Source organism: Phoca vitulina, unplaced genomic scaffold (assembly GCF_004348235.1).
Source record: "Phoca vitulina isolate PV1807 unplaced genomic scaffold, GSC_HSeal_1.0 scaffold11, whole genome shotgun sequence".
Classification (NCBI taxonomy): domain Eukaryota; kingdom Metazoa; phylum Chordata; class Mammalia; order Carnivora; family Phocidae; genus Phoca; species Phoca vitulina.
Genome location: NW_022589714.1, coordinates 34,187,265 through 34,331,443, shown reverse-complemented (window position 1 = coordinate 34,331,443; position 144,179 = coordinate 34,187,265). Strand labels below are relative to the sequence as shown.

Here is a 144,179-nt window from a genome sequence, read left to right as displayed (position 1 = left end):
AATCTAACCCTACACCTAAAGGAACTAGCAAAAGAACAAAGAAAGTCCAAGGAGAATAGAAGAAAGGAAATAATAAAGATGAGAGCAGAAATTAAAAAAAAAAAAAGTAGAGAGAGAGAGAGAGAATCAATGAAGAGCTGTTTTTTTTGAAAAGAATAAAAAATAATTGACAAACCCTTACCCAGATTCATCAAGAAAAAAAGAGAAAGGACCCAAATAAATAAAACCAGAAATGAGAGAGAAGTAACAGCTGACACCACAGAAATACAAAGGATTATAAGAGAATACTATGAAAAATTAAAAAATTATAAGCCAACAAACTGGACAACCTGGAAGAAATGGATAAATTCCTAGAAAGATTGTATGTTTCTGAACCAGGAAGAAATAGAAAATCTGAACAGACCAACACAAGTAACAAAATCGAATCAGTAATCAAAAAACTGCCAAAAGTCCAGGACTAGATGGATTCACAAGGGAATTCTACCAGACATTCAAAGACTTAACATCTATTTTCAAACTATTCCAAAACATAGAAGAGAAAGAAAAGCTTCCAAATACATTTTATGAGTCCCGCATTACCTTGATACCAAAATAAGACGCACACACAAACACACACAAACTCCATGCTAATACCCCTGATGAACATAGATGAAAAAATTCTCAACAAAATGTTAGCAAACCACATACAACAATACATTAAGAAGATCATTCACAATGATCAGGTGGGATTTATTCCAAGGATGCAAGGATAGTTCAAATTCACAAATCAGTCAACATCAAACACCACACCAACAAAAAAAGAATAAAAATTATATGATCATTGCAATCGATTCAGAAAAAGCATTTGGCAAGATTCAACACCCATTTATGTTAAAAAATTCTCAACAAAGTGGGGTTAAAGGAAACACCTCAACATAATAAAGGCCATAAATGAAAATCCCATAGATAACCTCATACTCATTGGTGAAAAACTGAGCTTTCCCTCTAAGATCAGGAATAAGATAAGATGTCCAGTCTTGCCACTTTTATTCAAAATAGTACTGGAAGTTCTAGCCTCAGCAATCAGACAAAAAGAAATAAAAGGCATTCACATCAGTAAAGAAGAAGTTAAACTATAACTATTTGCAGGTGACATGATGTTACATATAGAAAATTCTACAGACTCCAACAAAAAACTATTAGAAGTAATAAATGTATTCAATAAAGTGGCAGGATACAAAATTAATATCCAGAAATTGGTAGTATTTTTATACACTAATAACAAAGTAGCTGAAAGAAAATTTTTTTAAAAAGTATAATTACACAAAAAAAGAATAAAATACCTAGGAATAAACCTGACCAAAGAGGAGAAAGACCTGTATGCTGAAAACTATAAAACACTGATGAAAGAGATCAAAGATGAAACAAACTGATGGAAATAAAATCTATGCTCATGGATTGGAAGAATTAATATTGGTAAAATAGCCATACTATTCAAAGCAATCTACAGATTCAATGCAATCCCTATCAAAATACCAACAGCATTTTCTACAAAACTAGAATACTAAAATTTGTATGAAACCACAATACACCCTGAATAGCCAAAGAAATCCTGAGAAAGAACAAAAAAGCTGGAAGTATCACAATTCCACATTTCAAGATAGGTTACAAACTGTATAATTGAAACAATATGGTACTAGCCCAAAAATAAACACATAATTAATAGAACAAATAGAGACCCCAGAGATAAACCCACAATTATATGGTCAATTAATCTATGGCAAAGGAGGCAAGAATATACAACAGGAAAAAGACAGTGTCTTCAATAAATGATACTGGGAAAACTGGACAGCTACATGTAAAAGAATGAAACCAAACTACTTTCTAATACCATACACAAAAATAAACCGAATTAAAGACCTAAATATGAGAGCACTGAAACCATAAAAATCCTAAAAGAGATTATAGGCAGTAATTTCTCTGATATTGGCCATAGTAACATTTTTCTAGATAGGTCTTCTAGGGCAAGGGAAACAAAAGCAAAAATAAACTATTGGAACTGCATCAAATAAAAAGCTTTATACAGCAAAGGAAACCACCAACAAAACAAAAAGGCAACCTACTGAGTGGGAGAATATATTTGCAAATGACATATCCAATAAAGGGTTAGTATCCAAAATATATAAAGAACTTATATAACTCAACACCAAAACCAAAACTAAACCAAAAACCCCACAAATAATCCAATTTTAAAATGGGCTGAATACATGAACAGACATTTCTCCAAAGACGACATATGGATGGCCACAGACACATGAAAAGATGCTCAACATCACTTATAATCAGAGAAATACAAATCAAAACCACAATGAGATATCACCTTATACCAGTTAGAATGTCTAAAAACAAAAACACAAGAAAGAACAAGTTTTGGGGAGGATGTGAAGAAAAAGAAATGCTTGTGTACTGTTGGTGGGAATGTAAATTGGTATAGCTACTGTAGAAACAGTATGGAAGTTCCTCAAAAAATTAAAAATAGTAATATTATATGATCCCATAATTCCACTACTATTTACCCAAAGAAAACAAAAACACGAATTCAAAAAGATATATGCATTCCTGTGTTGCTTATTGCAGCATTATTTACAATAACAAAGACATGGAAGTAACCTCAGTGTCCATCAATAGACAAACAGATAAAGAAAATATATATATAATGCAATATTATGCAACCATAGAAAAGGATTAGATGGTGCCATTTGAGACAACATAGACAGATCTAGAGGGTATTATGCTAAGTGAAACAAGTCAGAATGAGAAAGACAAGTATTATGTGATTCTACTCATAACAGGAATCTAAAAAAAAAAAATGAATAAACAAACAAAAAGTAGAATCAGATCTATAAATACAGGAACAAACTGATTACCAGATGGGAGGGGGGTGGTGAGTTGGGCAAAGTGAGTGAAGACAAGAGGAAAATACAGGCTTCCAGTTATTGAATAAATAAGTCACAAATAAAAGGCAGAGTGTAAGGAATACAGTCAATGATATTGTAATAGTGATATAAGGGGACAGATGATTATGTTCACTTATATTGAACATAAAATAATGCATAAACTCATCAAATCACTAAGTTGTACACCTGAAACTAATGTAACATTGTATATAAACTATACTCAAATAAAAAAATACTAAAAAAAGGCAAAAAACAAAGTACAACAACAGCAATCCTGCCAGGAAGTCCGCCCCCAATTCAAAAAACGTTCATGATGAGAGAATATATTCCCACTGAGCTTATTGATATAGTTGTCACGTTCTAAGGAAAGGCCAGCAAAAGTATCCACACATGATTAATGCAGCTATGGGATAAAGGGGGTGATGCCATTTCTCTGACTGGGCAAGAGGCAGAGCAGCAACTACATGGTGCTCAGGGATGGAGAATTGGTTCAAGTATTCATTCCCTTATATATTGGAATATTCTAGCCTTCAGGGAGGCTTGGCCCAATGAGGAAGAACTTTCTGAACATGTGGAACCCTAAAAATCTATGAAGAGGTAAAACAAATTCTTAGGGAATTGAATATGAGACAGGGAATCTATGCCCTGTCTTTAAAGTTCCTGATCAGGCCACACTCACTGCAGAAATGAAAGCCAAGATACTCCAGTGTGCCCTCACTCCTGGTATGGGATGCTGAGATCTATGTGAGCCCAACAGTGGGACAAGACATTTATGGTGTTGGATAAGCCATTGATTATGTGGGAGAAACTGACAAATCCCAGGGACAGGGACAGGGACAGGCTATGGGAAAGACCTGAAAGGGAGGAACTCGGAGAGCAAAAATGCTATCCCAATGGGCTATATATTGTTCAATAAATGTAACCTGGAAGCAAATATAATTTGATCTCATTGCTGTAGGGACCCCACCTAAACAGATAGATTGACAACCCAAGGCTGTGTTGGTCAACCTGTGGAAAGCCTTAAAACTTGAACAACAGTTTAGACCTGACCCATCTGGTCCTACCATCCCTGATGCTCCACCTTCTTCAGCAGAGGCCTCAGGGATACAGTCGTATTTGTGGTGGGTATCTCCCACACCCCAGGTATAGGATACAGTCCAATATTGCCTCCAGGTGAAGGCCATTGCAGGTAATCAGAGGCCTCATGTCAACATCACTATTCACTGGTCCTCCAGGAATAAACAAGAGCTCTGGTGGATACTGGACCTGAATATACGCTAAAAATGATAATCCTCCAAGGTTCCCTGGCCCCCTCAGCACCATTGATGATAATGGCGGGCAAGCAGTTATGGTCAGGAAGGTCCTTTTAACATTGCAAAGTGGGCATCCTGCTTCCAAGAATATGAAGTTTTTATCTCTCCAACACCAGAGAACATATTGGACATTGATATCTACAAGGTCAAACTCTGCAAACTATCAGTGAATTCTACCTCTGGGTTAGAGTAGTCAAATAGTGCTGAGGGGAAACACCAAATGGGAATTGGTAAACCTGCCACCCCTTGTAAAGTGATAACTGTCAAACAACATAAATTGCCTGGGGTACACGAGGAAATAGAAGAAACTATCGAAGAACTGTACCAAGTAGGTATTATACTTCTTGCTCATAATGCCTTCAATAGCCTAATATGAACAGGAAAAAAAAAAAAGCCAGATGGCTCATGGCAAATAATGATGGACTACCAAAAACTGAACAAGGTAGTACCCTCATTCATGCAGCTGTGCCCAACTCGGCCACCATCTTAGACACCTTAGCCACAATCCTAGGAGTGTACCATGCTGTGCTGGACTTAGCAAATGCTTTTTTAATTATACTTTTGACTACTGAGTCACAAGAGCAGTTTTCTTTCACATGTAAGGGTCAACAATGTAACTTCCAATTGCTTCCCCAAGGTTACCTGCACAGCCCCACCATGTTGTGGGATAGTAGCTCAAGCTCCTTCTCTGTTCTTCTCCACATCAGTAAAAACAGACTCATTACATCAATAATATTCTGTTAACATATGACTTGTTGTCTGCTGCAGGAAATTGTGCAGGTTTTGCTGGAACATCTGCATGGGAAGAGGATAGGTGCTGAACTCACAGAAAATTCAAGGCCCAGGCACCACCAAAAGGTTTTGGGAGTCATTTGGTTATATAAGACACATATTGTCCCAGATGTTGATTGATAAGAGACAAGCTTGTCCAAGGTAATGTAAAAGAGATGCAAGTCTTTGTAGGGATATTGGAGTTGGAAGGACTTTTATTCCCCACTTGGCATAGTGCCTCTGTCCCTTATGTCTCCTAGTAAAGAAAGGGCATGTGTGGGACTGGAGATGAGAGCAGTGAGTCATCTTGGGAAGGCAAAAATACTAGTGAAGAAGATTAAAATTCTGAGCATCTTCCAAGCAGGGCTAACATTTGAGTTAGATGTGCCTGTAACTCTGGAAGATAAGGGTCAGACACTATGACAACAAAGAGTACCACAAGGATTTTAGTCCCAGCTCTAGAAGCGGGTAGAATGCCCCAATATGCCCCTATAAAGCAACGGCTCCTAGCAGTATACACAGCACTCCTCCAGATAGAGCCTCTTAGGAAGGAATAACCACAAGCAGCTAGTGGGATGAACTCAGAGTGCTTTGGCTGGTAATCACTCATGAGCAGTTAAACTTTTACACTGACAATTGGGCCATTCTGAAGAGATTAATCCTATGGCTTGGACAATGGGACGCCAAGGGGTAGATGAACATGAATGAGCCCTTGTGGAGGTCAGGCTATGTGGGGTCAAAGATTTTTGGATGTGCCTATAAGAGCCTGAAGCATTCCACTATCTTCCATATCCTGAATTCATAAAGCACTGACACCCCCTGGCAGTCAGGAAGCTGATGCCCTTTCTTGGGTGTAAGATCTAGCAACTGACCCTTCAATAAATACAGTAGAGTAAATGCATAGAAAAAACAACCACTGTATAGCCCAGGTGGGATGGCAATTGCCAAGGATGCTGGATTGCCCTTGAAACACTCCGACTTGGTTAATGTAGTAACAACAGGTGTTGTATATTCTAAACAACACACAAGGCAGCTGCCAAAGGAGTCTGGGACCATCCACTGGAGTTTCCAACCAGTTAGGGATCATCAAATTGATGATATTGGCCTCCTGCCTCCAAGTGAGAGTTCTAAATGCTTTGCTCTACGTGGACAACATGTTTGGCCTAACCCAAGCTTTATTCTGTCACTGTGCAAACCAGGCTGCCAACATAATGGAATTAAAGAAGCTGAGTGCCATGTACCCTCATCAACTAGACAATGAGTGGAGGTCACATTTCAAGGCTATGGTTTGCAAGACTGGGCAAAAGAACATGACATTGAATGGAGGTTCCATTTCATCTATAACCTGCAAGGAGCAGGGTTGGCAGAAAGGAAAATTAGAATATTAAAGCAGCACTTTAATTTATGAACAGGTAAAACCACCTTGGCCAAGTGGATTAAAGTCCTTTTTGTGGCTTTAATACATTTGAATGATCAACCAGTAGGGCTTGTTACCCCATATGCCAGACCAGGGACCCCTGCCAAGGCACCTAACACTGTAAAGGTGCCTTGCCCCCAACTCTCACTGTGGATCAATGTGCTATGCTGCTGAGAACATCGAGCACTATGAGGCCTGAAAAAGGAATTATCTACTGGAATTTGTAACTCACTGGAATGGGTGAGTTACTTCACACCCTTGGGTAAGAGGGAACTACTCAATCTCCCCTGGGGTCTCATTGTCCTGCTTCAAGCTGGACCTGTTGAAACACCCTATGCCTGATGGAACATGCACCACTGAAAGAGTGGAGAAGGTGGAGGTCCCTGTCTGGCATATCCCATCTCCAGTTCATCTTCTCATGCCTGATGGGGCTGTCTCTTCCAGCCAATATGTATCATATGCACACCCAGGTCAAGTTCCTGTAACTGCCAGCCTCCCTCTCCCCGAGGCCAGGCAAGCATGTTCTGTTTTCTACCGGTAGGATCATTTGGCCACCATCTTTGTCACCTCCACTGGCCTGGAGGACATCATAGCACAATAGAAGCCCTTACTAAATTCACGCAGCCAGCGTTAAACAATAGCCAACATAGCCTGCCTTTAATGAATACTGTAATATCTCTAGTGAGAAAAGTAATCCTCCAAAATAGGATGGCCTTGAACATTATTACTGCCTCTCAAAAAGGCACCTAAGCCATTATTCAAACAGTATGTTGTGTGTTCACACGTGATGAGCCTGCTAATGATTATCTTTATTAGATCACATGAGGACACTGGTGAATACCGTGAGTGTCCTGATCCCCCACCTAGAGGACTTAGTAAATCAATGGTTTGAATCATGGGGCTCTTGATAGAAAAAATTGTCACTGACTTTGGGAATCATTGTCTTAATCTGTTTTCTCTTGTGTGCCTATATTGTTACTGTGGCATCTGCCTCCAAGGCAGCCAAAAAGCCACCAAAGGAACTATTTCCATGCTAGTGAAATTCCCTGCTGACTGGTCAGGGCACATTGTGAAAGAAGGAGATGTGTGAGATTGTAAGAGCTGACCATGAGGGTTGGAGTGTTGGGGGAGGTCATCAAGAAGATGTCACTGCTTATTGACCTGTGAGCTGGATCCTGGGCAGTCAGAAGCTCCTCATCCCTTCCCCTATACTTGAAATGTACATTCTGCTTGTCTTCTCCACTCTTAGAAGCTGCCCTAAGGACATAGCCTTGGCTAGTAAAGTCATGTCAAGAGCATCTGGCTGGTGTACATGACTGAACCCAGTTAAGGCCTCTGTATAAACTTTTAAGATTCTAGTAGGCAGGTGCTAAGGTCTACTCATCCTGCTGCCATCCAAGACAAGCCTCATAAGCTTCCTTGTTTATTAAAACTGCCACCTACCAATCTGGAGGGGTCTGCCTCTTTCTTTAGTCTCCTGCTTTCCACATATGGGGGTCAGTTTCAGTTTACACTGGGGATGCTGCCAAGAAGGTTTCAAATCAACAAGAACATTGAAACAGTCATTTTCCCATTTAAGTATAGGGGGCAAGAGACAAAGTCTAGAGACAAAGCAGGGGAGAAGATCATGGTGAATACCTTCATATAAATGAAAGATCCCTGAAGGGAAGGACAATACTTGCACAAGGTCTACTAGCTAAATACTGGCCCATGGAGGAGGAGGAGGAGGAGGAGGAAGAGGAAGAAGAAAGAAGAAGAAGAGGAAGAGGAAGAGGAAGAGGAAGAAGAAGAAGAAGAAGAAGAAGAAGAAGAAGAAGAAGAAGAAGAAGAAAGAAAAAGAAGAAAGAAGAAAGAAGAAGAAAGAAGAAGAAGAAGAAGAAGAAGAAGAAGAAAGAAGAAAGAAGAAAGAAGAAAGAAGAAGGAAGAAGGAAGAAGGAAGAAGAAGGAAGAAGGAAGAAGGAAGAAAGAAGAAGAAGAAGAAGGTAAATATATTTGCCTATCTAGACCTTTACTCTGGGATGAGCTGGAAAAATGAGTTCAGCCTGCAGTTTCCAACTCTGGATAAGGAAGAGTAGGCACTCTGTATCCTGTCTTTCACACTGAATGCAGCTATAAAACTTGGACAGAATTCATGGAGTCTGAAGAATAAATAATTAGCAGGTGGATTGGAAAAGAAGACCAGAATATGAAATACCACCAAACTGATGGTGGTTTCTCCTTTTTGTCCTAAGGTATGACCCAATCTGGATACAAAGCAGCCCAACACACCAAAGAGCAGGAGCACAGGAGCAACAGAGAGAGTTCAAGAAACTCTCAAGTCCGGTCTTGAAGAACGGGAAAAGAAACTCCTAATACTCAGAAAGTTCAGGAAGGGGAAATCTCCCAATCTGTGTTCACTCATATCCCAGCCCCCAGACAATACCATTGCATTGGTACGAACAAGAGTGCCATTGGCAATAGCCAGGGCCCGTGGGTGCCTAAGATGTGAAGAATGGGAACCTTTCTCTCATTAGAAGGAGTGATGGTCTTAACATGATAAAGCAGGTAAGCCTCCTTGCTTTTCTTCCTTCTCTGCCTTCCCAGTACTTGGGTCCAGATACAGGCACAGTGGCCAGAGGTGACAACAGAGCAGGATAAGCAAACCCCTAGCTCTAGGCCAGAAGGCCAAAAAGAGAAGTACCAGAGAATCTTTTAGGAAACTAAGAAATAAGGGAACTTCCTTCCTCCCCTTCCTGAGAAAGGGCATCTATGTTTAAAAAGAAAAAGTAGTTACAGCAAATATCACAGAAAATTATAAAATGTTAAAAGCATTACATTTAAGTTTAAAAAGTCAGGTCTGGGGCATCTGGGTACCTCAGTCCTTAGGCATCTGCCTTCAGCTCTGGTAGTGATCCCAGGGTCCTAGGATCAAGCCCCTCATTGGGCTCCCTGCTCCACAGGAAGCCTGTTCCTCTCCCATTCCCCCTGCTTGTGTTCCCTCTCGCTGTGGGTCTCTCCATCAAAAATAAATAAATAAAATCTTAAAAAAAGAAAGAAAAGTCAGGTGTGCGGATATCATCACTTGTTTTTAAACTTAATAGGTATGTTGGTGTTTGCCTTATTATTATTATTACTATATAATGTGTACATTGTATTTTGAACACTTTTATGCCTATGATGCATTTTAGCTTAAAAAGTAAAAAAATACTTTAAAGCAAATAAAAATGTGTATTCGTTAACTGTATATATAAGGTTCATGTTGTACCTAGGGAAATGATTTACATAGGAAATTTGAAATCAAGGTTTCTAGCCTCTACTGTCACTAACTGCAGGGCTTGTATGAGTAACTTAACATTTCAGAGTCTCAGTTCAATTTTTAATAAATTAACTGAGTTAGATTCAATATTCTTTAAGATATAGTGGCACAGATGTCCATCGACAGATGAACAGATAAAGAAGATGTGGTATATATATACAATGGAATATTATGCAGCCATCAAAAGGAATGAGAGCTTGCCATTTGCAACGACGTGGATGGAACTGGAGGGTATTATGCTGAGCGAAACAAGTCAAACAGAGAAAGACATGTATCATATGACCTCACTGATATGAGGAATTCTTAATCTCAGGAAACAAACTGAGGGTTGCTGGAGTGGTGGGGGTGGGAGGGATGGGGTGGCTGGGTGATAGACATTGGGGAGGGTATGTGCTATGGTGAGCGCTATGAATTGTGCAAGACTGTTGAATCACAGATCTGTACCTCTGAAACAAATAATGCAATATATGTTAAGAAAAAAAAAAAAGAAGATAGCAGGAGGGGAAGAATGAAGGGGGGGAAATCGGAGGGGGAGACGAACCATGAGAGATGATGGACTCTGAAAAACAAACTGAGGGTTCTAGAGGGGAGGGTGGTGGGAGGATGGGTTAGCCTGGTGATGGGTATTAAAGAGGGCACGTTCTGCATGGAGCACTGGGTGTTATGCACAAACAATGAATCATGGAACACTACATCTAAAACTAATGATGTAATGTATGGTGATTAACATAACAATAAAAAATTTAAAAAAAAGATATAGTGGCACATACTATGATTCTTTTAAACCAACTGATGATCATGCTCTAGGTTTTCATTACTTAACCTGAATACCTCCATGTATTTAGGGTATAGTTTTGTATTCTTGCCAAAAATTACAAAATAAAAATTATGTGAAATTCAAACTTCAATGCCCACAAACAAAGTTTTACTGAAACACAGCCATGCTCATTATTTATGCATTATCTCTGGCTGCCTTTGTACTATAACAGTGGAGCTGAGTGCATGTCACAGAGACCACAGGTGGTACTCATGCTACTTTTCACTGCACCTCAGTGCACAAATCACAATAACATAGTTATAACTTGACAGCTCTTTATATGCCGTACATATCACCATGTTGGGATTTTATTTTATTTTTTACTACTACTGCATATTTATCCATGTAAAAACAAAAAAAGAAAAGCAGGCTTTGTATTTTTAAGGCACAGGTCAAGTGTGCAGTGTTTTAGGTCACCAAGAATTGTATTTATTATGCAATGACACTGTAGCTGTACCAAAAGATTACAATATATGCTGACATCATCAAACTAAGTACTTATACATTATTGATTGCATCATTGATTGCAGCAGCAGAAGAAATGTGTCAAGAGAAAATAAACTTCTTTGTGACTATTGGTCTTTCTGTAAAAACACTTGTTCAAAAGAGCAGAAGACATTAGGAGCAGAATCAAATAGTCAATGTCTTAAAAAGGAGACATGTTGCCAATACTACTCAGTTGTTTAAGATGTCAATGCTGAGTTTAAAGTGGCTTTAAAAATCAGCTTCTGTGAATAAACTGAGTGGAAAACTGCCAATGAGACCATTTTAAAAGAAGTTGAGAAAACACTAATTTGGAACAAACTGAAATGGAAACTGCTAAGATGTGTTACAATTGATGGTAGTAAAAATATGTCTGGAGCCAAAAACATGTTTAGTTGGACAAATTTACAAAGCTTGTAAAAATTTAAAGTCTTAAAAAAATGTGAAGTGTTTAAAATCGATGGTTATTCATTGTATTATTCATCAGCAAGTACTTTGCAGAACACATTTGGATTAGTCATGTTACTGAACCAATAGGTCAACAGTAAACTTTACTGACTTTTGTCAACTTAACAGTCATCAGTTCTATGAATTTTTGTCAGAAATAAAAGCCAAATATTATACAGAATTTGATGGCCTAAAATTTTATTGTAATTTTTTTTTAAAAATTCAGGACAAGATGAAATTTTTTTCTAAATGAGAACTAGCCTCAACCATTATTATTGAACACTGAATGGATTTTGCTATAGATTTGATCTTTCTCTTCATGAATTCAACCTAAAATTACAAGGAATACAATATTTATATGCAAAACTTATACTACGATAAAATCATTATAATGACAGATAAGGTTTTTGGAATCACATATAATGTCAGGCTGTTTTATATACTTCCCATGCTGTCAAAATTTAAAACAAAAAGAGAGATATCCATTTCCACACAAAGTTGCAGTTAGTTTATTTTATGAGGTCACAGTACAGTTGAGCAAATCAAAATCACAATAAGCTATCACCTTATACCTGTCAGAATGGCTAGAATCAAAAAGAGAAGAAATAACAATGTTGGCAAGGATGTGAAAAAAAGGGCACCCCTGTGCACTGTTGGTGGGAATGGAAATCGATACAGCCACTGTGGAAAACAGTATGAAGATTGCTCAAAAACATAAAAATAAAAATACTATATGATCCAGTAATTCCACTATTATTTACCCAAAGCAAATGAAAACACTAATTCAAAAAGATATATGCACCCCTATGTTTATTTCAGCATCATTTACAATAGCCAAGATATGGAAGCAACCTGTGTCCATAGATTAATGAATGGATAAAGAAGATATCATGTACATAGAAAAAGGAATATTGCTCAGTCATAAAAAAGAATAAGATCTTGATTTTTGCAACAGCATGGATAGACCTAGAATGTATTAGGCTAAGTGAATTAAGTCAGACAGAGAAAGACAAATGCCATATGATTTCACTTATATGTGCATCTGAAAAATAAAACAAATAAACAAACAAAAACAGAAATAGACTCATAAATACAGAGAACAAACTGGTGGCTGCCAGAAGGGAGAAGGGTAGAGGGATGTGCAAAATACGTGAAGGAGATTAAGAGGTACAAACTTCTAGTTATAAAATAAATGTCATTTCATCAATTGAGATATTATGAAAATTTATTTTTATTATATAAGTACCTATCTAATACCCTTGATTTGGTCTCTTGGCCTGCAAAGCCTAAAATATTTTGCTATCTGGTCCTTTATAGAAAAAATTGCCAACTCTTTGACCATATTATAAAATTAACCATACCCAACATAGCCTAAGAGGACTTTATTCACATCTCCTTTTACATATTTATTTAATCAATTTATCTTGCTATATCTTCCTCACCAGAGAACTATCAACATAATTAATAATTTAGCAGATAATTGGAAAGTTGCTCTAACTTTAAGGCAAGATGAAGGCATACTGCTATGCCAATAAGAGGAATACAAAGTGCTTATTAACTCCGATAAAAAAACAATGAATCATTGAACACTACATCAAAAACAAATGATGTAATGTATGATGATTAACATAACATAATAAAATAAAAAAAAATTTTTTTAAAGTTTCCACCAGATCAAGTCACATAGTTACCACTGGCAATATTTATTTTTCTCACTAAATATACATCTGGACGAGCATATGCAGTCGCATTCATCTCTTGATTAAGTTTATTATAATCCACTCTCCTACAGTATCTGTCTTCTGTAAAGGCCAAGTTGTCAGTTTAAATGGGTGTATAAAAAGATCCTCATCCTTGTATACATCTTTTAAGACTTTGTTGGTGTCACTAACCTAATTCCCACAAGGATCAGATATTGACTTTTTTTATTATTCCTTATATTCCTTTTATTATTCTTTCCTTACATACGAGCCTTCACCCAGTTCCTTAACTCTGTATTGATAGATAATGTATTATGCCCCCCCAAAGAAAAGAAGAGAAAAGAAAGGAAAAGAAAAAAGAAAGGAAAAGAAAGATCAATGTGAACAAAGATTTATGTGTATGGGTTATTCAATAAATTGATATTGGGGCAGCCATCTGTCAATTTTTAAGGAAATATATTCAGATACCCAACTTATACCATATAGAAAAATTCCATGGAATTTGAGATACAAATGTAAAAAGTAAACTATAAAGGTTTATAAGAAAATACGGGATATCTGTATAACTTCTCTTTGGTTTTCTAAATGTTTATTTTTTATAGCATCCTGTTTTTATCTCATGTTTACAATACCTTAGAATTCTGAAAATAATAAAAGTTTCCTTCTGCTCAAAAAAAAAAAAAAAAGCTTTTTCACAGCAAAGGAAACAGCAAAAGCAAAAGGCAACCTACAGAATGGAAGAAGATATTTGCAAATGTCTTATCAGATAAAGGGCTAGTATCCAAAATCTCTAAAGATCTTATCAAACTCAACACTCATAAACCAAAAAATCCAGTCAGGAAATGGACAGAAGAACATGAACAGACATTTCTCCAAAGAAAACATATAAGTGGTAAACAGACACATGAAAAAGTGCTCAACATCACTCAGCATCAGGGAAATACAAATCAAAACCACAATGAGATACTACCTCACACCAGTCAGAATGGTTAAAATTAACAACTCAGGATACAACAGATGTTAGCGAGGATGTGGAAAAAGGGGAACCCTTTCACACTGTTGGTGGGAATGCAAACTGGTGCAGCCACTCTGGTAAACAGTATGGAGGTTCCTCAGAAAGTTAAAACTAGAACTACACTATGACCCAGCAATTGGCACTTCTAGGTATTTATCCAAAGAATACAAATATAGTGATTCAAAGGGGCACATGCACCCTAATGTTTATAACAGCAATGTCCACAATAGCCCAAATATGGAAAGAGCCCAGACGTCCATCAACAGATGAATGGATAAAGAAGATGTGGTATATACACACAATGGAATATTACTCAGCCATCAAAAAGAATGAAATCTTGTCATTTGCAATGACGTGGATGGAACTAGAGGGTATTATGCTAAGCAAAACAAGCCAGAGAAAGACAATTATCATGATTTCACTCATATGTGGAATTTAAGAAACAAACAGAGGAACAAAGGGGAAGGGAAGGAAAAATAAAATAAGAGGAAAACAGAAAGGGAGGCAAATCGTAGGAGACTCTTAACTATAGGAAACAAAGTGAGGGTTGCTGGGGGGGGTGGGGTCATTGGGTGACGGCCATTAAGGAGGGCACTTGATATAATGAGCACAACTAATGAATCATTGAATTCTACCCCTGAAACTAGTAATACACTATATGTTAACTAAATTGAATTTAAATAACTTTTTTTTTTAAAGAGCCTTCACTAGTTACTCAGTGAGTGGATTCTGTCAGTTGCTGAATATCTTCATTCCTAATATTAACTCAGAAACTGATAAAAATAACCATAAAAAGTTTTTCCAGACACTAGGCCACTGAGACATGGATTTGAGCCAAAACTCCATTTACCTGAATACCTTAATTTCCCAACTCTGACCAGTAGTACTCAATAGAATTCTGAATCTGTTACTTTGGCAAAAAAATGTTAGATCTGTAAAGAAATCAGTAAAAGTTCATAGACCTGGGTCTCATTTTAGTTTGAAGAGAGACCACAATTCAATTTTGATGACTAAAGTCAGCTTAGAGTACTTTAAACAGACCACGATAGGAACTTTGTGGATTGTCCCTCTTTTTCAGTCCTCGATACTGCATGATCAATTACTATCTCCAGAAGTCAGTGAAATCCAAGTCATTCTGATTCCTCAGATTATACCCTATCAGTGTAACCATGTCCGCCTAATCAGTATAAGTTAAGGGCTCTTTAAATCAGGTAATTCATTTTACTGGCAGCAACTCCTACCTTTTTCCCTCTTTCCAGGTCCAACACAACCAGTACAGAATTCTTCAGAGAAGGTGGTGTCCTCCTAATCAATGTAGTTCTTGATGTTTTCTTGAAGAAAAAGTCTTCTGAGCCTTCTCTTTCTAAACATTTGGATTCCTTCCTGTACATTATGTTAGTAATTTCTGGCATCTCAGACTTCATTAAACCTAGGCTTCTCTTTGGTCTAGTTTTAGTTAACAAACCAAGCTTCTCTCAACTGCTCAAACTAGGGCAGAGTCTCTTTTAAGACCCTCAGATTAATAAATCCAGACTTACTTAAAATCATGTTTCCTTCTCCCTCTTCTAGCACTCTCGGCATCTATTGCAACACAAATCTGCTAGATTTTAAAAATTTTACAAATATTTTCTTGTGTAACTCTTTCCTCTGGGGTTTGAATTTACAGTTGACTTTGTTCACTATAGGGATTGTTGGAGGTCATCAAGACGATATGACCGCCCATTGACTCTCAAGCTGAATCCAGGAAATCGGAAGCTCCTCAACCCCTCCCCTGTTCTTGGAATATATGCTCTGCCCACTGTTCCCACAGCTGGAGCCATTTTCAAGGACACAACCTTGAAAAAGCAATGTGGTAGTGAGATCATCTGGATATTATACATGACTCAGCCCTATTAAGACCTCTGTGTAAAGTTTTAAGATTCTGGCAGGCAGGTGTGGAGATTTATTTATCTTGCAGCTGCCAAGGCAAGCCTTGTATGTTAAGTTCCTTGCTTATCAAATCTGTCATCTACCAATCTGGAGTAGCCTGCCTCTTTCTTCAGTCTCTCCTTGCCCTCAGTATGGGGGCCAGTTTGCAAAAACAGGCGTTCTGACTCTTGCTATAGGAGAAGGCAGTAAGGAGTTGATGAGGACTGGAAATGTCAATGGGCATCTGCCTGCCAGATAACAAGCTCATGTGAGTTTAATAGAAGGTCTCCAAGCAATGTAGACCAGGTGCTCAAACAGATGAAGAATAGCTTCTACTGACATGGAAAGTTCTGTGAAATCTTGGAGTTTGAAGTACTCAGAAGTATCTGAATCATCCAAAATACCTCTTTCCATATCTTATTGTCCCACCCGCCCAATGAATTTTAAGTTCACAAGAGATATGTTGAGATTGTAAAATTAATCTATGTTTAAATTTAGGAAATGACAAAATCAGATTCCATACCTGAGAATTACCTACCTAAACACTATGGCTATGATAAAAGAGATTTTTAGGGTCATCATAGAAAATCTCTGGTTCTTTTATACTGCCTTAAGTGTGGAATTGAAAGCCCTAATTCTATTGTTTTCTCTCTAGCAGAGTTTGGAGGAATTATTTCACTCTATAGTCCTTGTATATTTTTATGCTTATCATAATATTCTGTGGCAATCACTATTTTGTCTTTAATATTTTAATGATGCCATGAATTAATATGTCATATGCCTGCCTTCAAATCCAACTGAGTCAAACAACAAATTTCTATTTCTATTATTTGAGGCCTGTTGCTTAATTTTTTAAAGATTGATTGATTGATCTGAGAAAGTGAGAGAGAGCGGGAGTGGGAGGTGCAGAGGGATGGGAGAGAGAATCTCCAGCAGACTCCATGCTGAACATGGAGCCTGATGCAGGGCTCGACCTCATGACCCTGAGACCAGGACCTGAGCTAAAACCAAGAGTCAGCTGCCCAACCCACTGTGCCACCCAGGCGCCCGAGATCTGTTACTTATAATGTCCTCTGCTGCCAGAGACTGTATTGGTTCAGTGTAACAGAAAGCACTCTGGGTATTTTAAACAGCATGGAGTATAATATAGGGAATTAGGTGTTTACAAAATGATTGGGAGGATTAGAAGAGTCGTCTGTGGTACACTTTTAGAAATGACTTCCAGGAAAATAATGCAGAACCAGCTGATGAATAGACTTCTACTCTGCCACAATTAGGCTGCCTCCATCCCAAAGTCTGCCTCAAGATTTCACCATTCTGCTGATGCAAGATCAGGAAGCGACCCCTACAATCATTTATTCAATGAATATTTATGAAGCATCTGCTAGGAAGAGACTCTTCTGTGGGGATCACTGGGCAACTAGCAGGCAGAAGATATGAAACTACAATATGATAGGAACCCCAAAAAAGAATTTGGGGGTATTAACAATGAACACAAACTTTATACAATGTCTAATTTTGTGGGGGAAAGTTCTTATTCTGATTACCTAGTTTACATGGCAGAAAAATGGATGATAAACCATTAAGTGAGAATGCTTATATCTCTTAAATGAATATAATCACATCAATTTATTTCATAGTGACATTTTATTTTTTTCATAGATATTGCTACTCAAATTATTCGATTAGACAAAATGGTAAACAGAAATAAAATAAAAATGGTGGAAATATTTCATTTTATTTTATTCTTCATAGGCATTTACCCAAGCTCTCAACTTTTTTTCACTGAATAGAAAATGAATATATATAAACAAATATTGCACATAAAAGTTGGGACTCTAAAACCAAAATGAAGAATTAATTTAATTGAATGATTTCGGTAAAAATAAAATCATGGCAGTCAGAAAGAAGTTTAAAAACACAGTATTTTTTTCTATAAAAGTCAAGTAATTAAAATTAAATGGGATGATATGTATTAAGAGCAGTTATCCCACAAGTAGACCCTGCAACAAGAATTTGAGGAAAAGTAGTTTATTTGTCATGTGATCTTCAGAAGCACCAGGATAGGAGAGGGAAAGGGAAACCAGGAAGGGAAGGGAGTCAGTAAAATATGTACTAACGAACCAGTAACTACTCTTGGCAGCTTGGCCTTGATTATCTTAGGGAAACTCTGAAAGAAAGTGTAAACTGATTAATCACACCCAAGGAGACTGAGGGATTTATCACTGGACTCCTAACATCTCCTACTCAATCACAGGGGCTTAGCATAGGAGGCCAGGAATTTGTCCAGCATCTGCTACTATATGTGTGTGTGTGTCTGTCTGTGTTAATTATCTCAAGAGCTATTTCAATTACTTACTTTCTTTTGACAATGAAGACTTTAATTTAAGTCTAAATAAGCAAAAAGTCTTAATTGACAAGTTATTTTGATGCTCTCAACTAAAAGATCTATTGGACCACACTATGCATTAAAAACTGTTCAGGGAGAGAGTAACTAAGTGGTTCATTTTATTTAACTCACTGTGTTAATTCTAAGTGCCTGAGGATTTTATAAGTTATTCCTTTTTAAAAATGTTTCCAGTGTCTGTCTCCGTATATCAGTCTTTCTCCTCAGTTAAATATACTGCTAATCAATGTCAAGAAATGACTGTGAAAAAACAAAAAGCCGTGTGAATTTAAATTGCTTATTAAGCACAAAGTAAATCAAAATTCACCTAAGATGTCTTTTTTTTCTATCGTTTTTCCTTTATCTCCTGCTGCATTTTCTTACATCTACTATTCCTCTGTACTTTTAAATACCACTTTAAAAAAATAAAATAGGGGCGCCTGGGTGGCTCAGTCGTTAAGCGTCTGCCTTCGGCTCAGGTCATGATCCTGGGGTCTTGGGATCGAGCCCCGCATCGGGCTCCCTGCTCAGCGGGAAGCCTGCTTCTCCCTCTCCCACTCCCCCTGCTTGTGTTCCCTCTCTCACTGTCTCTTTCTGTCAAATAAATAAATTAAAAAAATTAAAAAAATAAATAAATAAAAAATAAAATAAAAAATAAAAAATAAGTACCACTTTATTTAACAACAGTGCTAATGACTTTCTTTAAAAAAAAAAAAAATCAACATTATAATCTTCTGTTAAAATGTCCATCAGGACACATCCAAAAATTTTCTTGATTTCTTGATTGATAATAATAAACTAATTTTAAAATTATATTATTTCCATTGCTATAATATTTTGCCCCAAGATTTTTTTTTCCTTTGGTAAATAAGAAATCAATGACAGTCTCATCTTTGGATTTGAAAATGCCATAAGCATCCATTTGATTTTTTTTTTAATTTCCATCTGACAGAAGTTGATGATGACAGTAAATAAATATTGAACTTCTTTTCAAGTTGTCTCCTTCCCAGACGACTCTTTTTAATGAAATTTAACAATCTGGGAAGTTTGTCCTTTGTAGCTTTCCTCTTTAGGAAATTCAGCAAGGAATTAGCCATAAAAGAAATAATAATAATAAGTCATTCCAGAGATATCATTTTTATAACTGAACTACAGGAAGTTAAGACTGCCCAAACCAACCTGAGCATTATCAGATGCAAGAAAAAAAATACATTTCATCTATTTTTAAAAATAGGTATATAATCATATATGGTAAGGATGATTTCTCTGGTCCAAGAAAAAAATCATTTACATGGCATTAATCAAAAGGTGACCTTTCAAAGTTAGTTAATCAGGGATCATGCTTAATACAGTAATTTTCTTAGTAGTGAAATATTATTATATATTTGGCAGTACGATTAGGGAGATAATTTGGCAACCTCTTCATTGAAAATGGCTCCTCTCATAAAAATGAGTACCCAGAGAAATTTTTATGCACACTCTAATTTTATTTCATATGCAAAGAATTACTCTAGAGAAATATATCACTAACTCTTTAGTGTTTAAGTAGGCAATGATGCAGGTCAAAAAAAAAAAATCTAGCAATGGTGGGCATAGTTTGGGGAAGAAAGGTAAAGTATCAGTGGAAACCCATTTTGTTAGAACCACCATTTGCCTATCTAATATCCATTTTCCCCTTTATTCTTACTCACAGACTTTGTAGATACTGGCAATTTGCTAACTAAAATCAGCGTTTTTCAGCCTCCCTTGCAGCAATGATAGCTATGTGACACATTTCTGCTCAATGAGAGATAAGCCATATTCTGCTAGGGGTTTCCAGAAATACTTTGCATTACTGAGATAAACAATTCCCCCACTCTTGTTCCTTCCTTCTTTATGCCTGGTATATGGTCTGCATCTGAAGCAACCATCACGAAAGCCTAAGTATGAGAGCCACATGCCAAGAATGATGGGGCATAAGGCTATAGGAAGACTGAGATATGCGTGTTTTCAAGAGGCCTGGACCACTTGCCTCAATAATTGTCATATTATGCAAAAAATAAATTCTTTTTTGGCTAAAGCACTGTACGCAGATTTCTGTTACGTCATGCCAAATGCAATCCCTAATTGAGAACCACCTTAGTGTAACTACTAAAAAAATTATAACAAACACCTCAAATGAGGACAGCTATTCATGTGGGCATTTATCCTGGATCTCAAGTCATATTGGTGGAACAAAATGCCATCCATAAGAAAATCATGAGCTTCCGCAATGGTATTCTCCTCTGATTTTTGTGGAGAATGTTATAGAATCTATTATGCAATAAATAAATTAGGATAAGTTAATGTAAAATGAAAATCCCTCCCAGCAGATGCCCAAGGTGCATTTGCTATAGTGCCAAAGTAATGAAGAGACACTCTAATGAAACATCTTAAGTGGTCATGACTTATATTTCTTCCAAACTTTTTCATAAAATGCTTCTTCAGCTAATTACATACATATATGACAAACATCTGGATCTCAGCAGCTCTGAGAGTCTATGCTAACCGTAATAATACAGGCACTTCTCAGAAGTCCTGGGAATGTTGATCATAGGCAATGACAGTGAAGGGGCAAGTAGCTCTACTTTCCAAATAGTCAGATGGATTTGTTATGATCCCTATTTCTCAGCCAGATTGGAATCTACAATTCTTACTGCATTTGCAACAACCTCCTTTAAGATTATTTAAAACTTCCCTCGTTTATTTTGCCAACTTTGCAAAATCATTGCTTACAAACTATGTTGCAATTCATAAACTAAAAGCTAATCATTTACAGGTAGACTCATCCCTTTTGAACCATTAGATCAGCCTTACCCAAATTATAAGACCCATGTATCCATACTCAATCAAATGGCCAAATATATGTGTTATCTGCTAACTTGACATGAAGTAAATAATGCAAACAAAATAAAAAACCTCTTGGGAAAAAATATTTGAATCATTTTATCTGTGGGACCTTTACTTTGATAATTCTGAAGAAAGAAACTACAGTTTAAGTAGGGGCCTCAGCAGATTCTACAGGGAACTGTGTATTTGAGAACCTTCAAAGTTTTCCTAAATTGAGGTGAAGGGTGAGGCTTTACTACTATATCTACTAGTAATCCGATGCGGTCTACCCTAGAGAGGGTAACTGTTCTTGCATCAGTCCACTCCCATCAACTCAGGTAAATCTGAGAGAAGGAAGCAGCTGAGATCCAACAGCAGCCAACACTCCGAGTAGTTGGAGGAATGAGTGTCTGGACCTGAAGGAGGGTCTGGACAGTGAACCTTCAAAACCCTTCTTATCTGTTGAAGACTTTTGGGAAACATTCATATGAAATATAAGCTCATCATACTCTGTGCCTGTACTATATACCCCTCACCCAGACATCCTCATTGTCAATTTTACAATCTTGTTTTTTCCATGTCCTTGGCCATTTGATGAACTTTAAGTCTCTATCCTTGAATCACTATAGATTTGTACCTCAAGTTGTCCTCCTCCTTGGAGTAAATGACTGAAGGCACAACCCAAAGTGCTACCCATTTGAAGGATTTCTTTCACTACTTCCAGGACCAATCCTGCTAATAGATTAATGCAGAAACTGTAAACGCTTGACCTTAATTTCCCACAGCTGAAGGCAGAGGGAAAAGCAAGGGAGCAGTAGGAAATAGTACAATGTGAGTCTGAATCACCAGTTTTTACTTCTCATTGGGTGCCCTACACACTTGATCTCATCAAATGCACATAACAAACCAGTTTTAATTAATTGCCCAACAGTCACAAATAAATGACTGACATAAATTTGAAACACAGACCTACTAACTCTGAAGTTCACACTGCCCCTACCATGTCACTTTCCCATTCAATTTTGCTGACTTCACTTCACCTGGGGCTGAAATGCATTTTAACCATAAAAGACATTCTTTAAGAATTCTTGTTGTCATGCAGTTATCTAGGCAAACCTGGAATGTCTTAAGTCTAAGAGAGGCCTGGAGATCTCATTAAAGTAGATATATGCTGAGTTGGAGAAAATTAAATTTTATCCTTGATTTCTCTAGCTAAAGAAAATTTCAAGGCTCATTGACATGAAAAGCACTAGGGTACAAGCCAGAAAAAATGTTCAGAGATTAGTAACTTGCCCAGCTGTTCTTCTTCATATTTATGGCCTTCAGATATGTCAACATATGTCAACTATATAGTTTAGATTAGGTTTGGGAAAAGAAAGAAAATCTTCCAGGCTGAGAAAACATTTGTGTATTGAAAACATTTTCTTTCTGATTGATCTACAAAACCTGTTCTACTTTTCAATGTTATGACTTTGATCAGTTCATAACGAAAAACACTGTCATTTGAAACTTTATTAAATGATGTTTCTGTGAAACAAAAAGTATTAGAATTCCTTTTTTAAAACCTCACCGGTTTCAGAGAGTTTTACTGTGAGGGTAATTAATTCCTGCTTTTAGCTAATATGTTGGATCTGTACAGAGCACATAGTGTTATTGAAATGTTTCCTTCATTATTGTGCATGAAACTTAATAAAATCACAAGAAATTCCTTTAAATATGTTCTATGTTTCTTCTATTATATTGACTGACCATGATGCATGAGGACTGGCTAGTCCTCAAGTGTATGAAGAAATTCACCACATCCTAACGTGTCAGAGAGTGAAATTCCAACATCTCAGTCCTAAACGAGGAGACTTCATATGTGTGGGTCTAAAAGCCTATTAAGAGACCAAGCCCATTTTTTGTATATGTGGTGTTGAATAGATAACCAATTAGAATGATTTGGAAGACAAGAACATTGGGGCCAAATATCTTTCCACTGGAGACCCTTTATATTAGCAAATTCAAGCTAGTGGATTCCACCTCAAATCTGAATTTTATCTGCCTGACACAGTGTTTTGATTTAATTTGAATGCTTTCATGCTAGCCAGGCCCTCTCCACTTTGACACAATGCATACCATGTGGTATTGTCTTATATCCTGATGCAAATAGTGATACTCCCTACTGTACTCTAAAAGCAATTGATTTTGTGTAGAAGATGATACTTCAGATTTCAAGAATTCTCTGCCAAAATTTTAAAGATTAATGAGATCTAGTTTTGGCAAATATGCAGAAAAACAGCTACCTTTGTACATTTTAGCTAAAAGAAAGCCTTTTTGGAGAGGAATGCAGTTTGGTTATAATAGCTCTCAAATTTTAAAAATGTTTACCTTTGACTCTATAATTCTAAATCTAAGGAATATTTTTCTAAAGAAATACTCATATAGGTATAACTTTTATGTACAAAAAATGTGTTTGGCTGCATTATTCAAAGTAGCAAAATCTTGGAAACAATCTAGATATGCATTTATAGGAGAATATAGAGATTATGATATAGTCATTATATATTTATATCTATATATCATATATTTCACATGAGTATTATGCATATATTCAATAAATGGTATGTGTACTAGATGTACTGGCAAGGAGAGCTCTCAAGGCATACTGTTAAGTAAAAAAAGCAAGTTGCAGTTGAATATGTGTAGTATAAGCCCATTTTACTAAAAAAAAGTAAAAAGCATGTATGCACATGTATAAAATTCATGTATAAATTCATAAAAATTTAATAATAATTACCATTGGGAAGATGAGAGAGTGATTTAAGCAAATATAAATGTATATAATTCTAGGTAGTATGAATCATTGATAATTAGAAAAATTTTATAGACCACTCCTATTATCATAATAATAAAGCCCATGAGGGCAGAGGGGTTCTCTGTTCACATAAAGAAAATCCTTGAAGGAATACAATATTATTCATTAACAAACAATATCTTAACATCTTCTCAGCTCATATTATTTGTTCCCTCTGCCTGAAACACTTACAGAACTACTACCCCATGCCTGACTCCCCATCAAGTTATTATCTACTAATTCTTCAAATCTCACTTATATACCATCTTCTCATAAAAGATTCTCTAGTCAACCGAGTCATATGCTCTCAAAGAAATCATATTCCTCTATAGTTCTTATCATGTTTATAATTGTATGTTCATTTGGGAAATGATGTGTTTTCTATTCATCTCTTCAACTAACCTGTGAGCTCCATGAGGTCAGGGCCCATATCTATTTTGCTCACAATTATATATATATCTAAAAGTAGGAACAATGTCAGGCATGTGATAGATACTCAAAAAATATTTGTCAAATGGATAAATCTTGAGTGAATTTATTATTTAACTATTATTATCTGAAATCTTAGATTCTTTAAAAAAGTCTGATTTTTTAAAAAGTCATATAAAATGGATGAGAGGAAAATCAGATTTTGAAAAAAAAAAAAAGATAAAAAGATAGCTTAACAATTTCAAAAAGTTTGCAACTTCACCAGCCTTGATAAACTAATCCTTGCAGATATTTAGAATTATTTCTGTGTATAAGGCCTTGGCCTTAATTCAATCATTCAGTTTATTTATTAATACTCATTTGTTAAGCTTTCAGCCCTTTCAGAAAAAAATTATTCAGGCAGTTGTGGATTCAATGTATTGTTTCTTCTTTAGTTCATAATCAGCTACCTAAGAAGAAAATAAAGGCCTCTCTTTTCCTCAGCTTTTAAAACCATGCATTCCAGCTCTTATGAGCCTCATTCACATTATCATCTTATTGGGTTTTTCCACTAATAGCTCCACTCAATCCAAAAGGTGTTTTACTCAGCACATCTCCAATTTTATTTTCCCAGTATCAACCTTTTTACTGCTGTTTATTTCAAGATTTTATTTATCTATTTTCAAATTGTCTTTTTATTGCTGTTTTCCTATCCTTGGTGTATTTGAGGTTTTAAGATTGTTGTCATTAGATAATAGTTAAATTCTTAGCGATGTTTCTGTTTAATTTCAGAAAATCTGGTGCCATTTTATAATAACTACATCTCATGCCCCTCAGGGCAGGTCAATGCATGAATTTCAGGTAGGGTCACTTGATTCTTTTGAGGCAGAATCCCTCCTCTTATTCACACACACCTCCCAAGTGCAACTCACCCATACATCTGGAATGTTGAATAATTCTCCTTATTAAAGAAGATGAGCCCCAAGAGACTTGTTTTCACAAAATTATTTTTGCTAAATACTCTAAGTTATGCTGTTCTGTGTAATTTGTTGAAAACACAGTAAGTGACAAATATTTATTTTCTACTACTTTGTAGGTAAATTATTTGCCAACAGTAATCTTTTCTTTTACAGGTTGCCGAAATGATAATGATGATATCTCATACTTGCAAAGCCCTTCATAATTTGCAAAACACTTTCACATCTGAATTGTGCCATAACTTTTCACCTCTAATTCCAGTTTGATAATTTAATCACATAAAATAATCACATGAGAAGGGACTCCTATGTTTAAGCATTACACCAAGTCTTGAGAGGCTAGCAAGAATGAGATACCATCTCTTCACTTCCAAACCCTGAGAAACTTCGTAACTGATACATTTGAAACAGGGAGAGACTGTTATTGAAATATAGGATACTACAACTTAGTGCAATGAAACAAAATTGATATTGATATTCAGTGCCAACAATGAGCAAGGATAGATTTATATTTGGCTGGGATTAATGGTAAAGTCTAGAGAAATGTGAATCTGACTGCCTTGCCTTTGGTTATAGCCCCAACTCTCTTCTTGAATTATGTTTGTGACTGTTATACTTAATTCTTGTCCAATATTCTCCTTCTGCTTGAACATACTCCCTAGCTAAGACCATGATATCAATTCTTAATATCTAACTTTAATATCTCAAATCCGACTTTCTCATTTGGCTCTTAATGTGTGTGATGATATAGTACAAGATTGCAATGCTGGTAATATTTTTCCAGACATTAATCCTTTCTTTACCAACACTTTTGTTGAGCCATCCCAAGGTGTCCAGGATTGTGCTGGACCCCTAGGTTATAGAATTGATATTCTTTTTTTTTTTTTTTAAGATTTTATTTATTTATTTGACAGAGAGAGACACAGCGAGAGAGGGAACACAAGCAGGGTGAGTGGGAGAGGGAGAAGCAGGCCTCCTGCGGAGCAGGGAGCCCGATGTGGGGCTAGATCCCAGGACCCTGGGATCATGACCTGAGCCGAGGGCAGACGCTTAACGACTGAGCCACCCAGTCCCCCTAGAATTGATATTCTTAAAGAATTTAAAGTCAATCAGAAGGGTTTGCAATCCAGACATACTTAATCAGAAATTATTTTCCTCAACTAAGAAATATATTGGAATTTAAAAATAAATTGGAATTTTCCAGCTCAACTTTCTAACAATCTTTAGCACATAAAAGAAACATACTATTCCTTGTATTAGATCATAACCTACCAAAATACTGGATTAGCCAGTTTATTAGGTGTGTGGTAAATAAAAACCCAAATAAAAGTATCTAAGGGGCACCTGGGTGGCTCAGTTGGTTAAGCCTTCGGCTCAGGTCATGATCCCAGGGTCCTGTTATCAAGCCCAGCATTTGGCTCCCTGCTCAGCAGAGAGCCTACTTCTCCCTCTCCCTCTGCCCTTCCCTCACCCTAGCTCATGTGTGTGCGTGTTCTCTCTCTCTCTCTCTCCCGTGCTCACTCTCTCCCTCTCAAATAAATAAATAAAATCTTTAAAAAAAATCTAACAATGATGGTGAAGAAAAAATAAATTATAGAAAGGCGAAAGTTTATCTGATAGAGAAGTAAAATACACATAGATCAACACTGAAAACACACTAAAAGGAAAATTAATCAGTGCTAACCACAAAATTGTCAGAAGATTAATGTAATCGCTTCTCCAGTGGAACAACAGGAATTCTCATTCATTGCTGGTAGGAATGTAACATAAACTGTAATAAACTAATATGCATATTTCAATCCCTAGCATAGCCATAAAACAGGAAACAAATAAGGAATTATAGTTAAAAAGCCAATATAGAAAAAAATTAAGGATTAAAAATTTAACAATCCAGAATAAGAGTAAAAAAGGAAAAGGAGAAGAAAGAGCAAATGTGACAAAATGAAAACAAATAGCAAAATGTTAAACTTAAAAACTACTCGTGTAAGTAATTTAATTAAATTTAAAAGATCTAAGTTTCCAATTAAAAGGAAGATACCATAAGACTGGATAAAAAAAGCAAGACCAAACCAAATTCTGTTTACCAGATATATACTTTGGGGCATTTGGGTGGCTCAGTCAGTTAAGTGTCTGCTTTCGGCTCAGGTCATGATCCCCGGGTCCTGTGATTGAGCCCCGCAATGGGGGTGGGGTCCCTGCTCAGCGGGGAGTTTGCTTCTCCCTCTGACTCTGCCTGCTGCTCTGCCTACTTGTGATCGCTCTCTCTCTCTCTCAAATAAATAAAATATTTTAAAAAAATAAAAAATATATACTTTAAGTGTAAAGACAGAGATGAGGGGCACCTGAGTGGCTCAGTCATTAAGCGTCTGCCTTCAGCTCAGGTCATGATCCCGGGGTCCTGGGATTGAGCCCCGCATCGGGCTCCCTGCTCAGCGGGAAGCCTGCTTCTCCCTCTCCCACTCCCCCTGCTTGTGTTCCCTCTCTCACAATCTCTGTCTCTGTCAAATAAATAAATAGAATCTTAAAAAAAAAGAGAGAGAGAGATGAAATGCAAAAAAATTAAAAATTAAAAAACAGAAAAAATTATATCTTATAAATATTAAACATAAAAATATTGTAGTGGCTATAATATCAGGCTATGTAGACTTCAAGAGAAAGAATATTATCAAATATAAAGGGGAATATTTCATAATATTAAAGGGTCAATTCATCAGCAACACATAATAAACCTAAATCAGGTATGTACCTAATAACACAGGTTTTAAATCATAAAGTAATAATTATAAAAGTAAAGAGAAAAGTAAAAAATACAATTGTAGTTAGCAATTTTAATATTCCAGCCTTACTAATTTATAGAACAAGTAAATATGAAATATGGAATGTTAAAAAGCAAATTGACCAAATTATTTGACAGTCATAGAATTCTACATCTAATAATTGCAGAGGGCACATTCTTCCCAAAAGCTGATGAAACATTCACCAGAATGACTATAAATCAGGCTTTTTAGAAAAAAATCAGTAAATTTCAAAGAATTAAATTCATTACATGAAATTTTCTAACCTAAATGTAAATTTGATATTAATAATAAAAATATTAAGCAATACAATTCTAAATCATCATAAATGATTCAAAAATCACAATGGAAACTTTAAAAATTATTCAAAATAAATGATAATGAAAACACAACATATCAAATTTTGTGGTATGCCGCTAAAGCAGAGCTTAGAGGGAAACTGATACAGAAAAACTAATATTAGAAGAGAAACATAATTTGAAACCAACTATATAGCCTTTTATTTTATGAGTAGAAAAAAAGAGTAAGATAAACACAAACTAAGTTGAAAGAAAGTAATAAAAATACGAACAAATGCAAGAAAACAGAAAAATAATAGAGAAAAAAATTAATGGAACTAAGTTTGGTTTTTGAAAAGATAAAATTTATAGCCCTTCTGGCTTAATATGTAAGAAAAAAAGAAGCACAGTCTATCAATGTCACAAATGAAAGAGGAAACACTACTATATATAGACAATAGCAGTTAAAAAGTAACACACAATTAAAAACAGTAATCTAAATTTAACAATCAGTAATGTTTATTCATTGAAAGAACTAAATTAATTAAATTTATATAGGAAGAAATAGAAAAATGCCAACAGTCCTATATCAGTTAAAGAAACTGAATATGTAAAAATACAAAATACAAAATACTTCCAGCCCAGATACTTCACCAGTGAATTTTATCAAACATTTAGGAAAAAAAAAAAATTATTCTAAACAAGTGCTCAACAGAAAGATAGGAGAAAAAATACTTCCAAACTCATTTTGTAAAGCCAGAATAATCTTGATCCCAAAACCTGAAATGAATATTAAAAGAAAATGAACAGCAACATCCCTCATAACAAAAATATTAACAGCAAATTCTAGCAATATTTAAATAATGATCAAAATGGATTAACCCCAAGAAAGTATTGTTTTAACATTTGAAAATCAACCCATGTAACTCATCATATTAACAGAACAAAAAACAAAAATACTAACTTTGCCTCAATAGATGAGAAAAAAGGCTTTGATTATTCAAAATTCATCCAGGATTTTTAAAGGTTTGCTTTAACCAGAGGTACTTTTATGAAGAATAAGAAGATTACTTACTTACTTTTTGAAATAAATCCTCTAAATCATATGAACAAACTCCAGAGACCTTTTGCTATTTTGTATATGTATCATCAAACATGGTGTTATGGGCTGAATTGTGGTCTCCAAAAATTCATATGTTGAAGTCCTAATCCCTAGTGCCTCAGAATGTGATTGTATTTGGAGATAGGGTCTTTAAAAAGGTAATTAAGTTGAAATGAGGTTATTAGTGTAAACTGTAATCCAATATGGTTTATAAAAAAAGATTAGAACATATACAGAGGGAAGACCATGTGAACACACAGGGAGAGGACAGCCATCTATAAGGCAAGGAGAGAGGCCTCAGAAGAAACTAATCTTGCTAACACCTTGATCTCAGAATTCTAGTCTCCATAACTGCAAGAAAGTTAGTTTCTACTCTTCAAGCCACCCAGTCTGTGATACTTTGTTAAGGCAGCCCCAGCAAACTAACACACATGGTGAAACATTTCATTTGGATTGATGAATGAAATCTGGGGCTTTTGAAACTCTTTTTCTGATTTTTAGGAAGTAGCTTAAGCCAAAGAAGTAAAGGGAGGGAAATACTGAAGAACCATGATTTGCTTTTTGGAATATATTTCAACACACATAACTTACTGGGGATTCTGAATATGCAGCCCAAACTGGGAAAAGATTCTGAAGTTTATTTATGAGTCAACATCCTTAATCTTTCAGTTTTTTGTTTGCATTCTTCTCTTGACAGACAGTTATATGCCTTTGCCTGTAAATAAAATACCTGGATTTCAGGGGAGGGAGGGTGGATAGACCTTGCATGTTTTATCTTGTCTATTTGTTACCTTCATTTACGACAGAAATAGTCCAGATTTGTTCTACAGTTAGTGGTAAGAAAGAAAAGCATTGCACAGAATCCCAGATGTTCCTCTGACAGTTGGGAATATCTAATGTGGCTCTGACTTCTGTGTGGGAATCGAAGAGGCTTCTGTGATTTTGCTTGTTTGCTATTTCTGGTCTTCAAAGGCCTTTTGAATTATGTACTATACAATAGAATATTCTCTTTGACATTGAAAACTTCGGTCTGTCAGTATTTTCAACCAAAATATATTGAACCCCTTCTGTGTAAAGCACAGAGAAAAAAAACAATCAAAAGATCAGATCCTGGCTTTTAAGAAAGCTCCTAATCTAAACACAGATAGACCTAGAAAAATCCTTCATCAATAAGATAATGGCAAGTCAGAAAGAATACCAAAGGGGAAGGTATGGAAATAGACAGGAAGATCCTCTTCCATCTCCCACCACTAGAGAAAGAGAAAGAATAGTTGCATTTGACAGTAAAAGTAAATGTTGTAACGATAAGGTCACTTGAGGGAAGGTCAATTTGAAGCAACAGCTTGTCAATTACTTGAACAGCTCTGTAAAATAATTGGGAAAGTAAAAAATTAGAAAGCAAACTATCCAATTTTAGTGTTTGAAATATCCCTATTAATCAAAGCAAGGAAGGGGAATCATCTTCCCTTATCCTTAAATCCCACTTCCCCCAAGTCTTTTCCTTCCTTCCTTCCTTCCTACCTTCTTTGCTACCTTCTTTCCTTCCCTCTCTCCTTCCTGTTTCTCTCTTTCCTTCCTTCTCTCTTTCTTATTGTGGTAAGACCACTTAACATGAGATCTACAAACTTAACAAATACAGAATTCTTAACTGTAGGCACTACATTGTATTGTAGATCTCTAAAATTTATTCATCCTGCATAGCTGAAACTCTATATCCATTGGCCAACAGCCTGGCTTTTATAAATACACCTAAGTCTCAGATCTTGCTAGTATATTTCCTACTCTCATGTTGAGCAGAACCTAAGGTGAACAGGAAGAATGGAAAAGAGAACCCTAATCCTTGTCCCCACTGACTCCCTCTGCTCTGTGCTGGACCTATAAGAGAAGCACTCCCTGAAGCATCTAGGAAAACTGCATGGTGAACGTACAGCTCCAACAAAGACCTTTGCAAATAACTCCACACCCCTTTCTCTAGCCCACTCTAAATCAGAATATGGAAATGGCAATCCACTGAAAGTAGACACATAAGATGGGAAATTGAGGTGTCCAAAATACATGTACTATATAAATGATGTTTGCACCTAAATAATGTCTCTAAAAATATAAAAATAATTTTCTTTTCAAGAATCTAAACAACCCTTTTCTGGGCATGTTATTAATGTTATTAATTTTCTCTGTAAAACCTTTTCCGAATAGACTCTGAAAAAGAACATTTCTGCCCTGTTTCTGTCTGAATTCATTTAGAACATAAGTGGGGTCAGTTAATAAGACTTTTTTTAAACTGTAGATTAAAGTGGGGCACTGGGTGGCACAGTCAGCTGGGCGCCCGACTCTTGGTTTCGACTCAGTGTGTGATCTCAGGACTGTGATCTCAGGATCATGAGATCGAGCCCTGAGTTGGGCTCCATGCTCAGCACGATGTCTGCTTAAGACTCTTTTCCCTCTCTCTCTGCCCCTCCCCCCATAATAAATAAATAAATAAATAAATAAATAAATAAATAAATATTTTTTTAAAACACTGTAGATTAAAGAGGTTACTTTTTTTTTTTTCCTCCCTGTGTTCTGTTTTAAGTGCTACAGTACTAAAAATGGTGAGGCCTTGGGGAATGAAGAACAACCTTGTCCTATATATTTCTTTTTCTGGCAAGGGTCCACCAAAAAAGCAGATGTTAAAAGTGACATTTAGAGTTCTGGGAACAAAACTTGGTGCTGCTACCACAATATGCCACCACCAATTCCTGGCAAGAGTTACCTCTGTAAAGAGAACACTGAATTCCCCCGGGGATGCCTTGAAAAAGAAAACAGAAACACTTATAAAGTAGGGGATGAAATATCCAAAATGTAGCATTTTGGCTAAAAGAAAAGGGTGTTTAAAAACTGTGGCTCTGGAAAGCAAATCATAGTCCATTACTGAAAGACAAAATAAGGTCCCAAAATGCAGTATTTAATCTGTGCTCCTTTATTTACGGAAGTGTAATATATGGATATAGATATATCTATATAAATATAACACATAGAAGAAAAATATCTGAAAATAAATACCACAAGATGTCATCAGTGCTTAGAGTGGAATACAATTTTCTTGTCTCTCTTTTTGATTACTTTAATTTCTAAAATTTATGATACATAATTATCGATAGAATTTTTTAAATTTTTAAAGTTTTGTTGAAATAATTATGGATAGTCTGATGAACCATCACATGTTCATTAGGGCTTTACTATGTATAGCTCTAGTAACAAACATACTAATCAACATTTGTCTCTTCTTCAGTAAACTCTGAGAAACTTGAGGTCAGGGACACGGTCTATTATACCTCTGGATATCCAATTTCAAAAAAAAAAAAGGAAAGAAGCATAATTAACATGTAGGTGCTTATCAAACTCAATTATTGTAACAACTCTGTAATCATTATGATCTCTGATTTTACAGACAAGAAATGAAAGCTTATAGATACTAGGTAACATAGCGAATGTCCTTCAGTTAAGAAGTGCTAGGGCCAAGATTCAGGTGCACATCTGTCTGACCCCAAATTAATGTTGGTGTTAAAAGTTGATGCCTGATGAATGGAACACAGGAAGGAAGAAGAGGGGCAAACCATGAAGACCTAGGAAAAGTTTAAAGTTATAATGTAAAACAAATGAATAGAATATAAAATTCATAAGAAGCAATCCTTTAAAATATGCATAGAAAATATACACATCATGAGCAAGAATGTTCTCCCTCGTTGATATATGCACGTGGGAGCTAAATTACTAGCACTTGAGACAGCTGAAGTAGAGATTGCTGTCTTGAGGGGAGATGCTCTTAGGTGACACCAGGGCCTTTCCAAATTAGGTCTCCTAGAATATCTTATTCGGGCCAGTCTCTTGATTTTTTAGTGAAGGCACCAGGTGACTTTTAGGGACAGATTGTTTCTTTCCTTGGACATCCTCTTTCATTTGGCAGCAATGCATTCCAGTGTTCCATGAATGAAACAGTATCAGAGGAAACTCAGCAGCAGTGAAAGATCTAACGAATCATAAGAGAGAGGCCCTTTGTTGCAGTACGTTAGCCAAAAATTATGGATGTCAATGCAGTCCCACAGGTTTTGTGGAGTTTTTTTAATAGTTAAAAATTATACCATCAGTATTATTTCTGGGGCCTTATGCTTAACTTTTATGATATCTTTAATTAAAGAAGATACACCCAGAAGTGAATGCTGGAGTATACTAAGAAAGTAGGACAAGCTCAGGTTATCCAAAAGTGTAGATGAAGTAGTTGATCTCTTCTCTGGTACTGATATGTAGAATAAGTTTGATGAAACCATTTGCCAATAACTCAAGAATGTGGGTATCAATTAGAGAGCCCTAACAAATATTATGATTTAGAGTTACCTATTATCTAAGTACATAGGACTAAGTTTGCCCTGACATTGGTCTAAGGTCCTAAGGTCTAAGGCATGAAGGTTGGGATGAAAAATGCGAGGATCCAGGTTGTTCATTCTTTGAATGTTTCTCAGGCTCATGGCTTTAATCCAAAGAATAAAACATGATCTTCTTTCCTACATCATGAGTCTTCGGGGCACAAATATTAGAAGTACTACCTATAGTACTTAATAAATAGAAATGTCATCATATCCTGACTGTTAGTAAGTTTTGGCATTCCAGAGTAAAACAAATACCTTGTATTCCCATAATATGAATCATAGAAAATAGTATATCTTTTATTTTTTACCTAATTTCTTTTTTCTTATCTAGGTCCTCAAAGCCTTTAATCCTTACAAGTAGCACAAAATAAGTAAGTCTGGCAGAATTTACGTGACCAAATTCGAGAAGTTCTGCCAGAATGAAACAAAGAAAGGTGATTTTCTCCTGAGAAGTCTTTTTGGGAGAGAGTATTAAGGGGAATAACTAAACTGATGTTCCAGGCACTCTGCTGGGCTGCTGAGCTTGGGGTAGACAAAGATAAATAAATAGCTTCTGCTCACAAAGAACCTACCATCTATAGTGAATACAGACCCATAAATGGACAATTATAAAATTTTTGAGGCGGGTATACTGATGGAGACATGCACACATGTTAAATATGCACTAGGGAGAGACTCCTAACCTGGCCATTGGGGTAATGGGAGGGCTTCCTGAATATATACTTGAGCTCAGACCAAGCTGTGTAGGTGCTAACCAGGTAAATGGGTGGGGTGGAGGGAAGTACAAGAGGAAAGGACAAGCTAGGCAAAAGGGGGGATATGAACAGAAGCAAAACAGTGAGAAAATACAGTGGGGAAATATGAGTAGCTTGAAAATAACAGATTATAAATTATAAAGCAGAGAATAATATGGGACTATGGAGTTAGGCAGGGAAGAGACAAACCACAGATGAGAATATTTGTACATGGAGGAGTTTATCCTTGGGGAGCTACTGAAGGATTTAAAGTAATCAAGTGGTATGATCAAACCCAAATTTTAAATGGATTCCTTTGGTGGTCACATGGACAATGTATGTGTAGATTAAGAGCTGTGGGTTGAATGAGACACTTTGGGAAATAAAAAAAATTTTAATGCAAAAGAGTCAAAAGGGAAAAGTCAGAGAAGTATGTAGAGAAACTACAGACGGTGGTGTTATGACTGTTAAAAAAGTAGAACGTCATTTTGAGAAGTCAAAAGAGATTAATGGTAGCAAATGAAACAGGGCTACCCTAGAAAGGCAATTACCAAGAATGTCCAATAGAATTCTAATCAGGAAATCAGTAATGCCTTTGAGAAGAGCAGTTCCTTTGAGCAAAAAGGGCAGAAGCAGAGTGCCATGCGTATGAAGCAGATGAGGGGTGAGAAAGAACTGGTTTCAGAAAGTGATTAAGATTTAGAGAAGGTTGTATGAGAAGGGAAGAAAAAGAACCCCTTAGCACAGGTGTGCATGGTGGCCAAGTTAAGGAAAAATTGAAGATATAGAAAAGAGGTGTCTACAAAGGTAATGCCCCAGGGGAGATATGAAAAGATGAGGTCTTAAAAGGTAGAAGAGTTGGAGGAGCAAACCCTCAGGAATGGAGCAAAGGAGCCACATATTTATATCGTCATGGGGAAACAAGAATTTAAGCCTCAATTTCTTATCAAAATACCTGTGCAATCATATCCCATATTATGGCTTGACATGCTGTCAGTAAGTCTGTGACAAAGGGTAATGTCATGTTTTCCCTCCTCAAGGGTAATACCCTAGAAAGAACACCCTGTTCTTGTTTAATTGGCATTGATTTTCTTGAAACTGACAGTTACTCTCAAGTTGTAATATTTTTTTAATTGCTTGAGATGAAAAAGCACTTCATTTGGTGAGTCTTGTAAAAGGAGCACTCTTTCTAATATCTTTTGTTAATTGAAGATTTTGCTACTTGTTTGTATCTCATTGACTTTGTGTTTAGATCTGAATATTTTTCTCGTTGTCAGAAAACTTTGATGAGCGATATCCAATTAATAATAGAGTTGAGGGGCACCTGGGTGGCTCAGTCGTTAGGCGTCTGCCTTCGGCTCAGGTCATGATCCCAGGGTCATGGGATCGAGCCCCGCATCGGGCTCCCTGCTCAGCTGGAAGCCTGCTTCTCCCTCTCCCACTCCCCCTGCTTGTGTTCCCTCTCTCGCTGTGTTTCTCTCTGTCAAATAAATAAATAAAAATCTTTAAAAAAAAAAAAAATAATAGAGTTGAGAGGATAGTAGTATTATTAAAACTTGAAGTTTCTCAAACCAGTAGATCATGTTGCCCTCATCCCCTAGCTTTAAAGAAAAAAAAAAAATGATCTCATCTCTAGCACCAAAGGATAAGGATAGCACCACATTCACCACAAAGGATGCAGAGAAGATAAATGGATCTAAATCACCTATGATGAAATAGGCCATTTTTATTTTCTAACATTCTTTCCACGGATGTCTCACCCTGTCATTGCTCTGTCTGGAGCCTATTGCTATGAATACTAACTGTTACATCCTTCTTAGGAAGACATCCAACTAAACTTTACTTTGAATGGCATTGGGTTCATCCGTCGAAGATCAGTAGGGAGGGTGAAGATTATTAGACTTTGGTGTCCTTATTCCTAAGAAGTTTAATAATAAGTCATTTCACATATCTTTTTTCCCACCCCAAAATCACAACTTTGGGGAGATATATAGACTTATTTGAGATCTTTTTTTCTGTGTTCTAGGCACTGTCCTAAAGGATTTACATATATTACTACATTCAATCCTCACAGCAGCTCTGCGATATATTTGTCACATTTTGCAGAAAAAGAAACCAAGGAGGTTTAAAAATTTATCCAAGTATCTGTAACTAGTTAGTGGCAAAGAGGGACCCAGGAAGTCTGAATGACCAGCTAATTAAAGGCAGATCCAAATATAAAGCCCAAGTTCCTGACGTGCAGACTGGCGTCACACAGCGGGCTCAAGTCAGTATCTAAGCCCTTGATAGACTTACACATTTAAAGTCTCCAAAGAGCATTCCTATCATTGATTGAAACTGACATTTTCAATACTGAGAATGCACCATCTTTCTCCTCTGGAGACTGAATGCTCTGATGTAAGAAAATGATCAACCACAGAGCATGTCTGGTAAACCTGAGTGATTATGCCCCCAAATACACTGTCCTAGGCTCTGTCACTGATAAATACCCATACCCACCCTGCTGACACATATATATTCTTTCCCTTTTTAGGGTTTTCACTTCCAAAATAGTTTCAGTCGCCACAGGGATGCTTCCATGGATAGCCTGGAAGACACTCATGTCCCAGCAGCTTTGACTGTAGCTAATGGTAACTTCCCTCCAACACCCCCCATGTTTCCTTCCTCACAGAACCAGGGTTGCAGCCCCTCTGCTACTGCTGCATGGATTGCTTTCATTTCTTCTCAGGACCCAGCCACCTCCAGAGCAACAACTCTGACTATTGACCTTGCCCACCTCCCTGGTTTCTACTCTCTGCCTCAGTCTCTCTCAGCCTCTGTGGGAGGGAAATTCACAGCAGAATGTAAGGAGCCCTAGAGAACAGGTTTCACCACTCCACTTTTCTTCCCCCGTGGGTGAAGGGCTGGTTCACAAAGCACGCATACGGGTTAGAGTGTTCTAGTAGAGTCTCACCCATCAAGACAGCAGCATGTACACACAGGCCAGGCATTCTTTTCACTCATGGTGACTTTCATGGTGATTTTTTTTTTTCTCATTTTCCCCATAATTCACCCTTGTGTTGTAGCTGAATTGGAGGCCAGAGCCATTTCAAAGGGAGACTTATAAATCTTTCAGGTGTAAATAACAAACAAACAAATAAACAAATAGATGTGTATGATAGCCTTCAGCAAACAAAAAAGATTAATTTGCTCAGGTCTGACATCTGACTTCAGGTACCGCCAGCTTGATCTAGGATTCAAAAGACATCTCCAGAATCTACCACATGTTCTCTTCCTCAGATTTGGCTCCATTCTAGGATTCTACCTCATGGCCCCCAACAAATCCAAGCTCTTTCCCTTGAGGCTATAGCACTTCTAAGATTCTCTCAATACCAGAAGAATCTTATTCTCATCATTTCAAAATAAAATTCCTGAGATTTACTCTCATTGGATCCTTTTTATCTTTCTAATTGGATCCTTTCAAATCACTTGCTCATCCATAACCAATTAGTATGACTAGGGAGAGGGCTATCTTGATTTGTTCAGACCAATCAGGATCTACTCTTGAAAACACAAGTTTGAAGACCAGCATTCTGGGCAGAAGTTGTTCTCCAAAAGAAATCTGAGATATTATTACCAAGAAGTAAGGGGAAAATAACTGGTAGACCACACGGTGTCTGCTACAGAACTCCAAGGGTCCTTAGGCATAATTATACACATCAACCCCCTCAGCACATCATCTAGTGGAACCCTAGCTTCAATTCAAAAATTTAGATGTGCATCTTGTCTCACTTATTGTTGTTCCTGATTCATTCTGAGGTCAGTTAAATTCCTATATCCCTGATATCAACACTATTCTAGGCTATCTCTATTAAATGCTTATGTAAAGTTTGTAACTAGTAGTGATGAGATACCTTTCCATTTTGTAACCAACACTTTAAATTTTGTTAAAGGCACATGTATCTGGCCTAGAAAGAAATGTTTCAGAAACTCATTTAACATGTGCTCCCTGGACATGACTGCCTCACTGATTAAACGAATACCAGCAGGGAGACAGGTCACTGTACCGAGAACATTTAAATAGTGACTCACAGTCAATCCTCTCACTCTGTCTCCTGACACCGTAAAAATCCCTCAGCCAAAGGAACGAATTGGCATGAGCAAATTACAGGGCTATTTTCCTCTGAATGTTTCATCAACTGCTCATCAAAATTCTAGATCAAATCTAAGGAAGTTCATCTATTTATGGGGATAGCACATGATATCTAAACATGCTTGCTCACCTCTGCCTTTTCACATTTCATTAGAACTCACCAGCTTCAATTCATAAAGGAGATCTCACTTGAGACTAAATTAGTATGAAGCGTACCTTTAAATTACCAACAAATGCCTCCAGGTAAAATATGCATCTGAATCCAATATCAGAGAAGCCACATGTTTCCTACTCAATTTACTAATTGACATATCACACAACTCCTTTAATTCTATTCAAATAAATCTCAAGCCTAACAAGTGTCAGTAGTGCCCAATTACAAGGAAGACAAACTCGTACAGTAGAAAGAAAGTAGACTTTAACATCAGACACCTGAGCCTTCTGAATACTATGTCTATATTTTAAATGCTGGGGTGGGAAAGTTTTTCAACTTCTCTAAGTATCATTTTCCCCAACTACAAAATAATGATGACGAAAACATAATTCTTAAAGTGATTGTGAACATTAAATAGGTAATAAAGAAAATAAGTAATAAATAAAACAGACCTAGCTAGTTACTCAATGAAAGTTGGTTCCCTTGCAGTCCCCTCAAATGGGTACCTGCTGTCCTCAACAACAGTGATAAATCATGTTGATAGTACGTACCCTTGATATGATGTAATGAAAATGATACTTTACTTCTGCAGTATTCCTTCCAAAAACATATAACCCAAATTTAATCATGATAAAAATATCAGACATTGAGGGACATTCTTCAAAATGTCTGAACAGTAGCCCTCAAAAGTGGCAAGCTTATCAAAAACAAGGAAAGTCTGGGAAGTTATCATGATCTAGAGGAACCTAAGGAGACATGACCAAGAATGTAATGTGGTATCATGGATGGGATCCCAGAAAATTTTGTAAAAAGGCATTCAGTAAAAGCAAGGAAATATGAATAAAATATGGATTTTAGCTAATAATTATTTATCAATAATAGTTCATGCTTTTTAATGAACGGATCATAATAATGTAAGGTGTTGATAATAAAGAAAATATGGGAAACCTCTATACTATCATCTCAATTTTTCTATAAATCTATAACTGTTTTAAAATAAAAAATGTATATAAAAGATGTATTTAAATAAAACATCTGCAATTTTGAAACAGGGATGTTAAGCAATTCTTCTGAAGTCACCTTCTTTCCCTACCTGTTTATTCCTTCTCCTTTCTCATTCTTTCCCCAAATTTAATTCCTGGTACTATTGCACCTTAGAAGCCGTAAGACTAAGATGTGAGTTTCCTGACGCCCATGGAGAAGGATCCATGAAGAAACGGCATGCGCAGTTCACACACAAAAAGCAGGGCATCAATTAGGAAGGATCGATTCCCAGCAAAGCTCTAAATAGTTACTATACCTTGTGCTGGGTACCATGATAGATACTTGACATAGATGACCTTGTTATATTTGTACTCATAGCAACCATATTGATGTAGATATTCATCTAAATTTGCACATGAGGCTTAGTTAATCATAATCCCATGGCTCACAGGAACCATAGTGAAGCTTCATACTTCAAAGGCCTCCACACTCTTAACCACTGCATATACTGCCTCCCAAAGTCACAGGATGATCACCTTGCCTTCAGTGACTCCCACTCCCATTTTTGTACCTCTCTGACTCTAGGTACCCAACAACACCTGATGCCCACCTGAAGCCATCCAGTTATGCCTCCTCTTTTATCCAGAAATAAAAACGAGAGCAAGGAAATGAGGTAAAAGAGAAAGGAGAAAGAAAAAGAGCTAAGATTTATTGAGGAGATATTATACATCAAGACACTTAGTAGGCACTTTACGCACATTCATTAATTAAACCCTCATGATATCCTCATAAGAACATAATTTCCATTTTTAGGCTCATGGTTAGTGATTATACCTCACTGTCATGAGGGAAAAGTTCTTCCACTGTTTTTTGTGGGGTATTTTTTATCACTTTCCAGAATATTCCATGTACACTGCTCAGTCCATCAGTACCTGCTTCCCTAGGCTTTCTCATCTCCTACTTCATCTTGCCCTAATCTCTCCAACATCTATACTATACTCAGAGAATGTGTCAATGGAGTTTTTGTTCCTCTATTTTTGTTTTTTGTTCCCTCTGCTCTTCTCCTGGTCTTTGTCCAGCTAATTCTTCCTCAATATTGGATCTTCACTTACATGTCACTTTGGCAGAGAGGCCTTTCCCAACATCCCAGGATAACTGAGGCCACCTTATTACTCCTATGTAGAGTAGTTTGTTTTCTTTATCTGGAGCTAACACACAAAGTGTAGCTATGTATGTGTTGATGAACTTATATATTTAATCTCTGTCCCCCATCTGGACTGCAAACTCCATGAAGAAAGAGACTATGCCTATTTTTTTCCATATGTGCCTAGCACACAGTATGGCTCAATAAATATTTATTGAATAAAGTTTCTAAATTAGTAAATGGATATAAGACTAAAGGAAATTTTTCTCCTTTCTGAAATCTACCTTCATTTTGTTCAAGGTATACATCACTCTGTGCCTTATATTAAAGTGATTTATGCACATGTGTTATTTTCTTAACCAAACTTTAAGCTCTAAAGAGGAAAAGCTCTAGAATTTGTCTATGTATCCTCTATCTCACATACACACACTACAAAGAAAATACTATGTGGTAGGTGCCAAATAATGTCTTAAATAAATGAGGGGAAAAAAATGTTTCAAGTTAAGTGGAGAAAAGCTGACTATGGTTTCACATGTTTCTTTTCCCAAGAATATTTTAACTTTAAAAGAGAATTACTGAAGAGCTATGCCTGAAACCCACAAAAATGGCTCTTAATGATGGTATTAGAGTCATTAATAAAGAGAGCTAATGGGGTTTTACAGAGTTCAGAGACCGTATTTCACTTTTTTCCAATACCAAACCATGGACAGGCTCCTCCTATTGGCCTGAACGTGAACTTGGCTCTGTTTGCAGAAACTGAAAATTACCATAAAAGGGTTTTTCACAACCTCCCACTTCCCTATTCTTCACTTCAGAATGTGATGATGCCAATAAATCCCACCATCTGTCCCCAGAGGGTAAGTGTCCCGATCATCATCTCTCAGCTGTCACTAGCAACTTCCTGGTTGAGTCATGACCCTGTCCCCTGTTCCATCTTGATGATGAAATCCTCATCTGATGTCCCTCCAGCAAGATTCAGAAGCATTTCCTATATCAAATAAACATGTATCTGATCATTTTAAATTAATTTCCAAGAAAAAAATGCAGGATTTAATTTAAAATGTAAGAGCATGTTTAGCTTGAATTCCTCTACAATCAGAGAATGAGCTCATTCACTCTGAATAGCACACTGGGAGACAGTCGAGTTGGTAAGTAACATCAGCCTGTCGTCAAGAGATACATGTGTTCAATTATGTGTTCAATTATCAGCGATGCCTTGCCCTCAGTAGAGCGTAAACTGAAGGTTGACCAATCTCTTCTCAGAGATCTGGTAGTTCCGTGACCAAAAGTGAGTTCTGCCCAACACAGTATGCAATGTCGTGCTCTCTCCTTGGTGCTATGGGAAGGCAGTCCTGTGTTAAATCATGGACCGTAGATAATCAATTCACAGGCATGCACTGAGCACCTTGATTGGTGATTTCTCACTGTGCGAGAGGGGCCCAGGATTGGCACTTACCTCTCTCTGACTCCCTGGTGAGGGTCTCAGGCCTGCTCTGCCCGTACACGCGGGTATGTGTGCTGAGGGTGGAAGGATGGTGTACGGAGGAAGAATTACACAGAAGCATGGGGCCGAGTGGGGACAGAGGGGACCTCTGACTTTCTTGAGATAGGTTGTTACCTTCTTCACTCAGCAGCAGGAAATAGCTTTATAAGAAAAGTAGAGAGAGAGGCTCTTCAGCACTTGAAGTATATTTATTCCACCAAAAAGCACCCCCTGAGCCTACACCGTTAGCCCAGAGGTACTGAAGAGGCTGCACGTCAAAGTGAAAATGCAAAACAATTCACCGTCTCCAACAAAAACCCTGCCCCTTTCATGGTATTTTATGCTGTATGCTTATAAATATAAATATAATTTATAACACAAAATAGTAACTTCCACATGTGGATGTTTAGAGGGAATGTTACGATGAACATTTGTCATTTTTTGGATGGCTAGTATAGAAAAAGTTTTTCCTATTTGAGGGGAATCTCAAAGAGGTGGAATTCTAGCTCTTACTCCCTAAAAAAAAAAAACAAAACAAAAAACAAAAAACAAACAGCGTGTTTCCCAGCTCTCTGGCAGCTGCAGCTTATGCATCTGACATAGCATCAGCCAACAGACATTCCAAATGAGAATTTGAGCCTCTGAGCCTTGAAAGAGTAATACAAAATAATTCAGAGAAAATTGGGACCTCAATAAAATCCTAGCAAATAGAATCCACAATATATAAGAGGAATTGTACACCATAACCAAATAGTTTGACACATGAAAATCAATCAATGTAATACACCAAAATCAATAAAGGACAAAAGCCATATGATCATCTCAACAGATGGAGGAAGAAAAAACAAAACAAACAAAAACAAACTAAACATTTCACAAAATCCAGTACCTTTTTATGATTAAAAAAAAAAACACTCAACAAACTAGGAATAGAAGGAAACTGTCTCAAGCTGACAAATGGCATCTATGGAAAAACTAAGCTACTATAATAATTAATTGTGAAAGACTTAATGCCTTTCCCCTAAGAACAGGAACAAGATGAATATGTCCACTCTTGCCACTTCTATTTAATGTTGTATTGGGGGTTCTAGCCAGGATAGCTAAGAAAGAAAAAGGGGGGAAAAAGGGAACCAGATTGGAAAGGAACAAATAAAACTATCTCCATTTCCAGATAACATGCATATAGAAACTCCTAAGAAATCTACTAAAAATACAAATGAACTAATAAATGCATTCAGCAACTCTGCAAGGTACAAACAGGATCAATATACAAAAACCAAGTGAGTTTCTATATACTAGCAATAAACAATCTGAAAATTAAATTAAGGAAACAATTCATTTAAGATAGCATCATAAAACTAAAATACTTCAGAGCACATGTAACAGAAGAAGTACAAAACATACACTTTAAAAACTACAGAAACATTGTTAAAAGCAATTAAAGAAAGAATTAGTGTTTACTCACAGCAGCTGGGGTGAAGTTGAGAGTCAAGAGCAGAGTGTCAAAGGATGAGGATGCTGGTGACAATAGGGACTGATGTCCTGGAGACCAGTGTCCAGTGGCCTCTCAATAAATTCCATTTAGTTAGAGCTGGTTTCTTTCTTTCTTTTTTTTTTTTTTTTTTGTGACCAGGAACACTCACTGGTGTGGGTATTATTGCTGCTTGGTTTTTGTCCTCTTCTAATGATTTGCTTAGGAAAGGAGAAGTCCTTGTAATCCTTAGAATATACTTTTTTACCACTTTCTAAGTGCCATTGCTTTCTCAAGGTTTAGCTCATTTCTATAATAACCTTATAATCTTACAACTTAATAATAATAATAACCATATAAACTATATATATTATTAATCCTGTTTTTACATGTGAGAAAGCTGGGTAAAATAGGTTAAACGTTTGTCTAAGAAAAGGTGGAGTATGGATGGAAATACAAATCTGCTAAGCATAGATCCCAGGCAGTTTCTACTATACTAGGTTTCTTCCTCAATCTTGTGTCCTCAAAGTACAGAAAGCATGTTAGCTTGCCTCTCCTTAAGGAAGACGTCACTGAGGTCAAGCAGACCCCACACTAAACAGTAGAAAAGCTCAATGGTGGAGTAGTTACATGAATTACTTATATCCTGTTAATAGAATAGGCAGCAGTCGTTAACAGTTAGATTTTCCAAAAGTATTTAATGGAATGACAAAGTAACATGATATTAATTGGAAATTTTAGAATAAACACTGTCAGAAAAAAATCTAATTGTGTTATGTACAAACAGGTACGTGCTTCTTTGTATGTTTGTCTTATATGTGTGCGTACATGTGTGCCAGAAGACATACATAAATACTATGTAAAGTGCTAGCCATTAATAACAGAAAGATAAGGAAAAGAATATAAATTTCGAGAATTAGAGGTAGCAGGAAATAGCTGATTATAAAGAAAACAAATTTAACTAGTCTTGGACCAGGAAGGAAAAGACTGGGCCCACAGCCATCCTACCATGCTGTACTTACAAAAGAAACTATCTCATGCTCAAATCCGTGAGAGAAAACTACACCTTTTCTTCCTTTGGTCAATGTCACAGATACCGACCCTTTCTGAATTGCTTGGGGCTGTCACAGCTTTCCCAGGGCTGAGTCCTCCCATGTCTTTTTGAATGCTGACCTCTCCTGGCCACTTCTGCTACTGCAACTGCGAGTCTTCCAACATCGGCACACTTCATATCAAGGCAGCAGTCAACCTGTTCTCTTCACTGTCACAGATGAGCTGAAATGACCTGAGGTGCCTGAGAGGCTACCACTATTGGGGACCCACTGCCAGTAACCCCAAATCCCTTGGATGTCAGTCTTTCCATATGCAAATCCAAGTTCACAACGGTAGGAGTTCTCGCGAGTTCTCTCAAGAGTTCTCTCACCACCCAGCCCTGGGCACTGAAGATTGCTCTGTTGTGCGCACTTTTAGACTCAAGTCAATGAGTCTTTTCTCACTCTCATCTATGTTTCCTGGTTTCACACCTTCCTGCTTACACCTGTGTCCTCCCTCCGCCTAACTGAACAGTAAGACTCAATGAATAATTGTGAGTCTCCATGTTAGACAATAAAACAACTGAATTCGGCAGCAACACCAATTATGAGAGAAGGAAGCCTGGGCTCTCGGGGCACTGAAATTGCATCAGTCACTGCAGGGACCTTTCAGCAGAAGGGGCTCTGTCCTAATATCTGAAAAGAGGCTCCAAAGGTCTCCGGCTGTGGTTAAAAACAGAACCTTCGCTTTGGTCGGTTCTTATGGACCATCACTCCACTACTAAGCAATTTCACGGGTCATAAAATTGTTGTAGCCTTTAATGACCAGCCGGCTCTTTTGCCAGACCAGTAAAATCACTTGATAAGGGCATTTGTCAGTCATTCAAGCAATATTTCCTCTTCATGCTGAGAGTAAATCGCTGGCTAGGATAGAATTAGAAAGCAAAGCTTTAATGACGAAGGTTATCCAACTGGTAAAATGCATTTGATGCCATTTATATTATGGTTGTAGACTGATAAACAATTTTAGATGGATTATTTTGGGTGACACAGGATTTCAATAATAGCCTTGGATTTTTCTAAGGGCAGTTTCCTTAAAAAGCATATACACAAATTTGAGTGTTTCTGAGCATATTGGCGGTCAGTGTTTCTTCAGTTAAATTATTATATAGCTCATGAAATTATATACATTTGATACACTGGCCCCAGGAATAAGAAAGAGGGGAAGAGAGAAGTAGAGAAGAACCAAGCAATTACCACAATGAAGCAAGAGTGGGGGCTCTTTGAGCAAAAGGCTCTGAAACATTGCATTGCTAGTCTGCAGAGCCACATTTGGTAGTAATGGCCTTGATCATAGTTTTCATTTTCAGTGAATCTTTGTATCCTGCCTACAGCACGTCTGCTTTCAATTTAAGTCTCGTTTATTTCAGGCCTTGGGCTTGTGGAGTGCTGCTAATAACGTGGTCAGATAATCTGAACAATCTGTCTTTGTTTTCCTGGGGTGCAATTTCTTTGCCTCTGCAAGGAGTCCAAGAACTTCAGTTCATTAGAACAGCTTATTTCGCAAAAACATGAGATGGAGATAAATATAATTATAATCAAACAGGGAGTATTTAAGAACCTGAACTTGCTCTTGACATGTGAAGGATACAACAGAAGTATATATTAGTTAGAATGCTGTGGGAGCAAGGAACAGAATATGCAGTGAAACCAGTTTAATTGATAAGAATAAGAATTATTATTCTACCCCATAGCAGAAGTCCTGGAGCTAAGGCAGTGTAGGACGTAAGGTCTGTGTAGTTGCTCAACAACAGAATCAGAGACCCATGTTCCTGACCACTTTCTACTCTGCCATCCTTAGATTACTGGCTCTCATTTTTGGCTTTTCTCCTTGCTATGGCAAGATAGCCATCATACCTCCCAGCAACCACAGGAAGGCAAAGCAGAAAATGGGATTTTATTTTCCTGCTTTTTTTTTTTTAATCAGGGGGTTAAATATTTCTCAGAAATCACAGAGCTGATTTCCATTCAGACCTCATTGGCTGAAATTGTATCCACTGCCCAAATCCTAGCTGCCAGAGATGTAGCAGAGAGAGTATTTAGGCATTTTCAACCTGTACAGCAGGATGAGGATTCTGCTGGCAAGGAAACACAAAGGAGTTTGTAGGGTGTAGAAAGCTGCTGGATGAGCAGTCAACACAATCCACCATACAGCCATAAAGCTGGATAAGATAATTTTACTCTCAAAGAGCTTACAATTGACTGCTACTAATAACATAATTTTGTATGCTGATTGACCCTTCACAAAGCACTTTCAAATAAATTATCTCACTTATCTTCACATTACCTAGCAAAGTAAATTAAATTACACTTTCCATATTTTCAATGAAGAAAGTGAATCTCAGTATGGAAAAAGACTAGTCATATAACACATATTAAGCCTCCTTCAACTTTGCAAATGTAGTAGTATACAGACTTAGAAATCATGGACATCAATTAGAATTGGAATGGATACGCTAAAACTAGAGACTGAGCCAGGGAAACCAGGCGCTGCACAGTCAGATCACTACCAAAGATTAGCTCATGGTCTGGGAGAAGAGGAAATTAGCAAACAAGAAAAATTAGCACCCAATAAATGTAAAAATTCTAAGACAGGGGCCACAAATGCAAGATCAGCCAAGAAGTTTAATTCCACAGTATTTACTGGGCATCTACTCTCTGTGCAAATTTTAGACTGTGGAGAAAATCAATGTGAATTAGACTTAGTCCCTACACTGTAAGAGCAGAGTCTGATACAATACAAATTAGTAAATGCTCCAATAGCATATGAAGCTCAATATTCCAGCTCAATATTCCATGAGTGGAATAGGGAAAGATGGAAGAATATTGGCATGTTTTAGAGAGGAAGCAGCATCTTTGTGTAACATTGAAGAAATGATAGAGATCAGAACATGTATTATAGGTAGACACAACACTTATTAGCACAGAAATAATAGGAACTAGAGCATTTGGAAGAATAGAAAAGGGAACCTAAGAGAACAGGCAGACTAGACAGGTAGAAACTGATGAGTGAGAGAGGTTGGGGAATGGCATCTTGTGTGTGCCACCATAAACATCAGTTAATATTCTTGAAAATAAGTGACCCAGACACACAGTCAAGCCCTCTGGCTGAGGGAGGCAATTCCATGGAACAAAATTTCAGGAACTAAAGAGACAGCCAAACAGGGAGTGGGGTATTTAACTATCCCTAACTCTGAGGTCCTGGGAGCTGATGCTGAGGAGTTGGATTCTGCTGGATGGCATTCAACTCTGCCCTAGAGAATTCTGTCAATCCACTTAGATAGTGACTCTCTCCCCTTGCATTTACTCTCTGAATAATGCCTCTGACTTTAGAGTTTGGGTCTCCCTTATGAAATAAAGTCTCTAACACAAGCTCAAAATATCATGAGTAAATCATCTTGATGTTTTGGGAAATCCTGGACCAAATATCAGGAATGCTAGACTCCTTTATTTTTGTCAGTCTTGTTGTTTTACTGATTCTTTCCATAAGGCAGAGAATAAAAGTTGCAGAACTCCAAAAGACAAATATCAGATCAAAGTGTGTTTCCAAAACAATTCCTTTTTATTTCCAACTCAAGGTATTATGAAAGAATAATCATATTTGGCTTGCACTGGTTTTCTGGTTTTTCAGTCCTCCATAAGTGAAGTATCTTGTACTTCCAAGGTCTGGGCAGTAAAGACCCTACCTATCCCAGGAGAGGTGGGCACAGATAAAGCCATCTGAAAGAAAGCTCCAAGGAGATGACCTGGCCATGGCTCACCTGAGGCAAGACCATCTCATCCCCTCTCCTATGACCAAGATGAATGACGACGCTGGCATGCTATTACCACTTTTCCTTTCAAATTTAAAGCACTGAGTGGAGGCTTCTATTATTTAGTAGAAGAATGAATATTTATGCTGAAAAGCATTGAACTAACAATTCCAATCCCGAAACTCAATTTGAAATAAACATTAAGATTGGTGCTCATATTGAAACAACCCAAATGCTCATCCATTGAAGAGTTGTTACATAACCATAGTTCTGAAACGCCATGGACAATGAACAAGAATGGGGTAGATCCACACATGCTGACATAAGACATAATACATTTTTATAAAAAGCAATTCACAAAACCGTAATACAGAATTGTCCCACTTATAAAACATAAAAACATATATAAGTGGTACACATATAACATTTTATAGTGAGCACATCTAGAGACTGGAATGAAGTAGGATTTTCACATTTTCTCTACACATTTCCATATTGTTTGCATTTTATGGTGTATAATCACCTGTCTCCTGTGTGACTTCAGAAAGGTTCTGTGTCTGTACATAAGTGGTCTTGTCTTATTCTACCTTGCCAGCTGAGGGTCTCAGATAGCTGAGGGGCTAATCATTATTTCACCACAACTGGGATGTGAAACTTTCAGGAAGTTACTTTGCCTTTCTAAGTGTCAGTTTTCTTATCTGTTAGGAAAGGGGAAAGGATCAACTAAGAGTAAATGTCACATACCTTGGTAAAGTTGAATTCAAGGGAGCTGTGCTTATTCATTTCAGCTCTGTTGCTCCATTTGACCTTGTAGTACCCAATCCACAGCTCCCTGAATAAACAACTGGACTTTCTTTTCTTCTAAGGATATTCAGAGTATCGTGGGCTTTCTTCACTGTGTTTTAGTCAGTTCCTTATATCTTCTGGACTATACTCCCGTTGGAGGAAGTCATTGAGAAGACATGACCACCAGTTGACCCATAAAATGGGCCCGGGCAATCAGAGGCTCCTTCCCCACTCTCTTGTCCTTAGAATGTACATTTTCACCCACTATTTCTATACTAGGAATCACTTCAAGGATGAAGCCTTGAGAAAATCATGTGTTACTGAGACCATCTGGACTGTGTATGTGACTGAATCCCATTAAGGATTCTCTATAAACTCTTAAGATTTTGATGGCAGATAGTAGAAATCTACTAGTCTTGCTCAGGATAAGATAAGTCTGGGATACCCCATGATAAACGTGGGAACTCCCAAAGTTGCTAACAAACATCCACCTTCTCCTAATTCCTGATGGACAAGAGGAGTCAATTCCATTTTGGCAACTGAATCAGTGACAAATGCTTTTTTTTTTTTTTGCCTCTAAATGGACAATAATTTTTAGTTTTGGATGAGAGGCTTTCGGTACAAGGGTCATCTAGAGCAGGGAACAAGAGAACACAGTAGGTGAGGGAGGACAGTCTCTATATACTTGGGGCAAATGGGAGACAAATCTCAATTGAATCAATACAGCAAAACTAGCTAAGAGGCAAGTGTCTCTGGTTCCCGCCGAAATAGCTGGCTGAGTCCTGAATGGTTCTGCAGGGAGGAGGAGGAGGATGGGAGTGACATGGAGAACAGAGCGACAGTCTGCGGAAATGGAGTGAACTTTGGTGTTGCCACTGGTTTCAAGGCTTGATTCCACCACTCAGCTGAAAAGCCCTTTAAGCACCCTGGGCCCCATTTCTCATCTGTAATTGAGGATCCCAACACATGTTTCTCAGAATGAAATGTCAAGTGGCCCGCAGGACAAGTGCCATTTCTTCCACCTCTGCTCCAGTTCTTCCTCCTGGGGTGTCCTCCATGTCTGTTCTTTCTGATCAAGGGCTTCATCTTTACAGGATACCACAGGCTTTTATTCAGCTGTCTTCTCCCTCCACGCGAGATGTTCATTGTTAAGGAGAGTTTATTCTCTTACAACAGAACTATTTTTCTATTTCCCTGATCATTTGATGTGAACACCAACCAATCAGCATAGATATCGGTCACTATGCCATAGTCTTAATCCCCAAAGAGTATGAGTTGAGAAAGCCACATTCCATGGTCTTATGTAGGCCCCTTGGAGGACTGAATGAGCTGGTCAGAAGAGTCCTTGGCCTCCATTTCATTAGGTATGTTGTTCTTGATGATCTTTAATTCCTCCTATTTAGATCAAGGGCTTACCATAACCTGGCTTTCACATCCTTAATAACCATATAAATCAACACTGTCAGGATTTAGTTTCTATCCAAAAATTTACCTAAAATGTATGTATTAAGCTCTCATTCTTCTTTATCTTTCTAGTTTTTTTTTTCCTTAAATCTGTACCACTAGGAAACTCTGAATGAATTTGCTCTAAGCCGATCCTTATAGAAGTCACGCAACTAGAAACGTAGAAAGGCACTAGAAAATGGCAGAGAAGTTCATGGAAAGTACAGAAAGATTTTCTGTAAGCTAATGTAAGGTGAAACTAAGAGTTTCCCTTAACCTCGGTATTCTTAATAAAATTAGCTTGACCCACTGTTACAAAGGAACTTCTAGTTTTAAACAGTTGGGATGTGCTTAGTTGAATAAAGTCTCAATAATTTTTTTTTCCAATTTAAAATTCTTATGAGATACATCCCATTCAATGGAACTCTCATAAGAGAGGTCAAAACAGAAATAATTTTTAAAAAACCATACACACGACTGAACAAAAAGGCATGCACTGACATTGTCTATTGGGTGAGGTCATGGAAAGGATGTGACTGCCAATTGACTTGAGAGCAGGACCTGGGCAATCTGAGGCTCCTCACCCCTGCCCTGTCCTTGGAATGCCTGCCTTTCCCATAGCTGGAGCCATTTCAAGGACATAGCCTTGAGATTAAGATGTTGTTGAGACCGTCTGGACTAATTTCGTGACTAAACCCAGTTAAGACCTCTATATAAAGTTTTCAGATTCTGGCAGGCAGGTATGGAGAACAACCCATCTTGCAGCTACCCAAAACAAGCCTCATAAGTAAGTTCCCTTGCTTATTAAAACTACCACCTACCAATCTGAAGTGGTCTGCCTCTTCTTCAGTCTCTCCCTGCCCTCCAAGTATAGGGGCCAATTTCATGTTTCATCCGGGAAGCTCCTGAGATTACAAACCAACACTATCTGACCTTCAAGTAAATAGAGCAAATCCAGATTTGTGGTCATATGAACTATGCCATGCACGTGGCATTTCAAAATATATTTCAGGGACCAGTCCTCCATGTGTCATTCAGTGTCTCATACAACAATGATAGCTTATTGCATATAAAGGTGAAAATTGTTGCTGCAATGTGCACAGTTGATAGAGAATAGAAGCAGCCCCCTCAGCAGCTAATAAAAGGCCATCTGGAAATAGCCTTCAACACTGATGTTACATTTCATTTTTTTTAATGCACTAGAGATTGCATGGAAAATTAGGTTTTGTGAAAGCTAGCAAAGTGGCATGTCTGTTGCCTTTCCTTGGGACTTTGTCATTTATATTTATGATATTGTTTCTAAACTGACAAGGTGACTCAAGTCAAATCCATTTACAGAACTTACTTTGGATGTGCTGCTGAAGATTTCTATACATCACAAATCCACACCTTGGAAACAGACTAAATATCATACCTTATGTACTAGTGTCCTCTGATATTTGTAGTAGTTAAGGTAAAATAAAAAATCTGATTTTTTTTCGTTCCAGTCTTAACTGAGTGAAAAATTTGTCCATTGTCTTATTGGATAAACCATACATTTGTTTTCTTTCTCTCTAAGGGAAATAAAACTAACATTCTTCAGTGTTTACTCTGTCTGAGACACACATTCATATAAAAAACACTCAAGAAGAGTATTAAAGTCCTAAGAAAACTGAGGCTCATTAGGACAAGTAGATAACTTGCCCAGAATCCAACAGGTGGAAGAGGCTGAACTAGAACCTAGGTCAGTCTAATGCCCAAGTCCATGCTTTTTCCATACCTCCATACAATTCACTGAGATTGAGCTGAGCTACTACATCCTGCAAACACAACCATAAAAGCCTACAGAGGAAGCTTGATCGATGGGACAGAAAGCAAAAAAGGAAAATATATTCATATTGGAATCAGAATCTTAGGAAGCATTATACCCATCAATACCCACAATTAGGTTAGTTCCACAACACCTGCACTTCTTCACCACCATCTAGTGGAACTTCAGCAGACACAAGAAGTGAAAATGTTTTCTTTTAGCCCTGTGCATGCACACATGCGCACACACACACAAATATACACATATGCACCTGTTAAAAATACTCAAATTATTTAATGAAATAAAGAACTTGACAGAGGAGGGGCATCTGGGTGGCTCAGTCATTAAGCGTCTGCCTTCGGCTCAGGTCGTGATCCCAGGGTCCTGGGATCGAGCCCCACATCGGGCTCCCTGCTCAGCCGGGAGTCTGCTTCTCCCTCTCCCACTCCCCCTGCTTGTGTTCCCTCTCTCACTGTGTCTCTCTCTATCAAATAAATAAAATCTTAAAAAAAAAAAAAGAACTTGACAGTGGAAATGTATCCATATAGAGAAAGGGTACATGCAGCTGTGTCTCTCTCTGTCAAATAAATAAAATCTTTAAAAAAAAAAAAAAAAGATAGTAGGAAGGGAAAAATGAAGGGGGGGAAATCGGAGGGGGAGACGAACCATGAGAGACTATGGACTCTGAGGAACAAACTGAGGGTTCTAGAGGGGAGGGGGGTGGGAGGATGGATTAGCCTGGTGATGGGTATTGAAGAGGGCACGTTCTGCATGGAGCACTGGGTATTATACACAAACAATGAATCATGGAACACTACATCAAAAACAAATGATGTAAGGTATGGTGATTGACATAACATAATAAAAAAAAAAAGAACTTGACAGAGGAAATGTATCCATATAGAGAAAGGGTACATGCAGCATTCCTTAGCACACTATTTTCTTTCCACTCTTGGTTCCCTATGGAGTGCAGAGTTCCTGTTAACATTCTCTTCAGAAACTGTTCTATCATACACGTGTTGGACTCTCCTGGTTCTTCAACTAAACTTGGTCTCCATAAAGCCATACTTTCATTGGAAATAAGGGTGGGTGGTAGGGTAGATGAGAGCATAAGCTGTGCACAGGTGACTAAAAATATACCTTGGCTGCAAATTTCCCGTTGTGCAGAAAATCCACTGCAAGAATATACTTCAATCTGCCCTTTTTCTCTGCCCCTCCCCCTTCTATTACTCATACAAATACCCTTTTTACTCCTTTAGCTCCTTTATATTCTCTTCCAGATCAAAATGCATGTGTGTAAAAAGATCTGATATGGATTGTCAATAACTCTTCCAGAGTTATTTGCAGTTTACTCTCAGTCCTAACTGGAATTAAAGATGCAGTCTACTGTTAAAGGAATTTCTAGCACAAGCATGCAGGAAAGTGTATTTTGGGGCAACATCTTTGGAATCATAGTAGTTATTTCTTCTCTTGCTCTACAAATTTATTGTCCAAATGGATAGCAACTTTGAACACAGAAATTTTGAATGTGTAAAATGACATCTTTTATCAAGTAAATCATGGTAATCCAAATTAGCCACATCCTCAGGAAAAATATCTTACTGAAAAATTTTTACTCAAGTGAAGAGTGATTCATACTCACAAATTCGCTAAAGAACACTTTTTAAAGAACCCTTAGCTGAGTTCTTAGCAAATGTAAGTCTAGAATTATCTCAAATGTCTTCTATAATAAGCATTTTGGAGGGCAAAAAGGATACTTGGAATCCTGAGACAAAAAAAAAAAAAAGAAAGAAATCTTTTCTATTCTTTGCCTTGTAACCAAAATAAATATTCTAGTCAAAAAGCCTGGGTTTTGGGGGCAGGGGAACTGTCTTTCTGTTTGGGCAAGCCAAGTAAGAAGTGATTAACTCCTCTCACCTAAAAAGGCAGGGAACACAGCTTGTCTTCCTTTTTTGGCCTCTGAACCATTTTATTTAAATGATGCTGCCAACATACTTATATATAACAGCACATATCTGAAAGTTTCTCCCCCAAGCTATGGAATGATTTGCCAGTGATGCCAGATTGCTTTGTGACACATATTTACTACAACGACCCTGGGTTTGAGTGTAAGGTTTACAAAGAGGATTGAAACTAAGAGGTCTATTGTGAGCTAAACTGCATTTTTAGTGAGAAATCAGTAAGGATTCCAAAACAAGAGGTATCTCCCTAATCACCGGCCGCCTTGGCCAATCGTAGGCAAAAAGGGAAATGCAAAATGTCTCCTCGCCTCCTATCTCATTGGCATTTGAAAAAGCTATTATCTATCACAAAGGCCTTAGTTATAAAAAAGGATGTGAGAGAAAAAAATTCATATAGCTCAGATAAAAAGAAAAAAATATATAAAGTTATGTGGCTGCTTCAATAATACACAAATTTATCTTCTACTGAAATCAGTGAGCTACCTGGAGGAAATCAATTTTTTAAAAAGATTTCACGGTAAGATGTTAATAAATGATAAGATCCATATCCTTTTTTCAACCTTATCATGAATTGCATGCTTCACCCACATTGACTGTCCCATTTCCCTGAATAAGCTCTGTTTCCACCTACCTGTTTTACATACTCACACTTCTGCCCACTTAACCTCTCTCATTGTTTTAGGCTCCAGGTGTAGTCTCCTCTTCGAAGCTTTCACTTCCGCCACAGGAGAAAATTGGCAACTTCTTTAGTGTTCTCACAGCACTACATGGAGACCTCCTTTACAACACACAGTCACAATCTCCTTAGGAGCTCATCTGCTGCAAACTGGCTACCAGCCCCTTGAGAATAAGAAGCATGTCAAATGCATATATTATTTTTATTTCCAAGGGCTAGAAGTGACGCTAGCATAAAGTGTAAAAATAATAATTACTATAGAAAACATTTATTGGTCTTTGTCTGCCGCATAGTTCAAAGCAGGTTCCGTGCATTATCTCATTTAATCCTTAAAACAAACATTTGACGTGGGCTCCATCATCATCCCTCTTTTAAGAGGGCAAATCGCAGCAGAATCCTTGCAAGACTAGGACGCGGGAGACTACAAAATAAATGGCTCCCCCTGGAGTTCGGCAGTGCATAAGCTGTGCACAATTAGCAATGGCCTCTCAATGTTTTAGAATCAAATGTAAACGTTTAATTTAATATTAGGCTTTTACCAGATGAATTTGTAATTTTAAAAAGTATGTTTAGGGGTCTTGGATGCCTTAAACCGAAGAACATGTTAGAGGCAAGGAGGGTCATCTGCTTAGTGTCCTTTTAAACTTATTGTCTAAATAACCATTTATTCTGACAGAAAATTGTCACTAAATTGTTCTGATGACCATATGGTCTAATAAAATGACAAAACTAAAGGAGACAATAGGACAGACTGTTTGCAGTCAAGTAAAAACAGTCCAGAAAAACCTAAGAATGTCATCACCGTTACTCTATTTTTCTACCCCCTCCCCCAACCCCCATCCCAAGCAAGCTGTAGGCTAAGCTATTCATTCACAGAAAGAATTAAACAGCAAAAATGTCGTTTTGCTATAGACATATGTAATGCTAACTGGCCATATGCAGCACTGCTAAAACACAATGAAATCTCATGTTTTAATTTTCCAAAAGTAATAGCACGTTAGAATTTAACAAATGGTAACCAACCAATGAAAGTACATATTACATAAATTCATGACATTTATCTTAATTATATTTTGCCCATGATCTCAGAACCAAAAGGGTATTAAAAGAATAATCCTGAAAGAAGTTATTAAATTCTGCATTGCTCTCTTTTAAGGGGCTTCAGAGAAATATGTGTTTTGTGTTGTGTGTAAATACTCTTAATAAATCACGCCCTGATCTCATGTTAAGTGGTAAGAGGAGGTCAGTATAACAAGAGGTTTGAATGCAGAGGGAGGAAATAGGCCATGAAGAATTAGTAACTTAAAATGAGTTAATGTGAATTAGAGACGAATTTACTAAATAGAATTCAGTAAGAATCTCATATCCAAGGTCATATTCTAGCTTCAGTGCTAAAGAACAGATCATTTTAGCACAAATGCAGCACAGTTCATGAACAATTATCAACATGTAGTTGTATTGACCACAAATCACAATCACAAAGGATGACATTAGGTGCATCTAAGCAGATTATTAAAGAGTTGTGCTTTTCCTGACAGTGTTTACAGAGCCTATGGGTCTCTAAGATGCGCATCATTTCAAATATTTTTTAAGGAAATAGAATAATCCTGAACTTAGGGAGACACCTACAGGTACATCAGAAAAAAAATAAAAGGAAGATCAGAGAAACAAAACAATAGCATTATGTTTATTCAGGAAAACCAAAATGATTTTTCTTTGAAAATATTTTTGAATGCTGAATTTTTCATAATGTTAGGCACAAATTTTTGCCTAATGACCTAAAGGATGGTTCATAATTCTTCAGAAATGGAGTCGGGATTTGCCTATTGGTAGAAATAACATTAATTGTTACCATCATCAAGATCATTTTTACTGTGTCTACCAGATAGCAATAAGCATATTTACATATTCATCACTTTGATAAGTTTTTTTTTTTCCCGCATTTAAAATAAAAATATACCTGGTAAAATAAACATCTTCTACGTTAGCAGTGTCTTAACATAAATGGTTTTATTAGATCCTTTTTTTTTTTTGTAAAGGAAAAATTTTGAGTAGTATGAAGTGGATAGGAATTTAAAGATGCTAGTGGAGGGCGGCAGGGACCCATGGCATAACCTTTTCTGTGGGTAGATAGACCTAGAGCTATTTAACAACCCCCTCAGCTCTCCCCTCCGTTGTATGAATCCCCCCTCCCTGAAATGGAAATCAGAGGAATAAATCATCCTGTTTCTTTGGTTTTGTTGCTTTAACTTTTCCACTTTCGAGCAGGTTTCGTTCGGAAAGGAAGCCTCTTCAAAGCTCTCCTCTACTTCCTATACTATGATAATATTTATATAACACTGACATTTCCATTAAGTTGCAGGGAAAGGATTTTGATGTCTTCATGGTACCCTAAACACATCATCCTAAGATGCTTCCAAAGCCAGAAAAACTCTAGTATTGACAGAAGGATCACTGGAAAACAAATCCCGTAATTTTACCCTTTCCTGATTTTGACATTATGCCAGGATATCCAGTCTCAAAATCACTGCCCATCAAAAACGGCCCACGAAAGAACAGCCAAAATAGGTGAGGGGATATAGGAGATTCCACACAGTGAATACCCAAGGATCAAGAGCCTTTTATTTTTTTTTAAAGGTACAAGACAGATTCTGTCCATTCAGTCTCCCAAAATAAGATCTGATCCTCTCCATGTTTGTCATCTCTGAGCAGCACCAGGACAGGTAAGTTTAGATATTAGAATTTCTCTAATACATTATTCTAACAGTCCTCTCATTGCCAGTCTTGCCCCATTAAAGGGCTCGTTCCACACAGCTGTTGTGCTAAATATAAATCTTATCAGATTATTTCCATAGTGAAAACTCTTTTATGATTCTGTCCTTATCTTCAGGATGAAGTCCAAATCCCTTAACTTGCCTCTATACATAACCTGGCTCCTGCCCACCTTCCCAGTTTTCTGCCTTCCCATTCATTCTTTTTCAACAATTGTAATAATACAATAACAATATTAATAGCATTTATAAAATAAATACTACCTGTCAAGACTGTCCTAAATACTTTTATTGTGGTAAAATACCTGTAACATAAAATTTACCTTATTTACCATTTTTAAGTGTGCAGTTCTGCAGCTCTAAGTTCATTCACACTGTACAACCATCACCACCATCCGTCTCTGGAACTTTTCATCTTCCCCAACTCAAACGCTATAACCACTCAATTCCTTCATGTCCCATTCCCTTTCCCCAGGCCAAGGCAACCACTATTCTACTTTCTGTCTCTATGAATTTTACTATTCTAGGAACCTCATATAAATGAAATCATATTTGTCCTTTTGCGCCTGGCTGATTTCACTTAGCATATTGTCTTCAAGTTTTACCTATGTTGCTGCATGTGTCAGAATTTCCTTCTTTTTTAAGGCTGAATAGTATTCTAAGTATATACCACATTTTATTTATCCATTCATCTTTCAAAGGACACTTGGGTTGCTTCTCTCTTGGCTATTGTGAATAAAGCTGCTATGAACATGGGTGCACAAATATCTAAGTGAGACCCCACTTTAGTTCTTTTGGATATAAAACTAGGAGAATTACTGGGCCATTTGGTAACTGTTCAATTTTTTTGAGGAATCCTATCATTCTCCCCTGAAGCAGCAGCCCTGTACATTCCCACCAGCAATGTACAGGGGCTCTGTGATAATTTTAAGTCAGAGGTACCTATGATAGGTAATCAACTTGACTGGCTACAGGATGCCCTGATTGTGTATTATTTCCGGGTGTGTCTGTTAGGGTGCTTCTGGATGAGATTAGCATTTGAATCGGTGGATTTAGTAAAGTAGATTGCTCACTCCAGTGTCTGTGGGCATCATCCTATCTGTTGAGGGTTTGAATGGAACAAAAGGCAGAGGAAAGAGGAATCCACCCCTTTTATCTCCTGCCTCACTAATTGATCTGGGGCATGTCATATCACCTTTTCCCGCCCTTAGGCTGTGATTTACACTATGGGCTCTCTTGATTCTCAGGCCTGTATTCAGACTTGGACTGAGTTATACCACTAGCTTTTCCAGGTATCATAGCCCTTCTACACTCCTAACTTACATCATCATTCTGGAGAAAGCCATATTAACAACCTAACACTTTCATTTTAGGGAATATTCATAAACACCCACTCTCCTGGGTCCTGAGCCAAGCCCAGCAATAAGGAGGTCACATGTTCATGCCCAGGAAGAAAGTAAAGTCAGATTTGAAGAAATATTCTGCCATTTCTTCCTTATTCCAACGTTTAGGTCTGATTAAATATTCTTATTGAAGTGATTCCAGTAGAATTTGGTTGAAGATCACAACCATAATATATTTCTCTATACTCTTCGTACTTTTTCCAAGATAGGTGTAATTATTTTGTTCATATATGGATTTTGTTTTCTGGTGCTCAAGTCAATATAATGCTAAACTGAAGAATTGGGACTAGTCAGATTTTTTTTTAGGTAAAGTTTAATTTTTAAAATAGAAATAGTTTTATAAGAAATACTTCAAATAAATATCATGACTTTTTAAAATAATACCTTTGTCTAGAATTTCTGATGAAGTATTAAACATGTAAAGTTTTTAAGGGTATATACGTTTTTTAAATTTTTAAAGTAAGACTGTACATATACAATTAGAGCATCACAAAATTCTTATAAGTCAGGTATTTTAATGTAAAGCTTTCAAGAAAGCACATATCAAGTGTTGAATTAAACTGAAGACATGGTTTTACTCTCTGATTGTCACTGAAAGACTATTTTAGAAAAAAGCTAACACAAAAACAGGATGTTACATAGATTGCTGCTTCTTTTCCAAACACTTCTCAATATCATCAAGCACTTGAACGGCAGCCTTTGGAATTCGAGTCCCAGGACCAAATACATTGGAAACTCCAACTTCAAACAGAAATTCATAATCCTGTTGAAAGAATTTGTTTAATTAATAGAAGAGGCAATATTTCTAATTTCAAGGAAATGAAACTAGGACAACAAACAATGTCCCTTATTCTTTGTCACCGATGCCCCCAGCTTTCTCAACTGGTACACCATTCGCATTTGGAGCTGAAAAGAATCCTTCCCAGGATTGCTAATAATAACGACTAGCACCCATTTTCCAAATACCCCAGTGTGTGATCTGTGGTAAGAAGCAGTATGACCTACTGATCAAGAACTTCCAAGCCCAAAACCATATAATTTTCTCTCACCTAAATTATCACTACTTGTCATTATTTGTGTTAAATGTAGTATCACATTGTAGGTTTGAGTTTACGAAGCTATTTCCTCTAAGATATTTTATCTGCAGTTAGTGAACGGTGATACTTTTTCTTTTCTTCTTTTTTTTTTAAATATTTTATTTATTTATTTGACAGAGAGAGACACAGCGAGAGAGGGAACACAAGCAGGGGGAGTGGGAGAGGGAGAAGCAGGCTCCCCGCTGAGCAGGGAGCCCGATGTGGGGCTCGATCCCAGGACCCTGGGATCATGACCTGAGCCAAAGGCAGACGCTTAACGACAGGCGCCCCGAATGGTGATACTTTTGGGAGGTGTTTTGTTTTGTTACTTTTTTTTTTATTCGAATATAGTTGACACACAGCGCTACAGGGTTTCAGTTGTACAACACAGCGATTCAAGTTTATACATTATGCTATGTGTACACATTGATGTTGACTGCTACAGTTATATTATGAAGGATACTCATATTAACACACATGTGTGCCATTACAGAAAATAATCTTTAGTCTTTAAACTCACAGGGAAAAAAGTATGGAAAACATCTACAGATGTTCTGAGTAATTCAAATATCCAGAGGGTTAATACAACTTCTGTGAAATATATTTCTTGAAGATGTCAGCTCACTTAGGTAACAGACCTGTATTTTTTGTCAACTCATATTCAATTCCAATATTTTGTGCAGCCTAATTATTTTGGTTCTTAAATTTTAACATCACATCTAAGAGCTTAGATATTATAGACTCTAAAACTACAATACAGATAAAAGTTTCCATAGATAGACAATAAATAAATGCCCTTTATATTCCCATATAGTAAACTATATTTGTGAAAATAGGCAAGTACATTAACAAAAGCAGTTTTGTGTTGACTATATCACCTTAAGTACTGTGTTGTTAGAAAGAATAAATAATATATAGTTTGCCTGCTAGCCCCATATTACTATCAAACTCACAATTTCATACATATATTTTCTGATTTCATAAGTAGTATATAAGTCACTATTTTATATTCTGAGCGGTATGGAGGAAAAAAATTGTAGGCCCAGACATAAGATCACACCTCACTGATTCCTGCTCTAGTGGAGGGGTCACTGTAGCATCTATCGATTATTTTCTTTGAGCAATATCATATACACTTCTTCTATTTTTTCCATTCTCAATATAAAAAGAAAACTTGATATAATTAAAAACTGGATTGGAAGTAGACCAAATTTATATCTTAACTAATTATTTTAACTGATAGGTAAGGTAATATGTGGAAGGTATCCCCCCACCCCATTAATAAATTAACTGACATCATTGATTGTTACCTAGCATTCATTTCTCCTTTTCTAAGATGATCCACATTTTTGTTCAAGAATCCACCTCTTCCCCAATCAGGGGAAATTCAAACTATTGAATTTTCAGGACAGGCTGATTCCATTTATTTCTGAATTAGGATATTTTTGGCTCTAAGAAAACTATACCCCAATCAAATCAGCTTTAATGAGGTTTTACAAAACCATGTAACTGATACAGTTCTGAGTTAGGACAACAGTCATGGATGGAAACACGAAAAGACTGAACAAGGTAGCACTTTTAAACAACAGAAGAAAGTGCTGACTGGTTAACCAAAGGACTCATTTCATTTACCACGACAAAGAGTGCTCACTGTCTGTGGCTAGGGGTTGATATATGCACTGTGTTTACCATTCTTCTCTATTTATTACTTTTATCCTGTTCCTTTTCCATCATTCTTTACTGAATATGAAGAAAGTAGATCTCTATCTAGGTTACTAGTTTGCAAAGAGGTAATTCCCTCATAGAAGCTTTGTAAATTGTTAAATTACACATAATGAATTACAATATAGCTTGAATAGGAAAGAATATTGCCCACTTTTTTAGTAAAATTTACTTAGTAAAATCGCTAGGAAATAATTTAGATCAATATCTACAGCAAATTTATCTTTACTAAACGTATACAGTAAAGGGGAACTACATATAAACTAATATTACTCAGGATTCTCATCATAGTACTAGAAAAATACAGGAAATGAACAATACCTGTGGTGGTATCACCCCTCCACACATGACAAGAATATCTGGCCGTCCCAGGGAGTTGAGCTCTTTGATGAGCTCAGGAACTAGGGTTTTATGACCAGCAGCGAGCGTGCTCACACCCACAGCATGTACATCTGCATCCACGGCCTGCTGGGCCACTTCACGGGGAGTCTAAGCAGTCAGAAAGTAAGAAACAAATCATCATTTATTCCAAAGAGTATTTTAAAACTGTTATCTACTTAATTGACATTCCAAGGTTTTCCTCATTAAAAATCTTGAAGTGAATATAACTTCATATTTCATCATTCTCAAATCATAAATACCAACTCATCCAACTGATAAAATAAACACCAGTGCTGCATTTGCTTCTAGCCCTAGTATTTATCAATTAGATTTAAGTTACACCAAAATATAGTTCCCCCAAAAAACTTTTAGGATAAGGAATATAGGCAAAATATATTCTCTCCTCACATTACAATTTTTGAAAAATACATCTGTTGTCTTATCAACATTTACTGAGTGGTTGCGAAGTATAAGACAACATGTTATAGTATCTATGAAGAAGTAAAAGACAAAATAAAATTCGATGTGAAAAGTGAATCTTAGGTTTTAAAACAGAATGGATTTAACCAGTATGCTATACAGAATCATAAAGGATATTTTCAAGTATTCAATTATGAACTGAGTTACCCAGGATCATATTCATTCTCTGCAATGACTCTGTGACATTTACTTTGATAATCTGCATGTATTTAAATAACTTCATATAAAAGATACCTACAAGTTTCCCATTGTAAATATAATGTAAATTGAGAAATTTGGGGAGGATAAAGTTATCTCAGAAACCACTGAACAATTATAAGCTCAAAAAAATTATTAAAATCTGAAGATTTCCTTAATTTGCAATATTTTAAGGCTCATAATTTCAGTGTGAAAACAAAAGATCCTACGCTCTCAGTAATGAAGCCACATTTTAAAACTTCAAATCTAATTTTACTTAAATCAGACACAGAACTGCAGGAAAGTACCTTCATCCATAGATAAGTGTTTCTTTTCTTTTTTTTAATGACAAAGTATTATGTTAACAAAGTTGGTGGTACTCAATGGCAAATTATATTTTTATAGATAGCATGTAATGGGGAAATGAACTTGCAGCTCTTTGAAAAATTCTTGTAAGTGCCAATGGATGACAACCATTGTTTTTAATTACTTTTATTTTATAAGAAATATTTCCCAAAAGCTAATTACTAAATATCAGGAATGTATTATATTTGGTCATTATTTAAAACAAACAAAGGGGCACCTGGGTGGCTCAGTCGGTTAAGCACTGGACTCTTGATTTCAGCTCAGGTCATGATATCAGGGTCCTGGGGATCAAGCCCCACATGGGGCTCCCCGCTGAGCGGGAAATCTGCTTGTCTCCCTCTCTCTCTGTCCCTCCCTCCTCTCTCTCTCTCTCCCCCTCTCTAAAACAAACAAAAAGTAAAGTAAAAGGGTAGTAGAATGTAAGTAAAAAACTAGAATGGGAAAGTATTCAACTCAATGGAAGAATGAAAGCAATCTAAATATATATCTTTATTTAATCTAAAATATATCTGAGGTTCTTAACAAAACCTAGCTTAAATGTATTTATGAATTTGCCTACCAACACAGTTCAAAGATGTTATCTCCACAAGTTCAGGCTAACTCTTCATAATAAAAACTTCTTCTAGATTCTCTACAGTAATATTTAAAAATTCACTGTTGAACACTACATCAAAAACTAATGATGTACTATTATGTTGGCTAAATGAACATAATAAAAAAATTAATTAATTAAAATAAAAATTCAAAAAGGGAAAGTCTTACAGATTCCACAGGGGATGGGCCTCTTCAGGAAGGTTTACTTCTGTGCTGGTAAAAATGCAACAAATACTCTTAAGTCTTCATCTTAGTTGACCCATCCACAGTGTGGAATAACAGTACTTCCTTTTCCCTGAAACTCTCCTTCTTCCTCAGTTTTTATCTCACTTCTCACCCCATTCCCTCCTTTGCTGCCTCCTTCTCTTTTTCTTTTAATGTTCAAGCTCTCATCTTGCGATATACATTCTTGATGGGAAGTTAAATCAGTTTTCACGGTTTTAAGTAATGGAGGCCTCTCTTCTATGCTCCAGACATGCATATCCAACTTACATGGTCATCTTCATCTGAATGTTCCATAAGCTGGTTCTCTTAAGCCTGCCTCCTTATCATAAATAGTCCCTTCTTTAAATTTTCTTCTCAATCTTAGCCGACTTCTGCTAAGACCCTGACACTGCCGTGGGTAAGGCCTGCCTTGTTTCTCACTCAGATTACTGAACATCTTAACTGGATTCCTTGTATCCAGTCACAGCTCCTCTCAATCCACTTCAGAAAGTGATTTTCCTGGAAAGTGAGCTTTCTAAAGTATATATTTGATTGTCACTCTGCCTAAACACCTCTGGGATAATGTTCATACTTCTTAGAATGGCACATATAAGGCTATTCATCGCAATCTACATACCGTCCCAAGCTCTGTATTCTAATCATACTGAACTTCTCAGTCACCGGAAGGCATCATGCCTTCATGACCCTGTACACTGCACCTCTGCTCAAGCCAGCTCTTCTTAGCATGCCCTTCCCTGCCTTGCTCTCTAGGCTTCCAAAAGGCACAGTTCAACCATAAGTTCCTAGAATACTTGGACAAGTTCCTTGTTCAAACTTTAATTACATTAACTATTACTCTGCTGTGATTACTGGTAAGTAAATCTTTCTGTTTAGGAGTCTGTAATCTCCCTGAAGACAAAATCATATCTTATTCAACTCAGAACCTAGCATTTGGTAGATGATCAATAAGTATATAGTGGATAAAGCTTGTAATATGAAAGTTATTACAATGTACTCAACCAAATATATTTTGTAGAGAATGTTGTATCACTCTATAGAGAATTTCACCTTCATTTACTTCCAACAAATTATTAGCCTGCTGGATCAAATATTCTGTGATTAAATAAAATACTACTAGAGAATAACAAGAAGAGGATATCTAATTATGATATTCTCTTACTCTGATGCCTGATTTCCCCTTCAAAACACTTTCCACCAATCCAACGTGGGTTATTTTCCAACAAATTATTAGTCAAATCTCAATAAATGATATAAAAAGATTGTTGAAAGTAACCTTCAGTTTCAGATGCCTAATAACAATTTTAGTTACTGATTTTTACAAAATCTGAGAAACAAGTACATTAACATAAATTACACTACTTTCCTATTTCTGTCATAATTAACTGGATTTATATGCATTCAAAAATAAATTGGGGAATTTGTTGAACTCATTTTCTTCTTTTACAACTTGAAAGACATCATCATGGTTTATCATCTTATCATTATTCATTCAAAATATAAGTAATTTATCACATTCTTTTGAAATTCCCCCCAAAATTTTCAGTACCTGAAAAAGAGGACCTATGTCCACATCAAAACCAAGGTCAGCAAATCCTGTAGCGATAACTTTTGCTCCTCTGTCATGTCCATCTTGTCCCATTTTTGCCACAAGAAGACGAGGTCTGCGACCTTCACGTTCCATGAATTTATTAACCCTAAGAACATTTCAAAACACAGCAGTTGTTAAAAAGTAATAATAAAATACAATTTCTATATTAATTGTCCAAAGGTAAGACATAAAAACTGTAATTTATTCACAGCAAATCTTTCAAGTTTATTTAAAAACACCTTTTTACATCTGTTTACTCACATTTTGTGAATATCTCTAATTTAAACTGAGAATTCCATTAAAGCCTGGATCTGCTTACCACCTTCCCCTTAGAGGAAAGTCTGAAAGATGGCACAGCCAATAAGCCCATAACACTTGAGAACACCACAGTGAAGCAAGATGAGGAAATGACAACTTTTCACCTTTGTAAGCCAGTCTCCAGAGTATAATATGCACAAATATTTAAATATAAATTAAAAGGTGCCTTTCAGAGTTATTTATACAAATGTGACTCACTAGTTGCTTTGAACTGTCTGTATCTCACCTACTCATCACAAATGTGAACTCCTCCAAGCTGACTGCAATGTGGTGCCTTCTAATGACATATAATCAAAATATCTGCCAGCTTAAATCAGTAAATTTACACCCCACATTAAAAAGTACTACACTTGTTTTTGTTAAAAGAAAAAAAAGGTCCATTTTGATGACTTTCAACTTGGATGTTTTGATATTTATCTCATATATAACTAGTGACACAAAAAGAGGGAAATTTATTACAAAGGTTGAGAAAAAAAATCATCAGGAAGCTACATTTACACCTAGGAAGTATGATCAATTTATATTAATTTATATTTCCTAATCATGTTTGACAGTGCTATTTATTGTCAGTTCAGAGAGCCTGATTTTAATTTATGCATAGATGGCAACCAAATACTTATTTTCAAACAGGAAATTATTTTATAATTATTTGAGCAATTAAACAATTTGAATAAACTTAGGAAAATATGAAAGTATACTGTAGTAAGGAGACTGAAATATAACTACCTAGGGGATATGAAGCAATATCAATGTTAGTTAAAAAAACATTTGTTTTAAATGAGAAACTCCTAAAGGGAACTATGGTGAAAATTCAAAGTATTATATTAGTAAAACTACAGACTACAGGAAAGTCAATTCAAATATTTTCCAAATGGTATGTGAGAAAACTAAGCCTGCAGTTGATTCACGGGGATTATGTTAACAGAAAAGACATTCTGGTGAAAGAAATCTCACATATTACCTCTTGATAGCATATGATATCTCTTTACTTTCTCCAAATTCCTGGCGATAGGCTCCACTCACCATACGATCATTAGCTTTATGTTCACCAAACACCTTTTTCATAGCATCTGTGATTTCTCCAACTGTACATCTAAAATATTAAAATAATAAAATAGAGGTTCTATTAACATCATTTGAGATAAAAATATTTACTGACTTTAATATTCAATATAATTAGACATACTTTATTACCTAAGTAAGAACTATGCCATCAAAAATCTTACGGTATTGGGGGCACCTGGGTGGCTCAGTCATTAAGCGTCTGCCTGTGGCTCAGGTCACGATCCCGGGGTCCTGGGATTGAGCCCCATATCAGGCTCCCTGCTTGGCGGGAAGCTGCTTCTCCCTCTCCCTCACTTGTGTTCCCTCTCTCACTGTGTCTCTCTCTGTCAAATAAATAAATAAAATCTTAAAAAAAAAAAAAATCTTATAGTATTTGTCTTTCTCTGACTGACTTATTTCGCTTAAATAAGAATTTTTTTTTACTGCATTGATGAAAGCATCTTTCCTCAGAATACTTATGAAAAATGATTCTGGATGCCTTTATACATAGTAAACTTTTTAACATTTGTTAACTAAAAAATAACTGAATGACTTAAAAACTATAAGTAGATAAGCATGTGAAGGTTACTGAATAATTCACCACTTAACAATACAAATAGGCAAAGAGAGCAAGATTCCCACTGATACTTTTTTTTTTGAGAGAGAGAGAGAATCTTAAGCAGGCTCCACATCCAGCGTGGAGCCCAAAGCAGGGCCTGATCTCACAGCCCTGACCTGAACTGGAATCAAGAGTTAGACACTTAACTGCCCGACCCACCCAGGGGCCCCTCCTGCTGATACATTTTGATAGAAAGTAAGTCTTTTAGCATATTCCATCCGTTTGTTCACTAATTCATTCAACAATTACTGAGTGCCTAATATGGGCCAAGCATGGTAAGTGCTAGACATATGATGATAAATAAGACGGTGGGGGAAAGTACCTGCTCTTATAGAGCTTATCATTTAGTCAGGGGATACAGACAATACACATGCACACAAATGAATTAATAAGAATCTCATATGATAATAAGCACTACGAACACACTGAAACAGGTGAAATGGGGTCTCTGGGAAAGCTATTCAAAGATATTGAAGATATGAAGATATAACTTTTGAACTAAGACCTAAATGATGAGAAGGAGAAACTCAAGGGAACGTAAGGGGGAAAACTGTTTGAAAAAGAAAGTACTAAATGCAAAAGTTTGAGAGGTAGAAAAAGATGCTCTTTGTTCTACAACCAGGAAGGACACTGGGGACACAGCATTTGAAGGAAGCAGAGTCATATCTCACACAATCTTGCAGGCCATGGTAAGATTAGGTTTTAATTTAGAAGGCATGGGAGACCATTAGAGGACTGTAAGCAGAGAAGTTTTCTTATTTCTTTTAAGAAATTAAAACTGGAAAAAAAAACCCAAAAAACAAAAACCCAACCCACATACTATTTACTCTACCCCTTAAGCACTTAAAACAACATGTTTTTAAAAAAGTTAATTATATTAAGCAATAAATAACAAAAGCAAAAATAATTCATTTAGTGACATCATGTATTGGGAGAAAATTTTCTGTGGTTTACAGGATCTGTTTGTTGATTTTTTAATACACCTTTAATAGCTCCACATGCTTACAGAATAGTTCCACATGCTTACAGGACAGTGGACCCTAGAGTATCATGAATAAAGCTCTATCTGCTCAAACCCTGGTGATATCCAACTACTGTACATGAATAAAATGTCTTCGGGAAAGCCACCGGTTTGGCTAGCTGGCCACCCAGCTCCACTGTGTCCTGCACTGCACTCTGGCACATGGGTTCCTGGGGTGCTCAGCATGCTACCTTTCATCCAGTGAAGGAAAGGGAAAAGCTTAAGCATGTTTCCTGCTCAGAAAGGTTTCATGATGCCCTTGGTTAAGAACATACGTGAGTTCATTTATAATTCATTACCATCTAGCTGCTAAAATGACCAACCTCTGGCTTTTCTCTGGAGATGGGAAATGAGTACATGTACCTGAACAGTTCTCACTACCTTATTTTGCCAGTAACTGAATTTGACAAAAGCAATCACTTTTGCCCTGTTTTGTTCATCTATTTGTAGAAATGTTTAGATCTACATTAGCTAGTTACTAATGACCGGAAGGTATTTTCCCTCGTAAGATGGACTTTCTCAAATCCTGAGGACTTCATGTTTGGTATATTTTAAATGTTAATGTTTCATTTTTAAATTTTATTTAAGAAGATTAAAGCCTCTTAATATTTATATGTTTAAAAAAACCATGAATGCTGTAAGTGCACAGATATTTAAGAAAAATAAAAACTAACTTCATTTGAGTTTCCAATATTTTTGTTTCAGCTCACATGGTTTATATGATCAACCTTTTATTTAAGTACACGTTGAAAAGCTAAACTGGTCAACTTCTGGTATTTGGAAATCTCCAAACTTAAATACCCTCACCTTGCACGAGCTGCATCCACTGCAAGAGCCAGAATATTCCCATCTCCACTGGCAGCACATTCAGTAAGTGCAGCTAGACACCGTTCAGCCAAATCTTGATCCCTGCTGCATTTGACCTTATGAAAAAGGTCAAGAAAAGGGACAATTTACATGAATAGAGAATAAAACAGAGATCAGGAAATCAGACACTGATATACATCATATAGAAATTGTTCCATAATCCTAAACTCAAAAACAAAAGGAAAAAAAAAGGAGAGAATAGTATGTATCCTAGGTCTGATACTCATTCAATTTATTCATTCACTCATTCAACAAACATTTAAGGACTTCCTAAAATAATACTGAATTCTGCATAATCCTGATAAATCAGAAACAAGCAAGGTTAACAATAAATAATAGTGGTGACTCTCCCAAGTAGTACATGCTACTTAGGCTTTACTAATGTAACAAGACATTGAAAACAGGTAGATGTTTTACATGCGTAATTTCAAAGGCACACTAAAGAATAATAGTGACAAGGATGAAAAAATAATAATAATAGATTACAACTTCGAGAATAGTTCAGTTATATGTTGTTTTCCTTAGCTAATTAACAATATATTGGTAATAATATGTATGTGTATGATTTTTCTTTAGTTAAAAATAATCCAAAGAGGGGCGCCTGCCTGGGTGGCTCAGTCAGTTAAGCGTCGGACTCTTGATCTCAGCTCAGGTCTTAATCTCTGGGTTGTGAGTTTAAGCCCTGTGTTGGGCTTAAAAAATATAAATAAAAATAATCCAAAAAGAGAGAAAAGAGATAATGAGAAATACTTCAACAGAGACAAAAAGACAATGAAAAGCATGGTCAAAAACTTTTCCCCTCAAGTCCTAGCTCTACTCTGCTCTGCCAACAACCTGCCTAAACAAAGTTATCTAAAATCCAATTTTTTACAAGTTTACACCACCTATAAAAAAGTCTAAAATATGATACTGCTTAAGATGCTACTAATATATAATATCTATAAGCAGAAGTGGACCAGAAATCCTATACTAAGGGCAAGGAAAAACCCAATTCCATCATCACTAGTGAATTTCTCTCTTGCCTGAAATAAAGTTTAACATCATTTATGGCAAATGGAACCCCTCAAGCTGTGAGGGTGCAGAGTTAATAAAAGCCTAAAGTATAAGAAAGAAGGAAAGTTTTCCAAATATAATAAATGTTGAGACTTTTGTGATGACTGAAAATAAAATGCTACATCCTAAATAGTACCTTTTTAAAAAATGACAAAAATGTGAGAGAGGAGTCATTATCTCCTGATTGAGGGTGAAAATAGAAATAATGTCATTAAACGTCTGCCATTTAAAAAAATGGAAGAGGATAGTTGTGCATTCAGTCTAAGTGAACAAACTCTATTAGATTCCTAAAGAACATCTAAACTGAGGAGGGAAAAAAGATCTTAAATTATCACAGGGAAAGTAAACTGAGGAAAACCATTAAAGATCACTGAAGAATGTCAAGTTTCTTGCCTTAGAAATAACAGTAATTATAAAAGCCAGAGATTAAGAGACCACGGTAGCGTCATACAATAGAAATATATAAGTTACAACTATAAGAATATGTTTTATCTATCTTGGTATCTCATATACATTGATTCATCTTGGCAAGAAATTGGAAATCAAGTTAGGATAGTACTCTAGTTTCAATCAAAATAATTATCTTTCATTTATAAACTATCTTACTAAAGCACCATTAAGATATATTTGACTTAAAAAAAAAAACCGAAAGCAAATGATTCTTTCATAGTAGTATCAGAAGCCATGGTCTAGTGGAAACAAATTATAGTGAGAAGCCCTGGGTTCAGATACTCTGAACTTAATTTTGTTTTTAATTTTGAGTGAGTTACATAATCATTTAAGCCTTTGTTTTAATCTGTAAATTATGGGAGGTATTATTATTATTATAGTGGTTTTTAATAACAATATGTAAGTTTCACAGAAGCAGTTGTAATGATTTAAAACATGAGTGTTTGGTGTCAACAGACTTAGATTTGAGTCTTGGCTATTCAATTATTTATTCCGGGCAAGTTTCTTAATCTCCCTTATCTTTAGTTTCCTTAACTTTAAAATGTTGGGAAATAATACCCACCTCAAGTGGTTGTTATAAGGATTAAAGCAAGACAATGTAAGGGCTTACAGTGCCCAGAACACAGAAAGCACTCAAAAAAATGATAGCTATTATTACCTTCTTGAGTTTTTCAATCTGTTTGTTACGCACTGAAGTATTATCAATTGCCAGAACTTCCACAGATTCTTCTTTATCCAATTGGTACTTATTTACTCCAACAATTATTTCAGAACCTATTAATTTTCCAGAGGAAAATAATATGTAGATTCTATTCACAAATAATTACCTAATAGTAATGCTCTGATCATCACATACTTCCCTTATAAGCTTAAAATTTTTAAGTAGTATTCTTAAATCTTAATGAAACTTCAATATAGATCAGCAAAGCAAATCCCAATAAAATGGGGATGAGAGGAGAAAAGAACAGGTATGTATCAGAATCTCTGTAAGGGAGGACTTTTATTATTCTCCCAAACTATATGCTTCCCTAGAGTTTCTGATAAACCCTCTTCTAACACCACAAAATTAAAATAATAATAGCAGCTACATCAAGATTTATAAGGAAGAGGATTCACATCCAAAAGTATTTCCAATGTATTTTTGAATTCTCACTTTTAACAAAAAGTACTTTTAAAATTTGTAAGTAATAAACCAGAATTATAAAGACATTTCCTTAACATAGTAAGAATATATTTAGCCTCAAAGTATCAGATTATTACTGTATCTAAAGACATCCTGCCACCCACCCCTTCCCCTTATTTCCTTTATAGAACTCATCACAATCTATAATTATTTTATTTATTTATTTACTTGTTCATTTTCTCTCTCTCTTACTAAAATGTAAGCTCTAAGGGTGCAGAGAGTTTATCTGACCTATTCACAGTTGTATGCCCAGACATAGTACAGTTCCTCAAATGCTAAATACTAAAAAAGTGTTGACTGACCGAATGAATAAATACTCCAATGCAAAGCACAATGACCAATAATAATATCATCTTTAAAATGCTGGAGATTGGGGCGCCTGGGTGGCTCAGTCGTTAAGCGTCTGCCTTCGGCTCAGGTCATGATCCCAGGGTACTGGGATCGAGCCCCGCGTCGGGCTCCCTGCTCAGCGGGAAGCCTGCCTCTCCCACTCCCCCTGCTTGTGTTCCCTCTCTCTCGCTGTGTCTCTCTCTGTCAAATAAATAAATAAAATCTTAAAAAAAAAAAAAAAATTTAAAATGCTGGAGATACCCACCTATACATGTATATATACACAATGGGCATACCTCCACACATACTCTACATATGCTTACCTGTGTGCATCCATGCATGCAAAAATGCAAACAGGGAGATGGATAGAGAGACAGAGAGATAGAGAGAGAGATAGATAAGTAGATAGAGATGAGAAACATTTTATCCAAGTTTCATTTTTCCATTATTTTTGTTTTATTAACTACATATGTTATCTTCAAACAGAAATTAATATTTCTTTTTAAGTATGGATTTCACACATAAACATTTTCATTTTATCTTACCAGAATCTATTCTTGCTTGCCTTCGGGCAGCACATTCTTCAATTCGAAGTTTAGGTATTCCTTCCGCTACAGCTTTGGCCATTCCACCCATCTCTTCAATTTCATCAATGAGCTAATAATAAAAAGAGATTAATAAAACTGGAAAAGAATATAAAGATTTTTTTATAAACTATACAAATTAGTGACATCACATAATTACTAATATTAATAAAGTCGTAACTATTTTAGTTGTAAGTTTAATGTTTCATAAGAAAAGAATTAAGTTGACTTCAAGAGCATTAATTAGAAATTCTACAGAGTTAGGGGTGCCTGGCTGGCTCAGTCAAGGGAAGCATGCAACTCTTGATCTTGGGTTGGTGAGTTTGAGCCCCACGTTGGGTGCAGAGGTTACTTAAATGAATAAATAAAACTAAAAAAAAAGAAAGAAAGAAAAAGAAATTCTACGGAGTTAACAATACACTATTGTGTATTTGAAACTTGCTAAGACAGTAGATCTTAAAAGTTCTTATCACAAGAAAAACAATTTTATAACAGTGAGGTATAGATATTAAGTAAACTTATTCTGTTAATCACTTCACAATTCACACATATATCAAAGCATCATGTTGTATATCTTAACCTAACACAATATATGTCAATTATATCTCAATTTAAAAAAGAAATTATGTATTTAAAGTTACTTGAAAACAGAAAAACTAAGATGTAGATTCTGGAAAACACAGAACGTCTCACTCAAATCTTGGAAAAAAACTAAAAATAACATCAATTCTCTCATCTTTATTTTTAGTTACATAAGTAAAGTATTCATGGTCACATAAATAAATATTCTTTAAAAATATATTTCAAAACGCAATTTTATTTTTGATTTGAGCAGCAGAGTAATGATATAACTCCAGCTTTATTGATACTAGAAAACATCTAAGCCTTTAATCACAGCCTCATATATTCATGAGATGGTGGGAAAAGGAATGGTGGAAGAGTATATGACTTAGCAGAAAGGAACAAAGTTAAACTTGTTTTTTCCTGAAGAATTCAAGAAATAAGAATTCATGTTGGATTCAAAAGAAGCCAAAGGTAAGATAGGAAGCTAAAAAGATGGGGGACTACTTTAGAATTTGCAACTACCCCTCTCCCATTCTGTCAAGAGAACCAAAGTTTACTGCCTGCAGAAAATGGACCAAAGTCTACTTTGGCAGAAAAGCAATGGGCTATCAAACATCAAGCACAGAAAGAGACAAGGGCAAGATGTCTTGTTGAAATAAAAACCTGCATTCTGAATAATACTACTAAAGACAAAAGGCACACAGAGAAAACAGACAATACAGGATGTAGAAGAAAACTTCAAAAAATGTAATTAATATCCTCAGGAAAAAAATAGATTCTGTTTTAATTAAACAAGTAGTATAATATACAAGGGAGAAAATCAAAAAACAAAACTCAGCTTTTGGAAATTAAAAATATGATATATGAATTTTAAAGTAAGTAGAAATTTAAAGTTGATGACTCTCCAAGAAAACAAAACAGAATCTCATGGATGAGTTATAGAACAGATAAGAACATCAGAGTATCTTTTAAGGAGGTCCTTATCCAATAACTAGGAGTTCTAGAAAGAGGAACCACAAAAAATGGCAGGAAGGAAATTATCAAAAAAATAATACAAGACAATTTCCCAGGGCTATGAGAACATGAAAAATGGGGGAGATAAAAAATGCCCACTGAAGGTCCAGTACAATGCAGGAAAAAATACACACACCAAAGTCCAGCAACTCAAAAATAAAGAGATCCTAAAACTGTTAGAAAGTTCCTGAGAGTGAAAATAGCATCAGATTTCTAAACAGAAATAGTGGAAGCTAGAATAAAAAGTTAGGATAAAAAGTAGATCAACGCTTACACACTTCCAAATGAAAGTAATTTCAAACACAGTCAAACTATCCATCAAATACCAGAGTAGAACGAAGACATTTTCAAACATCCGAAGCTTCATATAAGTCATCTCCCATTTACCACTTTTAGAGGAGGTTCCTATGAGGTATGCTTCAAAATAACAAGGGATAAATCAACAGAGGTAGACACAGGATTCAAGATACAGATTCAACATAACAGAGGTAAAAAGAATTCCCAGGATAATGGCAAAGGGCAGTCAAAGGGCCACAATGGTCAGCACGTCTAAAGAGAAACCAGTCGATATCAAATGAGAGCACTGGAGGACTTCAGAAGGATATATATACTATTCAGATATAATTGTATTGGTAGTATTATGAGACAAGAAAAAGCAGAGGTAAGAATCAGCTAAAATACTAAACTACATACTACAGAGCAATAGATAATGCCTAAAATTGATGGAATTAGACCTTGTATATATGTGTAATTCTAAAATATGGAGATAAAAACAAACAAAAAAAGATGTATCGATTCAAGGAAGCAGGAAAAAAGCAAGCAGAAGACAAAGAACTGTTTTTTTATGTTATAGCGTTTTAACACTCATAGTCTTTTTAATTCTTTGAACAAAATATTTATTACGAATACAAATATATTTTTAAATTATGTTTCCATTTGTATACTCTTAAAGTTGAATCTAAAATTCTTTTTCTCTCATTTTATAAATCTTGATATAAATCTATAAATGATTTGATTTATAAATCAAAATACCTATAAATCTTTATAAATCTGTAAATCTTAAAACCAAAGTTTCAAAGAAGAGAAACTGACCTTCAAGGCAGCATCATAAACATCATTTGTGAGAGATTCCATCATATAGGAACCTCCCCAAGGATCAGCCACTTTGGGAATCCCAGATTCTTCTTGAATAATGATTTGTGTATTCCTTGCAATTCGAGCACTTTTCACAGTTGGCAAACCCAAGGCTTCATCAAAAGAATTTGTGTGCAAAGACTGAGTCCCTCCAAACACTGCTGCCATTGCTTCTACTGTAGTACGAATAATGTTATTGTAAGGATCCTAAAACATTTAGTGAAAAGGAAAAAGTCAAAACAAGGCAACAGTTGATAAAAGATGCTATGATTAAGCAGTGGCTTCTGCATACTTATTTTGCCAATGTCTACATTAGGCTTCAGAATATCCAATAAATTTAGACAAATTAGTAAACAAGCCAGATTTAACAGGCACTCAACAAATGATTTATTAATAAATGACCAAAGAAACAGATGAACAATGTACTATGAGATAAAAAATCTGCGACTCATTCTGTTTCTGATTGTGATTTGGGTAAATCATTGGACCTTTCTGAACTTTAGCTTCATTAGCTGTAAAAAGAGGTTAAGACAAAAATGATTATTAAAGTTTCTTCCAACCCTGAAACTGTACTTCTCCATTTATAAGTACCTGAAGTCATATTTAATATGGCTATATTAGTTTTTATTCACTTCTAAGTGTATAAAAGCAATGTAACTTTAAAGTTATAAATTGGGGCGCCTGGGTGGCTCAGTCGTTAAGCGCCTGCTTTCGGCTCAGGTCATGATCCCAGGTCCTGGAATCAAGCCCCGCATCGGGCTCCCTGCTCCGCGGGAAGCCTGCTTCTCCTTCTCCCACTCCCCCTGCTGTGTTCCCTCTCTTGCTGTCTCTCTCTCTGTCAAATAAATAAAATCTTTAAAAAAAATAAATAAATAAATAAAAGTTATAAATTATTTTTAATGTATCAAAATAATTTAGTATGTAAATAAAATGCATGGAAAAAGATTACCACACAACTTTCTAATAGAATGAAATTAAATTACTCAAATGATAATAGTCTTTAAATGGGTCTGTTTGCATGCATAAACACATAACTAAAATAAATAATATATATGCACAAAATTTTAATCAGGCAATTTTATATTAAGAATTTTAACTCAAAATTATTTAAGACCAATATTAACTAAATTATGGTTTTTACTTCTTCCTCATCATCACAGTTTTTTTTTACTTTTAAAAAGGTAAAACAGCATTAGAGGTAAGCTGATTTATATGATTTTATATTGTTAACCACTAGAGGGAGCCAGTTTTATTTATTATAATGTGTTAAAAAACATAAATGTGCATTATGCATCAGAATAATTATAATTTTCAAATATTAACAGATGGGTTCTTAAATCTACTTCCTGACTGTGCTATGTTGCTTGTAAGACAATATATGACTTTACTAAACCTCTATACTTTAAAATATATATATACCTGCTCAGTAAGTGACCATCCTGATGTCTGACAATGCGCTCTCAGAAGAAGAGATTTAGAGTTTTTAGGCTGAAACATTTTCTCTATTAAGTGAGCCCAGAGTCTTCTCCCAGCTCTCATTTTTGCTATTTCCATATAAAAGTTCATCCCAATTCCCCAGAAGAAAGACAACCTAAAATAGTAATGTTAAGTTCATTATTTGATGAAGCTTAACAATATAAAATGGAAAATAAAACTAATTATATCACACACTAAAGAAAATAGTGTCCAGATTTTAATTTCAAACAATTTAATTTGAATTAAAATCAAAGCATATACAAGCTGGTGCAACCACTCTGGAAAACAGTATAGGAGGTTCCTCAAAAAGTTGAAGATAGAGCTACCATATGATCCAGCAATTGCACTACTGGGTATTTACCCCAAAGATACAAATGTAGGGATCCAAAGGGGTACGTGCACCCCGATGTTTATAGCAGCAATGTCCACAATAGCCAAACTGTGGAAAGAGCCAAGATGCCCATCGACAGATGAATGGATAAAGAAGATGTGGTATATATATACAATGGAATATTATGCAGCCATCAAAAGGAATGAGATCTTGCCATTTGCAATGACGTGGATGGAACTGGAGGGTGTTATGCTGAGCGAAATAAGTCAATCAGAGAAAGACATGTATCATATGACCTCACTGATATGAGGAATTCTTAATCTCAGGAAACAAACTGAGGGTTGCTGGAGTGGGGGGTGGGGTGGAAGGGATGGGATGCTGGGTGATAGACACTGGGGGGGGTATGTGCTATGGTGAGCGCTGTGAATTGTGCAAGATTGTTGAATCACAGATCTGTACCTCTGAAACAAATAATACATTATATGTTAAGAAAAAAAAAAAAAGAAGATAGCAGGAGGGGAAGAATGAAGGGGGGATATCAGAGGGGGAGATGAACCATGAGAGACAATGGACTCTGAAAAACAAACTGAGGGTTCTAGAGGGGAGGGGGGTGGGAGGATGGGTTAGCCTGGTGATGGGTATTAAAGAGGGCACGTTCTGCATGGAGCACTGGGTGTTATGCACAAACAATGAATCATGGAACACTACATTTAAAACTAATGATGTCATGTATGGTGATTAACATAACAATAAAAAAGTTTAATTAAAAAAAAATCAAAGCATATATACTTAAGTAACTTTAAACCTAACAGATAAAAGTACAGTTTTAGGCACACAGAAGAAAGAGCTGTGATTATTTGCTTCAGGTAGGAATTATTCACTTTAAAATTGGTTTTTTGGTTTTTAGAAAAGAAGTTCCTCTTGTGCCCTCAAATAAAGAATGAATCACTCTCCAAAAATAAAATACTTCAAGAATACCTGGTATGTAAGTCAGGGGTCACCTGTGAAAGGACTAAAACCACCAACTTGTTTTCTTTGGATATCAAGAAAGTTTTCCTGTTTTTTGTTTTGTTTTGTTTTTAAAGAATAATTATATATTTGGTCTAGGCATTTCTCTCTCCAATTGCCCCCAAACCCACTACTCCTTTTTATTTTATATTCTGCAGCTGAGTTATACATTTAGTTTACTTGCCTATGCCTAAAGGCACAAAGACTGTGTTTCTTTATATAAGACAAGGTGAGCCTTAAGTAAAGAAACTAAAAACTAGTAAAAATTCTTGATATACCCTGGGAAGTTCTTAACACTGCTGTTCTCAAATACTGTCTCAGGATACCTTTTCATTCTTAAAAATTACTAAAGACCCCAACAAATCTTTATTTGGATAATATCTATCAATATTTTACATATTAATTCATTTAGAAACAACAACAAACATGTTAACATAATTAACACTTCTATGAAAAATAATTATACTTTGCTAAAATAAAAAATTGTAATAAAACAGTCACTGTTTTACATTTTTGCAAATCTAATGTGTGGCTTCAGGGAAGACAGGTGGAATCAATATCTGCTTCTACATTCAATCTGTTGCAACATCACATATCATGTAACTTCTGGAAAACAACACTGTACACTTTTGAAAGAATGGAGGTGAAAAAGGCAGATAAAGTCTTAATACAATCATGAAAATAATTTAACCTGAAAGACCCCAGGAAGGGTAGTGACCCTGAAGAATCCTTGGACCACACTTTGAGAAAGGCTGTCATAATATGTATAAAGGTATAAAGGAGCATTCACCAGTCTATAAACAATCTGAGGACAGAAGTCATGTCTTTCACAAGTTTTTTTTTTTTCCCAGCACATAAGCTGGTACTCAGCCCAGAGCAAAACTTAGCAATTATTGTTTAGCTGATCAATTTTTGATCACCAAATTTAAGCACTTCATAAACTTCAAAGCTTTTCCACATTTTTTTAAGATTTATTTATTTATTTGAGAGAGAAAGAGAGCACAAGCAAGAGGGGGAGAGGGAAAGGGAGAGAGAATCTCAAGCTGACTCCACACTGAGCACAGAGCCTGTGCTCAGGGTTCAATCTCAGGACCCCGAGATCATGACCTGAGCCAAAACCAAGAGTTAGATGCTCAACCAACCGCGCCACCCAGGCACCCCAAGCTTTTCTGTATTTTTCATACAACTTTATTAACAAGCTATTTTGAAACAAAAATGTTTTAAATAGCACTGTGCATTCCAAAACATTTATATTATGTAAGTGCAACAGAAAAAAAATGAAATAAATGACTTTTTTAAATGGAAAATTAAAAGAATAAAAGCTAATACGCCTGAAATATGATGTTGACATTTTAATTGTCAAAATATGTCAGGTAATTGTATTTTCTGAATAGCTGGAAAAAAGATTCTTCTAATTACCAAAAAGTAGTCAAATTTAATTCTGATTTTTAATTATACACAGTATTGGCTTATTTTCTCATTATTACTCCAATAAAACATAAGAGGATCTAGGTATGACATTTATATATACAGATTTATTTTATCAGTAGATCTACTGTAAATTGGTCCTGAAAATTTTCCTAGTATTGAGACAATGTCTGAGGTCAATTTACTCACCTTGGTGCAAATTCATCAATTGTCAGACCAGCTTGGAGTCCAGTTCTACAGTATTCCAACCCATCTGCTATAGTATAGGCCAGTTCCAGAATGGCATCAGCCCCTGCTTCCTGCATATGGTATCCACTAATTGAAATTGAATTAAATTTTGGCATGTGCTACATAAAATAATAAAAAAATGTAACAGTGAATAAAAATTTTAAAAGGTTCTATTAAACCCATTTTCTAAAAGACTATTATTTTTAAATGATATTCAACTCAGATATACTAAGTAGTCTTTAGTATTAACTGAAAATATTTAATGCTTACTTTGTTACACTTAATTCACTCCTCAATTTAAGTGGTGATTCAATGAACCATCGTAAAAACTGCACCTGTTTTATTTTTCTAGTGAAAAAGAATCTGCACTAACCATTCTTTAGAGTCAAAGTTTAAACTCTGAAATTAGTTAGTTGAGGTTAGGAATGCAACCTTTAGTCTGAGAACTGAATAAGCCATCTTTAATTCTAAACCAATGACTATGACCTCATGAGGTCCTAAGATCTCATAACTTTGGGCTAATCTGCTAAAAATATATAAATTTAAGTTTTATTAGTTATCAATTTCCTTATTTGAGTAAAGTCAAGTATATGGTGGGGGGGAGGGGGAGAGAAAATGATTCAATCCTTAGTACTATATATTGAAACAAAACAGGATAAAATACATGGCTTAAAAATCAAAGATTTCAATTTGATTTACTGTGACATTTTTAAAATTTATTTTTATTTAAATTCAATTAACATATAATGTATTATTGGTTTCAGAGGTAGAGGTCAGTGATTCATCAGTCTTATATAATACCCAGTGCTCATTACATCACGTGCCCTCCTTAATGTCCATCCTCCAGTTATCCCATCCTCCTAACCCTTTCCCCTCCAGCAACCCTATTTGTTTCCTATGCTTAAGAATCTCTTATGGTTTGTCTCCCTCTCTGATTTCATCATTTTATTTTTTCCTCTCTTCCCCTATGATCCTGTTTTGTTTCTTAAATTCCACATATCAGTGAGATCATATAATTGTCTTTCTCTGACTGACTTATTTCACTTAGCATGACATTTAATGCTAAGCATATCCCAGACAGGTTTTTTCCTGCCAAAATCACTAAGAGAATGGCATTTCAGGGGGCACCTGGCTGACTCAGTGGATGGAGCATGTGACTCTCGATCTTGGGGTTGTGAGTTTGAGCCCCACATTGGGTGCAGGGATTACTTAAAAAACTAAAATAAAAAGATTAGAAAAAAGATGACATTTCCACCATTCTCCTAAAACTTTTTATTAGGTTGGGTACATATCACACATATTCTGCCCAAGCCCCCAAATTATTATCCTTCCCAAGAGGTGCCAAACATAAAATAATAAAAACTAAATCATTGATATTCAATATGGTAATTAAGAACATGGGCTCTAGAGTCAGAATGCTTGAAGTCTAGCTGTGTCACTTAACTAGCCATATAACTTTAGGCAAGTTTCTCACCCTTGTTATTCCCTGGCTTTCTAAAGTATAAAACAGAGGTAGTAATTATGCCTTCCTCATGGAGTTGTTGTAGGATTAAATGAAATGATTCACCTAAAACACTTAGCATTATGCCAGTATGCAGTAAGCATTCAAAAAGTGTTACTTGTTGCTAACATATGCTATAGATCTGTAATTTACATTTTTGAATATTTTATTTATAATTAACCAAAAGCACTTGAAAAATGTTCCATCACAAAAAAATAAGGGGATTGAATTACATGGAAGTGAGAGACTACTTGAGTATATGGGGAGTTTATAAATAAAAAGCAATAAAACAAACAGGTGCTTCTCTACAAAGAGTAGTTTAGTAGAATTTCTTTAAAAATAATAGAAATACTGGAATATTGGAATATTATTCAGCCTTAAAAAAGAGGTTAATTCTGATACATGCTACAACATGGCTGAACCTTGAGGACACTATGCTAAGTGAAATAAGTCAGTCACAAAAAGACAAATATTGTATGATTCCACTCAGATGATGTAGCTAGAGTAGTCAAATTCAGAGATAGGAAGTGGAAAGATAGTTTCCAGGAGCTGGAGGGAAAGGAGGATGGGGAGTTATTATTTAACAGATACAGAGTTTCAGTTCTGCAAGATGCAAAGAGTTCTGGAGATGGATGGTGGTGATGGTTGCACAACAGGGTGAATGCACTTAATGCCACTGACCTGTACACTTCAAAACAGTGAAGATAGGAGATTTTATGTTATGTGTATTTTGCTACAATTAAAATTATTTTAAAAAATATAGAAGTTGACAATTTACAAAGTACTTCAGTATAACTTTATTAGATCAGTATATGAAACCAGCATTTTTATCACTTATATGAAGGATTATATAAAGCAATTTTGAGCTTAAAGATGACATTAGGAGCTTTCAAAAGGTGAAATGCCCAAGTACATAACAGCACAAACTGAACAAACTGCTACTAGCTACTCAATTCTCCACTCTCCTCCTGTAATACCTGAACCATAAATGCAGAGTGCATAGTACAAGGACTATACTTCCAATCTTCTCTCACTACTATGGGTGTCCACTGAGATACAAATGAGATTAGGGCTTCTTCCTTCTGGAAGTTTACCTTATATCAGAGGAGCTGGGTCCATTCCCCCTCCAACAAACACATCCAAGCCCATCCACTTCCTCAACCATAAGCCGGCATACTAACAATAGAGGACAAGCAAGATTAAAGAAGCCTGGAACCCTAATGACTGTGCAGCTACCATACAACCAAGCTCCTGACAGCCTACCATCCAACTTTTTTAGATGAAAGAGAATCGACTCCTACTTAGTTTAAGCTACTGCTATTTGTGTATGTGCGTTTGTCACACGCTGCTAAATGTAATCCTGTGCATATGTTCTTGAAATTGAAAAGGGGGATAAAAATATACAATTCTATACAATACAGTTCACACAGGCAAATAGGATCTATGAAAAGAAATAAATTTGCCAAGTGTAAAGGCTGAGTATCAATGAGGAGAGTAAGCAATGCTTGCAAGAGTTCTGAGACAACAGCAATTATAAGAGTAAGAGATTAAAAAAAAAGGTTTCATGGTGGAGGAGAGATTGGGCCTTTGCCATGAAATAATATAGTCTAACTTTAAGGTAGGTTAAGAGAAGCAGAGAATTGCCAGCAAGAAGCAAAATGTGAGTGATGCGGGAAAATACATATTAATTACTCAGAGGAAGATGAAGCTTTACGTTTCCCTGTGGAGGGATTACGACTAACATAGGAACACTATGAGAACCTTCTTTTCCCACCACTCTGATGGGGAAGATGAACCTAATTCAGGGGTGAAATATGAGGGACCTCATTGTAGATGCAGATACAAGTGATATCTTATTAAGCTGATAATTTGATCCCCAGCTGACACCAGTGTATACTTCAAAACTGAATATGAATTCTGGAAAGTAATAAAAAAAGTATAAATTATGAGCCCTCCTTGATTCTAACAATTATCAGAAGATAAAAATTTTAATAAAGAAAAATACAGTAAATGTCTAATGCCCAGAATCCTATAGGTAACAGAGTATAAAATGAGTACATTAAAAGCAAAAAAATACAAACTAACAACACACATACAAATAAAACCCATACTCTGACTTTATATTAAAACTATTATTCAGACTCACTTATCAAATTCAAATTAGGTTATAACACTTTATAAAAATTCCTACATCCAAAGAAGTAAAGCAAAACCCATAAGAAGCAGAAAATACCTGTGCTGTATATTGGAAGATGTCAGCAATAATTCTCATGGATGGTTCTGGAGGAAAAATATAAGTATTTCTGACCATAAACTCCTTTAGTATATCATTCTGGATTGTACCAGTAAGTTTCTCTTTAGGTACGCCTTGTTCTTCTCCAGTTACTATAAAAGTTGCAAGAACTGGAATAACTGCTCCATTCATGGTCATGGAAACTGACATTTTTTCTAAAGGAATTCCATCAAAAAGAATTTTGGTATCTTCCACGGTGTCAATAGCAACTCCAGCCATTCCAACATCACCACGAACTCGAGGGTTGTCTGAATCATATCCACGATGTGTTGCCAGATCAAAAGCAACTGATAATCCCTGCTGACCAGCTAAATACATAAAGAAAAACAATGTAGGTTTAAGGAGTCTGGCATCAAAGTGAACTAATTTAAATTAACACTACTAAAGGTGTTGATTCGTCTCATCATTGTATACTTTTAAAACAGACATTTTTATGCTCATACATGTCAAAACAAATTAAGATACTTCATTTTCCTAAGTTGTTTACTATGTGGTAAAATGCACAAAATGAGTTGCAGAACAGAAAGAATAAAACATCTCACTTATCTCATGTCTGAGGATTTTTTTTTATCTTAGCAATTTTTTTTAATAACTGAAAGTTTGTACTTCTTAATCCCCTTTACCTATTTTGCCCTTATCTAAATCATTTAAAGTAGAAATACTTTTTAAGATTCATGAAAAGATCTGGCTGTTTACAAATAGTTAACATCATTTGTATCTGTATGCTTACTTATTTTTGTTTTTGTATTTAATATGGTCATAACAAGATGTCTTGGCTATTCAAATATTCTGGGAAACAGAATTAGGAACACCATGAAAAAAACTAAAATAGTCTAGACTAAATATAAGGTCAATACTCCATGTGCAATATACATTTATAAGTCCTCAAAATTAGCATTCAAACAATATGATTTTAATACAGGTAGAAGAAATAATAGTTAATATAATTTTCAGAGGCATGAATGCCAGACTGCACTAAATATATTTGTACATTATCAATTGTTTATTACTTTATTTGGGCATCTTTTAAACCACTTTCCCCTTCAATTCCTATCTTGACAATGTTAATTAAAAGCTTCTCAAAGAAAAAGCCAAGGTCTGTTTTTATCATACAACTTCACCTAATTCCTTTTACATAATGTGCATTTTTTTTTTAAGATTTATTTATTTATTTGGGGGGCACAGAGGGAGAGGGAGAGAGTCTTTTTTAAGTAGACTCTACGCTGAGCACTGAGCACAGAGCCCAACACAGGGCTTGATCTCAAGACCCTGAGTTCACGAACTGAGACAAAACCAAGAGTCAGATGCTCAATTGACTGTGCCATCCAGATGCCTCCATAACCTGCATGTTAATTGTTGTTGGCATTCAAGAATTTAGCACCTTAATCTGGCTCACCCATCCTTTTGACCATGGAAGTTGAAAAACATTCATCTTTCAGAGTACAGTCTTGACTACAAAATTATAAAGTGACTATCATCTTTACAGAGATTAACTAGTCTCCCTTCAAAAGAAGCCAAGAACAGGAAATGTATGTTTGATTATAAATATTATGTGTTGCATTAAAATCTCACCCTTAATATTATCTTTATAGAACCTATTGCTTTCTTCCACAGTACTAAAACCAGCATACTGGCGGATAGTCCAGGGCCTAAACGTGTACATGGTGGGATATGGTCCACGTGTGAATGGCTTCACTCCTGGAAGTTCTTCAGGGAAGTCCTTGGTATCCCTGCTAGAATATAAAGGCTTTATGGAGATCCCTTCTGGAGTGTGCCACATTAAGTCTTCTGGGTTTTTGCCTTTCAACTGCTTTTTAGCCAGGGCAGCCCATTCTGGATGAAGGGGTTGTCGCTGATGCAGAAGTCGCTGCCATGTAAGCCTGGATCCTGGTGATTCTTTGAGCTGCTTCAGGTGGTGTGGTGAAAGCAAAAGAAGCCGAGTCTTAGCCCTCAACATGATGGACCATGAAAAACACTCAAAAGGAACAAGAACTGGCCTAGAAAAAGAAGAGAGTACACATGTATTTACAAAAGGCAAAATGGGAACTATTGGTGAGAAGGGAATAAAGGTGGCATTTTAGTATCTCTTCTCCTTTTCTGGTTCCTATATTTGGTATTTTATAACTTTGGCCCCTCTTCTCCACAACCACTATCATTGTTCTAGTCTTTTTCCTCAATACTTTCTTAGCTGGGTTTACCACCAGCCTTAGACCCTCTAATCCATTCTACATACTGACACCAATGCAAATATGATCATGTCATACTTCACTTAAGATTTTTCAAAGGCTCTGAATTATGTAAAGGATAAAATACAACCTCCTAATTTTTTCATTGAAAATATTTTTATACCTACTTTATGACATGCATTGTGTTGGGTGCTGGAGAAAAAAGTGGTGAGCGAGACAAAAAGGCATTCAAGGCCTCTATGACTTGATCTCTGCATACCTCTCAGACTCATCACTGCTTTTGTCCTCTACACATTTTGTTCTAGAAATACTAGATAACCTACAGCTCCCTGCATATATCAAAGTTCTGTGACTTGCTCTTGCTCTTTCATCTACTTAGAATGTTCCTCTTTGGCTAATGTGGCTAAGGCATCATCTCCAATACACAGGACTTTCTATGTGCCAGGCACTGCTGTAAGGACTACACAGAGTAGCATTTTAATCCTCACAACACCACCAAGACAGGTATTAATATTATCCCCATTTTACAGATGAGGAAACTAAGGCACAGAAGAGCCAGCATTTAAACCGCAGGCAGCACTAGGTTTGAGAGTCCTTGCATTTAAATAATATATTCACAGCCTCTCCCTGAACTCACAAGCTGGGCTAAATGAGCTCTTTAGTAATCCATACCACAGCACTTTCTCTGTTTACACATCTGTCATCCCCCACACTACAATATATTAGAACACTGTTTTTTATGTTTATATAAAATATATTTAAGATGTATTTTATATTTATACAAATACATGTGTATAAAATTTTATATAAATATATATACATATGCATATATATACTTCTCTGCTAGTTTATAAACTGATTCTACATTAGAGGTGTATATTCCTGATAACTAGCACAGTGTTACACTAAGTGACTAAGTCTGATTTCATTACTTTACAGATGTAGAAATTAAGATCCAGAGAAATAAAGGAATAAATAAGGTTAAACAAAATTCCACTCTTCATCTGAATTACTAAATACATGTCAGTATCATACAGCCTCAACATACAGAACCTAGGATTTTAAAAGATTTTGAGATGTAAATTTTATCAATATATTCATCATGCCATATAATGTATAAAGCAACAAGTAAAGTGAGCTTAAAATTGTATTTCCCATACCATCTCCTACCTATCAATTTAATGAAGCTTAAAGGAAAATAAGAATACCCAACATTTGTTAGGGGATTGTGAAACAAAAGACATAAACCCCTGGGGGGAATATTAACTGCCTTTACTACTTTGGAAAGCAAATTGGCAGTACGTACAAAAAGTGTCAGAACGGATTATGCCATTCCACTGAGGAACAACACTCCTGGGAAAGTTACTACATAAAAATACATGTTTCCTACAGTTTTACTTGTAATAAAGAAAATTTAGAAACATCTTCAATGTCTAACAATGTAGGACTAAGTGAATAGTACATACAAGTGATAGAATTTCATGTAGCTATTAAAATATATTTAGAGGGGGCGCCTGGGTGGCTCAGTTGGTTAAGCGTCTGCCTTCGGCTCAGGTCATGATCCCAGGGTTCTGGGATCGAGCCCCACATCGGGCTCCCTGCTCATCAGGAAGCCTGCTTCTCCCTCTCCCTCTGCCTGCAGCTCCCCCTGCTTGTGCTCTCTCTCTCTCTTTGTCCAATAAATAAAATCTTAAAAATATATATATATATATACATATATATACATATATAGGAAATACACAAAACTAATCTTTAATGTTAGAAGTCAGAAGAGTGGTTACTTATGGTGGCTAGGACAGAAAGGGAGTGGGAGGAGCTTTGGGGTGATGGTCTCGAGCCAAATGCTAATTATAAAGAGGTACTCAGTTTGTGGAAATTCGTCAAACTGTACAATTGTGATATGTGCATTTATCTGTAAATATATTATACACAAGTCAAATTTAAAATATGTTATGCTTAGTTTCTTTAAAAAGGAAATAGGCTCAAAAAAGTATTCAGTGAAAGAGTCAGGATAAAACATTGTAAATGCATATGTTCAACTGGGTAAAAAGTACATAGAACAAACTCTAAACAGAAATACAACAAAACAATTCCCATTATTCTTTTAAAGCTACTATGATTTTTATCCTATCATATCCATGGGGTCCTTGTCATCCATCTTCTTGCAAGCATAAACTACATGTACTAGCTTAAAAAGTAGGTGAGAAAAATAATTAATTTATGACTGAACCATTACAGTAGTAAAGATATAAAAGGTAACTTGAAAACTGCCTGAGTCTAGATTTGTAGACAGGACATATTACACTCATTTACATAAAATACTGGTTCCCCAAACCTGGACAAACAATAGGAAAGAGCCCTCTATTAGGTGACTTCCAGAAAATCACATGCCAAATTGGTAAAGGCTGAAAACAGACAGCATTTTTAGATAAGAACACAACTACTGCTGATGGCAACAGCACTTCAATTTTCTCAGAAGATCCATGAAGATGCTTCAAGCATCCAAGGAAGCAAAATGTAAAACAAATATGTTACTGACGATTAGCATGTGTTAAAGAATAATGATGAAGCCCATCCCCACAGCCCCCCAAAATATGGGTAAAATACCCACAGTTCTGAATCAAATAACTTTTCAAATAATGTGGTTTCACATTAATACTGCAGGAAAGGCTAGCCACCTCCAATGTTCAGCCAATTTGGGTTGGAGATGACGACATCTCGCTCTCTTTCAAGATCAAACAGAACAAGTTAGTAATTTACCGTTTTATATCAATTTAGACCTGTCTTTCCTATTTCACCTCTCACCCTTACCGCCACCTGTATACAGAAAGTCACCTTCAGTCCTGCCACCTCTTACAAAAAAACCTCACAGTAACAAGAGCCGCAGCCTAGAGGGGAGGCAGCTGTGGAGCCAGAGCACCCCCGCGTCATCTTGCAAGCGCCCTCTGCCTAGCGGAACCTCGGGGTGCTGGGGTGGCCAGGGAAGATGGCGACATGGCCTCTGAGGCGAACAAGCACCTTCTTTCCAGCAGTACCTCCTAATTCCCACACACCACGCTGAAAGTGAGAGGTCGGTGGAGAATCTAAACCCAAGGAGAAGGTAGAGGAGAGCAGGGTGCCGTCATAGTGGGAAGGTAAATAAGGAAGGTGGGAAGAGAAAAAGGACAGGCTCAGAGGACAGGGGTAAGTGGGGAGAGAGGAGCCAGAAGAATGGAGGGAGATGAAAGGCTGACGTATCTCGAGGTGCACAGTCTTACTCACTGGCCGCCCTGTCTCTGACCTCGGCTGTGGGAGAGGGCGGCTGGACTTCGGAGCTCCGCCAGAGGTCCACACAGCCGAAGCCCTCACTGACCTTGCGCAAAAGCCAGCTGGAGAAGTCAGGGGGCGTAGGCCGACACCGCCCTCCCTGCAGCCAATCTCATCGCGCTCCCGTGGGCGCGCTTTTGATGACGTTAGGACTGTACCAAGATGCCCGCCTCTTCCACCCGCATTTCCGGCTTCTACCCGCCCACTTCCGGGCCTCCTCTGTTTTTCAAAGGTTTGGGCGCGAATTGCTCTGGCAGTGGCTCCCTGGAGGATTGAAGACGCGTCGTCGGTGATCAGTGAAAGCTTTTAAACCGCTGGTGGATCCATCTTGCGGCATGAGTTTTGCGGCCAAAGCGATTGTGGCAGACTCCGCGGCTTGTATCTCAGGAGCGTGAGGTGATTTTCCAAATGGATTTTCCATATCTGCCCTTCGGGGCCAAGGATTGAAATATTTGATTTGCTAGGAGGTAGTGAAGCCGCACCTGGTTCCTGGGTTCTTCCCTCCTTTCCCCAATTCATCTTCATCCTAGTTCTTTTTCCTTAATCTCCCGTGGCCCATAGTGGTGCGAAGTGCAGCCTTAGAGATTAGTGTCTTTGGGCATTGACGTAACTGCGGCCGGCAGCGTTGCTATCCCGAGGCATTTGTCAGGAGGTAAACATTGCGTTATTTGTGTTTCGCCAGACTTGGTGCTTGCCCTGTGTGCTTACCCTGAGGCCTAGATTGAGAGACTTGGTTTCCACGAATTTCAGCAAACCGGTAAGAAAAATAAGACAAGTTAGGATGCCTCCCTGTTTCCTACGGAGTAAGGAGTAAATTCTTTACTGTAGTATATAGTCTGGCCGCAAACTACTGTTCCAGTCTTGTTTCTGTCGCTTACTCCCATACACATTCAAGTCTCGCTGAATTTTCCCTGTGCCCGAACAGACCAGTTTCTTTCCAACTGTTCTGACATCAGCCTTTTGCTGCTTTCTCTCAAATACTTCATTCCCGATCCTTCTGGCTAAATATTTCAAAATGTAATTCCCATGTTACTTTTTTTTTTTCTGAATACCGTATATCATTCCCCCCCCCACACACACGCATACACATCAATTTGAGTCATCCACTCATTTGTCTTTTATAACTTTTGTCACATGATATATAATTTTATATAGTAATTGTTTTCATATCTGTCTCTACCCACTGTCACTGGGCTATGGTTTCCTGTGGATCTAAAGCAGGGCAAAATTTCTATTCCTTTTACATTTACATTAAAATTTCTATTCTAGTTCCTTTACAACTGGCCCAGTAGTGATAGAAAATTGTGACTTATTTATTGAATTCTTACTATGTCCCAAGTATTGTTCTAGGCACTTTACGTATTCTGTACAAAATTTTAGCTTCACAAAAGCCTTTAATGTTGGTGCTTTTAACTTTAACCCATTTTACCAGTGGGGAAATTGAACAAATTTACTTGCCTGAGGTTGTACAGCTAGTTAAATGGCAGAGCCAGGATTTGGAACCAGGCCATTCATCTTTATTCCTGACTTGCTCTTGGCAGTGGTTCTCAATCTGAGGTACCTTCACACCAGGAGACATTTAATAATGTCTGGGGACAGTTTTGGTTGTCACACCTTGGGGAAGGGAGGGTACTAGCAACTAAAGACCAGAATACAGTTCATGGGACAGCCCTCACAACAAAGAGTTACTCCATCCAAAATGTTGAGAGTAACGAGCTTTAGAAACTTTTTGTGCTATGGTTTATTGGCTTAAGTAGGTATCAGTGAAAATGGTGCAGCTCGTATTGCCGCTAGTAAAGAAACAACTTTTTTTTTTAATTTTTAATCAGCTACAACTGATTCTTTTGTACAATACAACCAAAAATTAATTGCTAGTCAAACCCATAGAGTATATAACACCAAGAATGAACCCTACTGTAAAATATAGACTTCGGGTGATAGGATATGTCAGTGGGAGTTCATGAATTATAGCAAATGTACCACTCTGGTGTGGGATGTTGGTAGTGGAGAAAGCTGGGGGTAGTGAGGGGGTACAGGGGGTATATGGGAACTCTATATACTTGCTGCTTGATTTTGCTGTGAACCTAAAACATCTCTAAAAAAGAAGGTGGTGGATTGTTTTTTTTTTTTAACAAATTACTGGGAAAATGACATTTAAAAAGAAAAAGCCAATTATTTTATAATCAGATACAACATACATAAAATTTTTGCCAAATTATGATAAAAGTTTCTAAATGAATACTGTCAGTTTCTATATTTAAAGGGACTATAGTAGTTTGTGAGTCAAATTTGAAGTAGCACTAAATTACATGTTTTTGAATAAAGAATATCAAGAAAAACTGATTAATAGAACCAAACTATAAATAAGTGCCAGCTGAGAGTTAGACCCAGAAGCGCCCACAGACTTTTAGAGTGGAGTGGAGTGGTTAGGAGGCATGAAGAGCAGGTGGCTCATGCTCTGGGAGGGTGGGCAGAGAAGGAGAGGAGAGCAGCTCAGGTGGAGGGCATAGTGTATGCATTACTCAAAGTGTGTTTGGGAAATCATCAAATCTAGCTAGAGAGAGAGAGTCTTATAAGGAGTAGTGGGAGAGAAGTATGGAAAGCTAGGCAGGGCTAGATTTTTAAGAACTATAAATGACATGGTAGAGTTGGATGTTGTGTAGTAGGTATTGGGGAAGGATTTTTAAATTTTTTTAATTAAAAAAATCATTTATTTTGTTACAAAATTCGGGATCAGAAACAACTTGGTAGGGCTGACTCATGTCTTTTCCATGCAGGGTCAGCTGCAGCATATTGGCTCAGGTACATGTACCAGGCTGGCAAGTTGGTACTGGCTATTGGTTGGGAGTTCAGCTGGGGCTTTTGCCTGGGGCTTTCAGTTCCTCTCCATGTTGGCCTTCCTCATAGCATGGTAGCTGGGTTCCAAGAGCAAATATTCCAAACATGAGGATGTTGCAGCTGCCGGTCTCTTCATGTTTAGGCCAGTAAACTAGTACAGAATCATTTCCACCATATTCTACTGCTCAAACAGCTACAGAGTCTGCCAAGATTTAAGATAAAGGGACATAGACTCCATCTCTCAATAACAGGAGTAAGAAGGAATTTGCACCATTTTTAATTTACCAAATGGAGTGAGGACTAAATTTCAGCCCTCACTTGCTCCCTCACCTTCTTCATTGAAAAACCTGTACTGCTATATGTATCGTAACCCTTCCAGGAGAGGCCCACAAGTGAAACTGTCACGTGGATTGGTTTTTAAGTCGGGGAAGGATAAGGGCATGGATGTCACGTTGAAAGAATTAGGCATCTCAGGAATCTAACACTAACTGGGTGTAAAGTACCACATTGTTCAAGAGCAGGGTAAAGTGTAATTTACCAGAGCTTTTTGTAACTGGTCTTACATGTAGTCCCCAAGTATAGTGGTGATCTTTCAATTAATTATTTCCCTCCATTTTTGTTAATCTTACTGAAAAAAAAGCTTGAACCTTTACCTTTTAAAATTTGAAGAAATAGATTTATCCAAAGTAACTCCTTTATTGTCTCTCAATCTGCATATATAAACTATTAATCTAATTAACTCTGAATTTTTAGAAAAGGAATGGTGACTGGTATGTATCTAGCTGTATATGCCTAGAAAACATTTATATATATATAAATAAGATGTATATACTACATGTATGTATGTATGTGTATATGGGCATACCTCATGTTTATCGTGCTTCACAGATACTGTGTTTTTTACAGATTGAAGGTTTGTGGCAATCCCACTTCAGCAAGTCTTTTGGCTCCATGTTTCCAACAGCATTTGCTCACTTTCTGTCTGTTACATTTTGGGAATTCTTGCAAGATTTCAAACTGTTCCATTATTATTATATTTGTTAGGGTGATCTGTGATCAGTGATTGACTTGCTGAAAGCTCAGATGATAGTTAGCATTTTTCAACCATAAAGCTGTTTTAATTAAGGTATGTACATTGTTTTTTTTAGATATAATACTATTGCACACTTAATAGACTACAGTATAACGTAAACATAACTTTTACATGCAAATGAAACCAAAAATTTCATTTGACTTACTTTATTGCAATATTCGCTTTAGCTGTCATCTAGAATGGAACCTGCAATATCTCTGAGGTATGCCTGTACACACACACACACACACACACACACACACACACACACTCCTCTATGTATACTGTACCTAACTTCTAAGCTATCTACTCCTTATGGCCTAAAGCAAGAATAAACATTCTATTCCTCTGTTCCTTTTAACAGTAATGAGTTTGGTGATAAAGGACTATTTGGTGATAAAGGACTTAAATTTTGTCATCGAAATCATCCACACTCCTGTGTCTGTTTTGTAATTTGTGGAAGGACAGAATAATCATTATACTACTGAGCTTTTTTAAAATGCAAATAGCTCAGGCAGAGTTATAGCTTAAATCCTTATGAGTGACTTTTTCACTTGAATTTCCACAGCATAGATTTATAGTATGGATCCTAAAGATTATCTCCTTTCATCTTTGGCATAAGTCGAATGAGAAATCCATTAGGCTTAAAATAAGAAGACCTGAGTATTACTCTTCAAATTAATATTATCTGTGACCAGAGTAAAACAATTTAATACTTTATATTTCCATTTTCTTGGATCTAAACATGGAGATAATGTTATTGTATGGTGGAGTATAAAGTAAGAGATGGAAAAGCACTTTCACGTGATTTTTTTAAAGCCATAAAAATAGAAGAAATTTCTAGGAATGAAACTGAATTAGATACATACTTTAATAATAATCAGTGTTACTTGTTTTAAAATATGTTTAAGTGTTCTAAAAACAATACTTCCCCAAAACTTTCATTATGATTTTTTTAAAGCAAATTTGGAACATTTATAGATAGTTCTTTTTTTCTTTTTTTTTATCGGAGAGAGAGAGTGAGCACAAGCAGGGGGAGTGGCAGGCAGAGGGAGAAGCAGTCTCCCCGCCAAGCAAGGAGGCGATGTGGGACTCAATCCCAGGACCCTAGGATCATGACCTGAGCCAAGGGTAGCCGCTTAACCGGCTGAGCCACCCAGGCGTCCCTATAGGTAGTTCTTTTTAACAAAATATTCTGCAAGCTTAAGCTTATTTTTGCGTCCTTTTTATCTTCACAGATTTTTTGAAGCACTGTTATAATTGTTCTGTTTAGATTAAGATGTCTAGCAAAGCAAGTTCTTCCAAGAAAAGATCTCAACAGTTAAAAAGAAACCCAAAAAGAAAAAATGATGATGAGGAAATGGAGTTACCAGAGAAAAAGGTAATGAAAATATTGAGTTTATCATTCAGAACTTTTTGATTAAAAATGTCATTTGTTCTATGTAAAGGAGTATGTGAAGACTAAAGGTCAGTTTGAGTACAAATTATAATAATTCATATCATTATGTGGGAGTTGTTGCAACATAATTTGTAAAAATTCTCAGATGAAAATTGTTTATTTCAATTTCTAAAGATACTGATCAGAGAATTCTTTGTTGAGGAGGGGGTCATGGGACATTGCTAAGGTGTTTGAATGTGAAGACTAGGAGTAAAGTGTGTACGCTTTACTTAAAATCTGTCAGTTGGTGAAAGAGATTTTTATTAACAGAGAAAAATTACCTTGGGAGGAATTAGCTTCTTTCTACCATAATTTTGCCCTTCTCTTACAAAAGAATATTTAAAATGTAAAAAATTTTGTTGTGATTTATCCTATATTAGGCAATGCCTATGTTTTTTGCAGGTAAAGTATGTAACACTATTTCATAGGCAAAATGACTAATGATTTCTTTAACATATTCTTTGACACAGGGCACTTGGATGACTCAGTCCGTTAAGCATTCCACTCTTGATTTTGGCTCAGGTCATGATCTCCTGGGTCATGGGATCAAGACCTGAGTAGGGCTCTTTGCTCAGCGGGGAGTCTGCTTGAAAGATTCTCTCTCTCTGCCCCTACCCCCACTTGCAAGCTCTCTCTCTTACTCTCTCTAAAATAAATAAAAATAAATCTTAAAAAATATATATTTGACACTATATGGAATTCTATTGTACATTATTACCATTGTCCAGGAATTGCTTTAGTATATCCTCTGCCTGTGAGAAATACACACCCTTTCTCTGTAGAAGTAGCAATACACTTTTTCTATCTAGTCAGAAGATATATGAATACTCTTCAGCATACATGACAAATATATTGCAAAGGTAGTGTCTTTTTATCTGATGTTTAATTATGTGTGCGTTTTTCTCTCTAGGTTAGAAACATAGCAAAAAATAAAAATCCAAAGCATCTGCCTTCTGAAGGTATTTATTTTCTATATCTTGTTTAATTTGTCTGTCTCAAGCTGTCTGTATTCATAAAAAAATTCTCAGCATCTTGTTTATGAGCTGTACAAAAGCAAAAGATACTAGGGGCTCCTGGGTGGCATAGTCAGTTGAGTGTCTGACTCTTGATTTTGGCTCAGGGTCGTGAGATCCAGCTCCATGTCGGCTCTGCGCTCAGCGAGGAGTATGCTTGGGACTTTCACTCTCTCCCCCTCCCTCCCCACCCCATGTGTGTTCTCTCTCTCTCTCTCTCAAATAAATAAATCTTTTTTTAAAAAAGCAAAAGATAGTAATAAACAGCTGCATTCTCATTTTTGCAAGAATAAGTAGTACTGGTTAGTCAGTAATTTTGGTCAACTGAAATTTCACTTACCGCCTCTAGCAAAATATTGTGTAAGGTTCTAAATTGATAGGAACTAGAGAAAATCAAAGTGTCCCACAATCTGAATTATTATTGATCTAAGATATATAGACACCCTACTGATTTCTCTTTAAAACAGATGTGCTTCTGTCCTACCACCATTGCATGGATTAGTTTGGGGCTACTGTCTAATTTTGTTTGTAATAAATTAGTATGGAGTGGTCATCTTTCCTTAGGCATCACTTCATCTAAGAATTCCCTTTCTCTCCTCACCAACACCAAGCTAGGTTCCCTGGTTTTATACTTCCATAGTTCATGGTGCACTTTTTCTTTTGTAATGCTTTGCGTACCTGTAATTAAAATTATTTAGTCTCCCTTCTCTCCAAAACTAATCTACATATGAGCCAATAGTGTATCTCCTTTGTTTATCTCTTATAAGTAGAACAATACCAATAACCAAGTAGACCCTGAGTATTTTGTTCCAGTTGCCATTTAACATTTGGTAGAAATAGCTTTCTAGTCTTCTCAATGAAGCTCTTTAATTTAGGTCATTTCTGGGAATCAGACTTTTATATTGAATCCTAATAATTGTAGCTTGCTTCTTCATTTAGAATTGTCTTGGGTTTGTATCTGCAGTATCAGCTAATAATATTTTAGTTAACATAATATTAGACAGCATAAGCATATTCAATGACTGGCATATTATGTCTGTGCAATAAAAAGGAAATTAAATAGTTTATGCAGTCGTATAGTATTTTGGTTCTCATACTTCTATTAGCTTTTTAAAATAAATTTATACTTGAATCACTTTTTAAGTAAAAACGTAAAATTTCAAGATTGACCAGAGTCTTTTCCTTCACCAGTAACAAGAGAAACAGAGCATACTAATCTAAAACGGGTTAAGATAGCATCCAACAAGAGAAAAACCTGGCAGCCTCTTTCAGAGAGTAGTAGAGAGCATTTGCAAACTATGATGGACTCAGTAATAATGTAAGTATGAAATTTTTGCATTTCACCCTTGATTTCTACTTATATGTTTCCCATAGAAACATTTCCTTAGAAACATTTCCTTTTAAATGTCATTATTTATTTTATGGTGATAGGGTGTTTTGCAGGAAGTTGTTAATTTCAGAAGCTTAGGATTCCATCAGTGAAAGAAAAATGAAGTCTGTGTGGCATGACTTGCTATCTATAAACTTTAAACCTGTTCTATCACTAGGGATACTTTAAGAAGTTGAGTTCCAATTGACATTTTATATATAAGCTACCATGGTGGGGATACAAAGAAAATAAGACAGGATTCTGCCATCAAGAAGCTGAACTCATCTAAATTAATTACAATTATAGAATGTAATAAGAAGAACTTTGATTGTACCTTTGCTTAAAATCGTATTTCAATAAATAAATGTATGAAACAAACAAACAAAAAATAGTGGCAAACTATTTTCATTTTATAAAATTATAATCCTGATATCAAAACCTGAAAAAATAGAATATACATACAAGCACACACCCTGAATACTGTTAAACCCCTTTCACTTATAATATAGATGTAGAATTCCTAAACTAGAAATAGAATCTAAATGTATATCTAAAGAATAATTAACACTAAACAAATAGAGTTTAGTTTAGGAACCTAAAGATTACTTTAGGAAAGCTGTCAAAACAACATAACAGATTAAATTAGGAAAACATAATATGATATTTTAATATCCTAAACCATTTGCTGAATTCAATACCAATTCCATATTTAAGAACAAAACAAAAAAAAAAAAATAAAACTCTTTAAAGAACAGAAATGTAAGGATGCTTCCTTAACATGACAAAGAATGTCTACCTGGAACCCACAGCAAGTATTATACATAATGACAAAATCCTAGAGGCTTTCCCAATAAAATCAGGAATAAAACATGGAAAAAAAAAGTGTATTTGATATAAAATAAAAAGTGGGTGCACCTGGGTGGCTCAGTCGTTAAGGGTCTGCCTCCAGCTCAGGTCATGATCCCAGGGTCCTGGGATCAAGCCCCGCATCAGGCTTCCTGCTTCCTCCCTCTCCCACTCCCCGTTTGTGTTCCCTCTCTCACTGTCTCTCTCTCTCTCTGTCAAATAAATAAATAAATAAAATCTTTAAAAATAAAAAGTGATTGATTCTACCTGGCTAGTGAGGAGGGGCACTTGAAAGAAAGCAGGGAGAAAAAGTAAACACATTATATTCATTGTGTTTCAAACTAGTATTTATTCGATCTTTTTTTTTCTTTTCTAGAGCAATTTTGAGTAACAATATTAGAGAAAATGGACGAGTTCAGTATCATCTTAACTATCTGAAGAAAAGGTAATGTAGTTATGCAATAGAATATTTTTATAAACTATAAAATAAATATAAAAATATATTTAAAATAGAATTAGTAAAAGTCTAATCTGTTTCTAGGTTACCAGAATAGACATTTGTGGGATATAAAAGTTTTTCTTTCATTTTGGGGTTTTTTTGTTGTTATTTTTGTTGTAATTTTAAGAAGGTGAATGACTTGGAAATGTATATTCTAAACTGCTGAATGCAATTATGAAGTCAGTTAAGAGAATTTATAAAAATAAAGTCTGAAAATCACAAAATGCCTGCTTCTACAGTTCATTTTTTTGTAGTGGGATTTGAAAAAATATTTTGTCAACTTTAACGCCATCTTCATTTTGAGCAATTTGAAGTTAATGGTTTACCATTCTTATCTGAGATTTATTCCATTACTGTGTTTTCACTTCAATATTGTGTTATATTATTTTCATAAGTAGCAAGTGTGATTTTCAGGGTATTACTGCTCTTCATCTTATGGCAAGTCACAGATGGAAGTTTCTTTTCAAGTGCTCTTAAAGTCACACCACTGCCAATGATTTTCAGTAACTACTATTTGCACAGAATTTTTTCTTTTCTTCTTTTGAAGATTGTATTTATTTATTTGAGAGAGAGAGCATGAGTGGGGGAAGAGGCAGCAGGAGAGGGATAAGCAGACTCCCCACTGAGTAGATCCCAGGACCCTGAGATCATGACCTGAGCCAAAGGCAAAGCTGCTTAACTGACTGAGCCACCCAGGCACCCAACTTTTTCTTTTCATAGAAAAATGTTCTACATCTTAGTTTTGGGTTTGCCTGAAACTAGTAGACTAATTTCTAGTCTAGTCTAGTTTACTAGTTTCTAGTCTAGTAAACTAGAGCTAGTAGACTTCTTGGGAAATCTAAGCAAAAATTCTGCTTACTTTAAATATAGTTTCAACAATAGTAGCAAAACAGAAAGGGTGGTTGGGGGTGGGAGTTTGTAGAGAGGTTGAAGAGATTGAAAAAGGACTGCTAGAAGCAGGCCTGCCACCTACTTACAGGAATGACAGTCTAATATTAAAAAGGAAGGAGTGTACTAAAAAGCCAGTATATAAGATAATACATAATAAAAGCTATTTATTGCCTTTTAATAGAAAACAAGTAAGTCCTATTTGATGTGTAAATGAGAATATTTTAGTACAATTAGATTTGCAGGATTCTTAAAAAATCTTATTAAAATAAAAGTGTAACATGAATACACTCTACTATGTCAACAACACCTAATCATCATTCGTAAAATTTTTCTATAGGGCAGACTTTCCCAAAGTATGTTCCTCTAAGAACTGTAGTGGCTAACCCATTTTGTTTGACTAGCAACCCTGTTTTGTTTGTCTGATCATGGGTCTGCCCTATAGAAAACTGTTATGAATGATGATTAGGTGTTTTTGACATAGTAGGGTGTATTTATGTTACACTTTTATTTTAATAAGATTTTTTAAGAATCCTACAAATCTAACCACTATTTAGAACATGTGGAATAGTGAGTGACCCTTTCACAGAATTAACTTAATAAACTTTTAGAAGAAATTGTTCATAAATGGATCTTTACTTTAGTTAAGAAATCAAGAACTTATTCCTCTTAGGAATACTTATACACACAGGTTTTTATTCTTTTTTTTTTAAAGATTTATTTCAGAGAGAGAGAGAGAGATCAAGAGCAAGCGAGGATAGGGGCAGAGGGAGAGAAACCCAAGCAGACTCCATGCTGAGTGCAGAGCCAGACATGGGGGCTTGATCCCAGGACCCTGAGATCATGACCTGAACCGAACTCCAGACTCGGGTGCTTAACCAACTGAGCCATCTAGGTGCCCCATAGGTTTTTAGTCTTAAATGTGATGTCCTTCCTAATGATTGGATAACTGAAGTTTATCCCAACAGTTTAATGAAAATTGTGATTGGTGCGTTTTATATTGCCTACTTTTTTTCTTTACAAAAAGTAATATTTTGAGTAAGATCCTAGGAAGATGTGTTCTGTTTTCCACTATTTATGCCTGCAAATCTTAAGTAGTTGGGTTTTTGAGAACCCCACAATGTTGCTATTAGCAAGAAGTAACCAAATTTAGATTTTCCTCCTTGATCTCTTCCTCCTGGAATCCAAGAATACAAGCTTTTAGGAAAGCTGTATTGCTCCCTGCTACCAGTGAGGGTAGTAATAGGTTAGTTTCCATTGGTGATCTAATCAACCTGGTTTGAAGGAAAATTTTGTAACCTTGTTATGTTTTGTTAACCTTTCTGTTTTTAATTTGTTTTTTTTTTCTTTTTATTTTTTTCTTCTATTCTTTCCTTTTTTTACATATTTAGAGAGGATTTCTTAACTTTAATATTGCACGGTATTCATGTTGATTGTCTTTTTTTTTTTTAGTTTGCCTAGTATGCAGTTTTTTTTTTTTTAATTAACATATAATGTATTATTTGTTTCAGGAGTACAGGTCTGTGATTCATCAGTCTTCTACAACACACAGCGCTCACCACAACACATACCCTCCCCAGTGACCATCACCCAGCCACCCTATCCCCGCCCCCTCCCCTCCAGCAACCCGCAGTTTGTTTCCTAAGATTAAGAGTCGCTTATGGTTTGTCTCCCTCTCTGGTTTCTTCTTGTTTCATTTTTTCCTCTCTTCCCCTATGATCCTCTGCCTTCTTTCTTAAATTCCACATATCAGTGAGATCATATGATACTTGTCTTTCTCTGATTGACTTATTTTGTTTAGCATAATACCCTCTAGTTCCATCCAGGTCTTTGCAAATGGCGAGATTTCAATTTTTGATAGTTGCATAATATTCCATTGTATATATATATACCACATCTTCTTTATTCATTCATCTGTCAATGGACATCTGGGCTCTTTCCATAGTTTGGCTATTGTGGACATTGCTGCTATAAACATTAGGGTGCAGGTGCCCCTTCGGTCCACTACATTTGTATCTTTGGGGTAAATACCCAGTAGTGCAATTGCTGGGTCGTAGACGTGTTGATTGTACTTTTAAACAAAGCACTTTAATCTTAACATTTTATTTGCCTTAAACTCTATGGGACTCACTTATCTTTAAAACCATTGTTAGAGTAACTGATACAGAGATTCTTTTCATTGGACACATTGTCTAAGACAACTGAAATATAGAGTCCAGTGTCATTACAGAATAGTGTTTCATCTCTTACACAGCTATTCACAATAAAGATAGAATTATGTGCTATAGTAGTCTAGGAAACACATTCAGAAGATACAAGGAAAGTTTTATTTTAAAATATATACAAATGAAATTGTATAAATATATATAATAAAATTGATAAGTGTATAAAATAGAAATTTTTCCTTTTATGAAACAACTTAGGCACCCCATGATTTGAGATAAATCTTAATAAATCAAAAGGCTAAAAGATAATGTATCATGGCTTTTTATGGGTGAGTCACTGCTAGTGTTAGCTACTGTTAATAAAAGAATGTAATAGCCCTTGGGAATATGAGGACAGAAAAAAGATGGCAGCCATATTTCAAGCACAACAAAACAAAAAAATAAAATAATGGTTCTAAAAAGGTAAACATAATTTTTTTTTTTTTATCCCTAAGATTGCTACAACTGTGTGAAACCGTTAAAGTCCCTCCCAAAAAGCTGAAAGATTTAACTAACGTGTCAAGTCTACTGAAAATGGAAAGGGCACAGCACAGAGCTAATGAAGAAGGTCTGGCATTATTGCAGGTATGAAATTTGAACAGGGAGTCCATAATTAGAGAGTTAGGAGAAAGGGGAAGAGAATAAGAAATTTTTTAAATTATCATGATATTCTCCTAATAATAAATACTAGATTTTAGAACAGGGTTTTCATTAAATTCTTCTTCTTTTTTTTTTTTTTTTTTTTTGTCAGAGTAAAAACTTTACCTAAACTTTGAGCCTCTAAAGTTAAAAGTATTTCTAATATATTAGTGATTAAGTAGTAGTTCTGTTTTTTTTTTCACCTGACTTTAACTGAACTTCTATTCTTGATTATCAAATTATAGGAACTCATCACTAAATGCTAAAGAATTTCAAAACATATTGACAAGAAGAGCATATACTCATTATTATTGTTGTTATTATCATATGGCTAACATGTAACAAGGGCTTTCTGTGTTCGAGGTACTGCTCTAGGCACTTGTAGCTACATCCCTTAATTCTCAAAACAACTTAAAGAGGTCTGTGCTATATGATCTCATTATACAAATGTGAAAAAGAGACATATTTTTAGCTGAACCTTAGACAAATTGCTTAAAGTTATAGTGCAGGGGCGCCTGGGTGGCTCAGTCGTTAAGCGCCTGCCTTCGGCTCAGGTCATGCTCCTAGGGTCCTGGGATCGAGCCCCGCATCGGGCTCCCTGCTCAGTGGGGAGCCTGCTTCTCCCTCTCCCACTCCCCCTGCTTGTGTTCCCTCTCTTGCTGTGTCTCTCTCTGTCAAATAAATAAATCAAATCTTTAAAAAAAAAAAAAAGTTATAGTGCAGATCTTAGTCCAACTGCAGATTCTGATTCTCGATCATTATCTTGTAGAAGATAATGGGAGATAACATTAGGTATCATGATTAACTTCAGGCTTTTAATTAGTGGATACTTGAACAGTTAGGAGAAACAAACTAACAGGGCTTATTAAGTAGTTATTAAAACCAAACTAGATTAGACCATATATCTCTTAGCCATTTCAAAGTAGTTTGTAGATAATGGTCCTTAGGTCTTTGTTAGCAATTTAGAAAATATAGAGTTGGTAGTAGTTTATGCAAGGAATGCATCCCCAAGGATTTCTAATAATTCAAAAATCACAATTTATTCCAGTTTTTCCATATGATTGAGAATAACACTGGGTGGATTAGACTCTGAGCAACAAATTTACATATATTATAAATTAATTACATATATTATAATTTATGTATATTATAAATTAATAAATTCCATATATGATAAATAGAAACTCACTTTCTTCCTAGTGTGAGATTATATTGAATTTTTATCCCCGTTACTACTTTTCAAGAGTATATTTTCAGCACTGACACTAGTTCCACCATGTAATGAACAGTTGGATGTCATTGACATAGGTTTTTTTTTTTTAATTTCAGCTTTATTGGGCTATAATTATAAGATATTCAAAGTGTACATTGTAGTGATTTGATATATGTACACACTGTGAAGGATTCCCTCATCTGGTAAATTAACACATCCATCACCTCACATTATTTATTTTTTATTTTGTGTGTGTTAAGAACATTTAAGTTCTCTCTCAGCAAATTTTAAGTATACAATACAGTGTTATCGGTTATAATCACCTTGTTTTTCACATTAGATCATCACACCTTATTCATCTTATAGCTAAAAATTTGTACCTTTTACTAACCTCTCCCTATTTTCTCCACTCCCCAGCCCCTGGTAACCACTTCCTTACTCTTTTTTTTGTGAATTTGGCTTTTTTTTTTTTAGGTGATTTTAAAAGGTTTTCAAGTGTGATAATGGCAAAGTTATCTTAATATTTAACACTCATGTAAATCACTTGAAAGTAGTCAAAGATAGTAAATGATAGTGTAATTTTTGTAATACCGAGGGGCATTTCTGTATTCCAGAAAAAAGCATAAATATAGTTAAATGAAAAAAACCTTTTTCTATCCTCAACACTTCTGACACCAAATGTGTGGGGTTTCCACGAAGCACTTTTCCAGTTCTCTGCAGACGCCAGCTAGGTGTCCTACAATTTCATCCAATTCTGACGCTAAGTACCTGGATTTAGTGCAGACCCCACAGGTTAAGGGCTCAGTCCCACAAGACTGCCCCCCACTTCAGATGCCAGTTGTACTTCTACACCTCCTGTACTTCTAACCAACCAAGTATAAATCAGGTGTTGCCATGACCCCTTCCTCATGTTCAGTAATTTGCTAGAACAACTCACAGAATTCAGGAAGGCACTTTACTTACTATTTACCAGTTTTTTATAAAGGATACATTCAAGAACAGCCAGATGGAAGAGATACATAGGGCAGGGTATAGGGGAAGGGCACACAGCTTCTGTGCCTCTTCAAGTATGTTGTCCTACCAGCGCCCCAAGGTGTTCCACTAACCTGGAAGCTCTCTGAACCCAGTGTTTAGAATTTTTATGAAAGCTTCATCAGGTAGGCAGAATTGATTATTAACTAAATCTCCCCTTCTCAAGAGATCAAGGAGTGGGGCTGAAAGTTCCAACCCTGTAATCACGTGGTTGATTGCTCTGGCAACCAGCCCTCATCCTCTCTGAATCATTCATTAGCATAAACTCAGGTAAGGTTGAAAGAGGCTTATTTTTTTTTTTAAGATTTTATTTATTTATTTGACAGAGAGAGATAACAAGCAGGGGGAGCATCAGGCAGAGGGAGAAGCAGGCTCCCGCTGAGCAAGAGCCCAACATGGGGCTTGACACCAGGACCCCGAGATCATGACCCGAGCCGAAGGCAGACACTCAACCGACTGAGCCACTCAGGTGCCCCAGAAAGAGGTTTATTATGAATAGCAAAAGATGCCACTGTCACCCAAATCACTCAGCAAATTACAAGGATTTTAGAAGCTCTGTGCCAGAAACCAGGGATGAAGACCAAATACACATTTCTTATATCACAGCATTACAACAGTCTATGGTTTGCTTGCTTGACAGCCAGTTACTCAATGGAAGCACTGTTTGCATTTTGGGCATAAGAGTTCTTCACTGGCCTACTAGAATCTTTGAACTAGGAATTTGTATGTCTTGTCTGTATCCATCAGTTTTCTGTTATGTGCCTTACTTAGAACCACTGCCTTTTCCCACAGAAGCCTAGAGTTATTCTTGGTGGTGACTTTTCAAAACCTGTATCAGCTAATAAGTAACAGAAGTTGTATTAATTGAGCTCCCTCACTCAGTGATGGTGCTACAGAAAAGGCAGTGGTGAGCAAAGTCTCTGAGACTGAGAAGATGGTATAGGAACTGCTGGGGCTTAATTTTTTAATCCCTATGGACCTCTGCATAAGAACAGAGCCATAGGGGTGCCTGGGTGGCTCAGTTGGTTAAGCGACTGCCTTCGGCTCAGGTCATGATCCTGGAGTCCCTGGATCGAGTCCCGCATCGGGCTCCCTGCTCAGCAGGGAGTCTGCTTCTCCCTCTGACCCTCCCCCCTCTCATGTGCTCTCTCTCTCTCATTCTCTCTCTCAAATAGATAAATAAAATCTTTAAAAAAAAAAAAAAAACAGAGCCATAGGATTTCACAACCAGAGTTAGCATAAGAAAATATAAAAATAAGGACAAAAAATAGCAATCCACAGATAACAAAAGCATGCCAAAAACCTGTTCACAAAACAGATGAACACTAACCTAATTCTTAAGCAAACTGAAAGAAATTCAGAAAAACAGTAGAGGGTATGGAAAAAAGTCATAAATCGGTATTAGAAATACTAAAAACTGAAGCTACAGAATTCAGGAAAAAATTAGAAGTAAAAAAAACTTTTCAGATATGCAGACTAAATTAGAAGAATTAAAGCAAATGCAACAGATAAATGCTTAAAATACATAGTAAAATAAAGGAGAAAATTTTAAGAATCAAAAAAACATTTTTTTAAAGTTGAGAAAAAGTGACAAAGTAAAAGCTCAGCATAGAAAATATGGCATAGGTATGGTAGGAATACCCAAAGAAGATAACCAAAGCAATGGACCAAAATAATTTTTTTTAACTACAATGGAAATTTTTAGTCCTTATTATATTAACTGTTTTTTTTATTCATTGTTGTTATTCATTCCCTCTATAGTGGGTTGAATAGTGGCCCCAAGTCCTAGCCCTGGAACCTGCAAATGTGCCCTTATTTGGAAAGAGTCTTCCCAGATATCATTAAGGATCTCAAGATGAGATCATCCTGGATTTTCTTGGGTGGGTCCTAAATACAAAGACTAGTGTCCTTAAAGAGACAAAAATGTCCTTAATAAGAGAGGGAGACATGGAGGAAAAGGCTGTGTGAAAAATGCAGAAATTGGAGTGAGCAGCCACAAGGAATGCTGACAGCCATCAGAAGCTGGAAGAGGCAAGAGAGGATTCTCCCTCAGAGGTTTCAGAGGGAGCACTGCCTTGCCAACACCTTGCTTTGGACATTTGCTCTCCAGAACTGTGAGAGAATAAATTTCTGTTTTCAGACACCAAGTGTGTGGCAGTTTGTTTTGGCAGGCACAGTAAACTAATACATGTGGTAACACACATTTCTATTGGACAGCACTTTCTAAATCCAAAAACCAAGTCACAGGAAATTCAGGACCGAGGAACAGGTTAAACCTGACCAGCAAATTCTGCAAAGCAAACTATCTAGTTTCCTGTACAAATCAGTTGGAAAGAACCAAAAAAATTGGAGTGGGAAACTATAGATGAAAGGAGACTTAATATGCACTTACTAGAATGGCCGAAATCTAGAACATGGACAACAACATATGCAGATGAGGATGTGGAACAAGAACTCTCACAGCTGGTGGGAATGCTAAATGGTACAACCGGTTTAGAATACAGTTTGGCAGTGTCTTACAAAATGAAACCTACTCTTACCGCACGATACAGCAGTCATGCTCCTTGGTATATTGTACATGTATGTTTGAATATTGCACATGGATGTTTGTGGAAGCTTTATTCATAATCGCCAAAAGTTGGAATACCAAGATGTCCTTCATTAGGTGAATGGATAAATAAATGTGGTACCTCAGACAATGGAGTATTATTCACCACTAAAAAGAAATGAGCTATCGGGCCCTTAAGAGACACGGAGGAACCTTAAGTGCATATTATAAATCATAAGTGGAAGAAGCCAAACTGAAAAGGCCCCGTACTGTATGATTGCAACTATATGATAAGCTAGAAAAGGCAGAACTGGAGAATAAAAAGATGAGTGGTTGGCAGGGGTGTGTAGTGATTTAGAGATGGATAGACAAAGCACAGCAGATTTTTAGGCCATCAGTCCTTGGGCTCTGCTACATTCACACGGGTCTTCCAGGATCTCTGATTGTAGCAGTTTTGCTGAGTTTTTGAGGAAATATGCTTGTACATGGGTTGTATCTCCTTGTTCCATGGAAATTAAATTTCCTTATAATGAATTATTATGTTGGTAAATTAGTTTCTCAGAAGTCTGTTTTGTGAAAGAAAAAAAAAATTACCAGTTTCTTCCAAAAATGTTTCCATATATGTGGTATTTAAAAAAATATGTGTATGTATATTAATACCTATTTGGGTTTCATTTAATAATGTATTTAGTTTAAAACATTAACTTTCTGATTTCTCACTCAGGAAGAAATAGATAAAATAGTAGAGACCATAGAGTCAATGACTGGGAATATTCAGAGCCTAAAGAACAAAATTCAAGTTCTGACAAGTGAGGTGGAAGAAGAAGAGGAGAAAGTAAAACAGGTAATTGTTTAATAATGCATTCCTAGAGTCTGGATAAATTTTTTTAATGCTTGTCTCTCAGCAAGACAACTTTTGAATGTAAGAAGAGAGAAATCAGCCTTTTGAAATAATCTGTAGCTTTCTTTTTCTACTTTAGATGTTTCACATAGATAGTAGTGGGGTACTCTGTCTTCCAGAACTTTCTCAGAAGAGTCTCAAAGCACCCACACTTCAGGTAAATGCCAATTTTCCATATCAACTATATCATCAGTTATGAAGCACATATATAAAACCATAATATCCTTTTCCTCTTTTAAAACAAATGAAATCCATGATACAAGTTTTAGGCAACATTGTTTTTCTCACTTGACAGAATAGTTCGAACATCTTTATTTGTGAGCTGCTTTCATGTGGATCTCTTGTTCTTGTCAATAACTGTAACATTCCATTGATGAAGGTACCATACTGTAATTCGTGAATTACTGGTAGAAATAAATGATTGTTGCAGTTACATAAAATGCTCAGTATACCCTTGTATATGTATCTTTAGGTATTTGTGTGGTTGTAACTGTAGGATAGATTTCTGGAAGTAAATTCCAATAGTTGAGTTTATTTATGCTTCTAACAGTGGCCTATAACTCTTCATGAAATAGTGTTGTGTTATTTGTAGTTGACTGTATACTGGTACCTGTTTTCACAGGTTCCCAGTAGCTATTATAGTGTAAATGCTTATAGTGGTAGAAAGTCTTCAAGTTTCTCAAAAATAATTTAAAATAGTCCTATCTGTAGTCCATTTAGGGTAAAAGGAAAGGGAGTGGACAGAGGTAAAACAGAATAATACAGTTTGGAAAGAACAAGAATGAGTTGATGATTACTGAAGTTGGGTGATGGGTATTTGAGGTTTATTGTATCATTCTCTCTAAATAACATACATTTGACATTTTTCATAATAAAAGGTTAAGAACTATTTATATGGGTCAATGTGGTCAAAAGGTACAAACTTGCAGTTATAAAATCAAACAGTCTTGGGGATGTAATGTAGAACACAGTGACTGTAGTCAATGACACTGTCTTGTATATTGCAAAGTTGTTAAGAGAGTAAATCTTAAAAGTTCACATCACAAGAAGAATTTGTAACTATGTATGGCGCTAGATGTTAACTAGACTTATTGTGGTGGTCATTTTGCAGTGTACACAAATATCACATCATTGTGTTGTATACCTGAAGCTAATATGATGTTATGATGTTATATGTCAATTATATCTCAGTTTTAAAAAAAATTTTAAACCAATTGTACTGTTATACCCACAGAAAGAAATTTTGACATTAATTCCAAACCGTAACGCTCTTCTGAAGGACTTGGATGTTCTCCATAATTCATCCCAGACGAGGAATATGTTAACTTTCATCGAAGAAGCTTATAAGAGACTGGATGCCTCTTAAAGAGTTTTTTTAGACTGTTCTGTATTAATTTAATGTTTATGAGTTTGTAAAACTGTTAGCCTATGATGATACTGCAGAGGCTGAGGCTTCTTCAGGTTTTATTTCCAACATATACTTAAAATTAGCTTCTGTAGATCTATTAGCATCTAATATAGTCCTAAAAACTGTTTTTAGTAGTTGCCAAATCTAGGAACTCACGTTTCTGTTGTGTCTCTAGTTGTTTGAGCCACAGTCTAATGATTTATAATGGCTGAATAGAGCTCATTTATTGGTTAGTGCAGAGGAACTGTGATACTGTAATGTAATATATGTGAAGTGTGTATAGTGCCCAGTACATAAAAACATAATTGTTTGCAATCATTATTATTCTTTAGTTCATGACTTGCATTTTCGTCTAGTCATCTGGAACTTGAGAAATCCCCAAATGCCTTTATTTCTTTTACATAACCCTCTAGACTTTTTGTGACATAATTAAGATTTGCCAGGTGTCTTTACCTTTGGGGGTAGCATGAACATTTTATTTCTTGGGTTGGATTATTGACTAGATGTTCAATATTTTCCACTGTCATCAAAGCATACTTTTATTTAAAAGGAACCTAAGCACATTTATTCCCTTAAAAGAAAAATCAAACCAAAAAAACCCTTTCTATAAACCTTTTCTCATTGTAATAATGTTAGGAGTTAGTTGGACAGTTAGGTAGTCAGGGCCAGGGTCCTCAACAAGAAAACATGGAGTCAGGACAGCTAAGACAAACAGTACTAACATCCTGTTTTGCAGCTTAGACAAGACTGCACTAGCATTTTGTTTTGCAGCCTTTGTAGAAATGATTCTGCAAAATGTCCTAATGCTCTTGTTAAATCAAACCCTCTCCGAGGCTGAGAAACATGGGGTCCTGGCCACCACTGAAAAATATGGGGACGAACAGCAACTTCATTACCAGGGCATGGGTGAGCCCTTGGGTGGCTTCCAATTCCCAACTGGAGCCCAAGCTGTCCCTCCCCAAGACCCCAGTTGGGACCCTAATGATCCCCTCAGAAACTGGTACCTCAGTCATTTCCAGGCTTGCATCCTAGAGGGATTAAAAATGTCAAAGGTTAAGCCCCTGAATTATACCAAGTTGCCTACTGTCACCCAAACTCAAGAGGAAAACCCAACAGCCTTCTCAGGTTGAGAGAGGCTCTCGGTAAATACAGCTAACTCCCCCAGTTCTCCCGAGACCGAGATCATTCTCAAAGACAAATCTGTGAACCAGTCGGCCCCAAATACTCGTAAAAGGTTGGCAGTTGGCCCAGGGGGCACCCTAGAAGAGCTCTTACGAGCTGCTAACTGGGTCTTTTACAGTGGGACCAAGAGGAGAGTAAGGAACAAGAACAGAGACTAAGAAAGAAGTCCGAGGCCCTAGTCTCGGCCTTATATACTGTTACCAACTCAGCCCCTCAAGGCGCTGATACCAAACGCCACTTCTGTGGCCGCCCAGGGCACTGGAAGCAAGAATGCCCTCAACGGCAAAAATCAAAGCCCTGCAACCCCTGTCCTACATGTGGAGGAGGACACGGGGAATCTGAATGCCCTTGAGATCTCAATCTCCAAGGGCTCAGACAACCAGCACCCCAGACAGGGACTGATGGGACCTGGGGCTCTTCACGGTGGCTCCCCCAGAACAGTTTGCCGTTGGGAACCCAGAGCCTCAGGTGATTCTGGAGATAGAAGCCAAGCCAGTCCGTTTCCTTCTTGACGCTGGAGACGCCCTTCCTGTTCTACTCTCCACCCTGGGCCAACCGTCCAACCACAGCGTTGTTGTTAAGGGCGTCACTGGACAACCCACAACCAGACTTTTTTCTCACCCGCTGGGATGCACTAGGGAGATCTAATTTTCTCTCACTCCTTCTTAATAATGACTGAGAGCCCCACACATGATAACTCTGTAGAGATAATATGTCTAATCTGGGAATTCTCCTATTGATAACCCCCGGACAGACTGGCAATTGCCTCCCCTTAATAGAGGCTTATATTTATCCCCAGGTCTGGGCAACTCAGAAGAAGTGGGTCAAGCCTTAACTGCAGTGTCTGTCCACATACACCTTAAAGATCCCACAACTTTCCCTTGTCGGAAGCAATACCCTGTAAACCAGAATCAAGGGAGGGCCTAATAAAAATCATAAATAATCTAAAGCAGCAGGGGCTCTTAAAACAATGCAACAGCCCATGTAACACCCCAATTTTGGGGGTACAGAAACCTAATAAGGGGGCACCTGCATGGCTCAGTCAGTTGAGTATCTGCCTTAGGTTCGGGTCATGATCCCAGAATTCTGGGATTGAGCCCCTCATGGGCTCCCCCACTCAGTGGGGAGTCTGCTTCTCCCTCTGCCCCTCCCCCTGCTCAAGCTCTCAAATAAAATCTTTAAACAAAAGAAAGGAGGGAGGAAGAAAGAAAAAGAAAAGGAAAGAAAAGAAAGGAAAGAAAAAGAAACCTGTGGTTCCAAACCCTTATGCCCTACTGGCTCAAGTCGCCTCAGACAATCAGTTTTATTTATTTATTTTTTTTTTTTTTTAAGATTTTTATTTATTTTTTGACAGAGACACAGCGAGAGAGGGAACACAAGCTGGGGGAGTGGGAGAGGGAGAGGGAGAAGCAGGCTTCCCGCAGAGCAGGGAGCCTGATGCGGGGCTCGATCCCAGGACCCTGGGATCATGACCTGAGCCGAAGGCAGACGCTTAACGACTGAGCCACCCAGGCGCCCCAGACAAACAGTTTTAGACTTAAGAGATGCCTTGTTTTGCATTCTGCTTCATTCAGATTCTCGGTTTCTGTTTGCATTTGAAAACCCCACTAATCTGATCACCCAATTAACATGGACACTTTTACCTGAAGGATTCCGAGATAGTCCCCATTTATTTGGGCAAGCCCTGTCCCAAGATCTCTCAGATTTTTCAGCTGAAAACTGCATCCTACTACAATATGTGGATGATCTATTATGTGCCTCCTCTGAGCAAAGCATTCAAACTGGCCCCCAGAAACTTCTCAACTTCCTGGATACAAGAGGATATAAGGTTTCTCAGCCCAAGGCTCAATTATGCAAGACATCTGACAAGTATCTGGGCTTTGTCCTCACAGAGGGGACAAGGAGACTGGGAGAAGATAGGGTTCGGCCTACTACCGCCTACCCTCTCCCTAAAACCCTAAAACAAAGGGTTATGGGGGCATAACTGGGTACTGTTGCTTGTGGAGACCAAGGTATGGAGAAATAGCACACCCTTTTTATCGATTGCTCAGGGACACCCAGACAGCCGGTACCCACCTATTAATGTGGAACCCAGTGTCAGAAAAAGCTTTTAAACACCTCAAGGGGCCTTGCTCAGTGCCCCAGCTTTAAGTCTTCTTATCAGGAGGGCTAACAACTTGTATGTGACGAAAAGAAAGGGAATGGCCTTGGGTATCCTAACCCAAGCAGTGGTGGCAGCGCCCTTTTGGAAGAGGATCTTACCATACACACCCCCCATAAAATTCAAGGTCTCCTGTCAACCGATGGCAATCACTGGCTCACAGACAGCTGCCTTCTGTGGTACCAGGAACTATTAGAGGGTCCAGTCATGCAAATAAAAACCTACCAACCTACCAGGGACCCTCAGACCTCTGGGGATGGTACCCTGGCAGCGCCCCTGACTGGCAAGAAGCAGTTAGGTAGGTCATCACCCCCTTTCCCTAATGGCAGTTAGGGTCACTTCTTCAGAGGGGGGAATGTTAGGAGTTAGTTGGACAGTTAGGTAGTCTGGGCCAGGGTCCCCAACAAGAAAACATGGAGTCAGGACAGCTAAGACAAAACAGTGCTAACATCTTGTTTTGCAGCTTAGACAAGACTGCACTAGCATTTTGTTTTGCAGCCTTTGCAGAAATGACCTCTGCAAAACGTCCTAAAATGAAACAATTAACCACAAAGCATTTGTCACTATCACAAGCTGGGGCAGTTAAGACATAAGTCCCCACATGTCAGCCCAAAAAGACCATCAGCCCGTCGTGATCAAAGCCCTGATTAGCACGTCTAAGTACACGCTGGTTGCTTAAGATAGTTCCGCAAAAGAGCTCATTAAAAACCCCTAGACTTAGAAACTCCAATGCAACCCTCTGGGGTCCCCTCTCTCTTTGGGAGCTTTGTACTATATCGCTCAATAAACTTTGCTTTGCTGCCCACCACTCTTCATCTGGTCTACCTCTTCATTCTTCAAAGCAGCGTGACCAAGAACCGTGGGCACTAAAGGAAAAATCCTGAAACAATAAGTATATACATGTGAATAAATTACCGCTTAAATATATTAAAAATCTTTTCTAGTCACTACAGTATATTGTCTGGTGTGCTTTTATTTATTTGCAAAATAAAATAACTGCAATTTCTAATTATTTTTCTTTCTAACCTAGAATATCTTGTCAGTTATGGTAGAAGGTACCGTAATTCTGTTGATACCCTCCAGGCAGAAACCACCAAGAACACAGCTTTAGTTAAACAAGTTCAGTGTAATGCTCATTGCAGTGAGGGAGACCACATTATCATGTGGAACCCTGAGGAGCTTAGTAAAAGGGTCAGAAGCAATATCCTCTTAAGAAATGATAGTTAGGGGCGCCTGGGTGGCTCAGTCGTTGGCTCAGGTCATGATCCCAGGGTCCTGGGATCGAGCCCCACATCGGGCTCCCTGCTCCACGGGAAGCCTGCTTCTCCCTCTCCCACTCCCCCTGCTTGTGTTCCCTCTCTCGCTGTGTCTCTCTGTGAAATAAATAAATAAAATATTTTTTTAAAAAAAGGAAATAATAGTTAAGGAGAACATTAATGGATTTTAGAGGAAAAGTCTTAAGAAAGGAAACTAGTAGTGCAACATTTAAAGAAAATATTTCTGTGTACTTTGTACTGCCTGCTATATGCCAGGCAAAGCAAATAAAAATAAAAGATAATACAAAATCTCTGTAAAACCGCTCACTTGGAAACTTAGAACTTCTTGTTTTTAGAGTGATGAATAGGGGCGCCTGGGTGGCTCAGTTGGTTAAGCCTTCCGCTCGGGCCATGATCCTGGGGTCCTGGGATTGAGTCCCACTTCGGGCTCCTTGCTCAGCAGGGACCCTGCTTCTCCCTCTGCCTGCCACTCCCCCTGCTTGTGCTCTCTTCTCTCTGTGACTAATAAAATCTTAAAAGAAAAAGAGGGGCACCTGGGTGGCTCAGTCAGTTAAGCGGCTGCCTCCAGCTCAGGTCATGATCCCAAGGTCCTGGGATCGAGCCCCGCATCGGGCTCCCTGCTCAGCGGGGAGCCTGCTTCTCCCTCTCCCTCTGCCTGCCACTCTGCCTACTTGTGCTCTCTCTCTCTCTGTCAAAAATAAATAAAATCTTTAAAAAAAAAGTAGAGTGATGAATAGAGCCCAAACTCACTGATTTTTATCATTAGTCATGATGTTTATAAGAGTTTTGACGGAGAGGGAGGAGTTAGATGAAAGTCTCTTGTTTCTCTCAGAACATCTACTCAACAGTTATTGTTCAGCGGGAATTTTTACTCTCCACTTTTGCTGAGTGATATTCTTCACCATGCATGAACTGGTCATATTACCCTCTTACAGCTTTGAAAACTATGTGATCTAATTTTGAAAGATCTACAGTATCTTCTGGCAGATAGCAGGCAATCCAAAACATACACAATATTTTCTTTAAAGGCTAAATTTTGGTATACCCTTTGTGAAGAATTTAAGAGTTAATTACAGACCCAAATAAAATTAAAATTCAAGGGCTCGTGATCCCAATAATTCAGATGGCTATCCTCCTACGTAGTATCTTCACTCACCTGAGTTCTCACACGCACAGGTCATGCCAACCACAGTCCAACTCCTCTCCACAAGTGGAGAGTGCCACTTGCCACCAACTTTCAAGTGTAAAAATATATTTTGGAATGGAAGACATATAGTATAAATACATAGTGTAAAAGAAGGAAGGTAACTTGTGATTTGGGAGGCGAATGGGTATCCTGCACAGATATGTGGCAGAACTCAGTACACTGTCAGTCGTTTAAAATTCTTATTTTTTGGGAACCCTTCCATTTTCCCCAACTTTAATTTGGGTATATGTTTAACAAACAGGTTTTGCTTAAATATTAGACACGTGAACTGGAACCTAAACTTAAGGGATTTACTTTCCTTTATTTGGTTAGATAGAATTTCCTGGCATTCTCAACCAAAACTATGCAGGTGCACCTGTCAAACTTAGCATGTAAATCATTCAGGTTGGCTTAGTTTCCAAACATAAGTCTTCTAAATCCTCTCATGTTTCATTCATTGTCAAGAAATACTCAGCTTTGAGGAAGGGAGAGGAAAGAAGGAAAGCAAGAGCATGGAAAAATTCAGATTTCCCTTTTGGGCTTTATCATGTGTAAAGTAACGGAGCCATTTTTGTATTCTAACTAGCTTTTCTTAAGAGTTGCTGCCACTGAATGTATTTCTTTGCTACTAAACCCCACCTCGGGCTCTTTCCCCCTGCCCCTCCCCCCACTCACTCACTCTCTCTCAAATAAATAAAATTTTTTAAAAAGTTATCAATATACCCGGATCAAAAAGAAAACAGTCTGCTTTTCACGTCCAGTAATTGTCATCTAATACAATTTCTCCAGTCACTTTCAGCTACCAGCTACCCACTGTGTTACTTAAACAAGCAACTTCAAGTAAAGAATGCCCCAGGACACCAGGGTGACTAAGTTGATTAAGCATCCGACTCTTGATTTCAACTCAGATCATAACCTCAAGAGTTCAAGAGGTCAAGAGTTCAAGCCCAGCTTGGGCCTCCATGTTCAGCGGGGAATCTGCTTGAGTTTCTCTCCCTCTCCCTCTGCCCCTTCCCACCCCTGTTCTCTCTCTTCCTCTCTCTCTCTCTCTCTCCAAATAAATGAATAAATCTTAAAAAAGAAGGAATGCCTGGGTGGCTCATTTGGTTAAGCATCTGCCTTTGGCTCAGGTCATGATCCCAGGATCCTGGGATCGAGTCCCTCATCAGGTTCCCTGCTCAGCGGGGAGCCTGCTTCTCCCTCTGCCTGACATTCCCCCTGCTTGTGCTCACTCTCTCTCTCTCTGACAGATAAATAAAATCTTAAAAAAAAAAAAGAATGCCCTAACTTTCCCCTTCATTTGATCTTAACTTTATGAGACATAAAGATGATAAACAGTATCCTTCCATGTGACCACATTCAAATTGAAGCACTCTTCACATGCCCTTGAAACATTCATACTGTTTATTATCCCAAAACTCAGGTATTGTGTTGTGGGCAAGATGCCCATGGAGGTGTCTACATGTCACTTGAAATTGCAGCCATTTGAGGGAAGCAAGTAAACTCTGACTTTTCATTTAAAAGAATAGGGTAAGAGAATTAAATTATCAAAAATACTCTCAATTCCACAAGTATACTCTTTAGAGAGTATCCCTTTGTCAACTTTGGAAGTTTAGGGTAACAAAATAATTTTCTTCAAAATAGATGAAAATATAGGGGTGCCTGGGTGGCTCAGTCTGTTAAGCGTCTGCCTTTGGCTAGGGTGCTGATCTCAGGGTCCTGGGATCGAGCCCCGCATCCGTCTCCCTGCTCAGTGGGGAGTCTGCTTCTCCCTCTGCCTCTGCCCCCTGTTCATGCTCTTTCCCTGTGCCTTGCTCTTTCTCTCTCAAGTAAATAAATAAAATCTTTAAAAAAAAAAAAAGAAAATATATGAGGTCATTACCTCTGTCATTTTCTTATTGTACCCCATTCACCTGGGTCCCATTCCTTTTTATTCTCTTTCATGAGATCTTAACAGACAGTGGGTTTGGGGTCTAGAAAATGTCCATCTTTAGATCAAGACTAGTATTCACTGTTTTTTACACCGTAAGTCTAAATCTGAGAGAAAGGAAGAGATTCAGTGAAAATACTGGTGCTGTATGCATGATGATTTTCACCTGACACCATAAACTCCTCCCTATCTACAGGTGTGGGCACTTTTTTGTTTTTTTCTCTCCCTCCTCTTTCCACTCAGGACTAATTAGGGAAGTAGGCTCGAAGAATGAACTCACCATTTATGCAGAAGCAACCACTGACCTGATACAAACTGAACTCTCAACAGCAGGTAAGCATTTATTCATTAAAATAATAAATTTCAAATCATTAATTATAATTGCAAGAAGAAATGGGAGAAATAGGAGAGACGAATTTCAGCATTATACAGGAAGGATAAATCATAATTAGGTTTACGGGAAAAGGTTTGCTTTTGGTTTTTGTTTATCCGTTTCAAATTTTGATATGAGGAAAATAAGCATTACAAAATATAAAATCATTTGCATTGATAGGAGCACAACTAGAGAAACAGATGAGAGAGGGATCTCTGAAGGGAAAGCCTATCATCTGAAAAATAATTACTAACACTGGATCACAAGTGCTTTAAAAAAATTTCCTTCCTCATTAACAAACGTCCCCCATTGTACTGTAAGTGCTATGTTATCTTATAAAAGCAGAGATCTTATACTTTATTTATTTATAAGAAAGGTCTCTCAGGAGAGTGTTATGCTTTCATTGTCTGATTAATGTTAATAAAATATTTTAGGTGCTTGTGTGCTGATGGACGCTTCAGTGCCCCAAAGAAACTTGAGTTCCTAAAACTTAAATGAGTATAATTAATTATATTCCTTGACAAAGATTTCAGTTAGTGAGTCTGTTGTTGATAACAGTTCAGCCAGAGGAATTACAAATCTTCACCTTCCAATTCTAGAACACATATGAATTATGGGGAATTCATAATTGATTGGTGAGATTATGACACTCTGATCTTGTAGTTCTCAGAATTAATGATTGTCATTATGACTTTCTAATATAATTTAAAAATCTGTGAAATATATTTTCTGCATCTTTGAGAATTTCTTCATTCTGCTTTGTGGCCTTTAAAACTATCTTTGTATTTCATAAAAGAAAGGTCCTTATGAAATTCATCTTTGTTTACTGGAAGAACATTGTCCATTGTTCATTAATCATAGTGCCCTCTCTCTGTGAACCCATGGGAGAAATGTTTCTCTGATTTTAATGTCACCAATATTTGTCACTCTGCATAATTTGTGAATTGAAAGAGCTTCTTAGTCTAGAAAGGTATATCGAAGCCAGATCAAGGAGGGTTTTGATTATTTAGAAGTTAGAGAATTTCATTTAGAGATAGTACAAGTGAAAAGTCAAGCAAATGCTATGGTAAAGAGCCTTACGAATATTTTTTTTAAAGATTTATTTATTTTAGAGAAAGAGAGTGAGAGTGAGCGAGAGAGTGTGAACAGGGGCAGGGGCAGACAGAGAGGGAGAGAAATCCTCAAGGCAGAATCCCCATGGAGCACAGAGCCTGACGTGGGGCTGGATCCCAGGACCCTGAGATCATGACCTGAGCCGAAATCAAGAGCCAGCGCTCAACGCTCGGAGCTACCTGGGCGCCCCAAGAGCATAAGAATAATTTTATGGACAAACTGAATCATGTAACTAGTCATGTTTGTTTCTCTTATGTTGGCTGCTAGAAAGCTTACAGTACAAAATGTGCTCTCACCTACTGCAAATCGCTTGATCCTCATTGTCTGTGGTGGTTATGTTCAACAAAGTCACAGGGATCACTGCCTGTAGGGAAAACATAAGATTAGGTTCCTGCAAGCCTCTGGTCACAATGTTTTCATCAGAAGATCAACACATAACCTTTTCTTTTTTTTTTATTTACTTTTAAAGATTTTATTAATTTATTTGAGAGGGAGAGCACGCACAGAAGCAGGGGGAGGGATGGAGGGAAAGGGAGAAGCAGACTCCCTGCTGAGCAGGGAGCTCGGTGCAGGACTCCATCCCAGGCCCCTGGAATCATGACCTGAGCTGAAGGCAGCCACTTAACCGACCGAGACACCCAGGCGCCCCAACACATAACCTTTTTTATGTATATTTCTGTTTAAAGACACATTATTTAATACATGGGGGTTTTTTAAAGATTTTATTTATTTATTTGACAGAGAGAGACAGCGAAAAAGGGAACACAAGCAGGGGAGTGGGAGAGGGAGAAGCAGGCCTCCCACTGAGCAGGGTGCCCGATGCGGGGCTCTATCCCAGGACCCTGGGATCATGACCTGAGCCGAAGGCAGACGCTTAATGACTGAGCCACTCAGGCGCCCCTATTTCATACATTTGTTGATTTTTTATTATCATTGAACTCACAGACAAGAGCATTATAACTTACGCCTGAAGGAAGTTTATGTAACACATGTATCTTCTCGGTAAGACACATCACAGTCTTTTTGCACATAGGAACACTAGACAGCACTTAAGTACTGTGCTTGGGGCCATTTTAAGCAGTGAAGTCACCAGCAGAAAGCAAACACTGCAAAATAACGTGGCACAAATAGATCGCATAAAGGGCTTGTTTGGAGTATAAGAGCTGGAACGAGAGGTCAGCTTCTGCAACTTCAGCTGACAACGTTGGCATTAGAGACTCAAATATGTCCACAAATGACTGCGAAAGCACGGTCAGTATTGATTTGGGGGGTTCCAGGTAAATTTTAGCAAGTAGGTGAATTCACAAATATGGAATCCTACAAATAAAGAGGATCAACTCTGTATGTAGGACTATAGTCCTTATGCTTTGCCTGCTGGCCTTACTCTTGACCCCATATTACGTTTGCACCTCTATTTTCCCCTTGCCTGAATTTTAATTTAAACTTAATTTTTCTTCATATATTTTACCTACGTTTATAAGTGGTTTTAGGAACTTTGGGGAACAACCAGGCAATAAAGCAAATCGCCAACAAGTACTTAGAATTCCTACTGTTTGCACTATCTACTTTGCTATGTATCAGGACATAAAAACATCTCTAGGTACCAAATGTAATAAGAGATACATGATGAGTTTCTCTATGAAATAATTTTATCTTATTTTCTCAAAAATATTGAATTAGAATAAATTAATGTATTTAACATGAGGATCTACTAAAAAGTTAACATTCTGGGGCACCTGGGTGGCTCAGTCATTAAGCGTCTGCCTTCGGCTCAGGTCATAATCCCAGGGTCCTGGGATCGAGCCCCGCATCGGGCTCCCTGCTCGGCAGGAGGCCTGCTTCTCCCTCTCCCACTCCCCCTGCTTGTGTTCCCTCTCTTGCTGTGTCTCTCGCTGTCAAATAAATAAATAAATAAAATCTTAAAAAATGAAAAATAAAAAAATAAAAAGTTAACATTTTATTTAGAGATAGCATGAGTCGAGTGAAATGTCAAGCAGATACCAGCGTGAAAAGATGATGGCTACATCTCTCCTTCCTTTGCTCAACCTGAACTCCGGAAACTCGATCTTTGCAAAGCATCTCATATTGGCCCAGACTATGAGTACTAGGGTCCAGGATCCTGATTTTCTGGTGCTGGCCCCTAGTATCTCTTCTGACTCCCGGAGAGAATTAGAGAATTACAAACACCTCAGGTGTCCCACTCGGCAAACTGGAACCCACAGGGCTGGATCACAAGAAATATGCTTCGCAGAAGTTCAGACTCACATAAACCATATGATGGAGTTTTATGGTGGATTTTAAGCAAATCACAATCAAGCACTCTGAGTATCTTATAGTCACACAGAGCTGCCACATGGTGAAATCGAGTAGTAGCTTTCTCTATCTGGGAAATGTGCTGTACAGGGAGAATACACTACAGTCTCAGAAGCACCAGGTTCTCATGTCTAGCTGAATTATCTCTGCCATCCTCATGCCTGGCTGCTGAGAGTAAGTGGATAAACTCTACTGTATCGAATATAGAGAAACAAAATTTTTTTTCATTCAGTCAAGACCTGATTGGAATGTTGGGGAAAAAGTTTTCTTAGGGACAAAAAGCAGGGGATATGGAGCCCCTAAATCTACAAAACATAACTGCATATGAATGGTTGAATTTGCATACATTATATTAAGTCCTTTTTCATTCCTTATTTTTATCTAAATAAAACGAGCCTCAGCCTGTGCTCACATCTGATTCTTCACCTTCAACCTAGGTGTTTCTCTGCAGGTTGTTCCCCATAACCACCTGACACCTGACCCACTCACGTCTTTGGGCATTGTAAAAAGAATTTTCCTTGCTTACCCTAAGACTCTTACTCTGCGCTTCCTCTCATCCATTCAACAACCACTTAGAACGCCCTTTTACTCTGTGCCAGGCCCTGTAGGTGCTGGGGATATAATAGAACACAAAGACTTAACCCAGTATGGATACTCAGCTCTTTCCAGGATTAGGTCATTAACATTCTCTATTTCCACATGTCCTCTGGTTTACCTACCCCAGTATCTCTCATCTTCCATCTTCTTCCCTCATCAGAGGGAGCAATGGCCTTCCGAATTCCACCCAGTGAAAACAGGACCTCAAGGATGTTCCTCAGGAGATTCAAATGTTAACAAGCAAAAACTAAACCTATCCCTTCAAGTTTTTCATCAGGTGTGGGATTGCTAGAGCTCTGGAGAAGATGCTGGTGCTCAACTGTTCTACCAAATTACTGATCCTGGAAAAAATGCTGAAGAGCCACTTCCCTGAATCACTCAAGGTATTCTACATTTAGGAGCTTTCTTTTATTCCTTTATTTTATTAATCTGTGAAATAATGTCAGACTTGGTGGCTGTTCCCCAAGTTTTTCTGATGTCAGGACTCTGTTATTAAACTTATTAAACTTAGTTTCCCAGCCCCCTCCTGCTGGAGACTGATTCCATGCATCATAGATACAGCTGTGATAATTATTTTTTTGGCAGTCATTCTAGATGACTTCTAGGAAAATTTAGGAGGTGATGGACTAGATCATTTCTAAGGTAAACTCAAGTTTTAAACATTTTTAATGGCAGAAAGTATGGATTAAGTAGCATTGCTCATAAGAACATAACCTAGGTTCACAATGGAGCTGAGGTCCAGGAGTCGTTATAAAATTTTTCTGACTATTTCAACATCTTTATTTTTGAAGTTTTTTTCAATGGCTATGTTGGTCATTAAGCCTCTGTCGAAGTCTCCTCAAAGTCCATGAGGGCCTGCGGACAACTCAGAGCTACTGTGGAAGGAGGACATTAATCAAAGATTACAAATAAATATGAGATTAAAAATATTTTAAGCACTTGGAGAAAAAAATGCAAAATGCAAAGAAATTGTCTTTGAGGGCTGAGATTCTTGACAGAGGAGATAGCCCTACAACAGTGATTTTCAAATGTGAGTGGCGGGGGGTATAGCTCAGTGGTAAGAGCATTTGACTGCAAATGTGAGTGACTGCTAATAACCCAGAAGAGATAATTTCTAAAGATGGAGACCAGAGACCTGTATTTTTAGCACACACCCTGGATAATCCTTATTTACTCTAAACTTTAACAAAAGCGATCTAGAGCACTGTACTGGGTTGATTAAATCTAGTCATCTGGCCTTATGGATCATGCTTAAACTATGTGTTGTAGGGAAAATCTGTGTGATAATTTGGGATCATATGGCTAAAAGAGTACCAAATGGACAATCTGACTCGAAATTTCCCATTTTGAATGTGGACACTCTGGTGAATAAATGTTTGGCCCACTCTTTTGCCGGAGAGAACTAAAAAGGTTTTGGTGACCTTCACAGGGTCACCTAAGATCTTACAATCATCAAGACAAATGATGGGCTCTTACATTATAAATATTATATTTGGATAGTACTTAAGCATACAGATAATTTCAATTTATCTTATCCTTCCAACAACTTTGTAAGATGTCTATTAACCCATTTTAGAAATGATTAAGTTGGAGTTCAAAAAAGGCTAAAGCAAGTAAAGAATCAGTTAAATCTCAGTTCCTTTGATTTCATATCTACTGCTTCTCCTACAGCAACTTAGCTACCAGATACCCAGGTGTAGATGTTGATTTTTCTTTCTTTTTTTTTTTTTTTGACACCTCCCATAGTGTTTGCCATGGGGTTTTGCCCATAATTACTCAATAAACTGTTGTTGATTGGTCACTGGCTGTGTTATAAAATAATTACTTATTAACCCTCACCTGTTCAAATCTTATTTTTAAGGATCTCTGAATTCAGATTGAGTTGATCAGAATAGTATGTATCATTTTTTAAAGTACCTTTCACACTATCTCATTTGAGCTTTATAAAACCTATTAATCCCTCTGTAATATTAATACCTCTAAATAGGCAGGTATTTACATTATAATTTTACACATGATGTTACTAAATCCCTTCCCCATATCTAAGTGCTAGAGTTCAGATTTAAAACCAAGCTATCAGATTCCAAACTGCATGGTTGTGGTTTTTTGGGTTTTTTTTTTTTTTTTGGAAAGGTTTGCTTCTCATAACACCACTTGAAGTAAGAGTTAAAGAAATGAAACGTGTAGGCACAAATCAACGCCTTCCTCATATCATCTTCTCTTTAATAGCTGCTTAGCTTGGCACTCTCAATTTCTCATTTTCTGTACATGGAGTCTCTTTATCTTTGAGTCTCTTTATCTTCAATTATTGCATTGTTATATAATGTCTGGCTTGGGTTCTCTGACCGTACTTTTCAAAATACCTCTTCAGTTACACTATGCCCTCTAGAGAATAAAAAAGATAAAGAAAAAATTGTTTTGTTGTTCATATTTCCTCCATTTTTTTTGGAGGCATGGCTATGTATTTTATAATCCCATTTTTTAAAGCTTTTATTTAAATGCCAGTTAGTTAACATATAGTATAATACTAGTTTCAGGTGTACAATTTAGTGATTCAGTGCTTCCATACATGACCCAGTCCTCATCACAACAAGTGAACCCCTTAATTCCCATCACCATTTCACCATCCCCCCACCTACCTCATCTTAGTATTTCAGTGACTAAATATCCCTCCAAATTTCCTTCACGAACTCCAACTCCAGCATCCTTACTTCCCCTAGCTACTTCCCATCTCCTCTCAACACTCACCCTTTGAATAAATAGCTGTTAAAAGAGTTTGTTTTGTTGCCTTTAACCAATGCCAAATCTTTCAGTTGGTTGCAAAACTCTTACAAACAAGTCATGTTTTTTTTTTCTTTCACAATCTGAATTTGAAGGACTTTTTTTCCTTTTAACGTTCTCAACATTCCAATCATATTTAAGCTCCATTTTTTAATAAGGTTGTATGGTTTCTTCATGGGAATAAACATTTTAATAAACTTATGACTATGTATATGTAAGATCGGCAGCCCCAAAATTTAATAATTAAACAGAGCAAGCATGACCCATTCAGATTAATTTAGTTCTCGGATTTTCGCTAAGTGTGATCCATGTCACACGTTAGTATTTGCCAGACTAAATTTGGAAAGATACATTCTATAAGAAGATTTGAATGAGGTCCCAGATTGGGAAAGAGAGAAGAAAGTTGAATAATGTTCTAGGCATTGAGGTGAGTGATTTGAATCGAGATGTGATAAAAGAGGTAAAATGTAGGTTCCAATGCCCTTAAAATTTGATTGGTTTTCATTGAAGTATAACACATACTAGAAAGTGCACATAACATAATTATGCAGCTCAATGAATTTTCATAGAGCAGATATTTGTATAACCTGCACTCCAATCAAGATAGAACATTACTTCAGACACAATTTATCCCCAGCCCACCAATGCTCTTTTCCAGTCATTACCTCTCCCTGCTCCCCAAAAGTAACCACTATCCTGACATCTAAAGCCATAATTTGGTTTTGTCTGTTTTTGGATATAATGTCAATTGGATCACAAAATATATCTTTTTGTATCTACCTTCTTTTGCTCACCATTAAGTTTCTGTTTTGTAATTCATAGTGTGAATATGCCACAATTTATTCATTTTTTCCCCACTGCTGATGGACACTTAGATTGTTTTCAGTTTCTATCTATTATGAAAATGCTGCTAAGAACACTAGCCTGTAGCTCAGCTCTCCTTGTTACCACCACAACTTTCTCTTCTCTATAAGCACCCATAGCATAGGAAAGTTGTTTTATAGGGCAGGCATCTTTGATTCTTACTAGAGAAAAAAATATGAAAGGCCACAGATCAGAATTCTAATATTCAATATTGTTTAGTCAACAACCAGTTGATCCACTACGTCAGACTTTGTGTACATAATAATGAATAAGACATAGTTACGACCCTCAGGGAATGCTTAGAGAGCCTTGTTCCAACAAATCTGAAATGCAGAGGGCTTTTTGGGGGAGGGCGGTTACCCTCAGTGATGTTTAATTGTAATTCATGGTTGAAGGAGTAGTTGCATTAAACAGGTTATTTTTGGAGAGTCTAATAAACTTCAAAAGCAGTTGGTTGCCAAAATTATCTGTGGAACTTGTAAAAGATATTATGAGCCCTAAATCCATACATCAGATTCTGATTCATTCTGTAAGTACTTATTATTGAGCTGTGTGCCATCTAGTCAGCCTGCTGTTTTGGTACCTCTCACTGTTGTACAGTAAAAACCTAAGTTTGGGGAGAGTTTTCATAGGCTTTCATAGACTTTTTACCAGTTGTCATGTACAGTGATGAAATAAGAAGAGAAAACTTTGTATGTGTGCATGTTGCATATATGTGCATATATATAATTTCCCCTCTCATGGCCGCAACTATACAGTAGAAGAAGAAGTGAAAACAGTAATATGCAGGGGCACCTGGGTGGCTCAGTTGGTTGGGTGTCTGCCTTTGGCTCAGGTCATGGTCCCAGGGTCTTGGGATTGAGCCCCGTGTCGGGCTCCTTGCTCAGCCGGGAGCCTGCTTCTCCCTCTCCCTCTGCATCCCCCCTTGCTTGTGATCTCTCTCTCTCTCTGTCAAATAAATAAATACAATCTTAAAAAAAAAAACAACACAGTAATATGCAACTGAAAGAGTTAGTAATGTGATTGGCTTGCCTCTCTGGGTTCTCTGGCTCAGGTTTATGGAGCAGTGATGAACATGAATCGTGGGAATCCCTTTCAAAAGGAAGTGGTAGTGGATTCATGGCCAGACTTCAAAGCTGTTATCACACGGCGACAGAAAGAGGTAATATTTGAAAGGCCAGAAAAACAAAACAAAACAAAACAACACCCCGTGAAAACCCAAGAGTTGGCATCAACTAGAAAGAAAAGATTAGGTAAAGGGGATATTATAACCATCACAGCCATATATATTAGCTTAAGAAGCTATATATTTCACCATTCGTTTTTTTTTTTTTTTAAAGATTTTTATTTATTTGAGAGAGAGAGAGAGCATAAGAGAGAAAGCCAAGGGGGAAGGGGCAGAGGGAGAAGTAGACTCCCTGCTGAGCAGGGAGCCTGACATAGGGCTCCATCCCTGGACCCTGGGATCATGACCTGAGCCGAAGGCAGAGGCTTAATCCTTGAGCCATCCACGTGCCCTTCACCATTAGTTTCTAATTTGACTGGCTTTGGAGTTTCAGACATATGGAAAAACCACTAGTCTAAATGTGTTCAAAAAATTGTTTCTTTAGTGTTTCACAATCTCTAGAAGCATGAAACTTACATACTTGTGCATTCTCATTTTTCCTCTGGTTTGATGATTCCTTGTAACCAATGACTTTGGTCATGTGGGTAAATACATAAGAAGATTGAAAAGGATGACATCTGCCCCATTCTACGAGGACAAAGAGAGGCTCACATGATCAAATGTGCTGCCCAGACCACATTAGGAAAGTTCTGAGAATTCTATTTAATTCTTATAGGTGGCTCCATTAAGTTATACCCTTTTCATTTTAATAAATAAATAAAATCCCAGAAAAATGTGAAATAAATATCTTAAAACTTCTCAAATACCAGAAGAATAATCAAGCAAACATTCCAAAATTTCTGTTCCTTTCCTCACTATAGTATATTAGCCACATTCCCATCTAGCCATTGTTTATAGGTGGCTAAATTTTGGTAATGGGAATGATCTAGACATACGCAGCCAATGTATCTAATCTATCTAGGATTTGAGTTACCTAGAGGATATATTTATGTTTTTACAATTATGTCTTCTGTCCCAGGCTGAGACAGATAACCTGGACCATTATACTAATGCCTATGCTGTGTTCTACAAGGATGTCACGGCTTACCAACGGCTGTTGGAAGAACATGATGTTATCAACTGGGATCAAGTTTTTCAAATACAAGGTGAGATGAAGTGCAAGACACTAGGCAGTCTTCTTTTCTCATTTTTGTCATATACATCAGATATGATATGATATCTATTCATATATATGATAATATATACACAAGTGCACAAATTCATATATATACATCTTATATAGTTACAATTTTTGTATTACAGTCTTGTAAGAACTCTTGTTTTACTCCTAATGAGGCTTGGCCTTTGGGGTTAAGTAGAGGCCATTTAAATTGGGCTGCTTTTATAAATAAATAAATAAATAAATAAATAAATAGGGCTGCTTTCAAGTGACATCCCCCCCCACACACTGTTATTGTAATATCAGTGAGTATTACAGCATATTTTTCTTTATTACTCTTAATCATTTCTTGTCACAAACTTTTAAAGTGACTCTAACTTAAGTATAAGCCAATAGGTAGGTCTTTTCTTCTTTCTGAAGCAGGTGATTCTGGAAAGAGGTAATTAACTGATCTGCATCAGATATCCTGACATGATTTAGTGAGATAAGAGTATATTTGAGATCCAAGGAGATAATTGCATGGTTATCAATGCTAGTGGAAGAACTTTTGGCCAAGACGGAATTACATTAAGAGTTTCTGATAGTGTGCATGGAAAACTTCAGCTTCAGTGTATCACTTTTTCAACTTTTCGTGATGATTGGTGGGGGGGTGATAAAGTCAATGAAGTTCCTATTTTTAACTGTTGCATTGAAAGTGAGTTCCTTGATCATTTGATAGGAAGGCAGGGTCCCCCATGCTAGAAATACAAAGTCTGGTAATTTTTTTCAGCAGCAAACAGCTGAAGCCCTCCTACAAGCCCCCTCCGGGCAAATGATGATTAATGCATATGTATAAACTAAAGACTTGGGGTGTTTTATCACATCCGTTTGGAAATGCTCACAAAGGTGTTATAGTGGAAGTTCTAAGCTGTCTCTGACTTTTACAGATTTACCCCAGTTATGCTGGTTAGACGTGAGACATGGTTCTACCACTCACTTAGCCAAACTAGGAAAATTTTCTCACCGTTATTACTCTAATGTGGAAATAAGTGTATCTCTTCCTTGGTGTGAAAAATCGTGGCAATAATTGGATAGATTGTGGTGCTAGAGGCCTACTCTCCTCAAATCACCTGCAGCCATCATTAGGAAGAGAACATCCCTAATTGCCAGTATTTTTTTTCCCTAGCAGGCTGAGTTGTTAGTCATGAGTCAGTCATAGTCATTGAAATTGACACAGTCATCCTTCCTGAAGTTAGATGGGGACAGATGTGACTTAATAGTGCCTAAAATAGCTGGAGTGGAAAAGACCCCTTATTTAGCATGTAATCAGTTGTAGGCATTACCTTTGGCTTCTGATGTGGCCGCTTGGCTATGGGCTTCTCTGGTAAGAACTATAATATCCTTGGAATATTGAATAGCTTTTAAGAAGTCATGAGTATCTTTACTTTTTTTAACCAGAGCACCTAAAAAGTGTTATTCCCATAAGATCTCCAAATCATAAACAACTCCAAAAGCCAACTACTGCCATAAAAATGGCCAATCTTTTATCTTGCACCACAGACCTACTGGTTGGGCTGCCTGGATAGACTAAAAATTAGGCAATGGATCTACTTCAGCGCTGGGTATTCAGAGCAATAGCACACTCTGCACGGGAAGCCTTTGTCATTTTTAATCTAAGAGCCATCCATAAACAATATTAAATCAGGGTTAACCCACTAACCCACTAGGAAGAGCCAAACTCTGCGTTGGCCATGAGAGGACAGGGAATGAAAAAGTATACAGCTATCCAGATGGGCCAGCCTCTTTTGTTCACTACTGGTTGCATGGACATGAGAGAGCTTGTTGACATGAGCACTAACCTAAAAATTTCAGAAGCCTGCTTTGCTGGTACTATAGTCCAATTAGCTGTGGTCCAATAAATGGTCTGAGTTCTGTCTTACGCAATTAGCAACTCCTCCCTTTCTAAGGAGGTAAAGTGAACAAAGGTAGGACAATTTTAGTGAAAGTTCCTTCTGTGAGCAAGAAGAAAATCATTTGTTAAAATGGTAATCTAGGGGTGCCTGGGTGGCTCAGTCATTAAGTGTCTGCCTTCGGCTCAGGTCATGATCCCAGGGTCCTGGGATCGAGCCCCGCATCGGGCTCCCTGCTCGGCGGGAAGCCTGCTTCTCCCTCTCCCACTCCCCCTGCTTGTGTTCCCTCTCTCTCGCTGTGTCTCTCTCTGTCAAATAAATAAATAAAATCTTTAAAAAAAAAAAAAAAAAAAAAATGGTAATCTATACAAGGGACAGAAGGACATGGTCAACAAACCATGGAGTTATCACCCACAAAATCCAAACTATGGAAATTCTACCCAGCAAACTGGATTCTTTAACAAATAAATGGAAAGAATTTTTAAAAGGAGGGTAGGCATTGAAAGAAAACCAGTAGATTGAAAGATTCACCAGACAAAAAGTGGACAAAATCTGACTATAATGTTTAAGGACTCACACTTGCATAATAAAACAAGGATGTGATTGTCATAAAAATTATGATAGTGGTTATTTTTAGTGGAGAGTGAGGGAATTGTGATTAGGAGAATGGTAAATAGAAGATGTTTAATAAATTTCTATTTTGTGGCTTTAGTAGTAGTTAAAATATGTAATAATTAAGTCATGCATTTTTTTTAATTATTTGATTTATTTGACAGAGCACAAACAGGGGGAGCGGCAGCCAGAGGGAGAGTGAGAAGCAGGTTCCCTACTGAGCGGAGAGCCCAATGTGGGGCTCAATCCCAGGACCCCGGGATCATGACCTGAGCTGAAGACAGACGCTTAACTGACTGAGCCAAACAGGCGCCCCGGTTATGCATTTGTTTTATGCAGTTTTCTCTGCTACATCTTATAATTTAAAAAGTTTTTTTAAGGGGCACCTGGGTGGCTTAGTCGGTTAAGCGTGTCTGTCTTTGGCTCAGGTCATGATCTTGGGGTCCTGAGATCGAGTCCCACATCAGGCTCCTTGCTCAGTGGGGAGTCTGTTTCTTCCTCTCCCTCTGCCCCTCCGCCTGCTTATGCTCTCCCTCTCTCTCTCTCTCAAATAAATAAAATCTTTTTTTAAAAAAGTCCTTTTTAAAGAAATGTTAGTCTGACTTTTAGAAAGAATTAGTTCAGTCTAATTTAAGAAAAATAAAATTTGTTTGAACTACCATCTATACCCTTTGTTAGCATGAGCTGTTTTTTCTTTTTTTCATAGTCTCTTGAATTACTTTGATGTAATTAGGATTATAATATGGGATTCTAGCCACAGCATCTATACTTTTTAATAGCGTTAACTTGAAGACCTGCTTATCTTTTCTTAGACTTCACTCCCTGAAAGGAGCCAAGCCTCAGATATCAGACTCTATTCAACATGACTTCCTATTCATGTATTCATGTATTCTTCAAGAGGAAGTGACTTACTGGAAGGAGGAAACAAGCTTTTAGATATGGATGGAAGTGGGAAAGTCAATTTCCAGAGGATTCAATTAATCAGGACCCAGACTGGAAAAGATAGAGCCGATAGGATTTTGGAGAAGCAGAGCAAGTCAGTTCTAACTAAACAGAAGCTAACATGCCATGCGGCAAGCTCTATCAGAGACCGTACCATGCTTGGGTCTCACGGTGATGCAGTGCCGAGCACAGTGCTTTACATACAAGAACTGAATAAAGATTTATATATAACACAGTATAGCTGTGATGAATGAGCAGGATCTAAATGCGTCAAGTTTAGGATAAATCTCACCAACACTAAATTTATACCTTGATATTTCTGAAATGGGCATCTAGGCAAGAGGCTGGAAGACTCTTTAAGTCAGAATGCCATGCCAGATAAATCTGAGCTCTTTTATGCTTCCAGCTGTATGGTAGATTGTAGACTTTTAGAGTTATAAAATTTCTCTTACTTTAAGGAGTTTAAGATCAGTCTGAGAAGTCAGAAAAATCAGGAAAATCCCACAAGCAATTCCAAATTCCTAAGGGATAATCCCATCAGAAATGTTCATGGAAGATTGTGATTGTGAGAAACAACATGATGGGGATTTGAAAATCCCACACAATGTTTGAAAATCAGGCCAGGAGTAGCTGTAATAATTCATATATAAATATATAGAGGTTAAGATAATACAAGGTGGCAAACTGGTGACATTGATGATACTTAGTACAAAAATACTGCTACAAATTTCCTTTTTGTGCTTTCAAATAAAATACCCACATTTTTCATTATGTATTTCCATATACAGGGCTGCAGAGTGAATTATGTGATGTTTCCAATGCTGTTGCCAACTCAAAGCAGTTAGGTATAAAGTTAACTTCCTTCAAGGCTGTTCAATTTTCTCCTCATTCAGCTCTACCGGACACCAATTCTCTGTATGTAGACCAAGTTTCTACATGTGGGATGGGACTTAGTATACAGAAGTACAAATAGCAGTACCTGAAATACTTAGTATTATTAAGGAATATTTGGGTAGCTTGGAGTAGGGTCACAGAGTCGTATGTGTCTGTGGGTTCTGTGTGTGTTTTTTTCTGCTGCGCCTGACTGCTCATAATTTCTTGCAAAATCAAATCAGCGTCTTATTTTTAGGAGTCCTATATTTTCACAGTATACACATAAAAATCATTCCTAGGTATGCTCCTCCTCCAAATAATTCTAAATAACCTCTGTTGTCTGAGCCCAAAGTGGTTAGTGTTTTTTCATGTTTCAGGGATGAGGGTAAATAACTGACCTTATAGGGAGCTCTTATATGCCAGGCACTGAATGTTTTAAATATATTGCCTCTTGAACCCTTTCCACAACCCCATAAAGTACTGTATAATTACCTTTTTGAGCAAAGTTGAAGTAACACATAGGAATAAATTGTAGAGCCAAGAAATAATTCCTGATTCTGACTCCAGAATCCAATCTTCAAAAGACTTATTAGTGTATATCTGCATTCTTCTTTTCTTCTTACTGGGGAGTCCTTGCTCTGGCATTTGCTAGTTACCTTCCTTTCTGCTTAATCTTTCTGAGTCTTGATCAATTTCTTTTTTTGAAAATTAACCTATAATATCTTTCTTACATGAATTTTGTAAACAAATGAAACATGATACTTGAAAAGTACCCACCTCAGTGAATGTTAATTTTTCTTCTATGGAATATGTTGAAGGAATTTTTGAGCAAAAAAAAACTAAACCTAAAGAAGAATGGGCACTTTAAGTCACATAAAGCACCTGGACTTCATTTTTATTTTATTTTATTTTTTTCAGTTATTAAAATTTTCAAGCACATACAAAGGCTGAGTGAGAGACTAGAATAATGAACCTCCCCCATCAATATATGGCTAATCTTGTTTCATCCATACCCGTATCTACTAACTATTCTGAAGGAAATATCCCAGACATTATCCCATTATTCTTAAATATCTTAATATATATTTCTAAAAGATAAGGATTCTTAAAAAAAAAAAAAAAAAACCACTGTACTAATATCACTCCTATACAGGGTCCCTAGGACCACCCACAGGCTCATTGATTGGCTAGAAGAACCCACAGAACTCAACACATACAGGCTATAAAGCAAAATCAGCAAAGAAAAAGGTGCATTGGCTAAGTCCAGAGAAAACCAGGCACAAGCTTCCCAGAGTCCTCCCCAATGGAGTCACACAGGACACGCTGAATTTCCCCAACAATAAATTGTGACAAAATGTTTGGGATTTTTTATTGGAGGCACCCTCTGCCTAGCATATACCAATTTTCTAGACCCAAAGAGGGAAAGCAGGTGTTCATCATAAACCACACTGCCTGTACAAACAGGTAGGTGCGGTAAGTGCCAACCTCATATCGGTTCTGGGAACGGCAGGACCCCTGCAGAAATCCAAATTGCCAGATGCCAACCTGGCAAGCAGGCTTTTCTAAAGATAGAGGCCTCAAGCCTGTGGCATCAAATCTGTGCTGCAGAATGTCTTATAATTTTGTTAACAGTATTTCCTTAAACCAGTCAGTACTTACATTTCCTAAATTAGCATAATATTTTTAGCAGTTGGTTTTGAGTAAGCACCTAAATAAAGTTCACACATTGCAATTGGTTAATAACTCTCTTGAGTTTCTTTTGACATACAGGTTCCCCTTTCATATTTTTTATTTCTTGTATTACTTTTTGTTGAAGAAACCAGGCTATGTGTCCTTTAGAGTTTTAGAGTTTCCCAGTCTTTTACTGTCATATCCCTGAGATGTTATTTAAAATTGCTCTCTACCCCAGTCAGGTCTTTGAAAATCAGATTTTGCTTTAAATTGCTTCCTTCTGCATAGGAAGATACTGCCTTTAACATCTAAGTCACTACCCAAATTTGTATACCCTTTATTTTGGATACCCTGCCCTTGATATAAGGTCATAGTTACTAATCTAACTACTCCTGAAACACTTGCCTTAGCAACGGTGTTATTTGCAGTGACATTTCTGCTTGAGGCTTCTTTGCCTTGGGCTTCTCAGCCTTTGTTTTAAAGTTCATTTTCAAAAATTAAGTTAAAAATTCTATCAAGACAGTTGTTGCTTGTATTTATTTTACCCTGCTTGGTGGTTAGATTATTGGCCCAGTGCCGGAACCCACAGTAAGCCTAGAATGTGAGCTAACACTGCAGAACCACTAATACAAAAAAAAAACACAAACTGTACTTTATAAAGATCGTAGCAAGCATGTCATTAGCAGTCACCAGGGATGGTCTTATGACATTGATAATTTCAAGAATGAAAGCAAATTCTGAAGCAAAACCCGCACCATAGGTTTTCAACTAAGTAATCCATCTCAGTTCTTAGAAATTGCAGCAATTCTTATCTTTGTCTTTATCTCAATACAATGAGCTTTAGACTTTTTCCAGACCTTTTAGGGGAACGTCTAGAAGGACTAGAATTTCTTGAGCATCTATAATATGCCTAGAATGTTAAGCAGTTTGTATTTCTTTTCTGGCCATGGATGCATAAAGATAGAAGTTCTAACCCAATACTTTTTTTTTTTTTTAACCAAGGAAAAGATTAGGGACCCAAGAATCTGGACTTGTTCAAGGCTTCAGAGAGGGTATCAACAGACTCAGTACTTAATAAGAGCAAGTCTGAGAATTGTTTTACAGAAAAATGAAATATTTGCCCTAATCTATATGAAAGCAATAAGTAATGGGAGTAAAATTAGATGGAAAGACTTAAATTTCATATAATGAGTATTTTGTCCTATCAGAAATGAAACCCTGAAAGATGTTCGTAAGTGGGAAGTGATAGATTCTAATTCATTGAAAATATTTTGGTATTGGCTAAGTACATCCCTGGGATTGTTTCTCAGTTTGAATCAGTGCAAAAAGAGAAGTAGCTGTTTGTAGTCACATGACCCCGAGTTCACATTTCTTCTCACGTTGTTTTCTTCTAGAAAGGGTTCTTCCCCACGACTAACTTACCTGAGTGTTGCTGATGCTGATCTACTCAACAGGACTTGGTCACGGGGCGGCAATGAACAGTGTCTCCGTTACATTGCGAAACTCATCTCTTGCTTCCCCAGTGTATGTGTCCGTGATGACAAGGGAAACCCAGTCTCTTGGTCTCTCACAGACCAGTTTGCCACCATGTGCCATGGCTACACCCTGCCAGAGCATCGCAGGAAAGGTTATAGCCAGCTGGTGGCCCTCACACTGGCCAGGAAGTTGCGAAGCCGGGGATTCCCCTGTCAGGGCAATGTCCTGGATGACAACATGGCATCCATAAGCCTCCTGAAGAATGTCCGCGCTGAGTTCTTGCCTTGTCGCTTTCATAGGCTTATTCTCACCCCTGCAGCTTTCTCTGGCTAAGTTTACCTCTAGCGCATTGAAACTCCAGGAATTTTTCTTCCTTTCCCTGAACATACATACACTCCTTAGCTGGCAACGAGGGGAATATTCCAACTGGAATCAGAAGAATCTCGGGTTGAAAGGGGCCTGGAGAAGACATGTAGGATCAGCCTGAGAAGCCTTCACTCTCACTGCATCAGGGTTCTACAGTAAATAACCAGGGGTCAGAGACAGCAATTGCAGAGAAGAGGATAATTATCTTCCTTTGGGATCCGCTGCAGGAAAAAGGTTCTAAAGCGAGCAGTTCTCAGCCCAGTTATAGAAATGACTGCATGAGAACAATGACTTAACACGTGAGCATGTGGCTACCACTTTCTTATTGCTGCTTGGGCTTCTGCTCTGAGTTTTCACAGCCACACCAGCTCCCCACTACCAAAAATAACAGTCCCCTGTGCCTGCTGCGATGTCTCTCTAAACTCTTCCTACCCTTTCTGATCCAGGTTCTCTGTAGACCATCCTGCTTTTCCCCCTTTAATTACTGGTTTTCCACTTCTGCTTACAACTCTAGCCTATCGTTCTTCCCTGGGAATGTTCGAATGCAGTGGTTCTCACATTTTAGTGCACTTCTGAATCACCTGGAGGGCAGATTGCAACACACATGGTGGAACCTCTTCCCCACAATCCCTGATTCAGTAAGTCTGGGGTGAGGCCTGAGAACTGCCATTTCTAAAAAGTTCCCACTGCTCAGTGGTCTTGGATGGAGGAATGAAAATACAGGCATTTTAAATGCTAAAAACAGATGATGTCAGCATAGGACTAGACCTTACCTATCACCTGTTTGTAACCTGCTTTCTCCTAAGAAACTAAGATACATATATAAGTGTGAATGTGGGTATGCAGATGCACATATAAATGTGTTTTCATAGATACACAAATATATATACATTCCTTTCATATTTTATATATGCATATGTATAAACTCAGAATTCTGATAAGATAATAAACTTTAATTCTTTCATTGCATATGAAAAATTTAAGGATCGGGGAAAATAAATGACTTTTTCAAGATACTATAGATAATAGTTGTTAGACGTTGAGCCAGAATGCTGTCATTTTGATTTCAATCTATTTTTTTGTCACTAAATCATGTATCCCTTTTGTAAAGGAAATTTAAATGCTTAAATAATCAAATAAGTACTTTCATCAGTCTTTTATCCTGAGTTGTTTTTTTTTTAAATTTGGGCTTCCATTGCTTTTGTGTATATATATCTTTCAAGGACTGCAAGGGAAGAGATAAGCATCACCAGCTGTGTTCTTCCATTTGCAATAAAAGCAGGTGCAGACTCAATGGTCTGATGGGTCTAGTTTGTATAAAGTTGACTTAACCATAGAGAAAATATTGTTTTCTTATCCCAATAGAGGCCATAAAATCCCAACTACAAAGATAAGGGAAGATCCAACTTTAGGTATTTCTTCTTTTTTTTTTTCCTTAAAGATTTTATTTATTTATTTGACAGAAAGAGAGACAGCAAGAGAGGGAACACAAGAAGGGGGAGTGGGAGAGGGAGAAATAGGCCTCCCGCCGAGCAGGGAGCCCGATGCCAGTCTCGATGCGGGGCTTGATGCGGGGCCTGATGCCGGGCTCGATGCGGGGCTCCATCCCAGGCGCCTGGGATCATGACCTGAGCCGAAGGCAGACGCTTAACGACTGAGCCACCCAGGCGCCCCATAGGTATTTATTCTGAGAGAAGTAAACAAACTGATGGAGAGAATCATTTTAATAAAAAAAAAACAAGACTCTTCGGGAGTGAATATATGCTTAGGTCATCCTGACTATTGGTTACCTGGAAACTTATCCTTGGTTCCAGAGGGAAGAACACCAAGTAATCAGAGTCCATAAAGCTCTTGGGAGAATATGGTCTAGTTTCTGTCCCAGGGATGCTCATTATCTTTAGCATTGATTAAACTTGGCTATTCCTGCCTGGTATATGGCAATAATATTATAGCCTTAATCTATTCTTAATAATAACATACGTACAGTTTATTTAAAGTTTAACTATGTGCTGATCATTGTGCCAAAGATATAGCTTAATCCTAATATATAGCTTAATCCTTATGAAAGGAATTATCTTATCATGGGAATTCTGGCTCAGATGTGTTATATGACTCACCAAAACTTATGCAGATTTTAAGTGGCCACGTCATGGTCAGAACCAGGTTTCATCAGATTCTGAAGCCGGTACTGTTACTCATTATGTTAATTGGCCTCTGAAGCAGTTTGAAACTCTTTGAGGGCAATTATTCCTTTATCCCATTGCTTTCTGAATTTTTCACCATCACCACCACCCCACAGTGCACTGCATATTTTGAAAGAAATTTTTTTTTCCATCAAATTTCCCTATATTTTTTTTTACTTTTATCTTCCAGATAACCATGTTGGATATAATTCCTGACCCTTTTAAGGAATGTGTGGAGCAATTTCTGGAGAAAGCGGAGAAAAGAGGGGCTTGAGAAACAGGAAGAGACTAGGTCCTTAATGCTGATTTAAGGAACTTCTTCAGTATAATATACAAACTGTTGAAGCGTTGGAAGCAGAGTATTCATCTGTTTGGAAATTAGTCAGGAGGCTATTGCAATAGTCTACGCAAGAGATGATCCAAGTTTAGCCTGGATTTAAATGCTGGTAATGATGTTGGTGAGAAGAGCACCATTACCAGAGGTATTTGGGGGGAAACGTTGTCAGGATTTTGTGGCTGCAGGGTACACTGAAAGAGAGATGTCAAGAATGATGCCCAGGTATCCATGTTGTGAAACCTGTGGCGGTGGTATTTTTCCACTGAGATAAGAAATACTGAAATAGGAGCAGAAGGGATTGTTTGCTCAGTTTGGGGATGTTGAGTTTTGAGACCTATTAAGTGATGGGGTCAAGTTGGATATCTGAGTCTCAGGGAAATGGTCTGTGAGAGAGGTTTAAGTCCAGGAGTCATAGGAATATAAATGGTAACAGAAGCCATGTATTTGGCTGAGGTTGCCTGGGACTTCCTTGAGGACATCAACGATTTAAGGTTGAGTGAAGGAAGAAAGCCAGGAGATGATGTCATGGAACAGAAAGGAGAAAAATATCAAAACAGAGATGGTCAGCAGTGTCCAATTACACTGAGAGGCCAAGAATATGTAAGGAATGAAAACTTTACACTGCACTATCAAATATTTTCAGTACATGTATGAAAAAGAAGCCAGAAACAAGAATATATGCTGTATGATTCTGTTTATATAAAGCTCAAAATGAGGCAAAACTAATCTATAGCCTTAGAAATCAGAAAGCAGTTACCCTTGAGGATAGTAATTAGAAAAGGATGGAAGTGGCTTCTAGTTTCTGGTAATATTCTGATTCTTGGCCTGGTAGCTTATACAAATATGTTCACTTTGGGAAAGCTCAGCAAGCTATAGGATTATGATTTATGCACTCTTCTGTATGGACATTAGACTGCAATATGAAATATCTATTAACAAAACAGGCCTGGAATCTGGGGGAAAAAAGTAAAAGCATATTCTCTTGACCCAAGAACTCCACTTCTAAAAATGCATCTTCTTGGTATAATAGCAAGTATACAGAGATTTCTATAAAAGGATTTAATTACACATTGTTCATAAAGATGAAAAAATAAACTAAATGTTTTAAGTAATTCATTGATTAAAGACAGGGCAACCATTCAGTGAAACTCTACAGAACACCAGGAACCTGCTTGCTGATGTAGAAAAGATACACGTGATAATACTAAATGCAAAGCAATGCAAAGCAACTACAGTGAAGTCTGCATCATCCATTTAAAATTCAACTGTGAAGAGAGTAAGCATAGAGGTAAATAGTTCTGAAGGCAGCATAAAGGCTTTCACTGGGAAGAGAGGAGTCTTTGGTAACTGGCAGCAAGGATTTCATGGTGTGCCCAGGGCTACGCACAATGATGAAATGAGTCAGCATAGGTAACATGCTCAGCTCTCTCTCCTGAGGCAGGTACTTGTCTTGTTTTGCAAGTGTCTGTGAATTTCTGCAAGAATGAATATTCACTCTGCCTAAGACCAACTAGGGGGAAATACAGAAGGACAATGGAGAATTCAATCTGCTCAAATTTGGGGAGAAAGATAAGACAGTGCAATTTGGGGGAGGGGGTATTTACACATCCTTTAAAACAGAATCTCATTTAATATTACAAGTTTTGATTCTATTTATTTCGCATTTTTAATCACTAATTTTTGTTGGGTGATCTGAATTTTGAGAAAGAACATGAAGTAACTATGAATTAAATTTCCTTACGTTGTCTATGACAAAACTTAAAAGTTTTGTTATCCATTGCCTCTACCCTTAGTAAACACTAGGGACAGGGAAAAGAAATAAAACTGAATGTAAGATGGAATAGCATAGCACCACCTACAAAGATGATTCCTTTCTTCCAGGCTGGCATGTTTGCATTAAAATTATTTCAGTGGGGAAAATGAAAATAGTAGTATCAAATATAGAGGGAAGGGTTTGCTATCTCAGTACTGCTAGAAATAACAGCATTGTTCCCTTTTCCCAAGTTTCTAATAGCCCATGTTTCTCAATCTCTCATAGAAACCTTAGCTCCTACTCTAAAACCCAATTACTGATACCCCCTTTGTTTTATTATCTCATCGTGGCCCTTACTATACCTGAAGAATGAGAGAAAAGAGGGAAAGTAACAGCTCTCAGGCCCTCCTCTTTTCTTCACCCCCTCCTACCTCAGCAGTGCTGGTATCATGTATGTTATCAGACCTGTTGCAATTTCGTTCACTTCTCAAGTGAACTCTTACTTTTTAATGAATTTTTTTTTCACTTCCTCTTATTCCTGCGCTTGTGTGGGGAAAAATCACAAAAAAAGAATAGCTAACATCTGGGTATTCCTCTTACTGACTTACGTTCAGCTTTCTCTTTTGCTAACAGATCGACATTTTTCCAAGGCAAAATATGCTCTAGGTTTTAAACAGTGTTAAGAAGCATTGCTCATATTCATAGGAATATCAGACGTTGGGTTAGTACCATGCAGTGATTTCAGCGAACACTAGATGTCAGAGTTTAATTCTCGATGATTTCCCAAGGAGAGAGCCCTTGAATTGTTTCTAGTTGTTTCATTAGAAGTTTTGTTGCATTTTGTTCTATTTCTTCTCAGCACGTTCCCTGGATCAGACAAGTTTATTCTAGGGCTTATGTGGAAAATAAATACATGAGAATAGCAATACAAATCCTGAAAAAATAGGGTAAAAGGGGAGATTAACCCCACCAATATTAAAACATACAAAAAGATTATATAATTTATAGTATACTAATGGTACATGATTACACAGAACAATGAGATAGAAAAAAATTTAAAGGTCCAGAAATAACCACAAGTATCTAGGAAAGTTTAAAACAAGATCAAAAATGGCATTTCAAATCACTGAGCTAAAGATGGAATTTTAAATAAATGGCAATTTATTTAAAGGGACAACTGGATAGCAATTTGAAAAGAAGTAAAATAAAGTTGGATTCATACCTCACACCTTATACCAGAATAAATTTCAAACTGATCTGAAATAAATAAAAAATTAATTAATAGACTTTTTAAAAAGAAAAGTCACACAAATACTAGAAAAAACATGGTTTAGTTTCCTTATGACCTGGTTGTGAGAAAAACCTTCTGAAATTCAGAAACTCCAAATTCAGAAGTAATAAAAGAAAAATTTTTAAGTTTGATAAATAATCAAATACAAATGAGGAGAAACTATTTACAACTTATACCACACAAGCAAGAAAGAATGAGAAAAGTACATATCAACATAGACCTCTGCTTATTTTGCAAACAGAAACACAGGAAAATTAAACAAGAAACTTTTTTTAAGTGACATCTAAGTAATAGAGATAGGAATGAGGATAAGACTTCTCTGAATATATCCCATTTATATACTTTTGCCTTTTAAACAATGTATGAACTTGGGACGTAAAAATAATCTAGCTCAGAGAAAGAGAGATCAAATATGATAAAATATTAGTGAATCGAGGTGAGGGGTACAGTTGTTTATTATATTATTCTTTCAACTATTTTTGTGTTAGAATCAAAACTACAGGTAAAAAGTGGCAGATTTACAGGCAGCTCAAACTGTACAAATGACAAATAAAAGTCACCACAAATTTAAATATCACATTTTATCTTTTTAAAAGATTTTATTTATTAAATATAATATTTTAATGCGAAATGTTACATTGAAGATGTTATGTTATTCTCATTTTTTCTTGACTAAGGATTTCTTTACCTTCTCATTGGTTAAATCCATGACTAGTAATTATTAAGAAATATTGAATTTACAATGTTTTACTCTACTCAAAAACTTTAAACCTAGACATAGGTGACAATTTAAGTCAGCAGTAGTTGCTGGGAACCTGAGAGACAGAATGTGGAAGTAGAAACAAAGAGTCCTCAATGAGGAAAGAAAGAGGAAGCAGGGCTCCAAAGCGGGGTGGGGGCGGGGGGAGAAAGAAAGATAAATATGATAGAAATAGACAACTAGTTAATTCAACAATGATGTCAGGCACCATTCTGGTATTAGGGATAGGGCAGTAATAGTTATATTGTAGTGAACAAAATAAAGGAAAATCCCTACCTGCATTCATTCTAGGGGAAATGGCATTTACTGTTCCAGGGACTTTACATATGCTAATTCAATCCCAACAACAACCCCAGGGGATTAGTGCTATTCTTACCCCACTTTTCAGGTGAGTAAAGGAAGGGTAAGTATGTTGCTAAAGTCCCACAGCTAATACATGGCAGGCGTAGGACCTAAATCCAAGGTGGTTAACTCCACCACTCACACTCTTCAATTCTGCTCTATATCACTTTAGAAAGGAAGGAAGGAGCTGCATAAAAGACAAAAAACAAACAAAAAAGGAGGAGAAAGTGCAGAGAAGAAGTAGAAGAGACACAAAGCATAGAGGAAAGGATAGCTATCAGGAGTATTAAACTGAAAGAGGGCTGGGGCCCCTGGGTGGGGTTGAGCGGCTGACTCTTGGTTTCACCTCAGGTCATGATCTCAGGGTCATGATCACACGGTCCTGAGATCGAACCCCACATGGGCTCTATGCTCCGTGTGGAGTCTGCTTGGGGCTCTCTCTCCCTCTCCCCCTGTGTCCTCCCACCCTGCACACTTTCTCTCTAAAATAAATAAATCCTTAAAAATAAACAAACAAATAAAATTAAATTGAAAAAAAAAACTGAAGAAGGGCTAAATTCCATGCCTTTCTTAATGAATTTATGACATTGAAAATAAGAACATAAAATTGTCCTTAATATAAGAGCTGAGGAAAAGGACAGAGTAGAGCTAGGTGGTGGGATTATTAATGACCAAGTCAACCTACTTTACCATTTTACCCAAGCCTTGCCCTTGAGAGGTGAATTATGAAGTATGTATAACAGAAAAAGTTTATTACTAACAGTTACTTTGAGTTCATGAACATTCCAGATCAACTTGTTTGCAGACTTGCTAAGCAAGAGACTCGGTATTTTCCACCCACTCATTGCTTTGTTGATATAATGTAACACATTATAACAGCTAGATATTTGGGGAATGAAGTCTTTCTGGATGTAAAATATTGAGGATTTCCATAGCTGCCATACCCTTACCCAGATCACATGTACATTAATAAATATAATAATATAATGGGAAGAAAAATCACCTTTTCCCCCCCTTAAAAGTTTTTATTATAACTTAATCAAGATTGGGTGTTAAGATCATGACCTTTAATTTACTAACCCAAGTGATTATTTTATTTGAAATAATTCATAAATATTAATTCACCCACGTTGAGTCAAAGATTAAATTATCTCTGGAAAACACTACATGTTGCTGTAGAACAGACCAACTTTTGTTTATGCTCAAGATGGTTATACGGCAAAGAATATGGGTCCTTCATTATCATCATTAAACAC

General features: G+C 37.0%; 3 protein-coding genes across 9 annotated transcripts; 2 read left to right on the top strand and 1 right to left on the bottom strand.

Moving 5' to 3' along the window:
* Positions 1-55,499: 55,499 nt before the first annotated feature.
* Positions 55,500-90,592, bottom strand: MMUT (methylmalonyl-CoA mutase). 7 transcript variants are annotated; one of them, XM_032409676.1, is made up of 14 exons: positions 90,505-90,588; positions 86,539-86,963; positions 84,907-85,274; positions 81,134-81,291; positions 78,121-78,292; positions 76,660-76,908; positions 73,951-74,062; positions 72,551-72,666; positions 70,330-70,445; positions 67,800-67,931; positions 66,479-66,626; positions 63,031-63,198; positions 60,550-60,674; positions 55,500-55,901 (listed from the first exon to the last, which is right to left on the bottom strand). In XM_032409676.1, the coding sequence occupies exons 2-14, from the start codon at positions 86,921-86,923 to the stop codon at positions 55,892-55,894; spliced, it is 2,259 nt and encodes a 752-aa protein (XP_032265567.1). In that variant the 5' UTR covers positions 86,924-86,963; positions 90,505-90,588; the 3' UTR covers positions 55,500-55,891. The 7 variants fall into 7 exon arrangements, with proteins under 7 accessions (XP_032265567.1, XP_032265565.1, XP_032265564.1 ...); XM_032409674.1 differs by having other exon boundaries at positions 90,410-90,576; XM_032409673.1 differs by having other exon boundaries at positions 90,414-90,576.
* A 119-nt stretch (positions 90,593-90,711) lies between these two features.
* On the top strand, positions 90,712-110,914 carry CENPQ (centromere protein Q). Its single transcript, XM_032409681.1, has 10 exons — positions 90,712-90,854; positions 91,141-91,215; positions 95,607-95,749; positions 96,717-96,765; positions 98,020-98,137; positions 99,411-99,479; positions 103,081-103,210; positions 108,782-108,901; positions 109,038-109,115; positions 110,193-110,914. Exons 3-10 carry the CDS (start codon positions 95,648-95,650, stop codon positions 110,322-110,324), a joined length of 798 nt encoding a protein of 265 aa, XP_032265572.1. The 5' UTR covers positions 90,712-90,854; positions 91,141-91,215; positions 95,607-95,647; the 3' UTR covers positions 110,325-110,914.
* Positions 110,915-122,803: 11,889 nt separating this feature from the next.
* On the top strand, positions 122,804-136,224 carry GLYATL3 (glycine-N-acyltransferase like 3). Its single transcript, XM_032409258.1, has 5 exons — positions 122,804-122,881; positions 127,198-127,305; positions 128,288-128,414; positions 132,660-132,786; positions 135,810-136,224. The coding sequence occupies exons 1-5, from the start codon at positions 122,804-122,806 to the stop codon at positions 136,222-136,224; spliced, it is 855 nt and encodes a 284-aa protein (XP_032265149.1).
* Positions 136,225-144,179: the final 7,955 nt, after the last annotated feature.

What these genes read in the sequence shown, in the direction of transcription:
- MMUT (XM_032409676.1), bottom strand. Translation starts at nt 86,923, where the DNA reads ATGTTGAGGGCTAAGACTCGGCTTCTTTTGCTTTCACCACACCACCTG. An exon ending in GCAAGCAAGAATAGATTCTG is followed by an intron (nt 72,667 to 73,950) that starts GTAAGATAAAAT and finishes GAAAATTAATAG; the next exon opens with GTTCTGAAATAATTGTTGGA. An exon ending in ACATAGGTCCTCTTTTTCAG is followed by an intron (nt 63,199 to 66,478) that starts GTACTGAAAATT and finishes CTGACTGCTTAG; the next exon opens with ACTCCCCGTGAAGTGGCCCA.
- CENPQ (XM_032409681.1), top strand. Translation starts at nt 95,648, where the DNA reads ATGTCTAGCAAAGCAAGTTCTTCCAAGAAAAGATCTCAACAGTTAAAA. An exon ending in TGGAGTTACCAGAGAAAAAG is followed by an intron (nt 95,750 to 96,716) that starts GTAATGAAAATA and finishes TTTTCTCTCTAG; the next exon opens with GTTAGAAACATAGCAAAAAA. An exon ending in CTTAACTATCTGAAGAAAAG is followed by an intron (nt 99,480 to 103,080) that starts GTAATGTAGTTA and finishes TTTATCCCTAAG; the next exon opens with ATTGCTACAACTGTGTGAAA.
- GLYATL3 (XM_032409258.1), top strand. Translation starts at nt 122,804, where the DNA reads ATGCTGGTGCTCAACTGTTCTACCAAATTACTGATCCTGGAAAAAATG. An exon ending in TCAAGTTTTTCAAATACAAG is followed by an intron (nt 128,415 to 132,659) that starts GTGAGATGAAGT and finishes TTCCATATACAG; the next exon opens with GGCTGCAGAGTGAATTATGT. An exon ending in CTACCGGACACCAATTCTCT is followed by an intron (nt 132,787 to 135,809) that starts GTATGTAGACCA and finishes GTTTTCTTCTAG; the next exon opens with AAAGGGTTCTTCCCCACGAC.